At 46.2% G+C, this 106,568-nt stretch overlaps 2 protein-coding genes across 2 annotated transcripts in view; both read right to left on the bottom strand.

The window, feature by feature from the left end:
* Positions 1 to 2,215: 2,215 nt before the first annotated feature.
* On the bottom strand, positions 2,216 to 63,572 carry LOC119465258 (glucose dehydrogenase [FAD, quinone]-like). Its single transcript, XM_037726055.2, has 11 exons — positions 63,043 to 63,572; positions 53,201 to 53,403; positions 50,380 to 50,572; positions 43,027 to 43,158; positions 40,608 to 40,729; positions 28,255 to 28,425; positions 26,301 to 26,451; positions 12,644 to 12,807; positions 11,158 to 11,335; positions 5,340 to 5,562; positions 2,216 to 4,050 (listed from the first exon to the last, which is right to left on the bottom strand). Exons 1-11 carry the CDS (start codon positions 63,176 to 63,178, stop codon positions 3,870 to 3,872), a joined length of 1,854 nt encoding a protein of 617 aa, XP_037581983.1. The 5' UTR covers positions 63,179 to 63,572; the 3' UTR covers positions 2,216 to 3,869.
* Positions 63,573 to 99,794: 36,222 nt separating this feature from the next.
* LOC119465257 (uncharacterized) overlaps positions 99,795 to 106,568 on the bottom strand; it is a 149,797-nt gene continuing 143,023 nt past the window's right edge. Inside the window, exon 8 of the mRNA XM_037726054.2 lies at positions 99,795 to 106,568. This exon is cut by the window's right edge and continues 6,154 nt beyond it. The gene's annotated coding sequence lies outside the window, so the exon portion shown is untranslated.

Raw genomic sequence — 106,568 nt, 5'->3', positions numbered from 1 at the left:
TTATGCATACATTTACTTTTCTGTTCCTTTAGCAGCCGCCAATAACGTCGCCGCGTTGCGGCGTCGGTGAGCGCTACAAATGTATCAACTCTTGCCGTCTATCAAGGAGATATTGTTAATAAAATAATCCCAAAAAAAATGTCACAGTTTCGCCCTAAGGGCGAAGCAATGAATGCGATAGCAACACAGCAATGTCATACGAAGTAAGGTGAGCGGCTTTGGTAACAATATGAATTGTAGTAAACATGAGCTGATTAAGTAAGCAGGTGTGCTGCGGCGTAAGTAGACCGACATGAAGAGAGACTCGATGACCACGAGAAGGCGCGTGTGAAACGGTGGTGTTGATGAGAAGCGCTTCCCGTGGGCAGCGCGCGTGCGTAGGGACACACCTGTAGCGCTGCACTGCCGATCCGGGCAGCATTACATGTGTAGCGTGCGTTGGAAAATGTGACCCGACTATTACTAACTGAATGAACAAGCGTGGTGTGAGCGCGCACAAACAAACATGAAGAGATCACACTGAATGACTGCAGACAACGACTGTCAAAACGCTGGCAGCAAGCATACGCCGCTGCGGGCGAAGGTACGTGCGGTCTATCGCTTCAACAGGAACTGAGCCGCGAATGCACGGCTCATAAAGGTCAGAGCCGTGTGGAGATAAGAGACGGTGCGGCGAGCGACGAGCGCGGTTGTTGGCAGAAGAAAAGTGCGCCCCCCCCCCCCCCCCCCGCTTCCTCCGGCGCTGGCTTCCCGCTTCCTTGCTTGCGCGCGGGAGAGATAAGAGACCGTGCGGCCGAGCGACGAGCGCGGTTGTTGGCACAGTAGAAGTGCCCCCCCCCCCCTCCCCCCCCCCTCCGGCGCTGGCTTCCCGCTTCATTGCTTGCGCGTGGGGGATTGAGTGCGTTCGCTCTCCGTGATAGCGTGCGTCGCAGCACGCTTGCGCTCGGGCATACGGCGCGCGGTGAAGATTTTATCTATACGGAACCTCACGGCGACGGCGACGGCGACGCCGACGGCAGAAATCCGGTTGAAGTGTCCATATAATTGCTATCGCAATAAAATTGTTCAACAAATTGTGACTGGCTTTTTTTTATCAATGCGAAGACAAGCGGCGTGAAGCGCCGCAGCCTTGACTCGTGTTAGAGCGAAAGCTCTACTACGCCATGTCTCGCAAGGTCATTCATCGCGTCGCAATGACCTTGTGTCGCCGGAGCACAAGTGTGGAAGGTGTGACGTCGCGCCACGTGATCTGCTGCGGAGAGGCATCCCAGTTGCACTCGCTGGGAGCCTCGCCGCTGCGGTACCACGTGGCTAGGCTAGGGTTTAACGGCAGCTTCTTATGCGCTTGGTCGCTCAGTCTCGCCATGGACGCCGCGCCAGCTGGGCCATCTGTAGGGAGCCTACATGCAACGCCGTTTTAAAGCAGCGCTTGAATGTAGGCTCCCTAGCCCTCTGTGCGTGCGCTTCCGCGCAAGCGACAGGCTGAATCCACTCATCCGGTAGATGTAGCTAGATGGCCGGCTGCGAAATGTCAAGCGAAGGCAAAGTTGGCTGCTGAAACACTGGAACAAAGGGAGGCCAAATTAGCAAAACCAAGCCAAACAGACCTTTCGTCCGTGATAACTAGGTTTACAAGAGTTAAACCTGCCTCATTTTTGTTTAGTTCGATGAATGCTAAATGTGGACGTCAACCACGTCTGAGCAGATCAGCTTGAGCAGGGCACATACGAATTTTACAGCCGAGCATGTTCAGGCTGTCAAACAGTGCCAGATGCGCCAGCCCCGCGTGAAGTCAGCGAAGGAGACCTTGTCTTCGAAATTGTGTGCGTCGCCCATATGCGTTCGTTGCGTTTTAGCAGCTTCTGCCAGAATGCTACTAACACAATTCGAAAATGGTGTGCAAAAATACCACATGCTCAAGAAGAGGCCCACACAAAATAGATGTCTGATAGCAACATTTTATTGAGAATAACAATTATGTTAACAATTATGGTAGATTCAGGCGCGTGTGCAACATGACCCCAATAAAATAATTCGAACGGGTGTATCATCGTGTGTCCAGCTGTTACATGCGCGTTATCCAAGAATACGATCTTACCAAGTGTCCATCAAATAATTTGCTGATGGCAAGTTTCAGTACGAACGAGACCAGTCGCCTGTTTCTCAGGGCGTCTCATGTGTGCGTCTTCTGTTCGTCATGCATTTCGCTGAATTCTCGTATTTCACCGTATGACGTTTTATTGTGACATAGAATGGAGAAGCTGGGGTTGGGGGGGGGGGGGGGGGGGGAAGGCTGTTGCCTTCCGGACGATAGCATGGGCGCACTTTAAGAAGCGCTACACGCCGCCACTCTCAGTGCGCGAGTTCCCGATTGTGACGCAAAGGCATTTCGCCATAGTGCCTAATTGCACCTACTCCTCACTCCATAAACCGGAATGCCTTCTTGGTATTTCTGGGTTTTGTCAGACAGCAGAAGATACATGTCAACTTCCAGTGAATAATGTTACCGTGAGTGTCGAGTAAGTTTTCGGAAACCATTCCATTTCATATGTTCCCTTTCCGCCCTGGCGCCAGAACGCGGGGCACTCGGCTTTGTGTCGGCGATATAACGGCATACGCGGACGCAGTGTGGACACACGTGGTCATGCCAATGACTCACTGGTTGTATTCACCTGTAGCGAAGCCACCACTTGGTCAAGGACTACCACGTGAAGGCAGTCTTCAGTGTTTTATTATGGCACTGTAGTTTTTAAGGAACACGAAACGGACAATTACGTAATAGCAGATGATACACACAGACACACTCCAAAGGTACAGAAACTTGTTCTTGTAAAGGACAGTAATCTGAGCAACTCGGTATAGGCCTTGATACAGAAAGGCAAGAGTAAAAAGCACGAACACAAGAAAAAGAAGGATTCCCCAGCACCGCCTTTTGTGTCGCCCTTCTCAGTCCTCTTGTGTCAGTGCCTTGTGCGCCTGCTATTTCGTTCAACGCATTGTACCTATGCTACCGCTCTACGTACAGTAACTTCTCGTATGTAGCAGGTCACTGTTGCAGCACATCTGAGTAAACAGCTCTCGCGTCCCGGGTATTGTGGGCTGTTTGAGAAAAATCAGAAATATGCTAGCCTCGAGTTAACTAAGCATTGGCCAATGTCTTAGAATGCGCTCAATAAGGCCATAGTTCCATTGCACAAATGGTTTTGCGTTTGCGCTTTGGATGCACACTTGGAGGAGGCACATCAGTGATAGCTATGGGCGTGTTTTAACAGTTACATCTAAGGAGGGGCTTTGGTATAGCCACAAAGTATGTTCCCGAAAGAAAATACGAAACACTGTTTCATTTAAATGAACAACGCTGTGATCTTGGGCTGAAATAACTGAGCCCTAAACAATTGTGACATATTTATCGGAGCACGTCAATATAGATATATTTCAAGAGACACTTCCAGCACAATATTTTCTATAAACGAACCAACACGCAGTCTAGCTTAGTCTAGCTGATATCATACATTGTGGTACATATTCAAGGCATATGAAAATGGGTATCAGTTCACGCACATCCTGCATCGATCTCCTTCATCCAGCGTTTGTGGCACACAACAAGTTTGCTAAGCATTTATGACTTGAGTTTTCTTGTAAACATGAAACAACACGTGTCATTTCTGACGAGGGGCGTAAGTTCACATTTACCTTTCCTGTGCGCTTCCTCTCGGGTACCAAACGAAGGCTGACCCCTCTCGACAAATCATATGACACAGTACGCACACGAACCTTTAAAGTACGCACAATGGTGATTGCAGAAAGGCTGCAGAAGGACTTTGTATCCACCTCACGCCTCGCTTTAAAGTAACGACACAAGTTTGTAATCACTTGCGCGTCGAAAGCCACCAGTTCAAATAATTAGTACCCCACGTGACCCGCCTAGAGTGACGAATCATATCGGACGCCTTCTCGGCTACCATGATGACCGGGGCATTGGTGTTGCCCGACGGGATCTCGGGAAACACGGAGGCATCCACGACCCGCAGGCCGAGGACGCCTTTGACCCTGCGAAAGAGAGTGTCCGAAAGAAAAATAGAAATTATTCATCCTGCCAATCTTTAATGGCACAGTGCGTCATTGGTTCTCTTATATGGTTCCAGCGTAATAAGCTCTTAGACCTAGGATTCCTTATTACCTAGGACTCTTAGGACTTCTACCTGACGAGTAATCCTTATTGCATCTTTTCGTATACATTTCCTAGCATCTCCCATGAGGGGGAGGGGGGGGGGGAGCCGTTCAGACGCCCTTTCGATGTGCTTCGGAGATCTGCATCGGACACTCTCCACCACTTATGACAAGGCGTACTCCGTGATAAACGTGGTATCTCAGTGCTATAGAGTGAGGGAAGTATTGTTTTGGATTTTTTTAATAAAATGACTAGAGGACACTGAGAAACAGTGGTCTAATTAAGCCCATAAAAGCAACAGCCCCTTGCTGTGGCTCGTAAATTAACACGCCTTCATTGCGCGACCTTTATGCACAGGTGTACATGGCTTCTGTTAAACAGCGTCATCTACACATATCCAAGGCCCAATGTGATGTCTCATCAAAATTTGCCATCAATAAATTCACTATAGATAAACAGCCAAGAGAAGCTCTTGTGATTTCTCTCAAATAGATTAAACGCAAATACCTCTATTTGCATGTGTCATCATCGCCGTATTCCGCACCCCATGCAGAGTGATATCAGCTGCAGAGCCAAAGCTTGTTCTTCGAAATAGCAAGGTACCACGCCCAGTACGCCAGTGTTGTGGTTGCTAACTTTTGCGGTTTTATAGGTACATCTCATTGTCTGTACGTTACTTCGCCCGCAGTTCTCTTAGCACATCATGACCTCCACATTTCATCCCTAGTCTATGCGACTGCCTTTTAAGGTTAGCACAGGTCATCTTGCTGCCTTTGGTGACCGAAAAAGTAACGAGCCCCGAGAACAGACTTTCATACAGCGAACTGCGCTTCAGTTTCTGCATATGCGTCTTGCCTAAACCGACTCGTCAAGAACCAACGCGCCAAAACCAGTTCGGCGTGCAGAAAATAGGGCATGTCGTGCCTGATTGGAAAGTACCGGGGCGTACAGTAATACATAAGTTATGTTTACGCCTTGTTCATGAAGGTTATAATTTAGTGAAACGAGATATGTCCAAAAGGGTACCAGCTTGTTTTGGAGTTTGGTGCTATTGCATTTAGCTTCTACTGAAATGCGGCATCTATCAGAAGTCCCACTTACAACCTCGAACGTTGAAATACGATATTGCCACTGAACAACATCGATCGTAGCGGGGACTTCATCGTACCTGAGTTGCGGGTCTACGACCGTAGTGGGAAGCTCCGGACGTCCCATGCGGCACGTCCCGCTGGGATGGTAGATGGTAGCCGTGTAGGTGCGAGCGATGCACGCCAGGTGTTCGTCCGAGTACGGCGCGTACGGCTCGCAGCCTGGGAAGTCCGGTTCGAAGATGCGCGCGTCGTACTTGCGGAAAGGCTCCGAGTATCCCAGCGCGATGAGCTGCTTCATGCCTGGTACATTCAAGGAAAAAAGCGGAATAAAGTTCTAATCACACGATTTTCTTCGATCTTGTTCGCTGTGTCCCAAAATATGTAAGCAATTAAGTGATATTTGCTCTTTTGTAACCTGCTCATGTTCGGGCGTAAACATGCTGGGAGGGACACGATATTTGCAGCGTTATTGTTTTTTTTTTTTAAGTGCGAAGCACTTTAGGGGCCCGAGCTATCGGCGTCTAATGTGATGTCATGCCGTCGTGGTCACGCACAAAAACAAGATCTGCCGAAAACTCGCGTCTCGTTCACTTGGTATATTAGTAAAATTGGCATGGAAGGTTACTAATGTATGACTAGCATGACTGATAGGTCATGACATCAAAAATCACATGCTCATCACTTATGTCACGATTAACGATAATAAAATCACGTGTGGCGCATACCCGCCTTCGATATGAGGGTGTGAGCCAGGGATATACGGGTATGAGCCAGGAACAAGAAACAAAGAAACAAAGAAGGAAGGACAGAAAGAAATAAAGAAAGAGAGAGAAAAAAAGAAGGAATGTAAGAAAGAAATCACGTGCGGCTCATACCAGCGTTGGATATGTGGGTATGAGCCACCGAGAGCAGGAGCGGCAGAGATCTCACAGGATCCTGACGCTGCCGTGCAATGTACCGCGCCTATGCACGATGTGGCTCATACGCTAGTACGTGACGATGGGGCGGACTTGGCACCGCAAACGCACTACTTGGTCATAGCGCCGGGCGAAACCAAGACGCCGGTGTCCTTGCTCGTTGACAAACATGCCCAATACGCTCAATATAATCAATAATGATAATACATAAATTCACTATAGCAGTATTCACTACAGCAGACCCACCCTCGTCACAGCTTCGCTGGTTTCCATGTTCACAGTAACCCGCCAGGGTGGCTCAGTCAGCTAAGGCGTTGCGCTGCTGAGCACGAGGTCGCGGGATCGATTCCCGGCCGCGGCGGCCGCATTTCGATGGAGGCGAAATGCAAAAACGCCCGTGTTCTTGCGTTGTAGTGCACGTTAAAGAACCCCAGGTGGTCAAAATTAATCCCGAGCCCTCCACTACGGCGTGCCTCATAATCAGAACTGGTTTTGGCACGTAAAACCACAGAAATAAGAAGAAGAAGCATCTTCACAGTAGTGGAAGGGCTCTGGATCTTTTGTTTACTCGACGCTTAAGACGTGAATTGAACCATGCTACCTGCGAGTTAGAGGTGATGCGTCTAATTGGAATGAATTGATTAATGAGTGAGAACACTTTCCCTTTGAATAAGCACCAATTTTCTTAACGATTTTTGAGTTGGAAGTTAGTAAATTAGTCAGTGATGAGCAATTATAGCGCTTGGTTGACAGAACAAAAGTCAGCATTTTTATAATCGCGAATTTGTTCGGGTGATTTAACAGACGGCAAAGAAGTGCGTATGACAAACTGCATGGTACAATAATCGCTTAGACCTGGCAAGTAATTTATACTGGAATCAAGGTGGGTTGCTGTAGAGAAAAGTAAGTCCAAGATGTTAGCAGAATGTACTGTGCACCGAGTTGGTTCAGGGGCAAGCTACATTAAGTTGAAGTTCAGACAAATGTTGATGAAAGATGAGCACTCGAAAGAGCTACAGACTACTGACAGAAAATCAGTACAACAATTAATAGTAGGGTAGTTAAAGTCGCCTAGGAGGAATAACGGATACAAAGTAAATCTTATGGTTAGACTACTGAACGCATCATGAATGTCTGAACAAAATGTGTTAGATTAGTGTAACATCTAACACATTAGATGTGTTAGATGGGCGATTGGTAACACACGAAAATGAAGAAGTCCCTGTGCCTGGCACGTATATGCGTTCGTACTAATTCAAGAGGCGATGAAAGCGCTCTGTTGCTATACAGATAAGCCCGTCACGGACAACTATCATCACACCGCCCACCAGTGCTCAGGTCACCATCATATCGGGAGCACGGCCGCTGGATGGAGTGACTATTACTGCGGCATACGGGAATTGCTAGTACGAATTCATTTACTCCTTAATAAATGTTTCATCATTCAGTGACTAAAAAACGCGCTCTAAGCGCACATTTCGTATTTGCTGTCATTGCGGCCTTGAGTAATTTTTATGCCAGTGCTCCCAAAGAACATCCGCGCTGAAGGCATTATTCGCGTTACTAATGGTATCTTCGACTGGTCCCCTCCATCCCCCGAAGCAGAGTCGGGCAGATCCGGCGTTCCCCGCACTCAGAGGTGGAGGACAAGCGCGCAAGCCGAACGTGTGACTCGCTCTCGGAGGAGAAAATGGCATATGCAAAACCACGTGACTACTGCCAACTTCGATATTTGGCCTATCCATAGGTCCCGGCGCTGCCGGGAAGACCGGTGGACGCGCCAGCGGGACGAGCGTTCGTGGAGACGCCAGCATGCAGTGGCCTACGTTGCCTAGGTTACGGTGTACCGCCGCCAACAGCGCCGACGCTGTGTTCTGCTGACTACGTTGCTGTAAACCTCTCAATCTCGACGACTGCTCCGACGACAGTGCTTGGAGCGCCTCAGAGCGCTCGAAGATGGAGGATAGCGATCGAAAAGCACGGAGGAAGGAAAAATATAGGAGGGATAATTACGTCACGCAGCCAGCCTTGCCAAGCGAACGCCCCATGTAGCCAGCAGTGGTGGCCCAACACGTGACCTCATGCGTCGAGATGACGGAGATCGGCTTCTTTCAAGCTCGGAAAAACACGTTTATGTAGCAGGTATTCAGCAACAGAAAGATGTATCGGGAGTTTTTCATGTTGCTCTACAATCTTCTCATTGACACTTTGATAATTAGGATAGTACTTCTCGAGTTAGATAATTAATTACAATTACCTAATTAAATCTCAGTAACGAAACAATTACTCGCGGCTACTCCACTGTGCTGGAAGCAATACGCACTAGGTTTGCTTCGCGTAAAGCCTTTCCTCCTTTTTTTTAAATCGTGCTGCGTGATAGCTGGGACACCCTGTATATGAGACAATGAAGCAGTTCGGCTTCCCGCAACACTTCATTGAAATCATGAATTCACTATACCAGAGCACTACAAGCGAAATCCTGATTAACAAGACAGTCACAAATAACTTTGCAGTCTCTAAAGAAGTACGACAAGGATGCGCGCGTTCACCGGGACTCTTAGTCATGACCCTGGATGCCCTCCTAAGGAGAGTAGAAGACTACAAAAATGTCAGAGGCTTTCTCCTTCCAAGAAACTAGAAATGAAAATTTCTGCTTTTGCAGATAATATATCTACTTGTTTAAGAGGTGAGTACAGCATATAAAGCATTTCTACATATTTTTTAAGAATATGCAACTACATCTGGTGCGCGAAACAATAAAAAAAGAGCAAGCCCTTCGCTTCCGCAAGTTCTGAGAAGAAACACTAGTAGACATATCATTTGTAGACGCAGTTTAAAGTCTTCGGAGTATAGTTTCAACTGAGGGACGTTTCACCCGAAAGCTGGGAAACACCCCTGCCAAAAAGCTGCTCATTTAATTTAAAAACCCATATACTTACAGTTAAGTCAACTGGAAAAGGCAGAAGTGATTAAAACAAAGCTGTGTTTGTCACGTAGCCAGAGTTGCTGGAATGCCTCGTCTAGTAGCAAACAAACTGACCACCATTATAGGGTTTTACGTTTGGGGGAATACGCCGGCACCAGTAGCAAAGAAATACATGCGACTTCCATCCACAAGAGGCGGTCTGGGTATAACAAATATATCACTGGTGGCACGAACGTTAGCAGCAAAAACTGCTGTTACAGCGGAAAATGCAACTCATTTTGCGGGAAGACCTGTGTTAAGGTACTGGGTTAGTACGCTTGACCGCTATGTGACCGCGGACATATGGCAAGGGCCAAAAGCCGAAGTACCACTACAGCTTTAAAAGGACGTTGTTAACCCTAATCGAGCAATTGAAGAGCTATACCCAGATATCACGCTTACGGAAATAAAGCATGCGGAAGACCGTGCTGCAATGGCACTCAAGGAACTTGAACCGGACGAATTAAGCAAAAGTGCCGTGGAAAAATGGAAATTTTGGAGAAAAAAATGCATTTGCCAAGCGAGGTGAAATATTTTGAATGGGAAAAAAGGTGGGGTCTCCTTCCGACAAGGACAAGATTAGCACGATTTGGTGTCGCACCTACGGAGCGATTCCCCAACCGTCAAGCACCTAAAACACAAAATCACGCATTTACGGAGTGGACGCCAGCCAAAGCAGTGTGGAAAGCAGCCTCCACTCACTTCAAAACCAAGTTATTCAAAGCAGACAAAAGAAAAACTCCTTTTGAGAAATTGCTAACCATATTAATCATGTACAATCTCTGGAAAAGAAGAGGACTTGCACAAGTCAAGCGGAAACCTCAGATAGCAGTTTATCCGGTATTAAACACAACGAGAATACTGGTGAGAGAAATACTAACCAAGGAACTTAAAGGGAATGGACTGGATAGATTCCTGAGGAAATGGCACACAAAGGTTTGGATTATAAAGGAAAACAAAGTGGGCATCCCGATTATTCCTTATTAATCCTTTCGCTCCTGACCATCCGTAAGAAAATGTGGGAAGCCATTTGAGCTCACAAGTACAAACACTCGCAACACATAAGTAGGAAACCAACGGGGACGCAAAGATCATTGTGTGTAAATAGAAATTGTATAATTACGCCAACTCTAACTAGATTCTGTGTAAATAGATATTGCATAATTGAGCGAGCGCTACCTCGATTGTATAGTGTGTATTAGTACGAAAGTTCAAATGCGCAAAGAGTACTGTACATATGTACATTTGTATTGTAACCACGGCAATAGCATTGTGCCATATATAATGTTTCAAGTCGCGAGAGTGTGTGCATTAAAATTTCTCTTGATGTAGTTAAAATTGTATGTTATTAAGTAGCAAATTGCAGTATAATGAAATCTCCGCGCGCACCATCAAGTACGCATAGAATGTAGCTTTGCACTTTGGCGTCGGCTGTATGGCAGAGACACAGGTCTAGTAATGTCAAGCGCTACATAAATATATACATTGCAAACACATAAGTTTAGTAATGCACATAAATGTCTGTATATGCAGACATTTCCGTAGCGCTTGACATCACAAAACTCATGTCTTTGCAATATAGCCGACGCCGATGCATAAAACTATATTCTGTTGCGTAGTGTTCTGCACGAGGAACGAGCACGTACCGGTCATTTATAAGGCCTTGTAGTTTTCACTACGCTGCAAGTTGATTTTGAGCCGGAAAAGAGTTATTCATTGCGAATTCACCAACTCCACTTCCTGAATTACAATATACGCCCAAAAGTAACAGGTTAAAAAATGATTAGTGCATTTTGTTCACTAATCAATTATGCATTAAAATTTCTGGTATGTGCGTCTAAACAAATAATGAAGCTCTAGTAGAAATGTAGTATTTATCTGTTATAGGTGATTTTTCTGGCTTCTGATAAGACGAAAAAAAGACGAACGCCACTCGGTAAGATACGGACATCCTTAATTGATGATAGCGCTTCCGCGTATTTCAGGGCTCACGGTTCCCTCGGGGTCACGTACCTTCCACAAGAGTGCGTACGTCTTCAATGCGTGTCAGGTATCCGGGATTGATGAGCGGGTAGTCGTCCGGATTGGTGGATCGTAGCCGGATCCAGCCTCGGGACTTTGGCCGCAGCAGCACCGGGTACATAGTGAACCCGTCCATGTTCAGGTACGGCCGGTACACACGGTCGAAGAGCTGCGCAAGACAGCAGGAGAAGAGAACGTACCGTTCTTGAAGCTATAAACATTGCCTATTCCCGCTCCATTCTTCGTTTACGCGGATGCCATTTCGCGCCCAAAATCTTATCAAGGTCTCGCCCCCATCAAACATCGCTATCTGATCTCAAAATTAACATCAAATTACCAGGCCCAACGTCTTGAAATTGCAAACTGAGTTATTAAGGACGTAATAGTGGAGGACTGTAAATTAATTTTGACAAATTTCAATCAATCAGTTAATCAAACAATCAATCAAGGGTTATTCAACAACCACTAAGACACGATAGTCAAGCCTTTTCTGCATTCTTTCGCGATCAAAATGCGATCGCCGCTGAACGGAATCCCACCTGTGACCAACCGTTCAAAAGAAACACCAGCATAAAATTTTCAACGTTAATTTATGCCACGACGATCTGCAAATGACACTAAGTGACGCGAATTTGAATGAACAAATAGGAAAAATGATCAGCTCGTTGCGACTACAGGCATTTGTGCTCGATCAAATTCTAAACATTTCTACATCGCTAAAAGTAATAAACTGTAGCGTTTCGGCATAGTGCACAAAGTGTATGCGCCCTCCAGGCTTATCTTTTATGAGGAATAGATGGAAAAGCGTTACAAGTACGGTGTTATAAGCTTTGTGCAGTGACTTGAATGAACACGTCCTCGTGGTTTCTTTTTTCGTTGCCGACCTAGGAGCGCGTTCACCTAATTTGTAACCTTGTCGTCGAGCAGCTTCCTTGGTTTATCTGCAGTGCAGGACAATCCGATACTCTACACTTATTGTGGATAGTCGGACCGCTGCTCTTAGGCGCAGAGAAAAGCGTAATCAAGCTCGGGGTGACAGGGGTGAAAGCAAGAAGTTGGATTACAGCAAGAAGAATAACAAGTAAGAAGCGCTGAAACCCAGATTGACGAAGTTCAGATGCGTCAATATATTCTCGATCAAGCTGTCTAAACCTCCCTACCAGACAAATGATTACGGGAAGAGAGAGGTTTTAAGTGATCAACAATGGTGGAGCAATGGATATCATTGGAGCATTCTTTTTTCGAAACTCTTCCTCCCCTCCACGGAATTGAGCGCAGTGCCTCCTCGACTGAAGACGCTGCGCTTCTTTATAATTGCTGCGGAGTGTCAGTAAAGTGCAGTGATCGCTTCTGTGGAAGGGTGCCATCTACTCTCTTGAGTCGAGGTAAAGTGTTTAGTAGAAGAAGCTTCTATATTACGGGGAACGACACACCGAATCGATACTGCACAACAACAGACGAACGGCAATCCACGCACTTCGTCTGTCATGCCCATGACGCGACGAATGGTGCGACCTCCGTCGGCGGCTGGAGTGCTCGACACGAAGTGCACTTCGACGTCAGGCCAGTCAGAGTGCTGAGCGTTGTACTTGGTGCGGACGAAACCGATGCCCTCCACGCCTCCGGGTACAGTCAGGGGACCTGCAGCAGACGAAGGCAATCTATACTGGAGGATAGAGTAAGCTCGAAAGTCGTTGAAATTTGCCACCGGAGTAAGCGGTAAATTTCTTTCTTTTTCTCATCCCTTCAAGACTCTGGCATAATTGACAAGCTCTAGCTTATCTGAATCAGCAAAACAGCAAGCTGTACATGCAGTTCATGTAGTTTTTCGCCCATTTTTTAAAGCTTTCCTTGGTTACCCTGCCCGGTTTGCTGCTGTCTGCTGCTGAGCCAGTCGGTAGATCAGTGGATATATTTTTGGTTACACAAGCACAGCTGCCAGGCGCAGTCCAGGACAGCAGAAAATTAGATGGGATGATGACATGAGGAAATTTGCTGCCGCAAGTTGTAATCAGCTAGCGCAAGACAAGGGTAATGGGAGATGGTAGGAAGAGGCCTTCGCCCTGCAATGCACACAAAAGTAGGCCGATGATGATGATGAGTAGGTTATATGCGCACCGGATGCATGTACCAATGAACGGGCTAATGTCAACCCTGTAGGCTGACCGAGAAATTAAGCAGTGCCAGTAAGCGAACTTCTGTTCTACATAACAAAAAACAATTTCTTACGAAAAACTTCAACATACTTATAATGTTGGCACAGAGGCATCTCGAAAACATACTAAGCGTGCTAATGAAATACTGCAAATTATTCGATGAATTCTCTGATTTGCTTGATTTTCTTTAATTTGGCTAATTGGTATGTGCCACTGGGCATCTGTCCATTCTTGGCCAACCCTCCAGAATGGCCGGGTAAGTCCTACAATGGCAAAGGAGGTACAGAATCCTTAAATGTAGTTATGTATGGATGCATACACATGTCATCACAATTCTTCCTTCGATAACCATCATACATCACATTCGTCATCGTGATATCGCTGCGTGGACCTCTTACACTGTGAATCCATTTCATTTGGTGTTCTCAATTTGGCATAGCTTGCATGTGGTGCAGTGCACAAACATACGAACTGCATGCGAATAAAGGAGGGCGAGCCTGGAAAAGAAAAATAACTTATCCAGTGGCACTATAACATAAAACTATTCCAATTTGTTTTATTTCAATTTCATTACGTCAAATTTACGTAACCACAGACGCAAGCATCAGGCGGTGACTCGCAGCGTTGTTTGAGTAGACCAATGAAACGCGCTCCTTGCTTACAGGGAGTCACTTCTGTTTGCTTTTAAAGCGATAAGCATTACATTAGTTGACAGGTTTTTCTTATCTAATTTGCTGGCTGACCAGAGGCGACGAACATGCAGAGATGGAGAGGGTTTTGGTGGGGTCGGACTAGCGAAGTGAAAGTATATAACCTGATGAGGAGGGTGGTGCCAGCGTCTGCGATTGGCCCGCTTCTTCTTGCTTAGCTTTTCGCGCCTGGTAGAAAATCGTGGCGGCGTGCAACGGCCTGGTAAAACTGCAGCTAAAACGGAGGCTCAGCGAAGAAGCTTTGGCACAGCGACGTAATTTGCGTGGTGAAAGGGCTCGACAACCGTTGTACTGCCAAGCAAAATATTCGTTATTATACGCAAATAAATCCATTCTCTCCGGCAGCTCCGACTAACAAGTGCCAGAGCGATCAGCAGGCAGCCATCGCCTATTATTTCGGAAGAGGGCAGTCATCTGCTATTCCGAAAAAATAATCAGTTTTGTTCGACATATTAATGCATCTTTAATGCGTACAGTCATTTTCACGCGGTGATGATGATTATTGGAGTTTATTGGCGCAAGGGCCAGATGTGGCTAAAAAACGCCAAGTCACGCAGTGAGTTTTAGCTGTTTAGCGATGTCGCGGGTCAAACATGCGAAGTAGGCGCAGCCTGAAAACTTTTGACCAATTGCGGATGGCTGATGATGAAAAAGGCGCAGAATTGGGAAAATATGTTCCTTTTGTTCGGTCTGATCATGCATAATCAATGTGTGCACGTCATATTACATGAGGAGCTTTCGCGGTTTTCCTGGAGTCGCGTGACAGACAAGCGAAGTGGGGCTGGCCGGAAAAAAAAATGTGAAAAAATCGTGGAGGGCTCTTCGCGGAAATGGAATAGCTTTACATTAGAGCGCCTCAGATCCAACGCTTATATCGATATCTGTGTAAAGCGGCTAAGTAAATACTGTGCATCTAAAGGCGATGCGTGCGATTGTTTTACTTTCATCCGATGCAACAATAAATTTGACCATTGCCACAACTTTATTGTTTTAACCCCTTAGCCGTTTCATTATTGTGACAATTTCTGTGCCAAAACTGCTTATTTAAAAAAATTATATTGAACATTTTCCTTCTAAAAAGCAAGTTTTCGGTGCTGAAAAAACATTAAAGCTCATACTAAGTCAAATTAGCATATTGAAGTTTATTATTGCTCATGATAAAAGAGAAAGAGGCCAGCTACCTGCTGGTAATGAACAATAAAAAACAGAGCAAGAGCGCTGTTCGGAAAGTTTTAACAAGTCAACAGGCGATGGTATATTTAACGCCTTACCAGGGACGCCAAAAAACGGAAACCCAGGAGCCATCGTGGCGATGTCCTTCACATCGATGTGCCGCCAATGATGCGTACTCGCAAATAGTGTCTTCTGAGCAGTCTTGTTCATCTGATCAACTGCTAATTTCGAAGTCATCACAATTGTTTCGCTTCCAGAAATAAAGTAAACTTTGGTTTCTGAATCATTATCGTCCAAAGAGCCGTACGGACGGCGAAATGCTTCTTTTCCGCGACGATGGACCAGAAACACATGCGTCGCCTCCACCCAACGCCAATTTTTAAACACGAGTTTCCCCCCAAAGAAGTGTGAAACAGTGGTTGAAAAAAAAAATGTCACAGTTTCGCCCTAAGGGCGAAGCAATGAATGCGATAGCAACACAGCAATGTCATACGATGTAAGGTGAGCGGCTTTGGTAGCAATATGAATTGTAGTAAACATGAGCTGATTAAGTAAGCAGGTGTGCTGCGGCGTAAGTAGACCGACATGAAGCTCTAGAGACTCGATGACCACGAGAAGGCGCGTGTGAAACGGTGGTGTTGATGAGAAGCGCTTCCCGTGGGCAGCGCGCGTGCGAAGGGACACACCTGTAGCGCTGCACTGCCGATCCGGGCAGCATTACATGTGTAGCGTGCGTTGGAAAATGTGGCCCGACTATTACTAAGTGAATGAACAAGCGTGGTGTGAGCGCGCACAAACAAACATGAATAGATCACACTGAATGACTGCAGACAACGACTGTCAAAACGCTGGCAGCAAGCAGCGGGCGAAGGTACGTGCGGTCTATCGCTTCAACGGAAACTGAGCGGCCAGTGCATAAAGGTCAGAGCCGTGTGGAGATAAGAGACGGTGCGGCGAGCGACGAGCGCGGTTGCTGGCAGAGGAAAAGTGCGCCCCCCCCCCTTCCCGCTCCCTCCGGCGCTGGCTTCCCGTTTCCTTGCTTGCGCGTGGGAGAGATAGAGACCGTGCGGTCGAGCGACGAGAGCGGTTGTTGGCACAGTAGAAGTGCCCCCCCCCCCCCCCCCCCCGCTCCCTCCGGCGCTCGCTTCCCGCTTCGTTGCTTGCGCGTGGCAGATTGAGTGCGTTCGCTCTCCGTGATAGCGCGCGTCCCCGCACGCTTCCGCTCGGGCATACGGCGCGCGGTGAAGATTTTATCTATACGGCACCTCACGGCGACGGCGACGCCGACGGCAGAAATCCGGTTGAAGTGTCCATATAATTGCTATCACAATAAAAACAGAAATTACCTGCCCAGTGCTTCCATCTGCGAAGCGACACACCGACTAGCCCGCAAACGAGCGTGTCTCGTTCAAAACGCTCGAATGGAGATGTTATCTCGAGCGGACGAGCTACACTCGTCCAAAACGGTTTTGGAACAGCTCGGCAAAGACGAGCTGTGCTCGTCCGAAACGGTTAAGGAGTTAAACAATAGACAATGTGGCGAGATGACTCACAGCGTTTCAAAGAGAGTACCGTAAAAGTTTGTAAAGTTTGGGAATGTCCGAAAAAATACGCAATGTATAAAAAACTGTTGTTACTTTTGCATCCCCCCTCGCATAGTGGCCAAGAAAGTTTTAATGAAAACGGTGCCATCGGGAAACCAAATGAAATTACCTAAACCATTTAAGCGGGCGTGGCTGTCAGCATAACCTAATATAAAACTGCGGTTGTTACATACACTGATGGATATGAGTACCCCTACATAAAAGCACTATAGTCCAGAACTGGACGGAAACCCGTCTCGTCGGGAACACACATGACAATTAAAACGGACACCGCCCACGAAAGTTTATAAAGATAAGACGTTTCGACTCCCGCACAGGAGCCTTCTTCACAATAAAGTTGAAGGCGGAAATGGTCCGGTTATGTTTGCTTTAAGATCTGACGTAACCACCATGCATACACGTGGGGAAAGTTGCCGTCATTGCGATTAAGTGCGTACACCATGGTCTAGATTGTCAGGGATTCAAGCAAAAGCCGAGAAGTGCAGTTCTTTTCTTTTTCCATTACTTTTGCGTTGTCCCAGTCGATTTCATGACGAGTCTCTTCCGCGTGTTCGGCCAAAGCATTTGAAAATACGTTCTTCTGTCTTACGTCATACGCGTGTTGTTTGTCACATACATTTGACAATCTAGACCATCGAGCTTGACGGCAATGACGGCAATGACGGAATTTCCCCACGTGCACGCACGTTCTTTACGTCACATCTTAAAGCTAAGATAACCGGACAATTTCGCCTTAAGCTTTATTGTGAACAAGGCTCCCATGGGGGAGCCGAAACGTCTTATTTTCATAAGCTTTCGTGGTCTGGTGTTCGTTTTAATTGTTGTCATAAAAGCACTCTGTTGAGGTTTTTTTTTTAATGTCATTGAGCATTGCTGTGGGCAATGTCGATGATGTACGAGAAGAGGTTGACGGGAAGCCGTCGGCTTTCGTCAGTATGACCAGTGAAATATTACCGCACCTTCGACCGAGGGCACTGGCGCCGTTTTCGGTGCAATCGCACGGTGCCGCACGTTCGGCTGGGGCGAACACGACACGACTGCGCACTACCGTGCTACTGCGGAGATCGACGGTGCAGAACGGTGCGATTCCGTAGAGCAGCGCGTGCCAGCAGACGATGAATAGCAGCCCGTTCAGTTCAGGCGCCATTTTGTAGCAGGTGGTTACGGTGGAAGCCGTGTCTGTGCGTGTCTCGAACAAAACTACTTTTGCTGCTAAGATTCATTCAGCGAAAACAACGTGATTGATCATCGCCACTAGGCATCAACACCGACGACAGCAGCCGCCGAAGGTGAACAATCTTTCATCACCGATATCGCCGCGTACTACGATGATGAGGTATAAAACTGCAGCATCGGCTTGCGCGTTTGATGCTGTCACTTTCGTTTGCTTTGTTCATTTTCGGCTTCGAAGGCACTTCAGGCTAAGTCGGAGTACTTGCAAGGTGCTGACAGCGCAGTCCTCATCCAGTACTTCATCTTAGCACCTCACGAACCATTCGCATGGCGAGAATCATTCGTCACTTCACAATCCAAACACTCGTCATCAATAAAATGCTTGACCTGGCTCAAGTTGCTGAGATTCACGGCGAGCAAGTGATGAGTGGCCTCTCTAATAAACAGTCGTCTGCTGAACTTCGAATTCGTCATGTCTCTCGCGGAGGGCAAACTCGCGTTTGGTGGCTCGCGCGTTCGTCAGGCCTGTAGTGAAACGTGAAACTCGGCCGGTGTTTGGCGTAGTTTCTGCTGCACAGCCACGGTGCCAGCGTTGCTCAGCCGAAGGTATCCTTATATAACTTGAGCTTCTCGTTTATTGTTCGTTCCACTCAAAGCAGCGCATACACATAGCAGCTCAGTAGGAACGCTTACTTGCGCATACTGTCAATCAGGGGTTTATCCAGAATTTCGACTTTAGGGAGGTGTAGATACGAAGTATTGCTTATCTTTTTTTGAGCGAAAGGCTTGGGGGGGGAGGGGGGGGTGGTAAGAGGTTCAAGGGGCTAGCGCTCTTGTTGCCACGTTGTGTTATTTATTAAACCTTAACTCTTTGTTTTTTCAACAAATGGTGACGGAAAAGCTGTGAATTAGCAGAAGTACACTAATTACCCTTTCAAGCAAGCATAGTAAACCACATCTTGCAAGGCAGTTCGGCCTTGTTGGTGCATGTAGAGCTGATGTTGCGCAAACAATACTACAACGAAGGTGGTGACAGGCTGGCACGAACGAGCGCTGTATAGAAATCTGAAATGTGTGGTTAGTTTTTCGCGATTATAAATTCAGTACTATATTTAAACACCCATGGCATTCTGTCACCACATTTCAAAATTGCAAGAACATAAGGGACAGCATTCGGAGTTTTCATTTGATTGCACGAAGTTTATTCTTTTTTTATATGCAGAACAAAGTGAAGCAAGTTCTTAATCTACTAGTCTTATTGAAAGAACAAAGTGCAGACGTTTTAAAAACTAAGTACAATTTCACTTTGCACGAGAAAAAAAAAAGATACCAAGCACAATAGGCACGCACAAGCCACATACGTTAAACAATACAATTCAAATATAGCTAAGTGTAAAAGAAAATTTACGAAAGGGACGTTCGTCACACTCGTTTGTCGTGCCGCGCGATGAGTAAAAAGGACGCAGGAAAAGCCAGTCTGACTCGGGGTGCAAAATGCAAACTACATTTATGACAAAAGGCAAAGTACACCCGGACAGAACGTTACGCACCTTACACACATAACACGCTAAAAGAGCTAAAGCTGGTGGGAGTCCAAAAAAACCCACAGTTCGAAAGATGTAGCAGCTCACAGTACGTGGACAGGTTGCGGTGGACAGGTTGCAGTAGTGAGGGGCGATGACATGACGACGTCGGACACGCGTGGATGTTGGACGGTGAGGAGATGGCTCTTGACGAACTGGAGACGACCGCTCAGCAGCCAGCCTGCATCCGAGCCGCAATGTACGCTGCAGGAACGGTCAGCCTGCCCAGCGGAAGCTTGCGCTCGAGCCGCAGTGCTCGGCGCAAATGTGGCCATTAGCCAGGCCACAAACGATGCTCCGCCGAACAGCTGGCCGAGGAGACGCCTCGCCCGCGATCCGCTATGCTCGCGGCAAGTGGTATCACAGCAGGCCACGCCACGCTCCGAGCTGCATTACTCGAGCTGGCGAACGCCTTGGCCAAGGGCAACGGTCGGGCGGCAGCTCCAGGGACGGCCGCGTTCCTTGGAGCCTTGATTGTCGGCGTCCGACACGTTGGCCTGCTGTCTTGCGTCTCCCGCTGACTATTTTTTTATATAGGTGCGTGTCTCGCCACGAAGCATTTCATCAAGTGCTCGCCATACGTGGCCCAATCGTGGCACGACGCATCTTCAGAATACCACTGGGCCATCGCAGATTTGGCGAGATCACTACCATGCGTGGTCCACTCGCGAAAGAGCGCGTGCACACTTCGTCGTCGGCGTCGTTTTCTTTCATTCATCACAATCACCCCCCACACAAGAAAGTTGTTTCAGTAAAAACAACTTTTTTCTAAACACCGCAACACAGTAATGAAAAATGACACTCAATATACGTCCGATACACCCAATCACTCATGCGAAAGAAGACTGAGTCCTAACCACACAAGTACACAACGTGGTTAATTGTTCCCAAAGTAACATTCTAACAACTAAACACTGTCACAACAGTACAAAGTTAAGCATGGAAACAAAATGAAAAAAAAACTATAAAATGAAGCACACCAAATGTCACAACCCCTTTCACGCTCGCTAGGCTCATTATCATTGGCGTTACGAATGTCTAAGCCGCAATTTACAAGGGCTGTATTTTGTGCAAACAGGCTTGGGGCGATTCCGACATTTCTTTCCGAAGCCCTGAACACAATACATCAGTCTACGAACAGGTTGCACACAATATAGGCTATCCCGCACACAGCGAGACACTAAAAAAAATATGCAACCGAACTTAGTACCAATAACAGAGGATCACTCATCGCTACCTCCTCTAACACTGAACACCATCGATGAAACAGTGGAACACACTGTAGAAATAAAAGAACCCTTTTTTTTCTACAGCGGCTGCGGTGCCAGTTTCTACCGGCACTCTCTCTACATATAACATTTTTAAACCGGACATGCTTTCTTAGACGCAGTGCAAGAAATTCACCTGAGACCAAGCTTCTTATAGTGCTTGGTAGCACAAGCAGGCGTGCCAAATTTTCAGACATGGAACAACCTTTTCCCGCGAACCGCTTCTTGCGCCGAGCGCATTCTGCGTTCCTACTCTGAGTGGTTTCTACTGCCCTTACTTTCTCACTACGCTGCTGATCACAGATCTCCCTTCTACATTGAAAACAGGCTTGGGGCGATTCCGAAATTTCTTTCCGAAGCCCGTTGATGCTCCCAATTTGTTTTTGTACAAACTCTGTTTGGCCATAACCCTGATAAAAACAATGATCTGATTTGACATCCTCGCGTTCGGGACACAACCCTATAGCATCCTGCGCCCCACCTGTAAGCAAGCTTTTCCCGGACTCGCTGGCCTCATTTCTGTATGGCTGTAGACATTTGCCAGAGTCTACACACAAGCTCACAAACTTTTTTGTAACCACTCCTTCTGAGGTGTTACCTTGTGCCACATACCATAAGTTCAGAGGCGCGATTCTTGGCTCTAAGCCATCCTTTTGTTCTGTATGATGATCGAACCAGCACCAACCAGAACATTCGCCATTAAGGCTATCAGCGCAGCATTTACTACGCTCCCATTCGTGGTAGAGAGCTTGATGACAATCCGCTTTGAATATCATCTTACTTAGGATTTTGGCAGTAGATGTCTTCCGCAAGTCTTCATCGAGACTAACTTTATCAAGACCGTTTGACTTGATAACGTTTTCACGGCAGGCGTTGTACACAGTTACCGACGCGAACTCTCCTTATACTGCACATTCTCAAAATTTCCCCAGCAGCCATCCACGTCACTACACCTGTCTAGCTCGGATTTTAAATTTTCAAGTCCCGCTTGGTTGACGACGTCACAACGGCTGATACCGCAATTGACCAGCACAACTGTCGGCAGTTTTTCGAGCACCGCGTCCTCCTCGTTCGCCTCCACTACTCCGGCCTTACCTAGCTCTTCCGAAGCAAGCATGCCCGAATGCTGCTGTAACAATCGCAGCCGGAGCTCACGCACTGAATACTCAGTTTTATTTAACCTTTCTTCACGGGCCTGCAGCTCTCGCGCGACATCTTTAGCATGCTCAAATGAACGCAGAGCTTCTCTATCCTCAGCTAGTTGAGATTTGCCGTAGCTTATCTCTTTCTCAAACCAATTCAGAAATTCCTCAAGAGGCATGCTAAGCTCCTCACTAAGTGAAACTAACTTTTCCGGGTCCATTCCTCAGCCACGACACATAAACAAGGTGAAACTCTTGATGGTACAGAGCTTAGTCCTGTCGCGGACGCCAGAAATGTAAAAGAAAATTTACGAAAGGGACGTTCGTCACACTCGTTTGTCGTGCCGCGCGATGAGTAAAAAGGACGCAGGAAAAGCCAGTCTGACTCGGGGTGCAAAATGCAAACTACATTTATGACAAAAGGCAAAGTACACCCGGACAGAACGTTACGCACCTTACACACATAACACGTTAAAAGAGCTAAAGCTGGTGGGAGTCCAAAAAATCCCACAGTTCGAAAGATGTAGCAGCTCACAGTACGTGGACAGGTTGCGGTGGACAGGTTGCAGGAGTGAGGGGCGATGACGTGACGACGTCGGACACGCGTGGATGTTGGACGGTGAGGAGATGGCTCTTGACGAACTGGAGACGACCGCTCAGCAGCCAGCCTGCATCCGAGCCGCAATGTACGCTGCAGGAACGGTCAGCCTGCCCAGCGGAAGCTTGCGCTCGAGCCGCAGTGCTCGGCGCAAATGTGGCCATTAGCCAGGCCACAAACGATGCTCCGCCGAACAGCTGGCCGAGGAGACGCCTCGCCCGCGATCCGCTATGCTCGCGGCAAGTGGTATCACAGCAGGCCACGCCACGCTCCGAGCTGCATTACTCGAGCTGGCGAACGCCTTGGCCAAGGGCAACGGTCGGGCGGCAGCTCCAGGGACGGCCGCGTTCCTTGGAGCCTTGATTGTCGGCGTCCGACACGTTGGCCTGCTGTCTTGCGTCTCCCGCTGACTATTTTTTTTTATAGGCGCGTGACGAAGCATTTCATCAAGTGCTCGCCATACGTGGCCCAATCGGGGCACGACGCATCTTCAGAATACCACTGGGCCATCGCTGATTTGGCGAGATCACTCACATGCGTAGTCCACTCGCGAAAGAGCGCGTGCACACTTCTTCGTCATCGGCGTCGTTTTCTTTCATTCATCAGACTAAGAAAAAAAGCCGGCAGATCCCAAGCCCTATGGGAATCGATGTTATGCGAAGCAGTGTGCGGGGAGCCTACCAAGTTAACGAAACTACCATGAGACCACCAAGACGTAGGCGGCTGCTTTATGACATACATCACACGCATGTCATTACCTATCATTTATGTTCGTCATACACTCTTGTCATACTATGCCAATTTTGGTGCATAGCAAGTTAACGTAACGACCATGAGAGCACCAAGACTTAGGCGGATAGTAGATACTCTCAAAGTGGTATTTGATCGCCAAGAAATGATTCGCGTTTAAAAAGTTATATGCGCATCATGTCCCCTACAATCCGGTATCATACAATGCCCAAAGAAACTACTAGGCCTACCGTGGCTGCCACATTCACAAAATAATAATAAAAAAAAGCTGGGACTACTCAAACTACACAATTGCACCGTGTCACCCCGCACGTATCTACAATGGCAGACGTGGTTTCTTGGTTCACATCATATAGGTTTGGTTTGGTTTGGTGCATATATGTATAGCACCACCCACTACGGGGGATTGGCCATGAATCGGGAGACAGTGGGTAGAAAAGGGAAGAATACTGAAATAGGGTTTTCTTATGTAAGAATGAGATATTAAATGAATTCTAAACGTTAATATCAATTTTCATTGCATATCTTCGAATTTGAAGTTAATATTTTGTTTTCATGTAGGCTTGGTCCACAAATTGCAAATATTCCTCCTTTTCTCCGTCTGTTGCGTTTCTAATATTGGGGATACTTGGAGCTTCGGTAGAAATTTTCATCAGCACGCCGACATGGGCCGGCGTCATGTGACATCTATCTGATGTTAAGAGCCTGTTCATAGTGAAAAAGCTTTTTTTTTTTTTCAACGGCAGCAATTCCTACGGGAAGAAGCAGTATCTTCATGGCAGCTGATGACAACTAAGGGAACATTCTTTTTCTCTCGACCTCGCACGCAAGCATTAGCAGTGCTTGCTGTGAAGCCAGCTCTCCAGGATACGATCTGTAAATTCTACTCATTCCCCAGTCTAGTCGTTCGCGGCTTAGCGATAACGAGAGCAATGTGCTCCATTGAGAATTTTACGGCTAAGCACAGGGGTAGTGCTCGTACTGTCCGTATTGTGCATACGAGTACGTTGACTTAAAAATGGAAAAACAGAAAGACCACACATGCATCTCGCATCTCATTCACGCGCAAGCGTTTACCGCGACCTCAAGGATTCTCTGCTCCCTGCAGGTCGCAATATAGCACTGTCGTGTGCGCGCTGAACATCAAAATTGGGCCTCAAAATTAGGGCCACGTAGAGCACCCACCGCCACAAAGGTTAAATATTTCTCTAAGCGATTACCACAGAGTATGGGTTCAGCGTAATTTTTTTCCAGGATGAGTACCTGTCTGAAAGGGAGGAGGGGGAGGGGGGGTTGGTGCGGATAATTATTTTTTTTTGGGGGGGGGGGGCGGGGGGGTGTACAAATCCCTGCTGTCAATGCAGACATTGATCATGCCAGCAATGGAAGGCAGAACGGTGGCCTGGCTCCACCACTGAGCCGATTGCGCAGAGCACTAACGTTGCGTCCACTGCACTTATTGACGCGAAAACATTATATGGCTCAAGAGGAGGAAAATCTGGCGTAGATGTCGGCGTGACCACGATGTCCGAAAAGCCTACGAACCCTCGACTTATGGTAGGAATCGAATCCACGGTGTGTGGTGTTAATTCAGGCTAAGTTAACTAAGGAGAAGTTAACTAAAGTAGAGTTAATTAAGGCACTCACACCCACCACCTCTTTCACGCCGCCATGAGTCTCAGCAGATGCGGGACTGGGTAGGTGTCGCTCTTCAATGAACGTATTTGACGCCAACTTGGGTAGCCAGGTATATGCCACTAGGAATGTGACAATCTACAATAACCATCATAGGCATATGAAAGAGCATGGCTTCTGAAAGAGCTGTGCTGAAAGAGCATATAGGCATCGCGCGGTGGTCGCAACGCTTCCGCATTCATCCACGTAGGGATAAGTACGTGCCCCTTGAATTTTATTGCGATAGCAATTATATGGACACTCCAAAGCAGATTTCTGCCGTCGGCGAAGTCCGGAACGACTATGATGCACTACCTTAATTTTCAGTGACCTGCAATGGCCAGTGCGATGGCTGCCTCCTCAGCAGCCCTATAGTGTTCACGTTCCCGAAGGATACCGAAGATACTTCGTGTAGGTAGCTGTCTACGACGCTCATTGTCTACGACGCAATGTGCCTCGGGCGGCCACTCGCGCGGAAATTTTGAGTGTAATCGCGGGCTTCTTTCACGCCCGGAAAAACACTTTTTGTAGCACGTATTGAGCAACAGAAAGCTGTATCGGGAGCAACATATCGGTATAAGTTGCTCTATAATTTTCTCATTGAGACTTTTCATCTAATTATAATATTTGAGAAGTTTCTGAATTAAGAATGAATATGTAATTAGGCGGAATGCAAAAAAAATATTCTGAGTATCTCATAGCGACGGCAAACAACATTACCCTGGTTCTGTACAGCGATGTGGTGCATGATAGTCGGGGCACTTTGTTTATATTTGAACGTTGATCAACGCTGGTCGAAACGTCAGAAATACATTGTGCAAAAACAATGTATATATATATATATATATATATATATATAAACATTCTACATGCCTCACAAAAGTGTGCTGTCATGCAGCACCGCGCTTGCTGGTAAGAGTACGCCGGATGCCGATAAGCTTTACACATCCCGAAGTTGGCATCAAGCTGCGGATTATTGGAATATTCTTTACTGGTCATTGATAGGCTGCCGAGAAATCATGATGGTGATAACGAAATACGATATCTTCACAGGCAGTTCACAAACGTATCCTAATGCGGTCTCCTTATGGACATTGTATAAAAAAATGTAACAGTGCTCCGGTATTACTCCTTAAGATAATTGAGACAAAAAATAATGAAAGACTAGTGCTCGCTTCGTCTTCCATCTCTTGCATGGCTATTTTTGCTCTAATTTCGTTCAACTGTGACCAATTAGTTTGGGCAACATAGATGCTTCTGATAAGAACAGAAGGTAGTTCCTTCCCTACAACTGATGCGTTACCTTGTCCTTTGATGAAGTAGTCGAAGGCCGTCTTCGGGTTGAATCTCTTCCTCACAACGGACACAGAGTCGTTGATCATGAAGCTGATGCCCGCGCCACCTATGTGATCCTGCAGGTTCTCACCGACGGGAATGTCGCTGGTCACCGGAATCTGTAAAAAGAAAATAAATCATGGCTAAGTGCGCCGTCCTCGGAAAGCATGCAGAACAAGTGGCTTTGACTGACTTCAAAGAATACAGACATGATATCTTCGACTTTCAATTTTCCCCCGTTAAATGAAGGCCCTAGACATCGAATCCTTAGAAGAAATACTCGCGAGAGCAGCCTGAATAATATTTACCATGGGGACTTTTCTATGGGCAGTATAGTTTTCGTGTCCCAGGACGTGTAGGGGTCGTGATGTCATGACGCAGAAACTAGTAGAACATCGTAAGGTCATGACACTCACTCGCTCGGTCGCTTGCGTCGTTGCTACATCGGCCCTCACAACGAGTTACAGTGTAGAAGAATCACCGAATTGCACATGCGCGACTCATGGAGCGTGTGCGCATGTTCTGTCAGTAAGCGCCAATACGGCCGCTGCCAACGATACACCCACTTCTCTCCCGGGTCCCTCTCGCCCTTCTATAGACTTCCTGTCGTCGTGTCTGCCTTTCTGAATAACCTACACCCACTTTACGGGACCTTCGAACGCTTTGCAGCAGGTTACCGACGTGACTGAGTATAAAATTGTGCTGCTGGACAGTGCATCAACTTTTTCCATAAAACGCATTGACGTTCATGTCTCCTGGCTGACACCATACTTTTCGGTGTGTGAATAATGAGCGACGAGACGGTGCTCTGCCCGGCGACGAGGTCATATGTTACGAAGAAGGTCAGGAGTCGCTTCCATGAAGTGAGTGAGTGAAATAACTTTATTTAGGTCCAGAGAAGACGCAGGGGAGACCCCGCGTCACCCGGCTAGTCCCACGTAGGGACCGCCAAGCCGAGCTTGGCGGCCCGATCGCGGGCACTCTGGACGGCCAGGGTTTGGTCGTTGAGTTCGGGGCTGCCCAAAAGCGCTTCCATGAAGTATTGGAAAAGGACGATGGACCCAGCGTTGCTCACTTCCACCACCTTGGCTACCTTAGTGCGTAAGTAGTGTGTTTACATAAACATTTGTTGCATTTTGACCAATTCACACTCGCAGCAGTCTCATTTCTGCGAGTCCTATCATCCACAACCACCATACTTAATGGAGCTCGTATATTATTATTTAGAAATCAAGTACTTAAGGGGGGTAACGCAAGAATTGTACGCACTCAGGAAGACAATAAAAATTCCCTTTTAGCAAATATCTATTAAATTGTCACACCTCTTGCACTCTAAAATCGCCAATTCGTTCATGTGTTTAGCTCACGTTTGCGTTCACTAGAATCATGAAACAATGTGCTAAATTTCACGCTACGCTCCAAAACTACGAGGAAATGTTTGTTTCTCTTGCAGCGGTTTTCTTCGTCATTGATGCTTTGTGGTCTATCGTGATCCTCAACAAGAAAACGGTGGAGTTCAAACATAGAGCAGTAGTTTCGCGAAGCAACCTTTGTTGCAGCGTTCCGCTAGATGAGTCAAAAGGTGCATTCGTCTGGTTCTTACCTGGCTCTGATACGATTTACGCCGATAGGCCTCTCAGCTTTGGGGCAAGAAAAAGCACGCAACAGTCCAACCTTCAGCTGCTCCCTGAGCATTCGAAAAAAACCACGTGACCTAAATTCTATCGCATCTCGGCTGCGCTCCTGCTCGAAGGCGACAGCCCCTCCGAGCCCTCTGAGATGGAGAGCAGCACTCTGAGTGCACCCGATGAACGTGTTCCGAGCACTTAGTTTCGACCACCCGAACGTGCATCCACCCCACGAGAGCGCTCTACAGCACTAGAGAGCGACCAATCGAATGTACCAAAAGAAAGCTCACTTACACCGAGTGATTCAAGGTGAAGACGGGGGCCGACTCCAGAGAGCATCAGAAGTTGTGCACTGCCGATGGAACCGGCCGACAAGATGATCTCCTGCCTGGCTCTGACAGCGCGCTGCAGTCGCCGGTACCGGAACAACACCGTGCGAGCTCTTCGGTTCTCGTCGAACAGAACCTGCAGTCACATAATAAACCCAAGGAAGAGTTCACATATTTGTTAGTGCCAATCAAGGAAGTTTAATGTACCCGCCACAACCCGATGACTGTCTACGTTATGCGAGACATTACCACACCCCACATACGTTATTCAACTTTTTTTACCGCAGAATGAGCAGAGCGTGACGGTGTGTCCGTTTGCGTTCGTGGCATTTTTCAGCCAAACGCTCCGCACGTGTCTAGAGTCATTCTATCCCTGTACGTGCGAGCAGCCCATGCTTTGATGTTATAGTTCAGCGGAAATCCGCTAGGTGGAGATAAGTAATTAAAGGGAAACTGAGACATCCACCCAAATGTAGCAATTTGCTACAATGGAAACCCAACCGGGTTCCTCGAAAGAAAGCCTCGCAGTTGAAGAAAAATTCGTCTGGGTCCGGGACTCGAACCCGGGACCACCGCCTTTCCGGGGCAGCCGCTCTACCATCTGAGCTAACCAGGCAGCTAGCAGATGGCAGGGCGAAGTCGAATTTGTCGACAACTCGAAGCAATTAAGGCAAGTGTTTGATGAGGCAAGAGTGGCTGCCCCGAAAAGGCGGTGGTCCCGGGTTCGAGTCCCGGACCAGGACGAATTTTTCTTCAATTGCGAGGCTTTCTTTCGAGGAACCCGGTTGGGTTTCCATTGTAGCAAATTGCTACATTTGGGTGGATGTCTCAGTTTTCCTTTAATTGAGCAGCCCATGCGTGTCAATTTTGTGGCAGTATGACGGGGCCAGTTGTCTTCCACTCTACTGTCGCACGTATGGGCCTGACGGGCCGCCTAGGCAGTGCTGAAGAATCACCGGTCAGAAGGTCCCTCCATGCCGCGCTTATCGGTTTCGAGTAGAACAAAACGTCAGGCCCTGCTGGTGAATGCATGCCGCCGCGGTATATCAGCTCGGGAATTTTTGATAATTTCGTGCATGGCAGGCTCTGTAGCATGCCTCCCATCGCCAAGGTAGCAAAGTTCTGTGCCTAATACGTGCACTGGCCGTCGCACCGGGGAAGTTGGCGCTAACGTTGCTGAGGCGTGCACGACCGTTGGGGCGTTCCCGGAGGGCAAGACGACGCTGACGTTTCGCCTGGGCTTCGGAAGCCCTCACGCTGGAATCGACACGTCGACGACGAGCCCTTTCCCGAGCGAGTTCGCGGCGCCGTTGCTCAAACGCAGACTGCTCCTAGGCGGAACGCACCAAGCACGACTTCTCATCCGGATGCCGAAACTGATCAGAGGCGAGGCAAGCCAAGCCAACACCACCTAGAACTAGAGAAGGCCTGTACAAGGCTCCTTGACGTCATCGCAGTGAGATCAGCCGAAAAGCTGGCTTAACCTGATACCTTCCAAGGTTTTTCATTCCAACATGCAGTTTTGACGACATCTTTTTTTTTTTACTTGCGACTTTGATGATATAGAAAATAATTGTACTGCCGGATATTTTCAGGATGCTTAAAAAACGTAGGCTTAAATAATTCACCAGGCTCTTCACAGCCGAGCACATGAAATTTATAACAATGCACAGCTATAAATTTCCTTTTGACACATATTTATTCATGACACATAATAATGCATGCAGGCAGAAGAATCCTTCAGAAAAATGATTATGCTAGAAGAGTTTTCAGCTTCCGTTTCGAAGCCTTGCTTTCAGTCAGTTTGTCTTCATCTTTGTTACGCTTTGCAGTCTTGCTTTCAGCCAGCTTGTTATTCTCAACTTTACACAGATTGTTGAGCAGTGTGTTAGCAGCAGCACTGAGAACATAGTTTAGCACTATTTCAGGCGAGTGCCCATCATCGCAGAAGTCCAAGTCTTCGTTACAGTCAATTAGGGAAGTTGTGAGGCTGACAAGCACTTCTTTTTGTTTTGCACAAGCAAAAAATTTCGATGCATACTTCGCACTTCTTAGCTTATCAAGGGCAATTTGCATCGTGAGCACAACATGCACAACTACCGCCCGTGGAAATTTCAGTCCACCTCGTGTTGCATTTGCAATCAACACATCATCTTCCAGTTCTATACTCCGATTTTCAATAATCAAGTTTTCTTGGCATGAAGAACAGACAAGTTTTTTTACTGCAGCGTGTGCACAATATCCAGCTACATATGTGATAGCTGGTAGCATTGCCTCCTTCTGCTTCACATCATCATCGGTCAATGTAACATCAAATTGTTTGACGACGACTTGTACGTCCGTGGTGGGAAGACAAGGTGAAGTGGAATCCAAGTTGGGAAGATCAAGTAGTTTCTGGAGTCTTAGCTTCTGCTCAGATTCATAAATCTGACGTATTGAAACATGATATTGGGCACCAGACAGCTGTCTGTATCGGCCGAAGCGGTCCTCCAAGCTGTCAGTTTGAAACTTCCCTAATAAAACATACCTGAACCCAAGCTCTTCAATGCAATATGCTGACACCTCAATAAGAGCATGTGAGGTATGACGCAGTGCTGTGTGTGTTTCACTAGTTAACTGGCCAGCATCACGTTTCAAGCTCTGCCAGTAGTCCAACCAATCTACAATCTTGTTTATATAGTCAATCTGGCGGCATTTGAGCGCACTTATCGGTTCTTGAAAAGGGTCTCTCAGGCGCTGGCCCTTCAATGGTGTCTTGACATTGACTATGTTCCACCATGTCAGAACAACGTTAATAAATTCCAATGTACCATTTGCATGATCAAGTGCCACTTTGGTGCTCCTTAGTGCTGCAACAGTGGAACTGTTGAATATCCTGAGTGCGAGCTTGACATTCTGTCGCTCCAGATTAGATGGATTCAGAGCTTTAAAGGACAAAGTTGGAGCAAGCCGCAAAAGCTCATTTTTTTCTCCCTCATGTAAATTGCATAGCGTATTAAAGGAGGCTGTCAGCACAGATGGGTTTTCCGTGAGGGAACCGAAACCAGGAAAGAAGATGCATCTTCCACAATTACGTTGGTTCAGCCAGTTATTTCGGATGCACTTAAGGATATGCACGGTATCCAGGATGAAAAACAAGGGCCTTGATGAGTCTGAGGGGTGCCTGTAAACAATGCTCAACTTGGGAGGATCGGCAAAAAACGACATTGCCTTTCGGTTGATCGAGTTGTTATCAGACACCACTGCAACTACTCGTATGCCAATGTCTTCTAGTTGCCTGATCAGCAGATCAAGAAAATCATGCAGTTGCTTTGCTTCTATCTTTGCCACTGGAAGTATGTGCACAACATCCTTGTTCGATGATAACAAGCTTTGCATCATAAAAACGTATGCTGTTTTTGCTGCATTCTCACTGTTTGTCGCTGCACCTGTCACATATCCACCCTTGTATTGAAAGGATGCCTGCAGGTGGATCTCGTCCATCATAAGCGTGACAAAGCGCTCATGGTCTTTTAGTGTTGACGCCAGCCTCCTTGCATATGAGAGGAAAGCATCATCTTGTTGCTCCCTGGATGGGCTAGCATTGTAAGAAGCACAAATGCGCCTTATTGTTAGGGGATGTGGAAGCTTCAGTTTTGCTGTACTTCTGATGAATCTGTATGCATGTGGCGATATAGTGTACACAAGGCTACTGAACACGAGAAAGTCGGCTGGGTAAATTGATGCCTTGTTGAGGAGAACTTGAAGCTGCTGTGTCACAAATTTGACAACTTGCACTTGCCACTCATGTGGAAGAGCTGATGATGATAGTTGCTTCAGGAGTACCACAATACGCTTCAGCAGAATCTCTAACTGAAGTTCATTCTTTGAAGAATCCTTCATGACATCTTCCACGTCGCACAAAACTTTCTGAAGCACTCTGAAGTCAGAGATCGTCGAGGGAAGCACAGATGAAGCCTAGGTTTTCCAACCTCGTTTCACCGGCATACACCGCCAAAGAAAGGTCCGAGGACACTGTCACCGCACAATGCACAACTGGCGCTTCTTGGTTGTGGAAGTTGAGAAAAAGTACTTGTGTTTGAGTGACGATCTTGCTCCAGAAGTCAGTAAGAGAGAGACCACCTATTGCTTTCAATAGGTCTCCGAAACTGGCGATGGCATTCTTCTTTTCTTCTGCTTCGTGATACTGCACTGATAATTTTATAGTTTTCTGTAATGCCTCTGCATCAAGACGAGCGCGCTTTTCTTCGGGGCTCTCACGTGCTTTAGTTGCTTGTCGAGACAAGTAGGCAGGGCAATTGGGAAAGATGCTTGGGATTGCAGAAGGCTTCAATCGCCTTAGTTTGAGGGGTACTTCAATTACTTTTCCAGTCATGTTGTCGGTATAGCTCGCCGAGTCCACGAAGTCATTTTCATGGAAGTGGTGCTCACAGACCTGCAACGCAAGCAAAAGGACAAGGTATAAAGACGAAAGCGACGTTTTACAGAATTATAAGATCCTATTCTCGCGGACAACTTTTTGTGGAAATAAAGGGAAAGCTACGGAGGCAAAGCGCGCACAAGTGAGAGCGCTTCTGAAAAGAATCCCGCGTTTTAATCCACGTTGGCTTAGACTGAGAAAGAGAAAACAAACTGCTTATTAGCCACAGTTAAATAAGGCAGAACACACCACTGAGTGTAAAAGTTGACTTATTTTGCGGCTTTTATCTTCCGCGTCTGGGAAAACGCGAAACAGACGCAGTGGAAGCTGCGTCGATTCAGCGTCTGTTCCGAGCAACCAAAACCACTGTCAAACGCTGCCGCATCCACGCGCCCGTAGCTTTCCCTTCATTGCCACAGAAAGTTGTCTGCGAGTATAGCAAGCCGCTTGTACAGACTAAGGCAGTTGCTGCTTTATATCTCTGCTTCAGTACGGCAACCACAACACAGCCATGAAGAACGCTGTGCGAATCTCGATTTGGGATGTTATGCCGCGAGCCATCGTTAATTCTGCACTTGGATACATGGCGGACGCTTCACATGTATCGTAACTACGCCCTGTACAGCGTCAGTTTGATGTAGTCAATTTTACTGTCGAACACATGGCGCGAAATAAATTTATGATTAGACAGACGCGCAACTGAGGCCTAGGCATTGCATTATACACTTCAAAGCACGAACGCATAACAAAATTACACTGAAACAGTATCTGTTCAGTTTTCATTCCTTGAAGTGTATAGCGCGTCGTAAGAGATACAAGTATCACGCAATACAATCAACTAAACCTTGCTCTCACGAGAAGTACGACCGCGAAAAGCAAAAGGGAACATGTGCTTACCACTGTGTACTTCGTAGGTACGAAGTTTTCCCGTCGCACAGCCTTCGTCCACGCTGCATTTTGTGCGGGGTCCAACGGAAACCTGTACACGCGCGCTCGCGGTCCGTTCGCATAGTTTGACCGACAGTTTGGTGCGCAGCAGCACCCAGGCATTTTCGACGGCACGGCAGCAAAGTTCTGTGCTGTACCGCTGAGCTACTGAGTGCAAAGAAAGACACCGACGACAAAAAGCAGCGTCGCAGCGAAATGGTGTCAACGTTGCCAGATGCTGAAGCCGACGCTGCTAGCATCAACACTCTTTGCATTCGGGCCTGCATTATCTAGTAATTTCTGCTCTCAGTACTGCACCACATAATTGGGCGATGATGCGAATAGACGTGTATATAATTTTTCTTATGTTTTTCTTTTTAAAAAGCCTCATGGATACCACATTCAATAAACAGTTTTCCTTTCCCAACGCGCGTGCTGGCCCCATCCGATAGCCAAGCCAAGTCGCGCCGGTCTTTGCAGCTGCGTGTGCTGCGCCGGCGCTGTGACAGAAATCCCGCCGATCCGCCCGCATATCTCACTTCGGTGACGTAGCGCCGTGGAGAGGAGGACTTGCACTGGCCTTCTCTAGTTCTAGGTGGTGTTGGGCAAGCCAGGCGGAGCGTGCGTCAACCACCTTTCCTTCCCTTTCCCTCCCCGCGACACACCAAAAGTCCCTGATTGGTCGCGCGCGTCACGTGATCCGGCGCCGTCGCACCTTTCCCCGCAGCTGCTCTTACTTTCTTCCCCCCTTTCTTTCTCTTTCTTTCCTTCCTTGTTTCTTTCTTTCTCGTCCCTCGCTCATACCCGCATATCCAAATCGGGTATGCGCCACATGTGATTTTTTGCGTGACTACAACGCCACCGAAACTTGTAAGCCAATACAGGCTTCGCTTGAAAAAATCACCGCCCCTTCCACTCCGTGAAGATGGTCGAACAGCAAAGCTATGTTAGTTACACCAAGTGTTACGAGTGTTACATGTGTATATGATGCACCTAATGCAATTGCTTAAACACAAGTAAACACAGATCCACAACAGAAAGCTACAATATATTTAAACTTTGCGAGGCGAGAAGAGGCAGCGATTTCCGACGCTACTCGACGAGTGTCCAGTTCTCTGGTAGAAACCTGCCTAGCCGCCACCAGAGGCGTCGGCTACAGTCATGGACACCGCGCGCGTTCGGCGCGAACGTGGGGAAACACGGACGGCGTCGGCAGCAGCTCTACTCGTTGCGCGTTATCCAAAAGGGCGTGCCGCACAAGAACACCTTCTCTTATTGCCTCTCCTCCTCCGCCAGCATGCCTCACCTCCTCTGCTTGTCACATGACCTGCCCTCTACCGGCGCGGCTCTCATCCTCTCCTGGTCACGTGACCTGCGTGACGCCGGACAGACGGCGAAGGGTCGACTAAGAACACCTCCGCTGTTAAAAGTAGTAGTCTCGCCCGAAAGACAGACATATTTAGACAGATTAAAGTTGGGCAGGGATGCTAAAGAAAAGTTCTCACATCTATCACTCTTCTGGAGTGGAAGCCTCGCAGCTTCTTACCAACAATGGTGAAGCCAGCGCTTCTCAAACAACCTCACCGGCTCGAGTCCACTCGCCCCTCAAATGTTTTTGTTCTGCTAATCCGAACAGTAGGCTAAATTAAAATAAAAGCTTGTTGTTACTAGCTAGTTTATTGTCTAAGGCTAGATTAAGTAAAGCTCTCATTGTTACTAAAAATTCCATGCACTCATCCTTTACCTTAAAACCAGTGAAACAAAGATGCACGTCGAGCAGCATTTGCACGGAAAATACAGCTACAAGTGTTCTACACGTTTTACTGCATTTTGTACCAAGAAGATCAGAAGTATTAATTGAATGTGCAGAATGTACTATCGACCAAAAATGTTAACGAACCAAGGGATGCACAAAAAAATTAGGAGGACGCTTAAGCTTCGCCTTCAAGAGTGGAACGCGATAGCATTCAAAGATCCTTGACTGTTTCTTACACTTCCTGGCAACTGAAGCTTATGTAACCGTAATGTTTACCGGGAAATGCTGGCAAGGAACGATATGCACGAAGGCGCGCTTTCTGGTAGAAATGCAGCCTCTTTCGTGGGCCGGCCTTCTTTTATTGTTTGCACCTTTAATATTTCAGCCTCAGAAGATTTAGCATAAAAGGCATACGCTGTCGGTGTTTTGTTTCATGGCAATTGTTTGTGGACTGTCACTTTCCAGATTCTGAGGAATAACTTAGCAAAGAATGCAAGACAAAGTGTGAGAAACTTTAGTGGTAAAACCCTGCTGTACCGACTCAAATTTTTGTATCTCATCCTGCATAATAAGGTTAAAGTGGATCCTGAGACCTAACTTTCATACAACACGTCTAGAGAAACCCGTCATAAGCATCACCTTACACTCCAAGAATATTTCTGCGCTAACAATACATTTAGTTATTCGTTCTTCCCGCGAGCTGTTCGTGACTGGAATGCTTTAGCACTGACGGTGGTCGCACAGCCTACCGTTGACAAATTTGTTGAACTTGCTGGCCAAACTGTGCTGTCAGCAACGAGTAAGTGATTCTATCATTATTGTATTTATCATTGTTTTACTTACCAGGTAAATTGGAAATCTGGGATGTGATATTGTGGATGATGTTATCAATTTTATATCTCATGTGCTTGTCTTTATTTTTTTTCTTTTGCAGTACATAGTATGTAGCTGAAATAAGTTGATTATGTGTTGTCATTTTGCCCTACTCACTGCTGTTATCATAGGTTCATTACCTTTACCATATTCTATGTAGTTACCCTATTGTATGCTTATGTGAATGCCGGTTCCACAATGTATACAAACCATTCTAACCCACTCCTGTAAAAGTCCCTGATGGGATTGACAGTATCACGAAATAAATGAAAACATTATCTGGAGGGCCTGCGTGGTTGGGGATGATTTTTTCTGCCGCGTGCGGCAATGCCGACGCCGACGCCGGATTTTCTGCGACACGGGGCCCTAAACGCAATCGCGTTAAAAAGCTGAATATATCCGCAGCTTCGAAACGCAGCTTGGTAATCTGATTTCCAGCCTCCACTGGTATATGAGAACAACATGGTGATGCACGGTTTTACTGGCTACATTTAAAGGCTGCTCGAATATTCAGCTTTTTCTGAGATCCCATGGTCCGTCACCTTTTTAGGGGCGAAGCACCTTAGGGCCGAGCCTTGTCCGCCCTCGTCGTACGTAGCTCTGGTTTGCATGGAGTCCGCTAGGGGCGCTGCGGTCGTTCCCGACGCGTGCTCTCTCTCTTCAGCCATGGATGATAACGGTCGCTTCTGATAACGGCGCGCCCGCTATGAATGAAAAGGCGAGAGTGGCGGCTCAACTGCAAGCGGAGTCCAGGGCTCGCAAAGCTGCAGCAGTACGGGAACGCCGGCAAGCGGACCCGGAGCTGAGGGCTCGCGAAGCTCGCGCTTGAACCGAGCATCGGCGCCTCCAACCTCAGGTAGAGAACGCTTCCGGCGTTTTGCCGCCGCTTCCCGCGCTCTCGCCGCCTCTGGGTCCGCTTGCCGGCGTCGCCGTGCTGCTGCACTGATCACAAGGCAGTCTTAATGAAGGAAAAACGAAGTACGCACCTCAATACCATATACGACCCATAAAACAACATTGTATATACTGTACACATGTGTTGTCACTCATTTGCATGTTCGAGTGGGCAGTGTACGGGGGATTCACGGTTACCCGAATGATCCCCCGGTGCTTCGCCCACTCATCATCCATTCGCTTCGTGGATATGCGTTTTTTTTATTGCGATATCAATTATATGGACACTCCAAAGCGAATTTCTGCCGTCGGCATCGCCGTGGTCGTCGCTGTCGCCGTCGCCGTGAGGTTCCGTATGACGTCAACGGCGATGAAATCGTCGCCGTGCTCTGGACGCTGTATGTGCGAGTGAAAGGGCGCGAGGGACGCGCGCTTTCACAGGGAGCGAACGCACGTCGAAGAGCAAACGCGCGTTCTAGCGCCGTGCTCCCTGAAGGGCTGCAGAATTAAGCGTCTCTTTCCTCCTTTCCATATATAGAGAGCAAACGCGACTTTTTCCGTCGCGCGAAAGGCTGTGGGGGGACGGGAGGGAGAGAGGGAGCTGCAGGCACCAAATGCATATTTATATAAAAACGCCGCGCGCGTTCAGTGCGAACGCGGGCAAAACGCCGACGGCGTCGACAACAGTTCTGTGCGTTGCTGGTGCTGCTGCATGTCCAAGTTTATACAGCGGATAAAACTACTATCCTTACTCCGTATAGCTCTCTACTAATTTGCCATCGTAATTGATGCTTCGCCTTTCGGGTGAAACTGCGACAGCTTTTTTTTTTGTCGATGGTACACAGTATGTAGGTGCCCATGATTTCTGTGGGTGTGTGCTCTTGTATGCGTGGTAATTTTGTATATACGCATCTCATTGTATCACTACAAAATAATGTAAAATACCCTTGTCAGCATCATCATTGTAAATAACCGTTATGTAAAATGTATACATTCAACTTCACTTTATCATCATCGTCATCAGCCTATATTTATGTCCACTGCAGGACGAAGGCCTCTCCCTGCGATCTCCAGTTACCCCTGTCTTGTGCTGGCTGATTCCAACTCGCACCTGCAAATTTCCTAACCTCATCACCCCACCTAGTTTTCTGCCGTCCTCGACTTCATTTTATATAAAGTGACAATTAGTTTATGTGTAACTACGTTTCAGTGGGTCTATGTGGTTATATGTTAGTGAGTGTGGGCTCAAACATTTCTTTGAAAACATGCCTTGTATACAATGCTCGTACTTTGTATATGCTATCGTCCTGGTGGAATTGTGCCGTCATTGTAAATCAGTGTTCGTATCGCCTTTTGTTGGAATAAACTTTTTCTAAACACCGACATTAAATTATTACGTAAGCAGAACATTTATGAGCAATTAGTTACTCTATGCACAATGGTTCTTATTTGGAAAAGCAGGAATTTAGAAGTAGTAAGTAGGAAGGCCTAAAGAGCAGCGTTACGCGCCTTACAAAAATTTCACTTTGCTATAGGAGTTGCTGTCGCACGAATGAGAGAAAAATGGGGAAGTGTTTTTTCTAATAGGCTGGTACACAAGATTTTTCAATATAATGTAAGGAAAACTTGAAATGCCAGTCATACCGTACTGAGCAAGATAAAAGCAAACATGCACACATAAAAAATTTGATAAGAATAAAAGAAAGATAAATGTGATATGCAAAAAGCGCGATACAAATCTTCTATAGTTGTATAGCGATGTATAAAAATGCCATGTGGGGATTAAATGTTCTGAGAGAAAGAACCAATTGGTGAAGTGTCTGCTACATAGTTATGTGACTGTGTATAGCTATATGTGACTTATTTTGCATAACATGGATGAAACGTCGGAAGAAATTATGAGCCAGTTGGTTGCAAACATGATACAAGATTCAATAAAGTTCCCCTTTGTACAAGTAATAATGTTTTGTTTTTTTCTTATGATGCATTGATAGCATGAAACGCTGTACTATAGTCATTGCATGTAGCTTTATTAATACATACCGCTGTAGTAAATGCACCCACGAGTGAATAAATTTTCTTGCGTACTCGCTCAAACAAGTGCTCAGTTTTTTGTCCTTTTCTTAACCAATAGGAAAAGAGTGTTACGAAGTGGTTACTGCTTCACACACAAAAAAAATTATATTGACAGGGGTCCTTGTTTGTAGTTTTGTGGTCACCGGCTAAAAAATGTTAAAAGTTATCGCCCAGCGCAAAGACGCGCATGCATGTATCGGAAAATTGTCGATTGTACTAGCTGATTCTATCTGTTGTCTATGTTATGACCGTTCCTTGTGTGATCAGATTGCATGCATGACGGGAGTAGTGTTGTACATTCTGGAAGGCACGCAAGCACCACCGATAACGCTGAAAATAAGTAGCCCACGCGCTTCAGCCACAGATCAGATTTCGATGATCGGCGCATGTTCTCGTCACTATCATTCTGCCCGAGTGTTACTTGTTTTCGTGGACACAGGTTTGGCCATAAAGAGTTAGCTTTGTGACTCGCCGTTGTGCCACGGCTCAAGTCTTCACCGTCACGACAACGTGACAATAGAGAGTTTGGGAATTGGGCACCCAAGCGGCTTGGGGACTACGTATTCAAAGAACGCGAAGCCTCCTGCTGGACGTCATCAGTGGCGCCAAATGAGAGCGTTTAAGACAAATATGTGCAGGAATCTTAATATTGACACGTCAATTTAGTGCATTTCCGTGTGTTGTGCAGTTCCAGTTTGCTTGCGCTTTAGTTTGCGCGCCGCGGAGCATTCGGTGGGGAGAGACGAAGACGACGAAGAAGACGTGCTGCTCGATCGGAGCTGTTCTGCTGTGTGGCTGGTTGTTGCTTGTCCTATTGTTACCGTGACAATATACCATGACGTACCACGTGACCTAAATTGTGGCACTAAAGTAATGATTGTGTTACTTCTGTCCATCTTCTGCCAGGAAAATTCATGCAACTCGACCACGACTACGACTACAGCGCACTTTTGCTTGTGCATTGCTTCGAAAGATCACGTCACGAGCAAGCGCTTGCGCAAGCTACGCTTGGACATCGCGGCAACCGTAACATATGAGCGACAGGTCATTTAACGGATAGTTTAGGTTCGCTAATTGTGCTTCGCGCGAGAACAGGGGCTGAGTTCTCAAAGCTTTTCGTTTGTAAGTGATCTTTGCTATTTGCCGGCCGCCTGCTCATAGTAGTGCATCATAGTAGTATCAACATTGGCTGGAATGATTTGTTACGGGCAACTGTAGCGTAAGACTATTTGTGGATACGGGCCTGGATAATCACGAAGTTGTGAAGAAATAATGGAGTTACATCGTTGGTGTCGCTGACCTATCAGCTGTGGCATGTTCATTAACAACGTTGGCTCGCCTGTGCGTCACAGGAAGAGAATACCTGGCTTACCTTGGTGACATGCGCGCGGACCAGTATGTGCAGGTTAGGCCGTCCCCTGCATGGCTCCAGGAAAGCCTTGGCGGTGCTGCAGCGGGCGCCTCGCCTGAGGGTGCTCTGAGGAATGGCGAAGCCTGCAATAGCGGTTTCGTGCTGCTTTAGTACAGCAGCATAACCTGCAGCCTTTGTCGAATTTGCACAGGCTAATCCGCGCCAACACCACATGTGTCGTTCTGTTGTGTGGTGCAGTTCCCGTAGTGCTCCTAACGCTCAAGAGCTATGGATGGTGAGTACCAAGCATTATTTGCTGTTCCCCGATGCGTTGGAACCTTTGTCGTACTGGTGAAACTCTCCTTAAACAGAATGCAGTCACCATGACGGTTGCTGGCAGTGTAGCCCTAATGCTTTTGACAAGGATTGCACGTACATGGTGTTGAAAGTTAAGCTTTACGGAATTTTTAAAAATCGCCTGTGGCAGCTAGCATAATTCTCACTGTTGAGCTGGGTTATTCGAAGAGGCGGACATTACTAGCACGAGAAATCGAAACACATATTCAACCAAGTAACAAAAATTCACTAATTAACATCTTATTTAATTACTTTACGACACGTATTGCAATTTACGAATTGTAGCCCGTGAGCTTGTCAGGCGCATCTGCTTAAAGTAACTTTCCAGAGCGACACCAGTTGGGAGATATTCACCATCAAACTCGTCGTAAAAATGCACTGTTGTTCCCCTTACTTTCTTACCAAAATTCTGTTTTATACAATGTGAGCACACAAGTGTGTGAAATGCCCCTGTATTTCGTCTCATACTTTGGGAAATAATATGCCAAAATTGGTGCCATCCTGGAAATTCATTTCAAGTGGATGCGCCTGACAAGCTCACCGACTATAATTTGTAAATTGCAATATTTGTCATGAAGTAATTAACTAAGAAGTTAATTAGCGAATGTTTGTTAATTGTTGTGTCGTTTCGAACACCAGGTACATAAGATCGAGATGCGACACTTATGCGTGCTGACTGACACACACTACAGTCTACCTCACCAACTTACTGCACGGCAGGGGAGGCTATAGGGCTTATGTCAGCCAAACACTAACGAGGCCGTCATCACGAAAGCGAGGCCTCGGCCATTGTCTGCAGCTAATAAGTCTGTGAAGCTTCCAGTCATTCGGCGTCGCTCGGTTGCAGGAAGCTCGCGCACTCTGTACACAACACAAAGCAGATGCGTACATCCCTCCGGCAACTGCAGACTTAACGGGACTCGAACAAGGAGTGGTAAGGTATAGTTCAAATGGGAAATTAGACTTTTCCAAGAACAGAAGCACCAATACACATCAGAGGCGAAAAATTGGAGAGTACTTCTTGTGGTTCTCGTTTCTGGTTGGCTGGAAGGACTGATAACTTAACGCTACACTGCACCGGAATTGGAGAGAGTGGGTGAAGTTGCAACGCGCTTTAACAAAGATAGCGCATTCAGTAGAACGCCGTTTGAGGAATTGCGTGATCAGCAGAATACCTGACTTTGGTATGCGTGCTAAAACAAATGGAATAAAATGAACTTGTTGGTTTTCTAAGTTTTAAGCTTGCTGTCCATATTGAGGTAGAGGGGGAGGGGTGGTGGCGGGGCTGCTGCTTTTCTTAAAGGATGTTTCTCCTCATGCTCGCAGGATTATTGACACTTCTGGTTGTGTCAACTGAGAATGCCTGCTGAAACATGTATATTATGCCGGTTTTAATGCATGTAGAGAAATTGTATAACAGGACAAATACTACGGGCAGGTTAATAAATTTGCACGAACGACGAACTTGTCTGTCTTCTTGCGTACGAGGTATTGGCCACGCAACAAACCCTTCTTCTTTTTTTTTTTTTGCTGAATAGCATGTGAATCAAAATAAACGTTTGGAAATAAAGTAGGAAAATGCTCAGTTAATTTTGAGAAATATAATTCAAAATAAAGTGAGGGTCGCTTTTAGTATTTTACCAAGACAATCGTTTTATTTCCCGTATAACGTCCAGACGGCATACAAGCATCCTTGCGGCTGCTTGAAGGAATAAAATGACTGGTGGACTTAAGTGAAACCCATATACGTTTGCGAAACTGTAATTCTACACAACTTTTTCTGTGCTTCGAAAATCAGCTGCAGAATACGACACAAATTCTCGGATAGGCAGCTGACGCGAGGCACCAGCATTACTGGTGAAGGGCCGCCGAAAACATCTGAAGAAGTAAGCTTACTCCGAAACGCATTTCAACCATTCACTTGAACGGCCCACCTATCATAGTGTATCGCCTAGATTTCCTAGTGCAAGAGATAGACCCCAAACCCGCCACTTGAAGCTTTGCTGACAAAAAGTTCAGATAGCCATGCGATATGCGTCTGTGTACCAGGTGTGCCTATACGCGCGAGTAGATGTATACTCACCAGTCTGAAACGGCCCGTTGAGGTCGATGTTGGGGTAGCCCAATGTCTCTCCAGCTTCTACGAAGGCGTGCGCAAGTGGAGACGCGTACGGAGGAGTCGAAACTGTGAGGTAGCCGCCTCGGCCGTGGTAACCTGTAAATTGCAAACAAGATAGGAAAGCAATCAGTCTTTTTTTTTCATATTAGCTCGTGCCCTTGCTGCAGTGGCGCAAAATAATGTTACGTGAATTCACCGGAACGATGCTGCACATACAGGCATCATTATTTTGCTCTGACGGCGTTTCACGCGTGGTGAACACTTATGGATCCATGCAACTCTTCCCACTTCCGTCTCCGTGACATGCCAGACTTTTTCACTAAAATATTAGAGAGTTTTAGATTGGGGACCCAAGACTCTGGGTCCACAAGCCGCGTTGGGTACGCTGCTCTTGGGTTTAGAGGTGTACCAGAGTTTGAGAATTGTGTCAAACGCTGACAGCGTTGGGTCGAGCACTCGGGACGCCGCAGTGGCGAAAATAAAAAAGTGTTTTTAAGCAAAAAAAAATTTGCGTAGCTTGCACTGTAGGCGCAATGCTAAGGAGACAGCGGAGCTGATGGGCACCCACCTAGTCCTGGCATTTGGGCTAGGCTAAGCACTACCAAGTCAACACCAGTATTTCCCAGCATTTCCTAATTAATAATCAATTATCTATTAGCTATTGATTGGCTATCGCAAGGTATTGGATACGTATTCGGGCTAGGCTAAGCACTACTAAGTCATCCCCAGCATTTCCCGGAATTTTCAGGATTAGCGATTGATTGACTATCGATTGGTTATCGATGACTCACTAAGCTTAAGTAGTCCCAACCATGCCTAGCTAGAATTAGCCAACCCGCGGTGGTTGCTCAGTGGCTATGGTGTTGGGCTGCTGAGCACGAGGTCACGGCATCGAAACCCGGCCACGGCGGCCGCATTTCGATGGGGGCGAAATGTGAAAATACCAATGTACTTAGATTTAGGTGCACGTTAAAGAACGCCAGGTGGTCCAAATTTCCGGAGCCCTCCACTACGGCGTGCCTCATAATCAGATTATGGTTTGGCACGTAAAACCCCATAATTTAATTTTAACTTTTTTAGAATTAGTCAGGCTCAGCTTCGCTAGTTCACAGGGGTATGTGGGTATGTTCACAGGGGTTATGTGAAACGCCCCTTGGACGTTTTCTGCGCTACCGCCAGGATCGGCCCACATTTTTGGATTTAGCAGACACATTACGCCCGGCTTAAACAGCTCCGCTGTTAAAAGAAGAAAAGATTTCTTACAAGTGAGAATGAACAGCATGCACCGAAACAAAAAAGGACATTATCAGGACTTCTTCATAGTGACGCTCAACTTCACACGAGATACAAGATACTATTATACAATTCGATTTCCACAACTCCGGGTGCTTCGATGTCATTTGGTCCACCCTTATAATTTTTCCCTTTCCACTAGCTGTATGTATTCACTAGAGTACCTCTGGGGAAAGCAACGTGCTGCCTGTTCCAGCTCTCTTTAAATCCTTAATTCCAGAGCCCTCAATCTTCCCTGAGCATCCTCCAACCAATCGCTCAGGTAAGACCCTCCAAGCTTCCTGAAGGTAAACGTCATGAGAGCCCTGTCTTGCCTTATGAATAAAAATCAGGCCCTCGGTTTCCTTTCTTCTTGTTCACTGCTAAGAAAGAAGCATATTTGAACTATTGCACAGAACCAGTTGTGTGCGGTTTACTTGCGCAGAAGTATATGGGAGCACCTGTGCTGTGTACCAAACAGTCGAAAAACACTCAGATACAAGCGAAATCCCGATTTGTTAACGAAATGTATGGCCGTATGGTGTCATTGCCTGTCTTTAGATTTTTCCGAGTCCAAGCACACTCCCAGGTACCTTCTCACTTTCCAGTAGGCTCCATGTGCAAAAACCGCCAACGTTGTGAGTCCCCACGTCCCTAGCCACGAGTCTAAACATTTCTTAACATTCGCCATAGCACGAGAACGCATCACAAAACTTTGTTAAATCTTACACCGCCCGACGCAGTTCATCTTTTGCACCACACACTAGAGTCAGGTCGTACGCAAAGGCAAGAACTTTCACAGCGTGCTATCCAAGGTTGTATCCTCTTAACATGTATATAGTCATTTAGGATGTCCCTGACGCCAAGCGCTTCAGTGCTTCAGTTTAAATATAAATCAGCACCAAGGTGAAAAATCTAGGTAAATTTATCAGTAAGATGTGAAAGGCAGGAAGGACAGAAAAGGACAAAGTAGTTGCGTCTTCCTACTTTACGATCTGGGGCGCGCGATCTCCACAATAAATAATGTGTTCTTATCGGCAGTAGATTGCTCGGCTATGCACCTTCTAATGTTTGTTCCAACCGATACTGGATGAAACAGCGCAAGGCTTACTGCGCCCAATATTGCGCCGGCCCCGATGCTACACCAGAAGTAACCCGTGAAGAACTATGATTGGCTGACGCGCTATGATTCGCTGATGATTGGCAGCTGATGCATAAAACAGCAAAGACCTTAAACAATTTAAACGAAGCCAGTGGTAAAAAGCGACAGGAAAGATATGAAATAAAGGAAAAAGCTATGTCTTTCCACTTCACGCCAGGGACGCCATGTACAGTGCTCATCGATTGAAAGGTGATGTTCAGAGCACCTGGCTGTTGGCGCTTCTTATGCCGCCGCTCAACGTCGAGGGAGACCAAAGCTTATTAATCAGGAGCGCACAATGAACGCTAGAGCCTTTGTGACGCATTGTGACTGGATTTGGCCCCGCAGTGCCACCGACTCTGGTGGCGCAAAAAGCGCCGGCCGGCATGCAGTCATGGGTATCGCGTTTCAGTCGCTGAACACTGTACATGAAGCAGCAGGCTGACATTTTAACAGCGGCGCTGTTTAAGCTCTTCGTTGCGCTACGTAGTACAGACCAGAAACTGCACCTAACGATGACGTCACCGCGCGTTGTCTAGCACTTGGCACAGCTGCGCCTCGCTTCGTCTAACTTCGGTAACACTCCTGCACCGCCGCGCCAGCTGCTACGACCGCGCACCTGCTCCCAACGTTACTAGACTAGCTTCAGTTGTTAAACTCTACGCCAATGCGCTTACCTCCGCTGTCGCCACTCCTTGGGCGGCCGCCAGATGGCGGCGCCGTTCCATCGCGCTCTACTGCAGACGCCTCGCCGCAGCCTTGAGCTCGTGCGGACGGGCAGCTTGCGTTCGTTCGTTTCACGCTCACTGGCGTTCTCCCTATAGTCCGAATTAGAGATACCATGCGAAAGCGGTATCCACCTAAAGCAATAAGATATATCAGGCTAGTTGGTTAATACTGAAAGAAGGGTAAACTGCACGATAGGAAGAAACGCATACGACGAAGCGCAGAGGCTGCTTTTTTAAGTGTCGTGTGTTTCTTCCTGCCGCCTAAACCTTTCACGCAGTTTACTTTTCCCATGCAGCAGCTTGGCACGTTTTCTCGCTGCTTTTACTTGCTTAACACTTTGGTGTGGGGCAGTTATATACGCCAGCTAGCGAGACCAAATAGTAGTGACGTCACCGGGAGATAAAAGCTCGGGGACGTCGCGACGGCGGCGGAACTCTCGTTGACTCTGTGGCTAGTACATGTAGCCTTGACATGGGACGATCAAAGAAGATCCGGACACCCGAAGAAGAAGCGGCTCATCTTGAATCGCATCGCGAGGCCAAGCGATCGAGAATCTGCGCGTCGGCGGCGAGCCGATTTGGAATGCCGGGCCTAGCAGCACTTCAAATTTCCTACAAAATTTAGCCAAGCCTAGTAAAACATGAAAGAAACTAAATCGATCACCAGCTCCACTGTTTACTCCAGCCGTGCACCACTAATGCAAGCTGCCCACATTTTAAGCGAAGCTTTATAGGCTCACAAGTGTCGGCGGTGGTGGCGTCACGCTGAAAATCGGGCCGATCATGGCGATTGTGCAGAAAGGGTCCAAGATCAATGGCACATGCCCCTGTCGTGTGGGCGGATCCTGATGATTGTGCAGAAAGGTTCCACGCCCAATGGCACATACCAGGGACAAAAAGAAAGAGAAAAAGAGAGAGAAATAGAGAGAGGCAGCGAGAGAGAGAAAGAAAGATCGAGAGAAAGAAACAGAGAAAGAAAGATAAAGAAAGGGAAAGCGCGAGAGATATATAGAAAGAAAGCGACAGGGAAATAAAGAGAGAGAGAAAGATAGAGAAAGAAAGAAAAAACTAGCCCTTATCCTGTCAAGAAAATGGGGGTAAGCAAAGGTTGTCGTGTGTGTACTTGACCTACTACTTTCCCTTCCCTTTCCTTCTATTTTTGTTTCCCTTTCGTGAAACTTTTCCTTCCGTTGCTTTGTACGTTTCTTTCCCTCGATTTATACTTTTAATAAACATTTAGGTTTTATTACCGTGACATGTCGTGAACATTACGTTACCCTGACGAAGGTCAGATACACACACGACAAGCTTCGCTTAACCCCATTTTCTCGACCGGGGAAGGGCTGGTGATTTTTTCTTTTTTTTAGCCTACTGTGACCATATCACGTGCTCGAACAAGGACTTGGCGCAAATCACTAGGAAATAGCCACTTATGGATTTTTACTTGCTTGAAATGTTGAAGTGCCTGAGTGCCCATAAATTTTGGAAAGCGGGTGCTTCACACAAAACACCCTTTTAGCACCCTGAAATAAATGAAATGGTGCACTAAGGTGTTCGACTAACACACGCACCCATTTTCAAAAATTTCAGAGGAAATATAAGTGCAAGAAGGGTGCACATGCTTCGGCACCCAGTCCACCATTAGAGGTGTAATTTCCCTGAGTGTGTATATAAGTTTACGGCTTACGTGCGACATTGTTACAATATTTATGGGAGTGTTGCTAAAACCCTGCTCGGTAATTATTGGTGCATTTCAAAGTGGTATATAGTACATTAATTTTATCCGCTTTAGATGTTTCAATAGCGGCAGCTTAGAGAATTGTGATGTCGCTTTTCTTGACGTGTTACACAGTTGTAAACTTTATATTTCAATTTGCTGAATATTTTCTGAAATATTCCGAGACATTTAAAACAAACGATTGCATACATCTAGGATTCCACTGGCAATATCGTATGTAGATTTTGAAACACATTTCGTAAGATTCGACGTTCTGGATACTAGCAATGCAGCCCCTAAGTTCCCATGTATGTAGGTAGCAGCTCCTCTGGCAATTTCTCTCAAAGCATGCGTTGGTCATGAATCCTGTGGCGCAGTTGCGCCTACGAGGTGAGAACCCCTCCCAGTTTCAGCAGGCTTGAATGCGGGACAAATATTTGTCGCGACTCAGACGAGTCATGACACGGAAATATTTTGTTGTAAATATGGGATAGCCGTGCATAGCCCGGAATGGTTGGCTACCTCACTGCAGGGTACTCCAGCCGTAAAGGCACCATTGCGCTGAAGCTTTCTAGGTTTGACAGCAGCGTTCATACACGCACACACACTGAAGGGCTGTTTTTGGCGTAGGCATGCGTATGAATTGAGCTTCCTAGACGACAGTGTCAAAAGCACACAGCCTACCCAGCGGTGGGAGAAAAATAGGAGCGACACGATAAACATTCGCTGTTACACTTCCAATCGAACCACGCAGGAGGGTCCGAGATGTAAAAAAATGTGGTTGATCCCTCTTATATAGGAATCGGTATAGAACACGAAAGTGAAACGTGTCTTCACAGAAGTAGTGTAATGTTTATTGCACATTGATATATAATGTCTATTGGTGTTTTGTGGCTAAAGCGCCCTTAGGCGCTGATGCACCCACGCTGACGCCTGGTGGCACGTCTCCTCCATCACGACTACCAACGTCGATGACCATGAGCAACCGTCGTGCATATGGAAGCTGCACTACGCTGCACACGCTAGCACAACGCGAAAGACGAAGCACGTAACTGACACACTAATACAACGCGCAAGACAAAGCACGTAACTGAATCGTCACCGAGTCAAATCAGCGCGTACAGCGCGTCGTAATTGCAGCCTCCGCGATCAACTTCAGAAACATTTTCAGAGCTAATTGCGGAGGCCACGCTCCGCTGTGCTGAGTACGGTGAACGCCACCTAGGTGGCGTTGGTAGTGCTTCTTGATGCCAGCGTCCCTTCGAATGCTGGCATCGAGGCGTCGTAGTGCTGAGACCACCAAAGCGTTCACTGTCGGTGCGCGTTAGTGACATAATGCAGTACTTCTCTTTTCTGCTCGTAGGCGGCGGCACCGCCCCGAGCAAGAGCGCGGGTACACGGAGGAGTGTTAGATATATAAGGCGCGTCTGTGTAGCTCTCTGCAAATGCGTTTGTGGCGCAATGGGTTAAACGCTCGGCGATCTATCGTCGCGGACCGAGAGGTCGTGGGTTCGATTTCCAAATTTTGCATGTTTGTGGAACTTTTTCTTCTGGTTTCTTTCTTTGTATTATGTTCGTGTACATTGTAAGCTGACGTATTTCCGTGACGGAAATACGTCAGTGAAGTCTTGGTGGACCCCGGCATAAAACACTTTCGTGTTAAAACATCAAAGTGTGCCTGCCCTGCAAATAAGAGGACACGTTTGCGTTCGAGATCACAGGCGCGAACGTTAGCTTGATTTCTGCAAAGCTTGGCGCTGAACACTCAGACGAGCGCTGACGCGTGAGTCACTGTTCTTTGGAACGACGTCTCATTTTGTAGCGAAAGCTACACTGGCCGCATTCTCGCGCTGTTTCGCTTTAGTTTCGCTGTGGCCGGTTGCAGCACCGCGAGCTGAGCTGTTGCCTAGCAACCGCCGCGGCTGGCGTCGCAGCTGGCTGGCAGCGTTTCATTCTCTATGGTACAGTGTACTAGAAGGGTTGTATCTATGGTCTCACCACCCCGCGGCGTCTTATCGGCGTCTGACCACGCCGTCTGACACGCGTCTTTCGCCCGGCGAACTGCTTCACCGGAAAGGGTCCGGAATGCCAAGAGAGAAGAGCTAGCCATTCGACTGGCAAAACGCCTGGACTTGTCGGCCTATAGTTTATACCTGGCTTATATCGATGAGTGTATACCTAAGTATAATAACTGCAGCTAAATCAAAGGCTAACCAAGTGAAATCAAGACTTAACAAGACTAAACCAAGCTTTGCATATCCAGGGTTAGCTGAGCTAACCCGCAACAATTTTTTCTCGCGTCATTGTGTGGCCGGTGTCGGCGACGCCAGGGCATTAAATGAAAACATCGTAGCACCCCCTGGCCGGTGCAAGGTGCGTACGCATACAGTGCCTAGAATATAGTATATTCTAGGCACTGTAGTACACGTTCCGCGAACGAAACATCCGAGATCCGTTACCATTGTGGGCGATCACGGGATCTCGGTTGTCCTCGGACTTGATGAAGTAGGGCAGCACGGATCGCCATCCCCAGCCTTCGCAGCCCAACTGCTGTTCCCAGCGGTCGTAGTCGCGTCGGTTGCCCCGGATGTAGAGCATGTAGTTGAGAATGCTCGAGCCACCCAGCACTTTGCCTCGAGGCCACCGGCTTTGCTGACAGCAAGAAATAAGCACGCAAATTAGCATAAAAAGGGGGGCACATTATCGAAGGCGAGAACACTGAACGGCTAGCGCAATACGATTCCTCCGAAAGCCCTTACGACGCTACTGACACCGGCGGACAGTGTAACTTGATCATATCAACGTATGAACCTTGATATGATCCATTGGACACTTCGAAACAATGATTTTGTGGCCGGGAAATTTTTTTTTTTTTTTTGTAGTCTGTGTCTGTATTGTTGGAGCAAACTGCAGTTGTGCGTAGTTCAGGATAGCAATTACTAGATAAAGATTAGCACACATTCTTTAGAAGGATGCTGCACTAACCTCCTTATATGGTCTTGTTAATTAATCACTACTCACAGATGGGAAGGTAGGCTAGATTAGAGCCGGCCATACCAATACGCAGTTGCGAAATTAAAACCAATTTTCCAATAAATATACACGTACGTATCATAGACGCACAAACACAAGTCTGCATAATTTATACGTAAACAAGAGGGAAAGAAACATGAGAAGAAGCATATATGCAACGGCGTCAAGTAAAAAAGTTTATGTCGTTTTTTTATTTTATTTTTTTTTGGTCACCTAGAACCAATGACATCAAGAGAACTGCCACTCGCTCCATGCGCTCCCTCTGAACGCCTTGTAGTCACGCACCGGTCCGCAGCTCCTATCATGTCGAATGTTGAATGTCTGGCCCGCTCTTCAGGCCATAAGAGGCATAAGGCCATTTCCCTGCGTAATGCAGTACGCATACAGGGCCAATACTCCTGCCTCTTTAATTCTCCCTGCACTTTATGTCGCATTGTGATGTTCTTTGTTTTCAGCAACAATATAAAATTATCACAGGCAAAATCAATCTGAGAACTCAAGTCACGTCAGCATATTTTTGTACACTCAAACGTGCAAACATATCAATATTGTGCTGGTTCAGTATACCGTGACTTGAACGCATTCTTCCATTACCGCTAGCGATATTAATGTTTTTTTTTTCAGAAGCGATGACGCACATTAACACTTTGCAAGTAGGCACGGCACCTCTATTTATAAGCTATTATTATGCCCTAACAAGAAGGAGGTTAACACGAAGATCGGGGCTTGAAGATTTCAAGAGTAGTCGAACAAGGTATACCTCAGACTCCAGTCAACATTCCGACAAAGTTATTCTTGTATTCTCAAACGACCCTTGACTAGAAACTGTTCCTTTACTACGCCGACTAGGGTGCCTTGATGCCCAGCGCTGCTTTCCCTCTTGTTTCAGCGCCGCTTGTAAAGCAGCGCATCGAGGCGCCCTACCGATGATAATGATGATGATTATGATGATGATGATGATGATTGGCATCCCCTTTGAAACGGGGCGGTGACAAATAGTCACCTAGCCTGCTTAATTTAATCAGGTGTGCTTTAAACGTTTTTTATCTAGCATTTTTGTATACCTCTCATCATTCTTTTTCTTTTTCAAAGATTTACCTATGATTTTACCTATGATTTTAAGAGATCAGGTCATATCCATCTTTTCCCTGCTTTTTTTCCACCAGTACTCTAATCGTCTCTTGCTTATCTCTACGGCTGATCTGTTGATGTTTCCTTCCACTTTAAACCCAAGCGCTTCTGGGAGTTGCAGGTTACCTACGGTTCTCGCTGGGTGGATCCCGTCGCATTCCATTAGGATGTGCTGAGTGGTTTCTGGGTCTTTACTGCAGCATACACATGCCTCATCTAGTTCCGAATATTTGCTCTGCTATGTTTTGGTCCTTAGGCAACCGGTTCGAGCCTCAAATAGCAAGGCACTGCCCTTTGTGTTATCGTACAGATTTTCCCTTCTAATTTCTTTCTTCTCATTCTTGTAAATCTCCATTGTTCTTTTTGTTTCCATTCTTTGCATCCAATTCACGGCCTCTATTTCTCTCACTTTCTTTCTGATGACTCCTGGTTGTCTATTTACAGTTTCGATTATCCTGTACTTGGTTGCCAACTTCTTTTACCTCTTCCTCCATTCTGAGTCCACGCTTTTCATGTAGAGATTCTTGTGCACTTTAGCCGCCCAATTATATTCATCCATGTTCCTGAGCCTTTCTTCAAAACTAATTTTGCTCTGTGCTTCTCTGACTTCAAAAGAGGCCCAACCCATGTCACCCTGCACTGCCTCATATGTGGTATTACCGTGGGCCCCCAAAGCCAACCGGCCTACTGATCTTTGGTTAACTTCTAAACCCAACAGCCGACTTGAGCACAGCGCCACCCCTCGACTCAAGAAAATGCTACGCTTCTCAAAAATTTCCGGGCATGGCCTCTAAGATTTCACGGGCTCGCAAGCCTTCCAGCACGCGCAAATCTCAGAGGCTATGTGCCGGGAAGCGCAGTGACCTCGTTTATCGAAGAGCGGCGCTACCATCCACTTTCTTGAGTGAAGGTGGAATGTTCAGTCACTCTAGTTCAGTGGAGGTACGTTCTAGATACGGGAGTTCGCTTCGTCAGTGCAAAAACAACTCTTCTCGACAAAACCTTGGCTCCGGCCCAAGACACATCCATTGTTCGACCACTGCTTGATCATTAATTATCACTGATGGTGCTAGTTTAATCATGATTTCTTTGAGGAGAGAAGGCGCGCGCGCTTACTCTGTTCTTTAGTCCGAAGCAGGCAGCCTCCTGGGGCACGGTGAGGTAGGCCCAGTCGAACTTGGTCTGCTGGATCTCGGCCGCTAGCAGTGGCACGTCGAGGAAGAAGTTGGGCACCCGGCCAGCTTCCAGGAGGAGGACGCTCACTTCGGGGTCTTCGGAAAGGCGACTAGCCACCACGGCACCGGCTGAACCACCACCTACTGCTCACGCGTTGAGGGATGACCGGTGGGAAAGGTGAAAGAAAAAGGGTAATGAAGATCCCATCGGACTTATCAGTTGACAAGATCAGTTGGCGCCCATTCAGGCGCCAACTGATCTTGTCAATTTATAATATTGTTTTGCCATGTTTCTAGCATTTTTAGAGAAATGAAAACGCTTATATCTGTTGTACGAAGTAATCGTTTTTCATTTTTAATCAGTTCTTTTGCAAGTTTACAGGATGTGGACTTCATGCGAGAACTCTCTGCACGAACGTCCGATATGAAAACATCAGCTATTTGTTGTCTAGCGTACTTGAAAAGCAGCTATACAGCAATTTGAAATATATGCATGACGTAGGTTATTGTGAACTGAAATTGTGAAACATAGTGAGAACTGAAAGTTGGGCTAGTTGGTAATTATTGACTATTAAACTGCAGCCCGCACATGAGATGAATTACAGGGACAAATGAAGCGCCAATTTGTTAACTTACCTTTGTTCTTCGTCTTTATAGGGCGCGCTGCAGTTTAATTTAGAACGAAGGACATTTCTCTACAGATTGTTTTTTATTGATACCTTATTGAAGGAGAAGTTGGCCCCTTTATCGGCGGTGGCTTAACCTCTTTGCAGGACAAGGAAAACTAAAAACACAAAATGACTGAAAAGCGCTGTAGACACGTAACTATACCAAACAATTACAGTACCGCGCACTAGTAGAAGAAGGCTCTGAGGAGAGTAAAATGACACTCAGAGAGTCGCACACATTCGCGTAATCAAGTAAAGCACACAAAATAGTCTGACAAAAGGCACATAGTTCAAGACTTTTGCAGATGAGGCGGCTGACGTATGTACGTGTATCTACCATAACAAGACAAATAAAGAACACATAACAAAATTAAACATGAGCTACAAATATACGATCTATGACAATACGGTAATAAAAAAATAATGGTGGCCTCAACCACGAACACTTCGTACGAGTCTTTTTTTTCGCAAATATTTTAAAAGCCACCAGTGGTCTTTCTGATAGCTCGAGTTCTGACCATGGACCCGGTGCTTTTTTTCTGTTTCTTTTTTTTAAAGAGCTAATGACTGACGGTGTAGCAACATTAAAATCAGTCTTTACTCTTCGCCTCCCAGTATCGTGTGTTCGTGTGGTCTTTCGTCTTTCGGTCTTCCTTGTTGCGCCGTTCTGAAGCCATGCTTCTCACAAAGAGGCGGGCTCCATTCCAGATAAGATATTTTACTATAATAGATAACACAGATAAGATTTAAAATATTTTGCTTTTCATGCGCCTGTTTTCTAGCAGCATCAGTTGCAGTGTTTCCAGGAATATTGCAGTGTGCCGGTATCCACTGACGCGCTATAATGTAATTTATAGCGCGCTGGCTTTTGTGTATTTCTTGAAGGTTTTTATGTACTAAATGTGTAGTGAGTGCATTTCGGTCCGTGCTCTTTATTGCCGTGAGCGCGGCTTGTGATTCCCTAAATTAAGTAACACATCTCGGTGGGATCTCCAGTGATACTATACAGCGCCAGGCACAGAGAATAGCAATCAATTCGGTGACGGTAGAAGATGTCACTCTAGACAATATAAACGTTTGTTTTAACTTCAGGCCCGGTATGATAAATGCGGACGCAAATGCATTATTTAAGCATGATCCGTCCGTATACACATAATAATACTGTGGATTTACTGAGTTAATCTCGTACAGTACCAGTTGCTGCGGAAACTATTGTTAACTCTCTTACGTATGATTCCATCGACTGACAATTCTGTTTTTGGTGTAGTCAGCAATCAAGAAGGGTAACTGAGTGCCATTCTGCATATATCAACGGAGCAATCGCCAGCCTCAATCGCCAGGCTAAACCCGCCTGTAGTAATTTTTTTGTTTATATTTCCTTTTTAGATACACTAGAGGCTCCTCAAAGCGAAAAATTCAGTAAAGGGGATTACAGATAGCATCAACAGAATTACAATGCATGTGAGTAAAGCAAATAACAAATTACTGTTTGAATATCTAATTGTGTAGCATCTATAGGTCCAATCCGCACTGTATCAACATGTACACCACATATTACAAATAATTATTTTCATTAAGTCCTTTTGCTGTGGTACACCATTTTGACGTGAACGATTGCGCACACAACGCCTGGAGAGGATACGGTACAAAATTGAGCCGGCTGGCGTAACATAGTTCATATTCTGAAGGTCAAAATTAATCTGGAGCTCTATACCACGGCGTCTCTCATAGCCCCAGAGGTGCTTTGAGATGTTGAACGCATCAGTCAGTCGATCAATCAATCAACTAATCAATCAATCAATCAAACAAACAAACAAACTGGTTTGCTTTTTCTTGGCATGCGCTGCAGTATACTCAGATGCATTGATCATTATTTACGTAACCATTAAGTTTACTTTGCAACAGTGGATGCTAAGCAGTGCATGCCATTTTCAAACTCATGGAATTAACACTGGACTGACGAAATGCCGTGAAGGCATTTTATAAAGGCCAGTCGTAAAAAGCGCCTGTGTTTGACCGCAGGCATGAAATCCGAGCGCTGTTATACAATTACACCTAGCATTGTCAATGCAATTGTTTTTTTCTTTTTCAGAAGCCAGTGGCAAAATTGCAGCACAGACGTCACTTCCTAGTTGCGACAGAAATAAAATTGCAGTGTTTAATGTCCCGAATCTGCACAGAGGATTACGAGGAATGCCGTAGGGCGAGGGCTCCGCATTAATTTTGACCAATTGGAGTTCTTCAGCATGCAGCTAACTATAAGCACACGAGCTTGTTTTTTTTTTTAACACGAAAGTGTTTTATGCCGGGGTCCACCAAGACTTCACTGACGTATTTCCGTCACGGAAATACGTCATAGAACATAATACAAAGAAAGAAACCAGAAGAAAAAGTTCCACAAACATGCAAAATTTGGAAATCGAACCTACGACCTCTTGGTCCGCGACGATAGATCGCCGAGCGTCTAACCCATTGCGCCACAAACGCATTTGCAGAGAGCTACACAGACGCGCCTTATATATCTAACACTCCTCCGTGTACCCGCGCTCTTGCTCGGGGCGGTGCCGCCGCCTACGAGCAGAAAAGAGAAGTACTGCATTATGACACTAACGCGCACCGACAGTGAACGCTTCGGTTATAGTGCCTAGAATATACTTACTAGTGTGCCGACCGCCGGGCGTTTCCAAAGGGAGACGCTGGCACCGCCGGTGATGCCTTCCACCGGAGGCCCCCAGACGGCGACACTGTTTGGGACCGTGCTAACCGAGCGGCGCATCACGCGTCACTTGCGCTTCGGGTGCACTTCGGATGCGCGTTCGTAAGCGCAGTCGGTTGCGGCGCGTTGTAGCTTTCGAGCAAGTAGCATGTGGTGCCTCCGCATGTCATTGCTGGGTTTCTTTCTGTGCGCGTGGTTCGCACTTGTGTCTGTTCACGGACGGAACCGAGATGTCGCAGAAAACGAGGCGTAAACACAGCACCTGTTTTGTCCCATATTGTGCAACTGGATACCGCTCAAACAACGAGCAAGTCTCATTATTCAGCGCCTGTTGACTGGCCAGAACGTTTTGGCGAGTGGGAGAAGAATATAAGAGGGGCTGATCGAAGGCTAACTCTGGCGGCTGTCGCTTGTGAGAAACACTTTAATAATTGCTACATTGAGCGCTCCTTCAAAATTAGTCGACGGCGTGTCGCCCATGAAAATGTGCCCTGTTTAATTACCGTCATTTATGTTAATTAATTTAATTTATGGTAATTAGACACAACTTGGTGCGAGTTTAGCATTTGTGGACATGTCTCGCATATAATAGTTTACTGTGGAAAAAAATTACACTTCGGAAACCACGTACTTATTTATTGGTATTTTTCGCAGAAACACCCCGTATCGTGTAGCGTTATAATGATAACTGTGCATACGATCGTTTGTAAGTGCAACGAAATCATATTCTTTCGATTACGCTTTGCACCTCAACCAAGGCTCCGCAGAACGAAACGGGCTGGGACAGCCCATTGGCGTCTGTCGCACACGCGCGCGTTGGCTAGAGACGCCGCTCGGCATAGCACGGTCCGTACGGCTATCGCCGTCTGGTGGCCGCCGGCGGAAGGCATCATTCTCCGTGCCACCGGAAAGCCCGCGGTCGGCACACTAGTATGTATATTCTAGGCACTATACTTCGGTGGTCTCAGCACTACGACGCCTCGATGCCAGCATTCGAAGGGACGCTGGCATCAAGAAGCACTACCAACGCCACCTAGGTGGCGGCGTTCACCGTACTCAGCACAGCGGAGCGTGGCCTCCGCAATTAGCTCTGAAAATGTTTCTGAAGTTGATCGCGGAGGCTGCAATTACGACGCGCTGTACGCGCTGATTTGACTCGGGGACGATTCAGTTACGTGCTTTGTCTTGCGCGTTGTATTAGTGTGTCAGTTACGTGCTTCGTCTTTCGCGTTGTGCTAGCGTGTGCAGCGTAGTGCAGCTTCCATATGCACGACGGTTGCTCATGGTCATCGACGTTGGTAGTCGTGATGGAGGAGACGTGCCACCAGGCGTCAGCGTGGGTGCATCATTTTTTGCATTTCATCTCCATCAAAATGAGAACGCCGCGGTCGGGAATCATACCCGCAACCTCGCGCTCGGCTGTAGAACGCCACAGTCGCAGCGCAATCACGGCATGTAGTTACGGAAGAATTAACTGCGTTTCCTTAGGCAACAGGGATGCTTAATTCTCGACTCAGAAGATATAACCGCTCCACAGAACAGTCTAACGCCACAGAAAAAACAGCGCTTCAACACGGGACACACCACAAAAACCACACACACACACTCTGCTGACTAAGAACTGGTCTATAATGCGGCTGCATGGTGCATGATGTGTACTGACACCCCAGAGACTTGCGAATAGTATACCGACATGGATGCATGTTGCAACAAGTTTCCCATACATATAGAGCTTATACACCTGCTAGAGCTGCCGATATCTGAGCTCCATTTATACGAGTTGACATCTGCTAACGGTAGCAGTTGTTGCTATTGTGTAATCAATGCAACGTATCACAAACGTTAGTTCTTATCTTTTTCTTTCTCTTTTTTTTCTTTTTCATTCGCAGCGCTGACTCGGAGGTAACCAGACAAGGTGGCAAAAGAAGTACGAGTCACTTGGTACAGAACAAACGGTGCAAAAGGTGAAGGCTCAGTGGACGCCAGGACTCCACTAGTCAGCACGGAAACTATCAGTTGATCTCGCAACCGAACACGGCCTCCGTGGAAGGAAAGGGTTGGAGTCTCTGGAGTGTAGTAAAAAAAAACTGGAGGCGACTCTAATCTGTGACATAGGTTTCTGCTAGTGGCACACGCACCTCTGCTTTGGTGTGCCCTGGTGTATTCCTTGGGTAAACTTTATGTTTCCAATGTATTAACTTTGTGTTATCAAAGTGAAGTACGACACAGACACAGAGAATTCTGGTGAATTCTTGATGTAACCGATGTAAACTACTCTACACTAGGCCAGGCAACCTCGTCGTCTGAAACTCGACGGTACACTGCACTTGGCCCGGAGTCCTCGTCGTCTACTTCCATGGCGAACGGAACGGGCGCGAAACCGAACTCGGAGGAGCGTGCGAACGCAGCTGGCGGGAAACCGCCACGCACATGGATTCAACCACCATGCACATCGGTGTACTTCAATTAGGGACTTCTAATTATTTTCTAATCATTCCTGTCACTTAACTAACTCAATTTGTAACTAAACTTATGCTCCGATGTCATATATATCATCAACATTAAGTGGAACCATCGATTTCGTACAGTCTTTATTTTGATGATTTATTTTCAATTTACAAACATTTCTTGAATTTCGCACGAACCGGAAGTCGGTGGTCGACCGGAAGTGGCTGCTTAAGAAAGAAGAGTGTCAGTCGCTGCTCGTGCCACTAAAAAAAGAGGACGCTATACCGAGTGAAGCAACGTTTATAGATACTTACTTTAAGTATCTATAAACGTTGGAGTGAAGTGTGTCCATCGTTGACGAATTTCAGCCGTGCCCCATTTTCACTGCCGTGATCGCCGGCGTATCGCAGGAGCCTCGATGACATCTTTGCTACCATGTGGCAATTTTATATTTCTTTCCCCGGGTCTCCGAAGCGCCTTCCTCCCTTTTAAGTTTCCCTCGCAGTTATTTCACGCCCGAGAACCTTTGAACACTACGCTGGCTTCCTCACTTTTCGGTGCGGGTCTTGAGCAATGCAGTGAACATACCGCGTGCAACGAAGCAAGCCTTAAGAAATATATACACATGGGAGACAGAAGGTGCATTAGAATATCATATATTTTTCGACACCAAGACGACACACTTAACCGACATCACCAATGACGGAAACGTTCCAAAAATGACGTGCGCCCAGCCGAGCACGAAGCGGATCTGCGTGCAAGACCTGAATTTCAAAGCGTCATTTCTGAACTTCGAGGAGAGTATTTTGCTGGCTGTATATCACCAGGTCTGCGGGAATCGCAGACTCGGACAAAAAGTTGTTTTCAGATATTACGTGTCGGAACCATGATCTCATTGTGGGGAACGCAGTAGCGGGGGATCAATCTTGACCATCCGCAGTTCTTAGTGTGCAGCCAATGCCCGTACATGAGCGTTCTTTAATGCGTAAGCCTTCTTTGGCGAGTACGCCAGCTCCAGAAGGACCACCTGTTGGCCTAGTTGGTCTAACATAGTTACTTTCAGATATAGCGCAAAAAGTATACACACACACACGAAGACCCGACAGACGCGGACGAGCGCTACTAGCAACTGTTTATTTCAGTGAACGAACCCTCCGATTTATAAGGTGAACCACGTACACTTTTGTCACGCCCCCTTTCCCGTGCGAGGTGATAAAAACAAATCTAAAAAAGTTAACAACACTACTATCTGCCTCAGACAACAGAGTTCAAATAGTTCAGTTCGGCACTGTGCGAAAGAATTGACGCTTCGCTGATACAAGTATCTGAGCTCTTGTGGATATAGAATGCTTCTAGAGCCACTCGAGCCGTGTAGTTTGTTGATTTGCCTAAGATAGTGGTCTCATAAAATCGTGCCTAACCACACGTAAAACCACACGTAATGATGTGGGCAACCAAATGTGCATACTTGTCCTCTTTTTTCTTAACTTTTAGCGCATGCTCCCTGAGCCGGTCGTTTATGCACCGTTCGGTTTGGCCGATGTACACCTTCCCGCACAACAAAGGGATAGAGTATACCACTCCAGATATATTTGTATAAGCGAAGCGTCAATTCTTTTGCACAGTACCGAACTGAACTATTTGAACTCTGTTGTCTGAGGCAGATAGTAGTGTTGTTAACTTTTTTTTAGATTTGTTTTTATCACCTCGCATGGGAAAGGGGGCGTGACACTGGTGTACTTGGTTCACCTTTTAAATCGGAGGGTTTGTTGACTGAAATAAACCATTGGTAATAGCGCTCGTCCGCGTCTGTCGGGTCTTCGTGTGTGTGTGTGTGTACTTTTTTGAGCTATATCTGAAAGTAACTACACCAGCTCCATCCCGCGAAAAGTGTAATCTGCACGAAAATGCGTGATTTGCGAAGTAATGACATTTATGCGTTACATTAGTGTAATTGTAGATGATTGGTCGCTTTATAAGCTATACGAACAATTTAAAGCAAACAAAAATAAAATTTATCATAGAGAATAGCCACAGGGATACATAAGGCTACATAGAACACGCGTGAGGAAGCTTACAGTAGGGGTGGGCCAAATGAATTTTAATTTGCAAGTGGGCCAACTTGAAATTTGGGGGTGGGTCAACTTGAAATTTGGGGCTGGGCCAGCTAGAATTTGGGGGGGGGCAACTTGAAGTTTGCAAGTGGGCCAACTAAATTTGGGGGTGGGCCAACTTTCATTTTGGGGGTGGGCCTACTTAAATTTGGAGGTATGCTTACACATACTCATACAACTCCAGTGGAGTTTCTGTGTTTTTTTTACTTCCTGCCCACATCAGAATGCGGTCACCGCTGTCGGAATCAAACCCGCGCACATTTTGGTTAGCAGCGCAATGCCACAGCCACTGAGCTTCCGCGGCCGGTGAGTAAGACAAACCGTCAGATGATTGCAATGACAATCAGCTTGAATATTCATTTTCCAGAAAGGACGCAGGCGCAGCACGCTGTCTTATCTGGAATAGAAGGGCATCAATGCCATCGGAAGCAGTGGAAGGAACTTTGAAGATGGCATGACGAAGGTCCTCGTCAGAACACACAAGCCAGACTTGCTTCAGGTAGCGTCGCCAGACGACGCTTCCAACACTGTCACCTCACCAGTAAACATTCCATATGGCTGCGTGCGTCCAGTTGTGGACGTTTTCTTCAGAGCCTAAGGCACTTGAAGTAGCTTTCGATTCTCCGTTTTATGCGCAGTCGCCATTCTTTCGAAGCCATGATGCAAAACAAATTGCGCGTCGTGCTTTGAATGCGCGTTAGAGAATCCCAGATGTCGAAGTTAATCTGGAACCCGTAGATGGCGCACTTCATTCCCATATTGTGACTTTGGGACGTAGAATCTCGTGTTTTAAATATTTAGGTATGTCACTAAAGTCATGAACGAAAACAAGTTGATGCCTGGGTGTATCAGGCAACGATATAACTGCAGAAGGCTAATCGCTAAATATGCTCGATTGCGTTTTTCATGTGCTGTGGACTAACAGTCATCAACTGCGATGAAGGCATTTGACGTTTCCATCTTTTTGCGTTCACGTTATAAGAAGGGATGCTGGCTCCTACATGACGCTTATAAAATGCATCAGGGAATATTATGTGATCTAGAAAGGAATAGCATGGCATGCTTATATTTCACGCTTGGGGAATACGTTCGGAGAAAACAAAATCAGCAAATCCCACGCTCCTTAGGAAGTCGCGGTGCTGAGCGAAGCTTTCTTTGATGTTTGCGAAAATGCTGAAGCAAATGTTATACAAGTGCTGAGGACTCAAATGTTTGTTGAGGAAATCTTGAAATTATGTCTACACAAAAAAGAAGGCTCCCGGTGTATGTATTCTGAAGATTAGCTTTCAGCCCCACACAGAAGACGGTACCTTATGCAGAAAACAAAATTGGCCGCAATTTTTTTAACCCCGCTGTCTCTTTTAACTTCAACGCTGTGCCGCGCATTGTGTGCAGGTTAAAAAACATCAAGTAGTTCACAGTAAAGCAGACCCACCAACCAGGGCGTTTGTAACATGTGTGCTCTCTTGAGATGTTAGAGCTCGTAACATCAGTTACTTTTATTTCACCCAATCTTAAATTTTCGAGAGTTGAGAAATTTGGGCCTGACATTATAGGTCCGTAAATCGCATTAGAAATCTATAAAGTAAAACTCTAAGTAATTCTAGATTAGGCAATTTAAAGGAATGACCATAGCGTTAACGAGTCAAATACAATTTAGTAAGGCGACAAGATCTGTCGCGACTGTAGCATTCATCCTGTCACCTTCCTTATCTCCGTCCTTCAACGCTACACTTACAGCTTTAGATATGAACCACGTACCCCAAGAACAATCTCTGCTAAGTCATTTTAGCTTAGATATCACGTAAAAATATTAATAAGACCGCCGCAAACTCACCCACTATGTAATCGTACTCGTCTTCAAACGTGAGCCGCACAAGCGGTGCCTTATGGTACGCAGCCTTGAACAGCAGCGTTGCGTAGAAGGGCATCAATGCCATCGGAAGCAGTGGAAGGAACTTTGTAGATGGCATGACGAAGGTCCACGTCAGAACATACAAGCCAGACTTGCTTCAGCCAGCGTCTCCAGACGACGCTTCCAACACTGTCACCTCACCAGTAAACATTCCATATGGCACTTAGCACCGTCTTTGCGCATCTCATAGGTCACCACACGTCACTGTCAATCTCAGCCTTTGTTGACGATATTTCGCAGCAACTCCTTTTGCTTACGTTCGAACATTGCAGGTCCGTGCTATTTCTCCCGCACTGACGGTGCTGGATATGGTATAAAACTCCAGCAGCGTCCACAAGCGACAAAAGGCAGGATTCGTCTCCGCAAAACACTGGCAGCAGTGCTGCCGAATCAAGGCAACACTGTAGAAAACCTCCCCAAAACGACGACGCTAAGCTCTCGAAAGTGGTACTTCATCGTCTGCTCAAGTGCAAAGGGTGACGTTGTGATTTTGTGTTGGCTGAAGGTCCTCACGTAGTATTTTTTCGCGTTGGCAGAGGAGGTCCAATGGTAGCTTTGAATACTCTGTATTCTTTCGAAAGCGCATTTGTTCAGTTCAGTCTCAGCCTAGTGTACTGGCCGAGTGTTCTGTTAACTGCAGCGTTCCAAAGGTAAATTTAGGTCATACCTACGCTAGCCGCATCTCAGTATTGAAGAATTGAATGCTGTAAGCTCCTGTCCATAGAAATAAAGCTGGCTTTGCGAATCTTCTTTATAAGTGTCCATTAATTCTTGGTAGTAAACATGGACACAGTAATTAAGGGCTGAGTTGTCCCTTTCTTCCAGCGGCGTCAGGATCCAACATCGTTGATCCGGATACCTGCGAGATGAAACGTGATCGTCAGTTGCCAGTTGTACTGTGTGAAAGCAAAATGCATAATGATTACAAATTCACATAGTTGTCGATATGTATTGCTCTTCTCATACGGTGAAATAAACTTTTTTCTCAAATACCTACAGGAGCTTTGTTATGTGCAGGTTGCTGAAAAGTTATTGGGTTGATTGCGAAATAAATCGAACTGAATAACGAAACTCTCCAATTATTTGCCCTTCCCGATAGAACGTCACGATGTCTCGATATCTAAATAAATTATACTAACACTGATTACTGGGACTTTCTTTTGTTTTAGCAGTCCCTTCGATAATGTAAAAAATGTTCTTTTCACGTTGTTGTCCTGATTAGAAAACATAATATCGACGTGGCAAAGTATTCTGCCAAGCTGACGATTTATGCAATGAAGGTTTTCAAAAAAGCTAGTACTCTGCTAGGAATCTTCGCAGCTGAACAGTGCAAAGCTTAGACACCTACCCCCTACCTACCTTCTCTGCTGTTCTCATATTAGCACTGCATTTATATTTCCAAAAATTCGCAAGTAAACCTTACTGTGGCAAAATATGTAGATTCACAATGGACACCTTGTCCGCTCTGGCTGAAATGACAGGTGTAGCTTTATTTTCTTACGAAGAGTGAGACTGTGACTCTTCTGGTTTACTTAAACTGCGCCAACGTTGCCTTTTCTTGATCCATGCTCTTACCTTCATACTTCTTCTTCTTTCTGGGGTTTTACGTGCCAAAACCAGTTCTGATTATGAGGTACGCCGTAGTGGAGGGCTCCGGGTTAATTTTGACCACCTGGGGTTCTTTAACGTGCACTAAAACGCAAGCACACGTGCGTTTTTGCATTTCGCCTCCATCGGAATGCGGCCGCCGGTACCTTCATACTGTGTTTCACTAATGTTTAAAAACGTGGGCATCCAAATGTCATCCAGTTTGCCACTTCACCTTTCCGTTTTCAACCAATTAAAACATCGCATTAGATGCCGGCAAGCAACTCAGCTTTTCCTGCAGGCATGCATGTTTTGTTTTTTGTCGTTAAAGAGCTCTCTCTCTCTTGTCCCTCTGCTTGGCTTGAAGATTCCATGAGCCTAATTATTGCACAATTTTAAACGCAACAATTTTTTCAGATAATCTCGACGTCCAATTTGTTGACCTCGTCGATATTTGGAGGATTGCTGAGATGCTACATGAATGGAATCGACACTTTTCTGGACTGAGGCTCTCCTCTCCGCTGAAATGTTTGCACTCCAGGTGGCGCAGTTGCTATGGGGTTGCGCTGCCGAGCACGAAGTCGCGGGGCCGATTCCCTGCCGCGGCCGCATTCCGATGGAGGTGGAGTGCCAAAACACTCGTGTACCATCGTGTTTCGGGTTCACCCCAGGTGGCCAAATTTAATCCGGAGCCCTCCAGTGCATCAAACCCCACAATTGTTTGTGATGCGGTTTATAATAGCTAGCTGTGATGGGCAATTGTCCCTCGGTGCATTCATTATGAAAGTACAGAAGTGCGTGTTGAACCACTAATTTTGCACGACGAACAATTTCTGCCGCGAATGAAAAGTTTAGTTTCCGTTACTTGGTACTGCGTACATATTCTCGCAAGAAATAATGATACTTTTATGTTATGGTTGTAACAATTACTACTATTATCTCAAAACGGAGACGCATTAGTAAACAACTTAAAATGATATTGAACGAAAGTTAGATGTATCGGTTGGGCCGAGAACATTTCAGCACCCCTTATAACATCAACTAAGGGCAAGTACAATGCCGTCACCAGAAATTTCGGGATATCGAGATCGGAAAGAAATGGCGGATGAATAGAGATTTTATTTACCACGCTATTGCGGCTAGTAAGGCTGCGTATATAACATCAGGCTTAACTTCCGCCATCGTAGTGTAGTCGTCGTTTATGTCTATATTTTGCGCTATCGAATTATAACGATACCAATAACGGCCGCAGCGTCTGTTTTCAGACATTAAACCATTCTGAAAAATCAGGTTTTAATATGATCTCTTCAGCGGCGCTATAATGCTGGCACTACAATTGCCCCTGATTGAAAGAAAGTGAAGTCAAAATACAGTTTGGTTACATTTAAAGCGTGCACCAATGTTTGTGTAATGCGCATGGTACATGCAAAGTTTGACCGTGCCATTTGACAGCTGTCACCTCTATTCTGCTGTTTCACGACCTCATGGGGGCAAAAAAAAGCAATTCTTTCTAAACTAAAGTTTTCGCTTAAAGGCGTAGTGGGCACCCTCACTATAACGTCTTCAAATCATCTAGCACTGTATATGTGAGGCCTCGTTCACTCTGCTTGTTGGTGGCTGCCATTTACATAATAGAGAACAGCGTGCAAATCTTCCTAGAGGCCGTGGGTGTTAACAAACAGGAATATGTTTGCGCAAAAACGAACAAACCTGTGCAGCAATACTGCACTAGATATTAACATTAATTTGGTACTGCTGCTTTCGAAACGCTGAGGAGAATGTACATACAAACTAGAGAAACGTAATTTGCTGGGTAGTCATCGCGCTTTCCACGAAAGAGACGTTCACTTACCGCTCCGTCGTTTCAGCTTCTGTCGCCGAGTCGGCCGTCGTCCTTCTTTCATCACGACCTCGGCGTCAAATAAGTCACGCAGGTCTCTGTCAAGCGCGGTGGCATCTCCGTTCTGACGATACCACTATTTGCGGATGACACCATCGCTTCGGCCCGCAGGTCACCGGGTCCTTCGTCTCTTACGCAAGAACGGCAACAAATTATCTAGGACAGAGCTACTTTCGATTCGCGAGATCCTGATACGAGGGCGCGCTCTCCCTTTCATCAGCGCGGCGGCATCCATGCGTTCCTCGCGCGTGCCACGAGCAGATGTTCTCCGCAGCTTCACGAAGGATGCGATGGCCCCTATGTAACCCGTAACAGCCGCCACCACCGGCCTCGCCCTCAGCGGTTGGTTGGGACGCCGGGGGTCTCTGGCGTCACGGTGACGTCACACGCGGCTAGGTGTCTTCTGCCAGAGCGAATGTTGCGATGCAGAAGGCCTGCGAAACAGCCCCGAGCAGCCGCGTAACTGAAATGTTGGTCACGGGGTAGCCGTCGTCTCGTTTCGACTGGCTGCTTAAGTGCGACCGGCTCGAGGGCGCCTCTGGGACAACAATGAGACACGGTGGGACTCGCGTTCGCTTTGCCTCTCAGTGCGCAGTGGTACGAGACGGGTGGAGCCAGACCATGAAGAAGTCGCAGTGCTCGAAGCCAACGTGAAAGAGTGAGCGACGGTGTGTATGCCGTTTCTCGGTCCTTTCGCGGACAAGCAGGTGACAACGCTGTCAGCCGGTGCTACGCAGTTCCACCGCCGTTGTCAAGCAGCGTCTCCGAGCTGTTTGTCAACTTTTTTTTCCACAATGTGAAATCTTACAAAAGTACCTATTTCAAAGCTTCACGCAGGGACATGTCCCAGATGAACGAAATATGGGGGGGGGGGGGGGGGGGGCCGAGTTGCAAACTGTTTTTTTTTTTTGTTTGTTTCACGCTACAGAATGTGATTGGATTAAGGTATGAGCCACAATTATATAGTAGAGTACAGTTGGATCAACTGTTTTGTGGCACATTCTTGCCCACATTTCCTTTCTTTAACGCCGCAAGCCCGGTACTTCCAGGTCACGAACGGCACGCGCGTTATCAGCGTGACATAGCATTCTCGATAGGAAAGTAGCAAGCGCGCAGTTTTCCAAAAAGGAAACGCAAGCAAGGCAGATGATTATTGTTGTGGGACAAGTCCCAAATGGTGCAAGCTCTTTCAAGAGTGAGTAGTAGCAGCGATGCTTATTGCAAAGCTTACTGCTTAGCTTATAATTAACTGTTATTCTAAAATTAACATTTTATGTAGCTACTCTAGGCACATGTTTCAATTGCGGCACTAAGGTCGGTCGGTGCTCGGGGCACGTCCATTTCGCTGGAATTACCGGACTAGCACCAGCTGTGATAATTTTTCTCCGCAATTTATATCCGCTTGACATTTGTTTCAAGCCTCAAAAAAAAGTTTAAGCTTCGTAGTCACTAGATTTAACAAGGTTGGTCACAAGCTTTGGGTTTAGCACACAGGTTACTCAAGCCAAAACGAACATTAAGCATGGTATAAAAGTAAATTTTTATTTGTGGTCGTTCTAAACTACATGTATCTTCTGAACAGCAAGTACAGCAATAAAGGGTTAAATGTTCCACGGATATGGTCGCGGAGAAAGTAGTTGGTATAAATAACTACGCTAAAAGTATGCACATGAGATAAAACTAGAGTAGCACGTACATACGTTGTAATATAACAATTTATGCTGTAGGTGAAACAAAGAAAGAAGCAAAAAAATTACACCATCTTCCCGTAGGGGAACCCTGAGTAGTATGCGAAGCAGCCATAGGGTCGACCTACGGCGCTGACACTGGCGTGGACGCTGGCGCTGTTCGTGGCAGTCATCGCGGCGTTGCGTAGGTAAAATTTCCGACGCTACTAGACGAGTAATGGCTGATCTCGTCGAAAACCTCCAAGCTGCCCCCAGAGGCACCGGCAACAGTCACCAACGCCACGCGCGTTCGGTGCGAACGCGGATAAAACGCCGACGGCGTCGACAACAGCTCTGCGCGTTGTGGCGCCCCCCAGCGGAGTATAGGCACCGGGCGCGGGATGCATTTGGACCGGTAGCGCCTTCTTGCTTGCGGCGGCACCGCGAATGTAAGGGCCTGTACACGCTCGAGCCGCTCATCGCCGCAAGCCGCACCGCATGCTGGCGGTTCAGTGGCGGCGGACGGTTGAAGCAACCGGGCACAAAATTCGATTCACGCTGGGACCGGCGCGAGCGGTGCCGTACGCATGCGCCCTCTGGCTGACAAAACAGATAACCAGCGACTGGCAACATGCAACAGCGCGGTCGCAGCGTTTGTGTGCTGGCGACCAGCAAAATTTTGGCCCGAGCCAGGATTTTGTTATTACGTTTGTTTTCTTACTAGGTAATTTTCTGATTAGTGAGCTCGAGCGGTTCGCATGTGTCGGCATCCGCACTCCGATTTGGGAACGCGACGTATGTTAAGAGCCGGCAACCGAGAGGCGGGGCAAAGATGTTCTAAGTCGGCAACTATCGTCAACAGCAGACGACACTGGCATATTTTGTCGGCGTGGGTTCAAGCTTCCGCGTCACGGCGAAAACACAAAACTCTTGCACAGTCATACTCTTATTGACTGCATGTGTTGCGTTGGCGCGCTGAGCCACCTCTCGAACACTATGCAGTGATCTTACCTGCGCCTTTCTTTTTCGTTTCCCTTTCTTTCTTTTTTTAACACGAAAGTGTTTTATGCCGGGGTCCACCAAGACTTCACTGACGTATTTCCGTCACGGAAATACGTTCTATGACGTTCTATGACGTATTTCCGTCACGGAAATACGTCATAGAACATAATGCAAAGAAAGAAACCAGAAGAAAAAGTTCCACAAACATGTAAATTTGGAAATCGAACCCACGACCTCTCGGTCCGCGACGATAGATCGCCGAGCGTTTAACCCATTGCGCCACAAAAGCATTTGCAGAGAGCTACACAGACGCGCCTTATATATCTAACACTCCTCCGTGTACCCGCGCTCTTGCTCGGGGCGGTGCCGCCGCCTACGAGCAGAAAAGAGAAGTACTGCATTATGACACTAACGCGCACCGACAGTGAACGCTTCGGTGGTCTCAGCACTACAACGCCTCGATGCCAGCATTCGAAGGGACGCTGGCATCAAGAAGCACTACCAACGCCACCTAGGTGGCGTTCACCGTACTCAGCACAGCGGAGCGTGGCCTCCGCAATTAGCTCTGAAAATGTTTCTGAAGTTGATCGCGGAGGCTGCAATTACGACGCGCTGTACGCGCTGATTTGACTCTGTGACGATTCAGTTACGTGCTTTGTCTTGCGCGTTGTATTAGTGTGTCAGTTACGTGCTTCGTCTTTCGCGTTGTGCTAGCGTGTGCAGCGTAGTGCAGCTTCCATATGCACGACGGTTGCTCATGGTCATCGACGTTGGTAGTCGTGATGGAGGAGACGTGCCACCAGGCGTCAGCGTGGGTGCATCAACGCCTAAGGGCGCTTTAGCCACAAAACACCAATAGACATTATATATCAATGTGCAATAAACATTACACTACTTCTGTGAAGACACGTTTCACTTTCGTGTTCTATACCGATTCCTATATAAGAGGGATCAACCACATTTTTTTTAAATCATTGCTACCGCATACTGTTGTAACAACATACATCGCTATGTACTCGGTTGTGTGCGGCGTGACGGCGCATTTTTTGTAGATGTGCTAGCGAAAGCTTGCAAGACCGCGCGTGCGTTTTTAAGCCAATGAACAAGGGATTTGTCGCAGCAACAGCGTAGCACGCTGAAGCGCCGCAGCATTATACAGGGTGTTCATTTATACGTTTTAAAAATTTTTTAGAAATCCTCTGTGGCAGGTAGCATAATTCTTATCGTTGAGCTGGGTTATTCGATGAGGCGGACTTTAGTAACACGAAAAATCCCATATTGAACTAATTAAAAAATGACTAATCAATTTCTTAGTTAATTATTGTACAGCACATATTGTCATTTACGAATTGGAGCCGGTGAGCTTGGCAGGCGTATCCACTTGGGATGAATTTCCAGAATGACGCCAGTTTGGAGATATGTGCCATCAAACTCGCCCTAAAATGCACTGTTGTTCCACTTTTTTACCAAAATGCTGTTTATACATTGAAGCACTAAAGTAACTGGAACGCCCATGTATTTCGTCCCACACTTTGGAAAATAATATCTCAAAGCTGGCGTCATCCTGGAAATTCATTTCAAGTGGATGCGTCTTGCAAGCTCACCGGCTATAATTCGTAAATTGCAATATGTGTCGTAAAGTAATTAACTAAGAAGTTCATTAGTCAATTTTTGTTACTTGAATATGTGTTTTGATTTTTTGTGCTAATAATTTCCACCTCATCGAATAACCCAGCTCAACGATAAAAATTATGCTACCTGCCACAGGCGATTTTTAAAAATTATGTAACACTTTAAAATGAACGCCCTGTATATTAACATACTCTTATACAGATGGTTCTATTATCGCGGAATACAGCTGTGTAGATCGACAAGTCACTTCTCTTCATCACCGAGCACGCGAGTGAATATTCAACTGTGGCTTGTTGATTTACTTATGGTTTTTTTAGTAGCTGCCAAGTTAAAAGTGAGCGTACAATTGATTACATGATGGAATATGACCGTGTCACACAGCACTTGTGTTTGTTCATTCTGTGTTATGTCGTTGTTCCATTGATGAAAAAAGCCGGCGAAGCAGTGCCCCCGGGCCCGACCAGAATCTTCGAGGCTAACCTCGAAGATCAGGCCTAGAGACGCTTCTAGACCCCTTCAATGACTTTTGGACATCACGCAAGCTATCACAAGAATGAAAAACAGCTGAAGTACGCTTTATCCCCAAACCGGGCAAGTCCCCGCACATTGACAACCTGTGGCTGATATCCCTCACATCATGCATAAGCATAATCATGAAAAGGATAGTACTCAAATGCCTCCAACAACACCTGGACGAAACCCAGCAAATGCCAGACCCCATGTTTGGCTTTATACGACATCTTGAGACCCAAGGACGTGCTAATGCAATTGAAGAAGGAGATTGTCATCCCTGCCACACACCACGGGCCATTCTCGCGCTAGACCTGAAGGGGGCATTTGACAACGTGGCACACGAGGCGATATTTCGGAATCTCAACAACACAGTGGCGTATTTAAGCCACTGAAAAGTAAGGATGGATGTTCAGCCTTGCTGGTGTGGCATTTCATAGGTTGTAACCCACCATATTTTTAACCAAGCAATAAGGAAATTATATGGTCACGCCATACCATCAGTACAACTGAAGTGTTGCTTCCCCAAGGAGTCTCACTTCCACCTTGCCCATTTTGTAAACACTTTGTAAATACAAACTAGCACATGGTATGTACTCACATTATATGCTGTCTGTATGCTTGGTGAAGTGCACCAAGCATTTTCTCACCCTTAAAACCTGGGCTAATGCTGTCTTTTTTTAAATAATAATTATGCAATAACCTTACTCAATACATTGCTGTGAGAACAATAGTTGGCTTAACAGTAGCACTGCACACATACCCTCATACCACATTGCAGACATACTCTATAGAGGCTGGCCACAATCAGCGTAACTGAAAGCCAGCTGAACAGGGTGCGAGTTCATGTGTATCAATAATGTCTGTTCCATTGAGAGGCTATATATCTGTCTGTGATATAATTATCAATTCAGAATACATATGACAGAAGAACAATACACAAGACAATACAATCAAGTTCGTTGTGAGAAGCTGCTTTTTGCCACTATTACATACAGCAAAAAGAGACTTCATTGAGCACTACTATGGCTTGCGTGCCTCTTTGTGCATTGTACAAGAAGTAAAGGTGGGCGAATGTAAACGTTTTCAAATACGAATTGAATAAAATATTATTTATCAAATATTCAATAGTCATACGACAACACACGTACCTGTAGTAACAATATTTATTTTCATATAAAAAGATGAGGTACCACACCTTAACTAGTGCAAAAAGAGAGCTAAATATTGGGCACAAAGGATAAGTTTTAAACTGCAAGACTACTATTGTTACGTAAAAAAATCGACATAAACAGTCTATCAACAACTTTAGAGTCTGGCTGCAAAGAAGCTTTTCAAGAAAGAATGGCCTCTGAATGGCTAGCTTTCAAAAACGTGCAATATATTGTTCCCAAGAAAACATCAAAGTTGTAGAAAAAAAAAGAATAGGCGATGAAGGACCTACGTGTTGTAGACATATGTAAAACTACTCGTTGCAAGGAAAACAGCACAGACTTGTAGCATAAAAGATCAGTCTGCTAGATCAAGAAATGTGTGGTCACCTTTCGCGTGAAAAAAAGCCCATGGGAAAGTTTTCTTGCCAATATGACTGAAAGATACTTTCGTAAACGTGCTTGCCTTTGGGAGGCTACATACACTCGTTCACATGCAAGTACCTGTCGCGTATTCATTGTTAAAGTTCAATTAATATAATGACATGAGAGCCTCCTCTGATTAGGAAAAAATAATAGTTGTGTGGTCATATATAGATAACATTTAGAATGTCAAGGTACCCTCTTCCATATTATGCAAGTACTCATGAAAGACAAGACTGCAAGAAACAGCATAAAACTAGTGCAAAATCTATAACTGATTATGTCAATGAGATTTCCATTTCATGCGGCAAAGTATTTAACAGGGCAGATAGGATGTGACATCTGTGATTCAGAGATATGTCATTGTATCGGGGCACAAGTATTGTACAATTGATAATTTTGGGAATAAAGAAATAACAAGCATTGATTCCCGGTATGTCACCATGCCACTTGTACCTTAAAAAGGACTATCACTTATATGTCAAGCTTGCACCATTATGTTTATGTGACCATACATGTGTACCCCATCTGTAATGAACCGTTGCTTTAAGTTATGACCACTGTCATGTCATTCCCGTACATCAATTGTAGTTTTGCACAATACACCTAGAAAACTTTTGAGCGGCATTGCAGTACTTTTTTTTTGTATGAGCACACTGGCTTTCTGTCACAACACCCACTTCGCATCCATGATAAATGCTGCAGTCAAGCAAAATAGAGTGTCAGACTAAGGTACCTAAACTGCTTTCATTCCAGAAAACCACAAACAAGGTTTAGATTCTTGAAGACACAAGTTACTTGCGTCCTTTGATCTAAGGCTGTTTTCTGCATGCAATGAATGTTAGGATTTCTGCTGTGCAAATCAATGTTAACCTGATAAAAGGGATGGCAAGCCAAAACTTGCATTCGTGATAGTAGCTACTACTGGAGCCAGATTAACCTATGGGCTAAGGGGGCTGCAGCTCCAGGCTAGGGGGCCCTGTGAGAAAAATGTTTCCTTGAATTAAACTTTATTTCTTGTGTAAAGTACAGAGTAAAATATAATGTGAACAAATACATTGGGATCCCTAGCTCGATGCTAGTTGCGATCCATAAGAAAACTATGTAGAGGAAGCAATGCAATTAATTTAGTACAGACACATGTACTTAAACTCAGCAACAATATGCACTTTACATTAGAAGAAGTAGAGAATACAATACAAAGAATCTTCAAAATGCAAACGGTATCATTGAGCATCTACAAGTAAAGGAAAATGCACCAGAAAAAAGAAAAAGGAAGCGGTGAATGTATTAATAAACATACGAAAGAAGATCATGCAAATGCAGTTTTAATTATCTCTGAAAATTAGCTGCAGTTTCTAACTTACGTGGGCTGAACATTCCTCTCGACTACTCCAACACTTCAAATTCTCCGTTTACCACACACATTACAAGCCTTTGGAACCAGAAAATTTTGTTTTAGTGCACTGCGTGTACAGAGTCCTGATTCGGTAAAGTTGGTAGCAGAGAGTGGGTAGTCAGTAACGATGCTACTATTAACCATTACAAGAGTTCAAAAATTTAGTAATGAAGTAAACGGTAAAATGTGTACGTGTTGAAAGAGCGGTGTCGTGTTAGCATTGTATTGTGAGGAAGTCATAAAGTGGACAGCCCTCTTTTGAAGTTTTATAAATGGCTCAATGTATGAATGGCCTAGAGATGTAACACAGTACCACAGGTGGCTGTGGAACAAGCTGAAATAAATTTCTCGAAGGGTTTCTGTATCAAAACAATTTCGGCTCTTGAGCAGAATATAACAAGCCTTGCCGAGATTTTTGCAAAGCTTGTCAATGTGAGGTTTACATAGAAACAACTCATCTAACTTGTACAACCCCTTGATGGGCCCCTCAGAAACTTAAGAGGACCGTTCACCAGGGCCCTGCGCAAAATTTTAGTTATACTATAAAAGTTGTAAAGTGTCTTCCAACGAGTATTCTACCACAAGAATTCTTCAAAACGGCATAGTAGCAGCCGAAATAGAAGCAAAGAATCTGTAGTACAAGAACGTGACCTGCTCTTCGTGTACAGAGGCATTCTTTCCTTGCCCGACCAGCAACGCAAAGGACCTTTCTCTCTTGCCTACTTCCATATAAGAAACCAGGGTTCACCTCCTTCTCTCTTTTTTTTTGCAGAACACCTAATGCACCTTTATTCATTTTTTTATTTAGATCACAACAACGGCATAATACATCCATGTTACATTTACAAGTCGAACTGTAATGAGTTTGTTGACATGATGGCAGATAATTAATGTAAGGAGATGGATCGTTGCGAAGGTGCATGAAACTAAACATTGTTCCCTCGTCAATTCCACGCCTTACGTCTCTCATGTTGCCTAGCTTTGTTGTCCTTTGGTGCAGGCTACATGGTGACGTTCACAAAAGATTTACAGATGTTAGGCCCTTCTCGCATGCCCATCTTGTACGATGAATTACTGTGGCGTTTAGCACTGGTAACATCAGTAGCCACCCTAACCGTGATTACGCAGCAACATGGCACCGCCCATGCAGCCCAGACCACCCGCTTCAATCTCAATTTGCCCTTTTACTAGCTGTACGCCCTGACAGCAATAAATAAATGGTAAAATCCATCACTGCGTAGTCTCATCTCATGCTGAGGACAAAGCATTAGGTATTTTTTGTTGTTCTTATTGAGATCAGCTGTTTGTTTTGACACTGCTAGGACTACACAGGCTGTAAAGGTGGTTTGGTTTCTATTTGGCAGGTGGCACCACAGCAGTTGCAATGGTGATGCATTGACGATGCAGAATGCTACGAAGGCGTCATTGTTCACTGCGTCATTATTTCCTACTCTGCTCTTGTACGGTACGTGATGACAGTGGTGAGCAAACGTCAAATACACGCTGAGCAGATGGCGCGGTGCATGTGAACATTTATCAGGGTGTTCACTTTTACTAAAACTGGCTCAGGAGGCTGTATTGAACTGCTCAGATAGTGTGTCGATGAAGCGAAGCCCAACAGTAGCATTCATGGAAACGCAGCCTTTAGTTACAACGTAGGAACATTTGTTGCGTCACTGCTCCAACAGTGGTTGATGTATCGAAAGGATGGCAAGCAGACGCTGAGCAGCTGACACAGCATGGATGAACACATCTTGAGGGGAATTCAGCCTTCCTATTGGCTAAGAAGCCTTCCGCTGCCCCAGTGCTGCAAGGAACTACTGAGATGGAGTATAACTGGCAAAGCACATTGTTCAGTATGAAAGGTTGGGCAGTGGCAGAGAAGGTGCGTTGCAGTGTCGTCACATCCGCAAAAAATAGCATGCAGCACATTTGCATTGTTTACATTACAGCACATGACACCTGGCACAAAATTAATAATTGCAATACGTGGAGCAGTGATATAACTTTTAAGCTGTTCCCTAGCCTCCCCTCTTCGTAAAGAGTAAAATGTGCAGTGACAACACTGAAAATAAACAACACGTGTACAAAGCAAGGAAAGCTGGTTTGATACAAAACCCATACTGAGATGCAAAGAGCACAAACGACCAGCAGTGCTTCTGCACTGTTTACTTCAGAGCACGTGCATAAAAAGCACCCTAAAGAGCTTGTAGTGTGTGTCCAACTCAGCAGCTGCTTAGCTACAAGAAAGTTCGGCCAAGGAGAAGGAGGTTTCATTATTTTTCAATGTATGTGTAAACGTACGGTTTGTTTCCGCCTCCTTGAATTTTGGGCCTAATGTTCTGTACAAACCGCTCTGTATGCACGGTTCACTTCAGAGCATATGCATATCGCATAAAACGAATACTTATACGCCTAGCACCACTGTGACACATTGCACGTATACATAACAGTACCCTTCACCTCGTACAGTAAGAACCCCAGCACTCAAACGCTCTGTACGTGTTCGCGGTCACCAAGGCGCATCGCAGCCCCCAAAACATGTGCACAAACAGCACATTACGAATGGCTGCGACGACGCGACAATAAAGCTAATCGCTACAGGTCATATGGTCACTTCTTAAACACAAACCAGCACTGCACAATGCACATACACGTATGAGCTTCGCAGCGATGAAGCGCGCACACACAACACCTAGGTACACCATACGCTGAGATGGGCGACCAGCACTATTTTCGTTCTGGCGCGTACTGAAATGCATGTGTCATGCTTAGAATGCGCGTGTATGTGATGGCCTTCGCGTTTGTACTGCTGGTACTGCACAAGCGAAATACGGCCCAACACACACGAAATCGCCGGTTTCATTGCTTCCGACGCTCGCGTAAACACAACACATTTCCATGACGATCGCACGCGCTGAAGAGGTCAGGCAGGGTACATCGGATTGCTGCGTTCGACGACTGTCTCCGCGAGTGCTCGATAACTCTTGCAATGATCCCGCAAAAACGAAAAAAAAAAACTGCCACAGCAGCCTAGGCCTCGCGCTTCTCTTCGCTTCGAACCAGCGCCATGTTTGTGCGGTCGCCGCATACATGCTGCATACTGGAAAAAGTTCACGACCGCCTCTCGTGACGTCAGAGCGGCCATTTTGAATGCTCAGTAATTGAAACGCGATACTCGAAAGGCATGGTCTCCAGCGGTTTTTGCACTGACTGTAAGTGCTGGGGACACCAAACTGATGCATTGTGGTGTAGAGTGAAAGTGAAAACCTTTGTAACGCATTACGACTGCATTTGGTCCCACGGCGCTCACCTGTGGCGCGAAAAAAAAAAAAAAAAGGGCGGCAGCCGTGCGCTGCCAGCACTTCAGTCGCTGAGCACTGTACATTTCCGACGCTGATTTGCTATGGTCTAGTTGTTCTAACATTAATAAAAGAGCCGTTCATACGCAAGAGCTTCGTGTCCCACTTGCCTGTCTTCGCCTCCGCAGTGTAACGGCTCCAGAGCTTGCGCACCGAAGGTGAACACTCAAATTTGTAGTCATTTTGCCGTCTTATCAGTGTATCAGTCTTCCTTTTAAGGTATATTTTCCTTCCTAGCGCTTCCCAACTGTGGTTGCGTCCGGCACATGACTGTTTGCTGTGCATCGACAGCGAACGCAAATTCAGCGGCGTGTTCACACTCGCCGTCACCTACGCCTCCCGTCGCGCTAAGCTCTGTAAAATGGGCCGTGACTGAAGATTGGCCTAGTTTATAAGACATTAAGGATGGGGAAGTATTGCAAAGATAAAATAACTACAACGGGCAGAGATCGGGAACTTACTGACCCATCTGCGATCGGCGAAGCAGCTCAAGAAAGAGAAAAAGGGAGACGTACGTCTCCTTTTTTTCTGTCCATAATTTTTGCGTTCTTCGCCTATTTACATGATTAAATACACGACAATGTAACGAGCACAACAAAATAACATCTGGAATATAATTACTGGCGTTACACGTCTTAGCTTGCCGCGGTGAGCTCCGTTCGCGTGGTGCATTTGCATCGCAATTTGCACTCGTTTTCTGCTTTATATACTACCTGATGCCACGAATGTGATCTGCCTCGTACAAGTGACGACCTTTCTCAAAAGCAGACACATAAAAATGCGTTTTCCGGTACGTCAGCCCTTAAAACCCGCAGTGCGAAATCACTGGAAGCACCGAGCGCCTTCGTCCCGTCGTCTGCTTCACATGCCAGTGCTCCGACAGCTGCCGATCGCGGCGCTGTTCGCCAACACATCGCTGGCACGCCGCTGGCGCCTTACGACGGCCGCCCGGTGCCTATGCAGCGCCTACCGTCGCGCCTCTAACCTAAGCTGCTTCGCATTATCGTGCGCGGAGCCGCAGGTGTTGCTATTCGTTGCGCAATCCGGAGAGGCGAGGAGCGTCGGAGAGGAGAGGAGGAATGTCGAGAGGGGAGATGAGACAAGGAGAGGAGGGGGAGGAGGACGCGCATGCGCCGTGCGGGTGTGGACGCGAGAGTAGGGGAGGAGGATGCGCATGCGCAGTGCGGGTGTGGACGCCGCACGGCGGAGGGAGGGATTGACACAGCCCGACCATAAGCTGCTTCGCATCTAAAAACTTCGAGGACGCTTCGCCTTGAAGAGTGGAACGCGATAGCCTTCAAAGATCCCTGACTGCTTCTCACGCTTCCCGGCCCCTGCAGCTTTTGTAACCGTATATGTTCCCCAGTAAACGCTGGCGGTGAACGCTATGCACGAAGGCGAGCTTTCTGGTAGAGACGCGGCTTCTATCGTGGGCCGATCCCGGAGGTAGGGCACAGCCACGCCAAAAAATTAGATCATTTTCAGGTTTCTGTTATAGTTTAGCACTTGTAATAGTTCAGTCGGAGAAGATGTAATATAAAAGGCATGTGCTGTCGGCGTTTTCTTTCATGGCATTTGCTCGTGGGCTGTCATTCTCAAAATTCAGAGGACCAACTTTGTCAAGATTGACAATGTATGAGGAACTTTAGTGATAGAATGGCGTGGCAATATAACCCGCATATACCGCATGTCATATACCAAGGCGTTGCAGATACATAAACTTAAATATATAAGGAAATTTACGCTCATGAGACGCCGACACCGGACGCCGACACCGGATTTTCTGCGACACAGGGCCCTTAACGCTAACGCGTTAAAATTGCTTACCCTCATCACGTCAATGGTGACGACGCACTTAAGATGCAGCTATATATACAGTCGGCGTCATGAGTTTGAGCAGAACGGAATGTGAGGAAACGTTCAACTGTGTGTGTGTGTGTATGTGTGTGTGTGTGTGTGTGTGTGTGTGTGTGTGTGTGTGCGTGTGCGTGTGCGTGTGCGTGTGCGTGTGTGTGTGTGTGTGTGTGTGTGCGTGTGCGTGTGTGTGTCCACTAAAACCGCACAACACTGTGTTGTCCCCACATACTACTAGTAGAGTGTACTAGATTGTCCTCTACTACTAGTATACACGCTGGCAGTCTGAATACCACACTGGGCTCTGGGGCTGCGGAGGTATTCAGCTTTCTCTCAGTTACCTTTCCCGCAGAAGCTTTGAAGCAGGCTTTACCGCCGCAGATGGGGAAGGCAGCCTGTCCTTGTCCCTCCCCCTCCCATGCGGCTAAGCCCAGACTGCCTCATAAACGGAATAAAACTTGAACACCTGCACTGACTCCATTTGCACACATGTAAAGAAGATGTACAAAGTTCTACTTTAGGACAACCTCAGCTAGTCGTTTCTTTGTGCTAAATTGAAATATACCACCGAAATTCGGTACCCACACCAGGCACCGAATCTCTGTTTAGAATAGCGCCGCATGGTTTATAACACCAAATTACGATTGAAACGCAAGTATCAGTAGTATTAAAGGGACTGGAAAGAGAGAAATTATTTGAGCGCTATTAGTAAACTACGTTAATACAATACCTAAATATCCCTCTTAGCGCGAGAGGGGACTGCAGGCAATCCCTAAAGGGCGAAAAAAGAAGAAAACAAATCTAAAGACAGGTGGCGAAAAGTAAAATGGAAAGAGCGCAAAAAAAGAAAGAAAGAAAAAAGGAAGACAGGGACAGGCAGCAGAAGCGTTCAGTGCGGCAATAAAATTAGGCCACTGTTACACGTTTCTGAACGTTAAGGACGAAAGCCTCATTGCACTCTTGGCGCCCTTTTTGTCACGATTAAGATACGTTTATGAATAATTGTGGCAACTGTGTGCCAAGTGTGCAATTTGGCTTCCGCCTTCCCGTTTTACAAGCGTGTCACACTTGCTTAATTATTTTTGTACCATCTCCGTCGAAGGTTCGTCCATCGGAGCGCACAACCGAACTCCTCGAAATCGCCACATTGACTGGTATTGGGCCAGTGCCGTCAGCGCCTTCGCCGAGGGAGGGGAAGTACGGGAACGCTGGAATGATGAGCGGCATCGGAGCCAGCTGTGGAAGAAGACGATGAACGCGCGAGCAGTGGCACGAGCGCGTCTGTGACGTGTGCAATCGCGCACGCACTAGGCACACCTTTAGTAAGCCACAACCGTGGAGCAGCCGTGGTTTTCGGGAAGCGTGCTCGTCTCCCACCCCGGAGGCCCGGGTTCGATTGCCACCCATACCGAAATGTACCAAGTTTTCTTTTCAAAGATGCGAATTTTTACTATGTTTACAAGAACTTCCCTGAGAAATGTGACGTGAATCCGAGCATTTGTTGAAGTGTTTTACTATCTGCGGCGTCGACCATTTTTCGTCACTGCGCAATTTCGCCAAGGTCACCGCCAACATAGACACCTAAGGCTTTCGCCTTAAAAATGCAAGATGAAATGCGCATCTGCCCGCTCACTGCGGAAGCTGCAAGTGCGTGCTATTGTTTGGCGAAATAAAGATATTACGCTAATTATATTCCGGGTTCTTACGTACCAAAATCCCAAAATAATTATGAGGCACGCTGTTTCGGAGGGACTCCGGATTAATTTCGACCAACGTTCGTGAACCTGCACCCGATGCACGGTTCACGGGCATTATTTGGCATTTCGCCCCCATCGAAATGCGGCCGCCGCCACGGGGATGTGATCCCGCAACCTCGTGCTTGGCAGCGCAACGCCAAAGCTACTGCGCCACCACTGCGGGTAAAGATATTAGGCACAAGCAGGGACACTGTGTGACGTGAGCGCTTGGAGGCGTTCTTTATCAAACTGAGTGGCGGCGATTGCGTAAGTGACACATCTGTCAACTTGAGGAAGGGAGAAGCTAAGATACTGGAAACGGTTAACTGACAAGGTCCTTATTCTTACAGAGAACCGGCTGAGTTCTTACAGCGAAGCTGTATATGCGTATAGGCTGAACCACTCGTGGTCCGACCACAGAAACCCTACGGCGCGGAAATAAACCTATCGGAAACTCGTTCACTTGGTATGTACCAAAATTCGCATGGAAGGGTACGAATGTATGACTAACAGGACTGATAGGTCATGACATCAATAACATCACATGCTCGTCAGTTACGTCCCGATTAACGATAATAAAATCACGTGTGGCGCATATCCGCATTGGATATGTGGGTATGAGCCAGGGATATCCGCGTATGAGCAAGGGACAAGAAAGAACGAAGGGAAAAAAACATCACGTGCGGCTCATACCGGGGCCGCACATTTCAGCTTCGCTGGTTTACCATCTGTACGGGGTGCATGGGCGGTGAAATTTAAGTGCGAAGCACTTTAGGGGCCCGGGCTGTCGGCGCCTACCGCGTGATCACCCTCAAAAACAAGTGATCAAAACAGGGTCAAAACAAGTGCAGAATTGATCAAAACCGGTTCCAAATAAACTAACACGATTCAGAATAACTTAAAAGACAGGAATAATCAAGCATTAAACGCATTAATTAACATAAATTCGTTAATATCTCTTCTAACTATCATCAGTAAAGGCTTTGGCTCCATGTGCGTGGAGGTTTGGCTCCATGTGCCCGGCGGCTTCCCACCGGTTGTGCCTTAGCACAGGTGCCAATACGGATGATGGATTGCTAAGCACAAGATAAACACAGCATAAAGCAAGACAAACACAAAAGAAAAACACAAGGGGAACACCGGCGCATCACTGCTTCGCACTTCCCCAGGTCTCACGTTAGTGAAGCTGCATTAGAGCTGGATTTGAATTTAAAAGAGACTCAAATCGGTTGTATATTCAATGCATCAGGGCAATTTCTCCTTCGCTTCTTCGCTCTGCATACCTCGGGGCTAAGCTTGCGGCTGAGATTGATTGATTGATCAGAGTGAAAGGCGTCCCCCCATTGCCTCGTGGCTTGCTTTTGTCCTCTGCGTTTTTGTTTGCCGAGTGTCACCAATGCAATGTGGTGTGTCCACAGCCACCAACAACAGATGTGTTTAAATTACCGTTGCATTGTGGAGCTAGACAACCAGATCAAGCAACCAAACCATGCCACTATTTGTGTTGTTTTCCTTATTTGGTTCACACCACAGCCATCGCGGCTACATTTTCTTTATCTTTTTTTTTTTAATTTTGTTTTCAGCACACCTATAGTCCGATACAACTTTAGAAGACAGCGGCATTTGCCCCTCAAAGGCGGATGGACACGAGCCGGCACCAATAGGTGCGCACTTCAGGTGACGTCATTAGCCGGACGGCCGGTGTCCCCGCCGACGGAGAACATGCCTAACATGGCCGCCCTCGCTTCGAACTGGGCCGAGTCGCGTCAGCTCTGTGCGTCTCCATTCGTCAGAGTGAATTCGAATTGTTTGTGGTGGTCTGTCATGCCGGAAATATTATTGCGATAGCAATTATATGGACACTCAAAAGCAGATTTCTGCCGTCGGCGTCGCCGTCGCCGTCGGCGTCGCCGTCGCCGTCGCCGTCGCCGTCGCCGTGAGGTTCCGTATGACGTCAATGGAGATGAAATCGTGGCCGCGCGCCGCCGAACGCTGTATGTGCGAGTGAAAGGGCGCGAGGGACGCGCTCTTTCACGGGGAGTGAACGCACGGCGGAGAACAAACGCGCGTTCTGCGCCGTGCTTCCTTAAGGGCTGCAGAAGTAGGCGTCTCTTTCCTCCTTTACAATCACCATATATGTAGAGCAAACGCGCCTTCTTCCGATGCGCGAGAGGCCGTGGGGGAGGGGGGGAAGGGGGAGGGAAGGGAGGCGACGTTTAGCTGCGGCACCAAGTGCCTATTTATATCAGAGGCTCCGGCAACAGTCACCAACGCCGCACGCATTTTGAGCGAACGCGGGCAAAATGCCGACGGCGTCGACAACAGTTCGGCGCGTTGCCGGTGCTGCTGCATGTCCAAGTTTATACAGCTGATAAAGCTAATATCATTACTCCGTATATCTCTCTACAAATTTGCTATCGCAATTGATGCTTCACCTTTCAGGTGAAACTGCGACAACTTTTTATTGTGAGCTTACGATGCATAATTTGTACCGCGTGCGTTTGTTCTGAGCCGTGAGCCGGCGAAGAAAGATTGCAGCGAACATCGGTGGCGCTGCGCTGCGCTTCGTGTGGAAACAAGATCCCGCGGCGGCATACCGCTGCAAACAAACATCGTACGTGTTTGTTCCGTGGTGTTTTGTTTTGCTGCTAAGTGAAGTTACGACGAGGAGAGTTCGCCAAAGTCTTGTACCTACTGTGAGCGGCGGGTGTGTTTGTGTACTGTGCCCCTGCGTTTCTCGTCGGACGTGGTGAAGTGATGGAGCAAAACCATTATCAGGATAAATGAGAAAAGCGTGCGCGGATGAACCCAACCTGCGGGTTTCTCAACAGAAAGATTTGTGAAAGCAACCTCCAACGCAAAGATTCGTTTCTGTCAGCTCAGCGTGCAAACGACCGATCGTTGGCAGCAGTGTGATAAGATAGCCGAGCGTCTAGCGGCGTCGTTCGAGTGTTGTGTAGCACCGTCGATTGATTGCTTTCCACCAATGCTAACAATCAGTGACTAACAAGCGCTGCTTGAGCGAATGTCATTGGATTGTTAACGGTCAGACGTTTGGAAGCATGCAGTGTTTGTTTCCTTAATGTCAGCCTGAATGCTAATTTAAAATTATGACTGATACACTGGTGCCGTTGCAAGGGAGCTTGGCATGAATTCGCGTCGCTGTGTGGCTTTGAACTCTTCGCTCACTGCACGCGCCAGCTGTAGAAAGGCTGCTGTGACACAATCGCGCATAAGCTGTGCTGTCAGTGCTCGACTTGCTTTTCCACAACACAGCTTTGCGCTTGGTCGTGATATGTCGCTACTGAAAAATTCCTATTATAGGGAAGGCAACAGAGCCAATGTGTACATTAAAAAAAGGTACAACAAAGTAGGCACAGCTGCTTGTGAACTGACTCGTAATAGTTCTACTCGCGTCTGCGTTAAATGTGTGTGCGTGTTTTCTTGTGTGTTTGTGTACATTTGTTATGTTGCCCTTTTTGGAATTTTATATCTTAGTTTTCGCGCTCGCGTTTATGTTCATGTATGTGAGTATGTGAGTGCTTCCGTGCGTGTATGTATTTGTTCCTATTTCTATCCTTTTATTTTTGCATTGGTTCTTGTAAGCATGCTGCAGCCACGACTTTCGACAATTCCATTAACTCGTCTCATTCAAAGCACCAAGTCCTGTGAATAGCCGGGCTTTGATGTCATTAAAGCTATTCTCTGTTGTCTACCTTGCCTCCTCAGTCTGCCACCTTGCTTTGTTTTCTCCTACTATTCTGACCTTGCTTCTTGTGCTGTTGCTGCAACGTGATTAATCAACTTGCACCAAAGAAAGTTCTATCAGCTGTGACAACAGAAACATTGACAGATACAAAATGTTAAAAGCATCACGTGGCTTGCACAGTTAGTTCGTCTCTTTCCCCTGTTAATGTGTTTATGCATCAGTGCATACGGTAGCTTACCAGAAGTGCACATGAAAAGGTGCCATATTGTGAAACAGCACCTTGCTATGTTGTTGCATTCAGTCTTAATAAACAGATGGTTTTGCTGCTCGTCACATGTAGTGGTACACATATATAACATAGTGCAGTGGGGTATCATTTCCTGTCTTGACGTTTTCATCATTACAAATGCAGTTTTCTAGTGAATGGAGTCCAGCAAAGCAGTGCTGTCAGAGCTTTTGCAACTTTCACCATTTATTACTTCCCCAATATCACTGTCTGAATCTGTCCGTCACTTTGCCTACGGCTTGTAACGAACAAAGTGACTCACTAAAACACGCTCAACTTTACTGAGCATTTTTCCGGTACGTAAATATGACAAAAAATGCTAGCAAAGTTAATCACGTTAATAATTGTGCTTGCATTTGCATTACTTGCTCGAGTCAGATTAATAAATTGAAAATTGGCTATGACAACACTTCAATTTTCAGTGCAGACTGCTAACGGAGGCATAAAGCGTGCTCCGACTAATTTCACTATGGGGCGCGTCAAACTCGACGGTGGCTGCCTGAATGAGCACTTTGGGCCTCTCTAAGCTAATGATGTTTTATATTTGTCCTCTTAATCGCATTACTTGTGTGAGCCAGATAACAAAATAAACAATGCAACCACATGAATGTGCTTTGGCATTCAAGCTGCTGACAGTGGCTGTCAGTTTGGTGTTGTCTGCTGCTATTTCACCACCACTCGCTATGAGATGACTGCGATTTCCAGTGCAGACTGCTAACGTAACCATAAAGCGTGCTCTGACTCCTGCTATTTCACTATGGGGCACGTCAAACTCGACGGTGGCTGCCTGAATGAGCATTTTGGGCCTCTCTAAGCTAATGATGTTTTATATTTGTTCTCTTAATCGCATTACTTGTGTGAGCCAGATAACAAAATAAACAATGCAACCACATGAATGTGCTTTGGCATTCAAGCTGCTGACAGTGGCTGTCAGTTTGGTGTTGTCTGCTGCTATTTCACCACCACTCGCTATGAGATGACTGCGATTTCCAGTGCAGACTGCTAACGTAACCATAAAGCATGCTCTGACTGCTGCTATTTCACTATGGGGCACGTCAAACTCGACGGTGGCTGCCTGAATGAGCATTTTGGGCCTCTCTAAGCTAATCATGTTTTATATTTGTTCTCTTAATCGCATTACTTGTGTGAGCCAGATAACAAAATAAACAATGCAACCACATGAATGGCTGCCCGAATGAGCATTTTGAGCCCGCCAACGATAATCAGGGTTAAAAATAGTGTTTCAATTCAGATATGCCAGCATTTAAATGTGTTTCTATGCCACTTCTTAAATCGAGCACAATGTGTGCAAGACGTTGCTTATCAGAATTGAGCTTCTATTATAAGGAATATGCCATAAATGGAACTGCTTATTATTTGAGAGGTCAGGGAATGGATGGTTGGCTGTTGCGAACTCACCGGCAAAATTTTGGTAGCCCTAATAAGGGCTGTTCTTTTTTTAATAAGAAGCGTTTATGCTTCGTCGAGTGGCTCAATGCCAGACAGCTCGCAGTCGGAGTCGCTGTCTTCAGTGTCATCTTCACCCAGCTGGATGATGATGGGTTGAATGTGCTCACTCCCAGACGTGTCAAGTCTGAACTTTGCCTCCAAGTCCATCACATGCTGAATGCTCTTCCTCCAGTCTTCCGCCGTTACCTGCTTGATTTTCTGCCTCAAGATGACGTCGACCGTGGACAGCTTGAAGTCTGTTGTCCGCAGCGATGCCATTTTTGACCTTGGCCCACACAAGCTCAATGGGATTAAATTCGCAGTGGTACGGCGGGAGCCTGAGTACAATGCAACCGGCCTTTACAGCTGTGTTGTCTACGATGTAGCTCGGAAAGCGTGACTTTACAGATGCCACCAGCTCAAGCAACTGCTTCTTTATCCTTTCACCGTGGGTGATGTTTTTGCTTGTGAGCCACTCCTGTATCTTTTCCTTCTTCCAGGCTGTCGTCGGCAATTTCCATTCTCGACGGCTATGGTAAGGTGCATTGTCTAAAACAATGACGCTACCAGCTGGCAACTTCTGCAGAACGTCATTGAACCAGCCCTCAAAGCGATTGCCGTCCATTTCCTCGTGGTAGTCGCCTGTCTTTTGGCCTCGGAATATATCCAAGCCGCCGTCGACGAACCCATCCTCGCTTCCGATGTGCGTCACGATCAGGCGCTGACCTTTCCCAGAAGGTTGTTTTAGACCCGTCGTCAGACCATTTGCTCGAGCGAACAGGCGTCCGCGTTTCTGCACCACGGTGTCTGTCCACACGATCGACCGAGTGTGTCCCGCCGTCACCCATGTCTCGTCCAGGTAGAAGATCTTTCGGCCTTCCGCCCGGTAGCGCTCCACGTCACGGAGGTAGCGATTCCGCCAATCGGTGATGTCATCCCAGTCGATAAGCAGCGAGTTGCGACTTCTCTTTTCGTGCTTGAAGCCGATCTCGACAAGCCGGCGACGCACAGTACACCGCCTTAGTGATGGTAGTTCCATACGCTCCGAGAACTCAGTAGTTACCTTCTCGACCGTCGGTATCTCGTTGCGGCGAAAGAAATCGTGCACACATGATCTCAGCGCGCACAACGTGAAGCTGTCAAACTTGGCGCTGCGTCTCCTCTTCTCCGTATTGCGTGGGCGCTTTCGCGAGGGCGTCGTCAGTTTGCCACCCAAAAAATGCCAAACTTTACCTTCCTGCCTCACCCTGAACACAGTCCTTTCGCTTACACCAAGCATGTCGGCGACAAACTTGCTCGTGTCCTCCACGCTGCGTTCAGGCTGCCTGTTATGCCAAAACGTGTAGCAGTGGAAGATCATGTTGCGTGAATCGCTGTTCAGGATGTGGCCGCTCTTGTTCTTGCCGAGGCTCCTTGGTGGTGTGGTCATCGAGGCGACAAAGGCTCGTTCGGCAACAAAGGATCGCGTTCCGATGTCACCTCGCTGGGCTCCATGGCGGAAAACTGGCACGGAATGCCGCGCGCGATCGTTCGCGAACTCACAAGATCGCAGGTTCGCAACCGCGAAAAAAAAGAACAAAAATATTAATTAAAAATAAGCCCAACACATTAAAAAATAAGGTTGTGCAAACACACAAAAAGTATATATGAATCTTATGCTATTAAGCCAGCGACTGCTACGCCCGGTGCCGTCGATCTTGCTCTGTAGCAGACGACGCAGAGCGTTGTAGAAGGCACGGAGTTAATTTTCTCTCGCGATCCGGCATGTGCGGTAGCATTTCCATCATGATAGTTTTACCAAACCACTCGTCAAGATACACAAATCTTATTTTTACCGACAAATACGTGTTTTAGAAGCAGTCACAATTTTTTGAGTGGGACTATTTCTTTAGTCGCGGAGGAATTGGCTGCTGCGCTTCGGTCAACTGGGCGGGGCCTCCTCCTGTCTTCTAAAGTTGTACCCGACTATAGTGATGTTTGTTTTCGCGCATGAGCAGGCCATCAACTGCCCTTTCCCGTTTTCCTGAGGTGCGTCAGTTGTAAGTGAGCGCTTGCGCTGTTCAGTCTCATCCGTGCCTATTTTTATCGCGTTTCGTTTTATTTCACTTTATATCATAGACCAACTAGTCCAACAATTACTCCTTTTAATAGCAGTGGCGACGCCACCTCAAGCTACCGCGCCAGCTAGCCTTAACGTCATAGATTTTGGCAGCGTATGCTTGGTCCAATTAACTTCCCTTCGGTAAAGATGGACAACGATGCATTTTAAAGAATGTAAACACTGAGCGTGATTCGTCAGCGTGATCCAGGAAAGTACTAAAGGCAACGATTACCTCACATTAACCGTCATTAATACACCATCACATGAGATAACTAACATACCACCTCTTTAGAAATGTTCTATCTCTTTCTGCATATTTCATGAGCTGTGTACCGAATTTCACCTTTGTCTTGTTTTAATGCGATGGCCATCCGTATTTAGTATTTGTTCCACCCTCTATGTAATACTTTGCAAGAGACCTTTAAAGGTGATTCAGTAATGATGATGAACAAAGGATATGTCCTGTATAAATAATTTATAATAATTTACAATACTAATGCATAATATTGAATAAATAAATAAATGACGGGGAACGATAGCAGCAGTTCAGATAAGGTTCAGCTATTGTCATTAAAATGACCAGCTTGACTGCATATTTATGTGCAGTCACCCTGGCTTACGAAATAACGACAGAGAGGCTTTCGTGTAAAATGTGCTTATCTGATACCGTATATATATCATGTTTAGCCTAACTTTACTTGGTTCGTGTGCCTGTGGAAACATGATGATACTAAATGTACAGTCCATTCATACAGACTAAACTTCCATTTCTTTTTTTTATTATAATGTTCCTTTAAGATTCGCGCATAAAACCTGATTCAGCTCGCGAAAGTTACGCTTGGCGAAAGCAGCCGCCTGGCAGACCAGCGTTTGCTACTCGATGTGCTTCCCATACACTGCTCTTCTGCAGAGCGTGTCTAACATCTTCCCATGCGTGCATAAGTAACCTACGCTCCTGCGAACCTCAGGAACAAAGCACCTCTTCGAGATGTGTGCCGTTCAAACACGTCAACCACGTTGCGTAGGCGTTCACACGGCCCGACACCTCAGGAGGATGGCTGCGGGCCTCGTTCGTTGCTTCTCACCGTGGAGGAGCATCGGCGGTCACGTAGCCGACTGCCTTGCGTGGTCGGAGAGCCGCACGCTGAGGTGACACTGGAGCTCAACAGTAATCGTATAAAGAACGAAATAATATCAAAAGACGGTCGTCTTGGCCGTAGAGACAATTCAAAACGGGCACAGTTGACATTTCAGGGGCAACATGTATCCCTTTGTAGCGACTTTGTTCGCAACCTTCTATTGTCAACTGAAGAAGGGTGGAGAGTGCTTCCGTTCCGCTTTTGTTGACGCTTTTCTTTGCGGCAGTGGCAAGTGTTTGAATGCAGTGCGTTACGATTTACGCACTTCGTCACATGGTTTATAGATACTTATTTTCAGCGTCGCAATCCTCCTCTGGAGCCGGGCGCGACCTTTTTCTGAGGGCGCTGCGATCGAGCTTTTCGCCAACTGACTGTTCTGCTGGCAGTGGTCGTTTGCCTTGCGCCTTGGTGTTGGTAGCAGCATTTCCATTTTAGCCATTTTGTCTCAAGATTTAGTGACTTTTTGGTCTCTTTATCGAAATTTTTTTAGCGACCGGATACATTTTATAGCGACGTCAAAGATTAACTGGAGACATTTTAGCGACTTCGAAGTTACGAAAGTTGCTTAGAAAATGAATTACTATGTCGCGTTAATTATTTCAAAAGCTACAAAAAGGCGGCCGAAATCGGTTGTAGAAAAAGTGGGCTCCATGACCATGATGAAGCGACGGTAGTGTGTACTCTGTGAGAGAGAGGTAAATGGGATGCGAAAGGCAACGAGGTTAATCGGAAGATGGATATCCAGTTTGCTATCCTTCACTGGGGAAGGGGTAAGTAGAGACAGAAAGAGAAAGAGGGAAAACACACGAGGAGAAAGAGAGGAAGATGAAAAAAAAAAAACACCAACACACATAAAGGAACGCGGGAGTGTCACAGCCGTTCAAACAGGTCGCTTGACCGGAGGAACATCAGTAGCGCCTTCCTCGCCTTCTGGTGTAAATACCGTATCAGCCGGCATTCCAAGATCGCCTGTTCACAGAGATGCTCCACGCAGCGAGTTTTCCACTTTTCGAGGAATTTTCAGCCATATTGTTCGACCAAACAGAGAAAGCTGTATTACAGGGAATTTCAGACTCATGCAGTGAATATTAAAATTAAGCCAGTGGACAAAAGATCGCATCGTCGATCCAAATCATATCAGTGTCAGTGCACGAGCTTAACTTAGAGTCGGCAATTTTCTCGTTGTTTCTATAGTCTGCATTGTTAAACTGCCGGTAGCTTTTTCGTACAATTAAATGTGAAATTCAAACTGTTGCGTCAATATTTGATAAGCTAAACTACTACGAATCGAAAAGCTTCAGGGCGTCGGTGTAGTCGATTAGCTCCGAATACGCGGAATAGATGACCGGAATCGAACCGGACACCATATTAGAAATAGAGCTCTCATTGTAGTGTGTCCGACCAAAACGTGGAATAAATCATGTAATGTTTCTCAACGTGAGTTTCTTCATCTAATATCCGTGGTTGAAAATATACTTTTGTAGCGTTAGCTACACTGGCCTAGCCAAGCCCGTTTCGCGCGGCACATCAAGAGCCGTGCTGCGCATGCGCAAGGATCAGTAATGTCACACGGCTTGCGCACCGGAGCCGGCACCTCTCGCGCACTCCGCCGCCGCCGCGCGCGACTCACCGCCGCTCTCTGCGCATTCCAGAGGAGTGACGTCGTAGCCGTGGTAGACGCACTGGCGCCGGCGCGCGCTCGCTGTGCAGTCGCCGTCTGACACTGCGCTGGAGCCGCTGCGCTTCTGACTGGCGTTTGCCAGTGTGGTATAGCCATGGAGAAGGAGAGCGCAAATGCTGCTCAACAGCGCAGAAGAACGGAGAAGCTTGACTCATCGGATCCCGAAGTAGTTGCCTGGCAATTAGCGGTTGAGCGTAGGAGGAATGAATACATGTGCCACATAATACGTATACCGCGTGTGTGTCATTGGAGCAGCAGTAAGCATGACAATCAAGCTAATCCTTGACAATCTAGACAACCAGGAAAGCTAAGAATAATCAGCTGAACCTTTGCTAACGCTACGTATATCCTGGCATAGCCGAGCTAAGCCAGTGCAACTTTTTTTTTCGAAAAATATATATCTGTGTGGGCATGTATGTGCAGGAAAATTTGCGGATATTTTTTAGAGTCATGCGGGGAAAAGTGCTGAAAATAGGGAATTTTCATGTCTAGGAGTGGGAATTCTTTTCCGAAGTACGGAACACCACTGTCTGATCAGACAGCGGCCGGTCAAGTGGCGCCAACGCCATCACGAGCGACTGTTTCAGGAAGCTGTAGCGAGGACAAATATCACAGGGTCTCTTATGTTATCCCTAAGACGACGTGAAGGTGAAATACCAAGTGCCGATGCATTAAAGACGGACAACATGAGGTACACATCCTCCTTAATTCGCCTGGTCTACTTCGCTTAGTCATCCCTCTTAATTCGATGAGTCAGTCTCTGAATTCGCTTACTCATCCTCTTAATTCGATTAGTCTAATTCGCTTAGTCACGGCCGCTCGATGAAACGCACGAGGTGCGGCCTGCCACGTCGCCCGAAACCGGTGTGAGGCGCCTAGTTCTCCGCGCCACCGCAGCGGCGCCACTGCTCCGGGACCGGCGCGCGCGGGTGGGAGCGTTCCTTTGCTGAGTACTCATGCTTCGCGCAGCGGCCGCGCTTCGCGTTTACATTTTATTGACGCAAGAGTTGTGCTTTCTGTTTTCAAAATATAAAATTGAAATCTCAACGCTACCTGCAAGGATATCAATATACCCAGGAGTCGGTATTGGGCCGCTAATAGGCTCACATAGGTCCGGACGGCGCACCTCTGCCGCTGGTTTTTGACCCGCCGTGGTTGCTCAGTGGCTATGGTGTTGGGCTGCTGAGCACGAGGTCGCGGGATCGAATCCCGGCCACGGCGGCCGCATTTAGATGGGGGCGAAATGCGAAAACACCCGTGTACTTAGATTTAGGTGCACGTCAAAGAAACCCGGGTGGTCCAAATTTCCGGAGTCCCCCACTACGGCGTGCCTCATAATCAGATCGTAGTTTTGGCACGTAAAACCCCATAACTTAACTTGCCGCTAGTTTCGAGCCTTATGACCCTCATTTAAGAGAACTGGCGAGTTCTTTATCGAGAGACAGTACTGCTGATACAGTGGGCGCTTTTGTTGAGTGTGCTGATCTACTTGCTTCGCTTGACGTGCTTGTTTGCTGGTTAAAAAAAAAAACGTTAAATTAAACGTCTTACAACTGCGTGCATAATCAACGTTCTTAAAAGAACGTTGGTGCATAATGACATAAGTTTGTATATATATATATATATTCTTCTCTGCTAGATTTCTTTAGTTTCACCTTTCTAGAAGAATGAGGTAGATAGCAGTTCATAACGGATCGTACATTCAGCCACATTGCCGGCGCGTGGCATATTTATGTAAAGACGATGCAGTGAAAAAAAAGTTGTTCAGCGTGAATAGAGCAATTGCACTGGTGAAAAGAAACAAAGATCGAGGGAGGCTGTGTCAATTCTTATTTTCTTTATTTACACGATGTGAAGCCACGGAAAAGCGCCTCGTTCAACAGCTTTAAAATCGTACTACCTTCCGTGACGGAGGCTTGTAGGCGAGTGTTAACCACTCGACAGTTGTATTCAGGTCCCCGGTCCAGTTCGCCAGTAGCGGCTGTAAAAATTTCCTTTGAAACACCTTACACACTTTATCGGTGTGATCGACAGGTGACGTGAAGCGAACACACCAATTAAAAACGTGTCCCTCGGCTCCCAAATGCTTCCTTTGCCAATTGTCCCTGTCGCGGAATGTTGTTCAGCCATGCTTTACGGCGTTCTACGTCGCACGGAAGCCGAGGGTACCGGATTGATGGTTCTTTTCTTGCGTTAGTAACACACAGCGGCACGCAACAGTTGCTTGGGATAGTGCCACGTGCAACACGACAAGGAAGTCGACACATTTATACTACCACGGGTGCGGACAAAAGGTGTGCAAGCGAGACGCGAAATCTCTCCCGCGGCGCCTTCCCAGAAGGAGAGCAGTCCCGCAGCAGTAGCGCCACCCCGAAAAACGCGGCGGCAAATGCCAACTTTCGCTTCACTGCTCCGCCCATACTTCGCCGCGCGACGTGGCAGGCCGCACCTCGTGCGTTCCATCGAGCGGCCGTGGCTTAGTCATCCTCTTATTTCACTTAGTCATCCTCACAAATCGCTTACTTATCAATCTTAATGCTATTGCCTTTAACTCGCCTGAGTCATCCACTTAATTCGCTTTATCATCCATCTTAATCCGCTTTGTCATCCATCTTATGGAGGTATGATCCACTGATGATGATAGTTTTTGTACCTTTCGTGTCGTCGACGCGTTTTCGTTCCAGAACTTTAGAGGTCAACTGAACGATGAGACATATAAGGCTTTCGCCTTAATAACCAAGTACATGTTTGATGGTTTAATTCCTCGCTGCCGCAACTGTCACAGGCAGCACTTTCAGTCAGTCCGATGCGGCAAGCAAATTCATTCGTAAAAGACAACGGGGCGATCACCTAGCTCTACCATGCACACGCACAAAACGTCTTCAAAAAGGCGACAAATAAACGTCAACAAATAGACGACAGGTTAGGCTTACTACGCGTCCGCTTGCGCAAAATGTGACTGCATTTTCGCTTGTTGGAAGATAGAGAATTTAGCTGGCCGCACTGATCATGGCTGACACGGGAACATTGGCCAGAAAGGAGGATGCTGCAATGGTTGGGAAACACAGTTGGAGAAAGCACAGAGTGGGGAGAAAAAAAGTACAAAGGCCTATTGACAATAATTACAATATTTACAATAGCGACTATTACTGCAATTTACTCAGACATTTCGCCTCTCATGCAGAGGAAACACCGGCTAGTGGGTATGAATGGGGCGACCAGAAAATTAAGAGGAGTCCATTTCAAGAGGCTCAATCTAGTAAGACTCCAGAAATTTTTGAGGAGCTTAGCCTCGTTCATAGCCGGGGTCGAGGCGTTTTCGAAGTGAACACAAACGTTCAAAGGGAGGCTCAGAGCAAAATTGATTTTGGAGAACGACTGAGGAATATGGAAGAAAGTAGATGGGGTGCAAGAGGGGGTGTTCAGGTATTTGTACAGGCAAAACATTGACTCACAGTAGAGGGAAATAACTAGGAAGCTTACCAGAAAATATGCGACCGGCATGGTCAGGAACACAGCAACAAAGAACGTCAAACGCAAAGAGACGCTGAGACAATGTCACGGGTGGCGGCAATGGAAAAGAAACCTGCTATGACTAACTACCTCAAGGAAAAAAAAAACGAAATGAGCAAAGAAACAATTTATGATAACTCAAAGGGAAGCTCCTTACTTTTCCAAGCGAGATCAGGATGCCTTTTAACACTTAGTTATAAAGCGAGGTACACCAAGGATGAAGACGCATGTGTTTGCTGCGGTAAAGCGAGGGAAACGAAGGAACATGTTTTACGGGAATGTGAAGAAATCTATCCAGCTGCCAGTCTAGGCTTCTCTGACCACCTTGAAGCCCTTGGGTTCAGTGATAGCGGGGGGAAAGTAAACATGTTCGGTCCGCTATAGAGATTAGTAAGAGGCGGTTGAAGGTTTGGTAGCAGAAAAGTAGGCAGACCTCGAATAACGGAAACGTACCGAAACAGTTCCCAGTAATGGCTCAAAAAATTTGATGCTTGGAATTATATGTAGTTATGTGTTTTCTCAAAAACAAAGTTATGACATTAGGCAAAATAATAACCAGAGCTTGGCGGCGCAACCAACCACCCTGTTTCAAAGGGGACGCTCATAGCATCCATCCATCCAGGACAGATCAAGTGAAAGGTGCCAAAGGTGACGGAAAAGTTGTATTTTCTTAATATTTAATAGCAAAGGGGTTTATATTGCCTCATCATCTTTTACTCTTGAATAAATTAAAATTTATTAGAATATTCAAAACTTAAAACAAAAACGGCTAGGTGGCGCAGCCACCACACGAATCAAAGGGCTCAGCCGTAGCCGTGGTACAGTGCCCTAGAAGGGGGCAATGGGCTTACTCAGCCGCTTCTCTGACACAGTTCTATGTGATTAACTTCATGACAATCTCAGTACTGCGCGTACCTGGTCTCTGCTACGCCATCTAATAGAGCCCGGCCAAGCAAAATCAGAGAAATCCCGAAGCATAGAAAACTTCTCCACACAACTAACATTCCAGACACCGAATGCCTTGCACAGTTACGACGGCGTTATCTCCCACCATCAGACACACCACGCTACGCGGACTACACAGGTCCTCCGAACACAATGGCTCATCTTAACGCGCCTATAACTGTCAATGAGCAATGCTCACCGACATTCGCCGTAACACATCCCCTGGTCCCGACCGAATCCGGTATTCGTTACTTTATAGCCTCTCTCATTCTGACACCAATCTACTTACGACTTACTTGAATGAGGTATGAGAATCCGGTACCTTACCAAAAGAGTGGAAAGAGGCCAGAGTAGTTATGATTCCCAAGCCAGTAAAACCCCTCTCCTTAGAAAACATGCGCCCGATTTCTCTCACCTCCTGCCTTGCCAAAGTGCTCGAGAAAATTGTGCAGCTCCGCTTATATAAATTTCTTTTTGACACCTGCGCGCTTTCCGACACCCTTTATGGTTATCGTGGTGCCACATCTACACAGGACATAATGCTCCGCCTGAAACACGATGTCATATAATTACCAAGTTCTGCACAATACCGCGCCGTGTTAGCCGTAGACCTCAAGGCGGCGTTCGATAACCTCTCCCACGATTTGATTCTTGAACAGTTAGGAGCTACTGGCTGCGACGCGAAGGTGTATAACTATGTCCGAAACTTTCTTCGTGACCGATATGCCAGCCTAGTCATCGGTGATCTCAGCTCCCCTACTAGACCTGTCTCAAACCGCAGCACATAGCAAGGCTCCGTGCTATCTCCACTCCTTTTCAACCTTGCCATGCGAGGTCTCTCTCCTCTCCTCGATCATACCTCGGATGTTCGCCATGCTCTTTACGCAGACGATATCACTGTCTGGGTTACGACAGGCTCCCTTGGACACATTGAAACCCAGTTGCAGGAAGCAGCTACCACCATCGAGCAATACGTTCGGCGTGGAGGCCTCACATGTTCCCCTGGCAAGTCGGAGCTACTCCTTGTCACAAAACACGCTCGAGGACCGAGAGACTTGTCTCTTAACACCACATTAGATGCGAAACCCGTTCCACGTAAATCTTTCATAAAGGTGCTTGGTTTCGCTTCACACACCAACGCCAAAGCAACACATACCCTTCGCCAACTTACCATCCAATGTAACCAAATCATGCATATGCTTCGGCGGGTGTCTAACCGCCGACATGGCTTCAAAGAGGCACCTTGTACAGGCCTTGATACACTCACGCCTACTATACCACCTACCTTATCACAATCTAACTCGCACTGAACCCACACGTATGTCTACCCTTTACGGAAAGCGCAGAAACTAGCACTTGACCTTCCAATGCACACGGCTACCCTTAACCTGGAGCGACTTGGGGTGACTTAACACTTTAGAGGAACTTATAGAAGCCCACCCGGCCACCAAGCTGACGCGCTTGAGTTCTACACCTCAGGACCGGAATCTTCTTAGTTCACTTGGTTATCCACCCAGCCCTAGTGTCCTTACATCTACGGGCCTTTCCCCAGCAGCGCGTGCCAAGCTCATGGTATCTCCTATTCCCCGCCATATGCACCCTGCTCGCCATACTGCCTGCCGGGACCATCGGTCGTGTTACTTGCGGCGCGAATATCCCGTGGGCTGCAGCGCTGTTCGTGTGCTCTTCACTGACGCCAGCCCAGCGGATGAACGCGGGGGAGTCACGGTAGTAGTGGACTCTGATCTCAGGACCGTATTCGCAGCCTCGGAACGTACATTAACCGATGTCTCCCTCCTGGAAGAAAGTGCGATTAATAGGGCAATCCTTTCCACCTCTTCTCTCCCTCCTTCTGGCCCCAATCATATTCCCACAGATCAAAGGTAGCTTGTCGGCGTTTTCTTTTCAACACTTCACATCTTACCACCACGTCCATACTCGAGTCCTTCCTATCATCCACGTCGCATACTTTTCGGTTGGTCTGGGTGCCTGGGCACGCAGCAATCCCCGGTAATGAGCGCGCTCATGCGCTGGCCCGAGAACTCTCATACCGAGCCGCTGGGGATCGCTCTGCCATTATCCGACCGCAACCTTTCTCGTACGCATCCCAACTTGCTGAGATACACCTAACTTGACAACGCTGCCCCCCACCTCATCCTTCCCTTACTCGCCGACAGGCTGTCTGTTGGCGACAACTACAGACGAGTACTTTCCCAACGCCCCTTTTATATTCCAACCTCTACCCGTCCCGTGGTCCTACTCAATTCCCGCACTGCGGCGACCGCCCCACCCTATACTGCATATGGTCTGGCTTTGCCAAGACATTCCCAACGTCCATCTCGTTCCAAACCCCACCCTCATTTCCTGGAAGGTGCGGCTGACCGACGCGACGGTGACTGGCCAGCAATGGCTTGTCGACCGTGCCGAGGCGGTGGCTGCTACCTAAGGGGCCCCGGACTAAGGGCTCCACCTTCAAGGCACAACTGGTCTTCACGATATTGTAATAAAGTTTATTCTCTCTCTCTGACGCAGTTAGCGTCGCATCAAGAGGTGGCGCCACAGGCAACTTCAATGGAAGCTTTGCTCCCTTTGCTTAGGGCACTGTAGCTGTGGTCACCTATCCATCCAACATTTCCGCAGCAACAGAAAGTGCATCATTGTACCGCTTGCTTTGTTTTCCGAGTTCATAATCGAGATGGCTCCCTCAGGATCTCACTTAAGCAAAGAGACAGCCAAAGCATGTGCTCAAGAATACGAGCATGCCAGCTTTTACGAAGACGCAAGAGTCTTTTTTTGAGAGGTTGCGAGAGAGCAGTTGACCACCGACGCAAGTCAACTATGACCAATATGTTTCATATGGTCCATGTGCATCATACTGGTCACTGACCGACCAAAAACAAGTGAACGAATAAATCGACTAACTGCACCATGCTGAAGCAACACAAGGCACAGTTAGATGAGGGTCTTATGTGCGTTCTATGAAGGCTTCTTCACAGTACAGCTCTGTAATGTGGTGAAGGATTCACAGCTTTAAAGGGAAGTGAGAACTTGCTCAAGAATTAAGTGCAAACAACGTGTCCTTATTTTGTATACTTTGGTGGCGCCTCAGTGACACCAAAGGGACAACGGGGAAACCAAAGGTGGAAACCGGACTGGTCCGGAGGTAGGCGAGTTGTCGAAGCCTCCACGCAAACACCACCCGATACGATGCGACCTTGGCAGCCCCAACATACGGACCAACCTAATTCCAGTTTTGATACCCCCCGCTTCCCCTTAGGTGCCCTGGAGATCCTGCGCCACCCCCTTTATTATAATCTATTGTGCTCTCCCTAATGTTCCGTTTGCTGGTATTACTGTTGCATGCTAACTGATTTCTCTGCAATGTGTTGCAGTGCAGCTTACTAAATTTAGCAGAGCCACCATTTGAAAACGCATATAAGACCCTTGCCGCATTTTCTACCCAGCTCCTCAAATGAAGGCTGTCAGTTCCTTTATGGCTTGTTGTGCAGCAAGATTTAAATTTGTAGGTTTGTATCTGAATTGCTGTGTATGGCCGTGAGAACAAAATTACAGAGATCATGTTGACAGAAACCAGAGCAAGAGCTGCCAATAAAACAGAAACGCCTCGTGCATTATAGCTTCCATTTATTTAAAATCTGAGAAACAAACAACACACACTCTTATAGACAAAACAATTGCTCTTACACACAAGAAGCAAGCGTAACTTCCTTAATCTGCACTGTGCATTGAACCTCTTCATGAACTGCAGCAAATCATGTGGTCTGCATTGACACAACTCTTACAAATTCTGTAATGTAGCAGCAAGCAGCATACAGTAGAGGTCTGAATTCACATACGAACTGAAGAGAAGCACCGATCACAAAGCAGTAATCTGCATTCCATCAGCCACGCAAGAAGCAGAGCATGAAAATTAGAACACTGGCGAACTCCAACATACCGCACTGAAACTTTGGTGCCCACAGCCAGCAGATAGGGAGTTCACTCGGCCATACTGAAAATAACACATTTCACACAATCGAAGTTTAGAGGTACACTACATACTTGTCAGCTATAGTTTTGAGAAAATGCAGAGCTGATTAATTTGGCACTGCAAGTTCTCAAGTGGAAGGACTTCAGCAATGGGTGCAACAGTATAATTATCAGAAAGCCATGTTGTAAGTTGACTTCCAAATGAAAGCATAATAAAATGCTGTACCATGATGCTTTACAAAACCCAAGGTGTTTTATTTTTTCTTAAAAATAAGATTAATTTCAAGCTTCAGGGATCTGGTTTATAACAATAGGTGTCCACTACAATGCATGCCATCTCTTGGAGGTTGCACATACAAGTTCACTGAACACTAAAGAAAAATGTTAAGGTGGATTGGTAAACTATATTATTAGAAAAACAGAAGTGTCAGCCGCACTATGAACAGACGCTTCGTAAGTCAGAAAAAATATGATAATGAAAGAAACGTGGTACTGGCATCTAGAAAATTTCAAAAATGTTTTTTACACAACAACGGCAGATAAGGGAAAAGTAGTTTGAAACAATTCTAAACATAATGGGGATGTATTAGTACTGCATTTGAAGAAAAAAATTTGGCTTGTTTTCTGAGGTAGCAATGAACCACTTATGCCAAATAAATGTAAATACAGTCTTCATTAAATATATCATCAGTCTTTTTTAAAAAAAATTATGTTGCTCTTTTGTGTCCCTTCAGGAGTGGCAAGGACAGGCTAATGTAAGAATCAGTTGGCTCTAATGTTCAGCGAGAGGGAAAATTGCCGATACATTAAAAAGAAACAATTATCATTTGTTAAATAGAATGCTATAACTGAAAAAATCTAATTGATTCACAAATGAGTCGCATGTTCCAGAGTTAAAGTATGACTCCATTCCACAATATTATGGCAAGGCGCGCTTTGGTGATTGATGCCGCGCTTAAGACTGAGTAGATCACGCTTTGATGTGGACGTTCACGTGGTGCAAAAATGTGCATTCACATAACTGCATTTCTGTTTTGCTGATGCCTTCTGTCCATTGCCCCATTATTGCAAAACAAAGTATTGTGTTTTCATTCTTTCCATGGGTGCTCAAACTGATTTAAAAAAGACAGCAATGTGTGTGCAATGATGTTTTAAGGTATGGTTGCAAAATGCACTTGAACAACTGGATCAGTTGACATAACACAGTTTTCAAGTGCTGTGCAAAGGGTGTCACTGATAGCCCTTTCATGACAACCATTATCGATCCTTTGGAATTCTGAGTACAAACAGTTATTTCTATGACAGTTCCAAACTACATCAAATGCAGAATCTCAGCAGGCAGTTTGGCAACTGAAGATCTATGATGTCCTCAAGTCGGCAACATTCTATACGAAATTGGTCACTGCACAGTTGAAGTTATTTGGCACTCCTTTCGTTACGTAAATACATGCTTCGTAACTATTACCAGATTTGGAAAATACTAAAGCATCTCTCTCTGTTGTCTTCCTATTCAGGATTCGAATGAGAAAGTGACACCAACTTTCGACTCATCCTTGTTAACACCGATTTAATGTCTTTCGTGTCATGGCTTGATGCTATGCTTGCTTGAGAAACTGCTGTATTCAAGACATATGGGGTCAGACCTATCATTGATATGCCGAAGCATCTTTTCAGCTCACACCTTGTTTCCGTTAATAAGAAACATGCAGAGAGACACAGCACTGCAGTTCTTACAAAGTGCTCTTCAGCCATTCAATCGTACATTCAGCAACACACTCTGCTATTTGTCTCGACAACTCACAGCTTCATTTGTAAAGAACAAAGCGATCATGTGCTCATATGAACATACTCAAACTGTAGTACAGAAAACTTTATATGCTTAAAATAATCAGGCAACACTTGTTTCAAGAATCTAGCATTACTTAAATTCTACGAAGAAATACAAACACTTTAAGCACAAGATTCACCAAAATTTCAAAGCAAGACCTGATAAGTTGTTGCTAAGACCTGATAAGTTGTTGATAAGTTGATCATTGAAGTGATAGCTCAGTGGCAATGCATTGAAAGAGGTATGCTTCCCAGCTGCAAAATGCTTTGCAAAAGAATTGAACTTCATTATGGGTGGGTAGTTTTCATAGGTTTGCATAATTATAAGTCACTTTGTAGGACCATAGAATAATTTTCCGTAACCAAGGATTAAGATATACCTAAACCAATCTACATGTGCCTTCTTGATCAGAATGTAGTTGCGATGGTACGGAACGTACCTGTGCCTTGCACTCAAAATCAGTGTGACAGCTTGTGCAATAAGTTCAGAATCAACTATCACTAAGTCCCTGAAAGAAGGCCCGATTTCACCTAAAGTGCATGTATGCATTTTGTGGTTTCCACCACACAGAGTTTCCTAGAAAAAATAAGGAACTCCAGTGCTAGTGTTTACAGGAACTGCAAGCATGGTGCTTCAGCCAGTGTTGGAATGATAGTTTACAGATGGATTTGTCTAAGCTTCTTCCTATTTGACTTCAAACGGCTTTGCGTATTACAAGTTGAACGATTTGCATTGAATATGCATCCGCGCGCAAAGTTATTGCCTTCACGTGTAGGAAAATATAATTTCTTGGCAATTTCGAAAGATACAGTGTATGTTTGAAGTAACAAGCATGATGATTAGACAAATTCATGTACTTCCTGGCGCTCCCATACTAGCTGAGCAATTGGAGCACTAGTAATCTCTCCTGTAACTTTTGTGGGAATATCTGTGGTCCATTAAGCCGATTTAGTTTTGCAGTGCATAAAGTTTTTATGTTGACATACACACGCATAACTGTTATTATACATCTTTGCATTCATAAACTTACTCTGGACATCTCTTCAGTGTTGTAAAAGCATACGAGTACAAGATTTCTGTGAGCACAGAAGATTCAAAATGCATAAAAAGCAACCAACATGTGGCCTCATCTGTGCGTAAATGCTTTTGTCTGAAATGTGTAGCGCGTCCACAACAATGCCCCATTTGCCAGCTCTCCAGATGGCGATTCCTGTCATGCATGGACGTTAAGCAGTCTGACAGTATACTATAAGGCTGTTGGTTTAAAAGGCAAAATTTACAGCAACATTATCAGTGACACTCGTTTATGAACTAACCTTCACTACCATAATTTAAATACACGTTACTGCCCTGAACAAGTAGCCCGAGTGCTAAGCTGCAAAACTTACTTTTCATTTGCAATGTTTAATTTCAATGAACTTTACATATTAAATTTCAGTTTTGATGACATATCAATGTTATAGAACATAACAAAGGCAAGGTTGGTGTGCGTTGAGCTTCCTGGCTAATGCTTATTGATGCCATATATTGTCCTTATGCGGGCCCTGCAACACTATTACAGATGTGGAATAAGTGTGGAGTTAAAAGGCATCTCCTACGGAACGATTCCCACAAAAATGTTCTTGAACATGCCTCGTGCATCAAGTGCTGTTGCCCGCTAGGCCCCTGCAACATTCCATTCTTTTCGTCATCTCTACTGATCTCGGAGCTGTGCCATTCTGCTCACAGCGATTGATGCCTGCCATGCTCTGCTCATCATAACACAGAGCTTTTATCAGCATGACCTCGAGATCATGTGATGCGATCCTCTGTCAAGCCACCCATCTTGGGTTCCATAATCTCAATGCAGTAGTATCACTCTGTCACCAGATGGCACAGCTGCCCATCATTAATGAGAGCTCTCTGCTCTTGTTGCAGTTCCCATCATTCTTGTGCTAGCATAAGAACACAAGGGCACAAAGAAATAGGAACTTAAAAAAACAAAAGTGCGAACTAACAACAGCAATTTATTGGAAATGCAAGTAAAAATAAAAGATGCAATAAAAGTGGCAGTCGTAATCGTGCTCACCTGCGACTTCAGGATCATGATTACCTGCTTTTGCCCTCGTTTCACCTTTCATTCCATCTTGCTTTCTCAACAAACACCAGCTTTTCAGGCTCAACTCACTGAATCCTGTTACTTGATGCCGTGGCCCCTGTCCTTGTAGTCTAACGTTAGCACACCAATGATAAAGCTTCACCACCGAGCCCAGTTTTAAGAATTGTTAGCATCTTGGAGTAGATACTACTTAGTAGTGAAGTTTCCGAGAAATCCACCCAGTAGCTACCATGTTCATTCCTTTGTAAAAGTACGGGCAGTAAGAGCTTTGGAAAGTTGAAAGAAAGGGAAGGTAGCATCTTGAATAAACTTTGTGCTTTAAGCAGCATCTACAGGTATAACGTTTCTTTCAGATGTTCTTCACAGCACTTCCTTATGACTGTGCAGCTTTAATATTTATCATGTTAATTAGTGCTGCAGGTCCCCTTTAAGCAGGATGTGCAAAAACAGCCTCATTGAAACAGTTGATGCAAGCATGGTCGGTAGTTAAGCATGAGAGTTTCAAGAGAAAGCTTGCTACGGGTTTTCAACTCAGTATCAAACACTGTAACGCTCAGGGTCCTTGCATTTCCGTTGCATGTAAAGTAACAAAAATGAGGAGGAAATAAAGAATTTACAGAGACTTTACTGCAAACCAAAAAGAAATACAATATAAACATTCAGTTGACTTTAAAACAGAGGTAAGGTAACAGGCCTAAATGTCAGAGCATTTGTCATTTTCTAAGAAGTAAAAAAAAAGAATGATAATTGTTAGCACACAACGTCAACAAAAATATTTTAAATGCACAATGAAAAGTTTTTTTACAGCACATAATGCTAGCCAAGTGTCTGCGCTTGCCACATTAGGGCAATACACCCTGCCTATTCCACATTTCTTATTCGTCCAAAACTGATTTGCATAAAAATCTGAATCTTTGTACACAGCTACAGGTACAGAAACTGAACAGAAGGTTATAAACAAAAAAGTGCACAAAAAAAGAAAGGTATGGCTTTGCACGAAATATGCGTATGCAATGAAATATATTACCGCATAATGATTTTATCATGACAAGAGAACCATTACTCAAGAAAGCGCAATGCAGAAAAATGTATGCTTGAAGCAACTTCTCAAAATTTCGAAGCACTAATTCAAGAAAACTTGCAAGCAAACAACACTCACTGCAAGAGTTCCTCGAAACAAAACGGTTTATGCATTACACGACTCTTGTACAATGACTAAAAAAACTCAAAACATCAACAAGAAGCAATGTATGGCTAATAAGATGCAGAGCAAGTCAGGACATTCACTTCAAACTGGATAGCTTTTAAACAATCCACAACAAACATACCAAAATAGAGTCATCTAATAGCTACACCAACACTTCGTATATACATTAAATCATTCTTCAACACAACAAGCAACTACTGAAATGCATATTTTCTTCGGTGCCTAAGTCATACAGCCACTAAGAATACAAAGATTGTATTAAAGATTTGACTTAATAGATTTCATATGGAAACAGGTTGTACAGGTGCATTAAGCTAAAGTCAGTCTGCTGGCGCTTCGATTCCACTCAGTAGTGCAACACCCCCTCTCCCCTCGAAAAAAAAAAAAACACAGGGTGCACATGCTTGCACAATTTAAAACAAGCTGTTTCATTGTTTGGATATCATGTCTCTAGGAGTAACTCTGCAGTAAAACTGACATTACTCTGTTTCTACAAGTACTACATGTGCAAAACAACAAACCTGTTCGTTTACCTTTGGGGGCACAACAAAAATGCATTATCATGGCAGTGAACTGAGATTCAGCAGTAGCAGATAAAATGGAAGGCTCCTGCAATGCAGTTAAGTTTCTGGTGCTCTCTCTGGCCGGGCGCAAAGAGTAGTTGTGGGCAGCCATGAAACGACATGTCAAGACAGCACAGTGCTCAATTCTCACAAATGCTGGAATCATGCAGCACCTTATCCTTAGTGCAATGAAAAAAAGATTACCAAAACAAGACTGTTCCTTGCTGTTCTGAAGCTCAATGAAAAACTCAAGGTGTTGACCCAAATAATAAAGTAACGATTGCAGTCTGGTTAAACAACTAAAACAGAAAGATAACAGACAAAGAAACAAGTTGCGTGAGGAAACAAAAACAAAGAAAAGCAATGGGAGTGAAAAAAACAGAAGATAATTAAGGGTGAATCCGAACAGCAAGTCAAGCACAATGAGGAACAACACACTAAGAAATGTTTGCGCCCTTTGGGGCTTATCTTGTCCGCAAGCAATAATCGTCATCTATCTAGCGTCCTTCCTTTAACTGTCACACTGATATGCACATGCCATTTGTGACCTGGAAGTACTTAGCGAGCAGCGTTAACGAAAGAAAAGGCAAGCCGGATAGATGAAGATTACAGTTGGGAAACACGCTAGGCCATAAAGGGTGCAACGTTTTCTTACAGTAAAAAACACTTTCTTCCATTTACCATTTAAACCTCAAAGCCAATACATCATGTGGACC

Source organism: Dermacentor silvarum, chromosome 9 (assembly GCF_013339745.2).
Source record: "Dermacentor silvarum isolate Dsil-2018 chromosome 9, BIME_Dsil_1.4, whole genome shotgun sequence".
NCBI lineage: Eukaryota > Metazoa > Arthropoda > Arachnida > Ixodida > Ixodidae > Dermacentor > Dermacentor silvarum.
Note: the sequence above shows the minus strand (reverse complement) of the source record. Positions and strands in the feature narration are given on the sequence as shown.

What these genes read in the sequence shown, in the direction of transcription:
- LOC119465258 (XM_037726055.2), bottom strand. Translation starts at nt 63,178, where the DNA reads ATGCCATCTACAAAGTTCCTTCCACTGCTTCCGATGGCATTGATGCCC. An exon ending in CGAGTACGATTACATAGTGG is followed by an intron (nt 53,404 to 63,042) that starts GTGAGTTTGCGG and finishes ACGCGTGAGCAG; the next exon opens with TAGGTGGTGGTTCAGCCGGT. An exon ending in TCATGGGCATGACAGACGAA is followed by an intron (nt 11,336 to 12,643) that starts GTGCGTGGATTG and finishes TGTCTTGCGCAG; the next exon opens with CTCTTCGACCGTGTGTACCG.